Genomic DNA, 143247 nt, shown 5'->3' on the forward strand with positions numbered 1-143247 from the left:
TGAATGTCGCGCGCCACGTCTGGTGGCGTTGATGGTGAAGGATGAACTGCGACAAGAGGTGGCGGCTCACGACCGTACAACGCGTGAAATGGTGACGTGCCCAGACCCTCGTGGTGGAAGCAATTCAACGCCAGCTCCGCCCACGGTAAAAAATTAACCCACTTTGCCGGGCGATCCGCCACAAACGCCCTCAGATACTGCTCAAGGCCTCTATTCCGAACCTCCGTCTGGCCGTCCGATTGAGGATGATAGGCCGTCGAGAAGTGCTGCTTAGTGCCGCTCAATTTCAACATATGCTCCCAAACGTCGCTTAGAAATATGGGGTCCCTATCCGACACCAGCGTTTTCGGAAACCTGTGATGTTTCACCACCGTATCAATAAATATGTTGGCCACTCTCCACGCGTCGAACCGTGCCGGAAGCAGTGCAAAGTGTGCATATTTAGATAAACGATCCACCGCCACCAATATCGTGGTATACCCCCGGGATTGTGGCAAACTAGTGATGAAGTCCATCGAGACGTCCTCCCATACTTGAGACGGGATTGGCAATGGCTGCAATAGGCCCGCAGGTTTCTGCGTGGAGTACTTCGTCGTTTGACACTCAAAACACGCCTCCACGAAACGCTTCACATCTCTGTGCATGTGTCGCCAGAAGAAGCCCGCGGCCAGTCTACGGAACGTGCGGTCGACCCCTGGGTGACCCGCCATCGGTGTACTGTGGTGCTCATAAAGGAGTGTCTCTTTTGCTGCCGACGACGTTGCAACCACCACCCGTCTGTTGAAATACAACATTACATTCGCGACCGAGAAGTGAGGGTTCGCGCTACCCGTCCGGACTGCAATGTGCAACTCCAACAACTCTCTCAATGTGCGATTCTCCTCACGCAAGATCTCCATGATGTCTGGGATTTGGTGACTCACGGCTGTAAGGAGCAATGCCTCGGCGTCTGGGGTAGGTCCATCGGCATCGCGGCGGGATAGTGCATCAGCCGCTTTGTTCGACGCTCCCGTTTTGTATTCTATACGGAACTTGTATCCCATCAACTTCCGCACATATAACTGTTGGTCAGGAGTCTGGATCACCTGCTGTAACAATTCTTTCAGACTCTTCTGGTCACTTCTGATAACAAATTCTCGACCCAACAAGTACTGCCTCCACTTCTGCACCGCCTCCACAATCGCATACAACTCCTTGTGGTAGGTTGACGTAACTCGCCATCTTGGACCCAATTTCTTGCTAAAGAAAGCCAAAGGATGGCCATCTTGGAGCAACACCGCACCGACACCAAAATCTGATGCGTCGGTCTCCAAAAAGAATGTCTTGTTGAAGTTGGGTAAGCGCAAAACAGGAGCCGATGTCATGGCCGCCTTTAAAGCGACAAAGCTCTCCTCTGCTCTGGGTGTCCACTGAAACGCATCTTTTCTAAGTAGCTCGGTCAATGGCCCTGCGATAGACGCGTATCCCGCAATAAAGCGCATGTAGTAACCTGTGAGCCCCAGAAATCCGCGCAACTGTTTGATATTAACCGGAACTGGCCACGCTACCATGGCCTCTATCTTGCTTGGGTCTGCTCGCAGCTGCCCATCCTCTATCAAATGGCCCAGATAATCCACCGTTGTGCTACAAAATGTGCACTTTGATAACTTCACAAAGAAACACCGCGACGCAAGGATAGAAAGCACCTCCTGTAAGTGAGTCATGTGGCTCTCCATAGTCGGGCTGTATATGAGAATGTCGTCAAAGAATACGATGACCGACTGGCGAAGCAGGGGCCGAAAGATGTCATTCATCGCTGCCTGAAAGGTGGACGGGGCGTTCGTCAACCCAAACGGCATTACCAAGAATTCGAAATGCCCGTCATGCGTCCGGAATGCAGTTTTGAATACGTCCTCCGAGTGCATTCGGATCTGATGATATCCCGCCCTAAGATCCAATTTTGTGAACACTCTAGCCGCCCCGAGTTCATCAAATAGTTCGTCCGTTGTCGGAATTGGGAAGTGGTCCGACACTGTTACGGAATTAAGAGCTCTATAATCGATGCAAAACCTGAACGAACCATCCTTCTTCCTTATAAGGAGCACTGGCGATGAGAAGGGGCTGCGACTGCGTCGAATAATCCCCGAGTCAAGCATTTCCCGCACCTGCCGTTCTATCTCTGTCTTCTGGAAATATGGATATCTGTAGGGTCGGACATTTACTGGTTTCGAGTTGGGTAACAGGTGAATCCTGTGGTCAAAGGGGCGAGGTGGAGGCATCCCTTTCGGAACTCGGAAAACCGCACGATTGTCCTCCAAAACGGCCACTATAGGGGCCGGAAGATCCGTCGGAAACACTGCTTCTTCCTCGGCCACATCCCCAGTTGGTGGTAACTGTACTAACTCGAAAACATGGGCGTCAGTCGCGTGTAGCAACAAAAGTGAGGTTGCGCGGAGAGACACCTCCTTTGGCCCAGTTTGGGCCACTCTGAGACAAACCGGCACTCCATCTCGCAAGAATTCAATCGTGCCAGCCACGAAGTCATTCGTCACTCGTTGCAACGAGTGTAACCATTCCAATCCAAGCACCACGTCCAACCCGTGTATGGGAAAAATGTGTAGTGTTATCGAAAAGGTCTCTTGTTGAATCTGGAGCTTCGTATCCACACTAGCAAAAGAACATACCAAGGAAGCCCCATTCCCGACATATACCCTGAACGGTCGCACTGCCGTCAGTGGCAGCTTCAACTTCTCGGCGACACGGGGATGCAAAAAATCATGGGAGCTGCCCGTGTCGACCATAACCTGAACCGGCTCACACCCAATCTGTCCCTGAAGAACCATAGAACCTGCTCGCGGCTTTCCCTTCATCGCGTAAATGTGCGAGAGGTCGGCGGCGACCAATTCCTCCGATGGGGGCTCCTCCTCTACCACCTCCTGATCGCCCTCATCAAAACCCATGTAAGCCAGGAATGTCTTCTTGCAAGCGTGTCCTGGTATCCATTTTCCGGGCAGTACCAACAAAGGCCCTTCCGAGTTCTCTCCGCCTTTTCTACCGCACCCTGATCACCGGTATCCCCGCGTAATCCGCGGTTTGAGAAGGAATAGGGCGGCCCGGTAAAGGGTCAGACCCATGCTGCGCGGCCTGACTGCCTCCATTCCCCAATGGCGCTCTCGAGTCCCGAGGTTGCCACTGCCGCTTTTGAAAGGGCGGCTGCGCCGGCGGTTTCTCCATAGCCGCGTCAAACTCCACCGCAAGTGCCATAGCGGCCGCCACCGATGGTGGGTACTGAAACTTCACCTGATTCCGGACCGGTTGCTGTAACCCCTCAACATACAAAGTCACCAATCGGTGTTTCGGAACTCCGCGCACTCTATTTAACATCCCATCAAACTCCGCAGTGTAATCCGCCACCAAGCCCGCCTGCCGCAACTTCGCTAGCACACCGGAATAATCAACAAAACATTTGGGGTCAAACCTACGGCGGACATCCTCTAGAAACTCACTCCATCCCACCGTCGGGTTGCCTTCGCGATAGTTAAAAACCCATTCCGCCACCTGTGGATCGAATAGCATAACTGCATAATGTAGACGCTGATCCTCCGGAAGCATAAAGTGATCAAAGTAGAACTGAACCCTCGATATCCAACTGACGACGTTGGAGCCGTCGAATCGCGGAGGTTTCATCGGTAATCCAGAGGGCTTGTCCCCGAATGGTAATTGTGGCTGCTGTCGGGTTCCGGGAGGATCCCACGATGATCTATTTCGCTGGCCGGGATCATCACCAAAGCGAGAACCCCACGTATCCCACGCCGGGGGGGTCCGCGTCGTGGGTAGCAGAGCCCACGCTGACTGTTGCTCCTGCATCGCAAGCCGTTGGGCTAGGCCGGGCCGCCAAGAGGCTGATGGGCATCTAGGGTTCTGGCGAAACCCGTCACACCCACCAGGAAAGGCACCGCTGGCCGGTAGATGCGGCGTGGTCACGCTAACCGCCGTGAACGGAGGCGCAAAGGCCATGGTCATCTCCAAGGATTGCGGAGGGGGCCTGCTGTACGGTGGGGCAGGCTCCTGGCGCTGCTGCTGCCGATTCGACGAAGGCCGACGCTCCAAATCATCCAAGCGGTTCTCAACCCTACCGACGCTGGCGACCAGGTGTTCCAGCATGGTGCAAATTGGGTCCAGAGGTGGGGAATCCTCCGCCGGCACGAGAATCGGATCTGTTATCGATGGCAACGAACACATAGGGTCAGTTCGTCCCACAGCAAATTGAAAATCAGACATGAGATCAACAATGGAAGCACCAATTGTTAAGGGTAATCCCCTCAACAAGAATCGGTCGACGACGCACACGTGAACGATGGACGTCCCGGGCTCTCCCCGAGATCAACTCTGTTTGGTAACGCGGAAAAGAAAGGAAACGCAGAAACTAGGGCAAATAATATGTATTTTCTTGATGATAATTCATAGCATTCGACCCTTTTTATATCTAAGGACCCTAGACGATTCGACTCTCTTTTGCGATCCGGGAAAGAATCGACAAGAAAACCCGGAAAGGGGCTTAATGGGCCCGACTCTAAAAATTAATAAGATTCATCCATAATGCAGCTAAAAAGAAATAAAAATTAACAAAAATATAAGTTTTACTAATCTAGGAAATCATGCTCCACTCCACGCTTCTTCTGCTGCCTCCTTACTTCGAGACGAAGTCGCCGTATCGAACGACCGGTTTCCTCTGCCTCCGAGGTCGCTCAATGTGCCTAGGATCTGCCTCCGGTCCCCTGCATTCCTCCGTCGTTGCAAAGTCGCCTGCGGGCTCCTCTGCACGCGGAACTTCGGTCTCCAAGTGTTGCCGGCCATCTTCTGTCGGGGTCTCCTCACGCGGAGTCGTAGTTAACTCCGTATCAATTATCCAGACGTTGGAGTCACTTGATGAATACTTCCAGTATCGGGAAGATGGCATCGACAGACCCGGACTTACGCCGTTGTAGAAGTGCATGGTTGCACTCCGTCAGTTGGCCTACGGCACCACGGCGGACATGTCTGACGAGTACCTGAAGAGATTTTGTAGAGGAGTTGTGGAGGCTTACAACGATGCATATTTGCGAAAGCCGACTGCTGTAGATTGTCAGGGCCTAATGAAGATGCACGAGACGGCGCACGACTTTCCTGGGATGCTAGGGAGCATCGACTGTATGCACTGGGAGTGGAAGAATTGTCCGACGGCGTGGAGATGCCAATTTACTAGTGGATACAAGGGCAGCCACCCAACGATGATCCTCGAAGCCGTCACTGACCATCGGCTCTGGATCTGGCACGGTTACTTCGGTGTAGCTGGGTCGAACAACGACATCAACGTCCTCAACCCATCCACCCTTTTCACCGAGCAATGCAATGGCAACGGCCCGACCATCGAGTTCACTGCCAACATGCGCCAATACCACATGGGGTACTACTTGGCCGATGGCATATACCCAAGGTGGCCTGTTTTCCTAAAGACGATCAGCTGCCCAATCGGTGAGAAGAGAGTTTTATTTGCGCAAAAGCAGGAGGCGGCGCGAAAGGATGTGGAGCAGGCATTTGGTGTGCTCCGATCACGGTGGGCAATAGTGAAAGGGCTGGCGCGTCTCTGGTTCAAGGAAGTCTTCGCCGATGTCATGTATGCGTGCATTATATTGCACAACATGATAGTCGAACATGAAGGTGGGAGCATCACCGATTGGACCGATGATGAAGGTGCATCTAGCTCCTCCAGCACCGACGGGCTTCAATGAGGTTCTATCTAAACAGGCCTCAATGCGCAACCAACAAGACCATGCTCAGCTCATGAACGACATGATTGAAGAAGTGTGGGCCCGTAACCGTCGTCGCTGAGTTTACGTATTTTTTAAATTCGTATTGTAATGTATTGATTTTATAAATGAAATGAAGGTTTTTCCCAATTTTTGTATTTATTTAAATATTCAAATAAAAGAAAATGCTTAGGCCGCCCCTTAGGGCGGCTTATAGGGCGCCCCACAACAGGTGAAAGGGTAGGAAGATGAAATGCTGACGTGGCAGTGCATAGGGCGCGCCTTAGGGCGCCCCACTGCTGATGTCCTTAGAGACTTACAAGTTACAACCTTCATGCACATATAAACCGTATTAAGAGAGTGAAAATGTTAAAAATGTGAAATGCTTATTTTGTTACAAAAACTAAAAGAGGCTAAAATTATTTGGCACTCTGAATCACACAAATGGAAGGTCAAGGACAAATAAGTAATGCATAAGATTAATTCATATAAGTGTAATGGATATAGAAATAGAACTCACACCACAGATGCATAAGAGCATTCAATGCAGATGTTATTCCGGATTCCAAATGGATATACTATTACAATTGAGACTTGATAATCAATAATGCTAAACCTGGCTACAAAATGGACTAACACTAGCTTCACACTCAACGATTTCTAACATATTCCTCTAGATAGCAATTAAGTTATAGCTTATATCTGCAATCATTAATTCCATCACAATTATGAGTGCTAATACTATGTCATGTCCTCCAAGAACAAGCTCCAAAGGCATTAATCCAGGTTATAGGCAGTAGGGTCAACAATAATTTGAACACTAAGAGCAACTAAACCCTAAACGTTATTTACTTAATTTTATCATGGATTATGTGGTATCTGCTTATTTTCTTAATGTCTTAATAGTGATTGCATAGAGCCATCATACATGCTTAAGATATAAAGAACTCATTACTAGAGCTGGCAAATCGTGCGGATTGGGTCGTTATCGGGTCAACCTGATAATGACCCAACCCAATAAGGCCTAACCTGAACCCGACCTGTTAAGGAAACTGTAAATCCGAACACGAACCCGACCTGCTACCTTCAAATCCGAACACGACCTGCACCCGACACGAACCCGTTATCGACACGATATAATATGGGTTGACACGACACGATAACAACCTGAACCTGATATTACACGATTAAAACCTAATATGACACGATTAAACCTTAATTTTTAACCTAATTTACATAATTAAAATTCATTTTATACTATTTAAACCTAATTTATAAGAAATTAAAAAATTAAAGTAATATGTATTTTTTAAATAATAATAAAAATAATAATATTATTTCTTAATGGGTTACCCGTATCCGACCCGCATCCGACCCGAACCCAACCCGAAATTATCGGGTTCTTAATGGGTCAACCCGATAAGGACACGGATCCAATAAGACTTGACCCAACCCAATAATTTCGTGCGGATTCGTGTCAGATTATCGTGTCGTGTCGAAAATTGCCAGCCCTACTCATTAGCCTTTCTGGTGATGCTGAACAGCAGCTGACACCACCTGAGGATTGGGCATATTCTGTTTTTTCAATATAGTTGCACACATTTTTAGATAGGACAAAACTCAAATCTACATTAGGATGATCGAATCATGTTAGCTAGGGCATAAAAACACTGCATTTCACAGGGATTGGGATCCCCTGCTACACTGCAGATCCAAACCTTGTAGTATTAATTTTACATACTTGTATTATTTTATTTTATTTTTTTAGAACTATCCAAACTTCATGGAACTAATAAGAATTTGATCCTTAATTTAATTGACAAACTATCCTTTTATACTAAACCACTGACATTGTCGGAGGACAATGCCACAAGTGCTGTCCTAGTACTCAGAAGAAGATGAAGTAGTAAAGTTAGCAAATTAAGCTAGTTAATTATCATTCTATATTATTGAAGATTATAATGATTGAAGAAATTTCACTTTTGTCATGTTGGTGAATGTTTACCTAAATTTTTGTCATGCATATAGCAATGTAATTGAGCTGTGATGTTTACTTTATTTTTTATTTTTCAGGAAGTTTTTATCTTTTATTTTCCTCTTATTCAATAAAAATCTTTGTTTTCTTTCCCTCATACACCAAAATCTATTTGATGGAAAAGATCTCTTTTGAACATTAATATTTAATACTGATTCTCTTGAGCACAGTAGTTTATAGTTTATAAATCAAAATTAGATAATTTGCGATGTACCTTTCATATTGAAATGTACTATTATTACTTTAAAAATATTATATTTGCAAACAATCATTTATGTATTTAAGTACTCCTACATTATTAAAATATCAAATTCAAACAGTGCACCTCACATAAAAAAAATCACCTTAGAAATAGCAAATGCAAAGTGTAGTCAAGTTTTAAATTTTATGACACCAATATTTTGTGCATTTTACAAAAGAATAAACTAGGAAATAAGTTACAAACTGAACATAGATCCTGATCAGTACTCCAAAGGTATACTGTGATACCAAAAAACAAACAGTAATAGTAATAAAAAACAGTAAAAAGAAAAATTGGAGAAAGAGAGAGAGAGCAGCCTTCCTTCTTAAAAACTGGCCATGATTATGGTTCATCCTTAGAGAGCTGCAAATTGTAACCTTGCTTCATGTCTGCACCATTTTAAAAAAATTATTTCAGTTTTCAAAAGGATGGAAACAACTATATGTACATGTCAAGCCTGCGGTACTGAGTGTTGAGATCGAGATGAGGTGTCGATTGATGACATTTCAGATACAATGAACATGAAAATAAACTCGAATTCAAGGATGTAAATCAGATGTATACTTGTTCTATTTTCCATGTTTATTCACTTGCCGTTCCAACCAACCAAAACGAACACTAAGAATTGTTTATATGCTAACAAAATTCGCACACTCGTTAAAATATCCATCTAACCATCATGAAACTAGGAAAGAGACATTTGTATAAGACAATAAGCAAATTAGGACACTAGGAGAAAACAAGACGAGAGATGCACGGTAGTACTAACATAAAAAGTGCCCCCTATTTTGTTAATCCCTACTCGGCTTAGGCTTTAGGCAAGTTTTGGAGTTAGTACCCGCATATGCATGAGTTATTTAGACCACACCACATCAGGTTCCAGTTTGAATAAACTAACAAATATTAATCTCAAATTATTTAGGCAAGTGTTTGGAGTTAGGTACCTTTCTTTGAAGCTTTAGTGAGTCTATCTTTTCTCCTGTTTTCGCTCTTCAGATTGTCAGCCAATCTGACCTTTTCATCATCTCCCATATCGCTTTCGCTTGCTGTTTCCCATTCGGAATCATCAGTCTCTTGGTTGCAAACATCACTCACACCACCTTCACAGTGGACACCGCCATGTTTAGCAGCAGCATCTTTAAATAACCAAGCAGCACGTATTTGTTTCTTAACAAATCGCTCAGCATACTCAGGAACCTTATTTTGCCTTGAGGCTGCATCATGATCAGTCGACTGTGAGCACTCATTTATGTACAGAATAGCATCCAACAAGCTCTCTTTTGCAAATCCAAGCATGTCATAGGCCTGCGCTCGTCTCCACAAGCTTTTTGCGTGAAGGTTTACTGGATTCTGAAGACAGAGCGCTCGGGTGGCATCGCTTATAGCAGCCATGGGTTGCTGCAGTAAGAGATTGCACTGGGCTCGATTACTGTACAAGACTATCCTTTCCTTTTTAGACCGGACTGGGCACAAAGCCAGTGCTTCTGAATACTTCAAAGCAGCACCGGAAATGTCTCCCGATGAAAACAATGAATTTCCTTCCAATTTAACCACTAAGGCAGCTGCCTGTTTGATGTGCAGATCCTCTTTTGGCATACTTTTTTCCCATTTCAATTGCTCTCGTGAATTTAGCAACTCCTCAACCTGTTCCTTTGCACGACTACTGATTGAATTGCGTCCTATTCCGTGTGTCTGGATACATTCCTGAAGCACATTAACAATTGAATCTCCAAGCTTCTTGTGCTCCCCTAGTGTAGTTATTTCCACGAGGTCAAGTAGTGCGGGCAGGGCTGTATCAATCACCTGCAAAATAGTTTTGCAAAATAAACACATCTGTGACTTGCTTCTCATTTTTGTCCCTTTCTTTCTGTAGCCGAACGAAATAGATTATGTGGTTTGACATTTTAAATTCATATGTGTGGAAAAGTTGAGATGACAATAGATAAACTTCCATCAAGAAACTGATAATAAATCAACTATACAGTCGAAACATTGCTACGTTTGGACTACCAATGGCAATAACTTGGCACAAACTTCACATCAGCTGAAATCAACACATCTCCATCTATGTTTAAGCTTCTTGTATATTTAGTTCCTAAATTGTTTTAGAAAGAACAAGATGTATAGCCATCCAAATCATTCATAGACCATCGAACTATATTGAAGTAGTATTTAGTTAATAAACAGCTGCAATAGCGTGAAGACATTGCAAAAGAAATAGTTGGTCAAGAAAGACTACACATTTGCAAAATAATCATAGCAAAGGAGCAGTATCGAAAAAAGAACAATTACCTTAAGGCAGGTACTTGGATCCTGAAGCAACGCAACTAGACAGTCAATCGCCATATACTGCCAATCATCCGATGATCGTGCTATATTACACAGGGCATCTATAATACTAGGACAGCTAGCCACCGGGCCCCTACCCAATTTATGATGACAGATTGTTCGCAATAACCCAATTCCAGCAGGAGAGTTTTCGTTAACTAGTCCCCCCCACATTTCAGGAAGCTTTACTAAAAATTCCGGTTTGCATATAGTAGGAAGAAATTCATGTTTAAAGGCAAAGCAATTGATCAGCTGAAGAGACCAGCACTGCAGCTGACTAGCCCATTCTTCAGCCTTCCTTGACTCCATTTCAACGCCACCCATGCCACGTGTAAGAAGATCACAGTGATAACTAAGCCTCCTGTCGACATACTGGTAAAAGTGAGTGTACACGATTTCTAGTGAACTTGCTGCTAGCTGCATAGCAAGCTCCAGGATCTCCCCGTGGCTTGCCAGAGCAGGGAAGGTGCTGGTGTACGTAGCTAAGTGACCTAGAGCTCGTACTGCCACTCTCTGCTCGACCCAAGTTAACCTTCCTCTCAGAAGTTCAACCAACGCTGGGATAACCCCCGCGTGCACAGCCATTTCAGCAAACTCTTCCATGTTCATAGTGTACGACCCAATTATGTGCGCTGCATAGTAAGGTATGTATATATTCTGGTCGTGAGACAGCCAACGGCGATTCTTAAGGCCCTTCCAGATGAGTGCTGTCATGCATTCGAAAATACCAAGCTCGATAAACTCAGAATCATTAGGATGTGCCATTGCCGTGTTCCAAAGGCCACTGATGGGAAGGACTTGACCATCGTCATCCTGTGAAGGAAGTTCCCGGAAGAATTTTAGCACACTGGCTCTGCGCTTGCTTGGGTTTCCTTCCTTCATTACACAGAAGAAGCATCCAGGATATGGACAGTCGGCAGTTAATTTATCCATGCTCGTACGCTTAACTATTTTCCCCAAACCTTGCAACTAACTAAGTCCTCATAAAGCTGCACAAGTATGCATAACTAGACGAGTGAGTCTGGATCATTAGACATGAGATACATATCCAATCACGAAATACAATGAAAATGCCATCAGATGGGAAAGCGGTATCAAGCACAAAGCTTTCAGCAGCAACTACTACATCTGGTAGCTATTTTACAACACACTGCACCGTTTCGAAGGTGCTAATCGATCAACTAATAATGAATCTATCTTATAAGTTAGCAATGCTTTCACATCATACAATATGTAACTTGACTCCACTCCTCATCCACTTTGCTTTTACCAGACTATTGACTTACATTAATCAGTTTCATCACGAAACAGCAATTAATATAGGAGTAGTAAATATCAAATATTTCTCACAAGCTGTAAAATCTAAACACACACACACACATGAATTTTCAGAAATTTAAGCTACGAAAAGTAAACACACACAATTGCCCTAAAAATGATAAATAGTTGGAATAATCTTGTATACAAAAATTCGAATATATACCCTCAAATTCAAAACGGATCTGCTAAAAGACTAACAATCGCAACTAACAAATAAATAAAAGAGTATTCTCAATTAACAACAATACTAAGTAAAAGACTGAAATTTGTGCACCCAAAGGGAAAAAAGAGACACGCCCACTACGAGATGAACTATGAACACTTAAAAACACAGCATAAAAATCAGAACTTGGAAATGCAACAAAATGGGGTAAATTCAAACAGACCTGAGAATTGGCAAGCCATTGATCTGGGGGAATTACTAGCTGATAAATTTGATATTAACTTTTTTTATGGTTGGGAATGTCAGTGTGAGTGAATAGAATCAGTGAGAATTCAATGGATGGTCCTACAAAATTGATTGTCTATCTCTCTTCCCGTTTAAAATCAAAGATGCTGTGATACTTTTTGTTTGGATTAATACTGGAGTACAACTATAATTTATTCGGAGTATTATGAAAAGAAGATTTCTCAATGTAAATAATGAGCAATCGTTTATTTGAAGGAAGTCCAAATAGTATAACCACAATTGGGTAAATCAAATCATCATTACCTCATGTGCTTGAAACCTATATTAAAGGAGATAATTGGTCTACATGAAAACACTAGTAAGTCATAGCGGATCATAAAATGGTCTTGTGTTTGTATGTCTGTGTTTGTATGTCTGGAGTGTTGTTGGATAGGATGGCGTATTGTAAGGATGGAGGCACGACGGAAGTGCGAGAACCGACATGTTTCGTATGCCTCTCAACCAAGTAGAAGCGGCCACGTGACGGTGACCATTGACCTATGGACAATTAATGTTGAAAACAAAATGGATCCAAAGAGACACGATGTTGATTATCTCGTACTACAAGTACAAAGTATGGTCGAAAAACACGTTGAGGATCGGTGATAGCCAGAGGCAAAAGCAAGCTTTGCCAGCCGACTTAGACATCGAATATGATTTCATTGATTGTAATTATTTTTATTTGCTTAGATCATGTTGTTTGTAGAATTATATTTTTGATTGGATAATATATATAAATCTAGATATATTATATACCAGTATAAGTTTGCCATCTATGAGGAAGGTCCCCTAATTATGTACCTATAAATTTGATCAAGATAAGAGCATCCACAACGGCGAGCTGCAGCTCGTCCGTCCGTCCGTGCCAGCGGCACGGAGATGTTGTTCGCCGCTGGCACGGTGCTGCTCGATGCATCGAGCACGTCCGTACCAGCGAGCAGGCGACGTGGCAGGCGGTGATTGGCCAACGGCATAGCCGTTGGCAAATTGATTTTTTTAAAAAAAATAGGTTTTTAATTAAAAAAACGATTAAAAATAAAAAAATTCTCATTTCCCAAAAAATTATATCCGTTTTCTACCCACTTTTAATTTATTTTTAAATTTTTTCCCCCAAAAATACACATTTTCATCTATAAATACACCCACTTTCACACCCAAAAATTCACACCACACTGCACAATTCTCATCTACATTCTCTCATTTCCATTCTCATCTACGTTCTCTCATTTCCATTCTCAATCTTTCTTCCATTCCTACAACATAACAATGTCCGGCCACGGCGATCACCCCATGAGCTCCCACGGTTGGAACCCCGATTGGTTCGGTTCAGAACGGTTTTCTAGTCCGGAAACGGAATATTCGGCCCCTGAATATTCAAACCCAAAGTTCGGGAGTTCCGGGTGGCTACCGGCCTTACCCGATCGACGACCAAGATGCCCTTGAAGGGCAATACGGGTGGACACCCGAGCTTAGAACGGGGTCGAGCGGCCCCTCCCAAACTCCGACTCTTCCTACTCGCGGTGTCCGCACACCGTACACTCCGGCGGAGATGGAGCAATTGTTCAAGGCATTCTTGTCAATCTCCGAAGATCCGGAGGTTGGCACAAACCAATCCGGCGATCATTATTGGTGGCGCATCTGTCGCCGGTATAATGAAAATCGGCCGGCGGGAACAATCGAGCGCAACGCCATATACAGAGCCAACGAAGAAATCCAAAAGTTCCAGGGGTATTACCTCCATGAAGAGCGGTCGGCAGAGAGCGGCCGGAGCGAGGTCGACATCATCAATTCCGTCTTGTCGACCTACCAATCCATGAACTACAAGCCGTTCAAGTACCTCAACATTTGGCAGGAGACGCGGTCGCATCCGAAGTATAGGGGAGGTGTAACATCCTCCTCTAGCGGCTCCTCCAAACGGTCAAGGTCGGTATCCCTATCCGACGCCGGCTCCGAAGACGTGGCTAGCCAACTTGCCGGAGCTAACTTGGGTAGCCCCGACGCCGGCCCGAGCGGTTCCCAACGCCGACCGCAAGGAAGGAAGAAGGCGGCGGCCAACCGTCGTCGCGCCGCGACTTCATCCGGCGATGCTCCCGAACCCGCTCCCGTTCCCGTTCCCTATGCGCCACCTCCACCCACACCAACTCGTTGTGGGGGATTTTGGCCCAACTCAATATGGCCGATAGGTCAACTATGACCCCCCTCGCAACTTCGATCGCATGAGGCCATGATATTGGGCCTCCAAAAACAATTGGGGGTAGTGTCACCGGATGAATAGTCTTCCACGGGGTATTTTTAGCCTTTAATTATGTAATTTTTAATTTTTAGGAGTTTAATTATGTAATTTTTACTTTTTAGGAGTTTAATTATGTAATTTTTAATTTTTAGGATTTTAATTATGTAATTTTTATTTTTTAGGATTTTAATTACGTAATTTTTAATTTTTAATGTATTTGTAATATTATTCCGAGTATTTTTAATGTATTTTAATTTTGTGAAAATGTTTTTATTTAAATTGAATAATGAAATGGTGGGACCCTTGTGCTCGTCCTTACGGAAGAGCACGGATGTGGGTGTTGTGCTCTTGTCTAAGAGCATGTAGAAAAAGTGGGGTCGGGTCCACAACCGTGCTCGTTGGCAAGAGCACGATTGTGGATTCTCTAATACTCCTACTTTGGATGAAATAGTCGTTAAGATTATCCAATAAATTGAGTAAAAAAAATTAGGACAATATACGACAAATAAGTGTTTGTCCGTTCGGTAATGGTGTTTTCCTCTGTATTAGAAAACGGAATATTGACTAGGATACGTTTTCAATTTGGACACCCCGTCACTTTCCACACTTCCTATTTTAATTAGGATATCACATTGCATTATCAACATGTGACATTCCATACACTTTTTTCAGATATATACATTTTTGTCTTAACATTGTTTCCCCGCATATTTTCTTTACATTTCTTACCTATTTATTTATACTAGTAGTATAATTTTGTTGCACCAATTTGTATTGAATTTATTACATTCATTTCAAGTAAATCGAACATTATATAACTAAGTCGATAATTGGTGTGCTAATATTATAGTATTCCTTCTTGTCAATGACAACAAGGAGAATCACACATACAATAAGTTTCAAAAATCACTAATCAAATTATTTTACATTTTAATGATTTGTAATAAGACAAAAAGAGTGATTTGAACTATCGTTATAAGGAGTAATATTTATAAAAATAACAAATGAGTAATATATTCTCAATTTGAGTAAGAAAAAAATTGAGTAAATTGTGGAATTTAAGATAATTAAGATATTGGTGAAAAGCATATTCGTAAACAGTGCATGTGACAACAATTGAAGTAAAACCGATCTAAACAGAGCTTTTAGAGAGAGTACAATTTGACTATATGATCTATATCAATAGTTCAATATCTTAAATAACTATGTATGAGAAATAAGATATTTATTACCTTAAAACACATGGATGCCTTCAATAGTTCAATATCTTAAACAACTATTTATGTTTATTTATTCCCTTATCTGAACAAGAGAGATCATAGGAACTACCCATGTAAAATACACTATATATCTAATTCTAGTCAATATAATTAATATAATGACTAAAATCTAAAATTTAATTTATTCAAAATAATTGATCATTTAGTTGAAAAGCAAACTCTATTTTAACTCGCTATTTACTTTCGATGTGATACTTTCTTCGCTAATAAAAATTAAATTGATCATTTAGCACTACTCACGGGTCTCATCATATAATTTATAAATTTTTATTTATGTACTCCATCTAATTAAATTGATTAGAATTAGAAACGAAAATTCATCTCTCAAAAAATCATTTCTAGCTCCCGTGACTTGTACTTTCGCAGTAGACAGGTGGCATGAACTTTAAATAATGTGTACACAAATAATTGGGTGGAAAAATTTATACCAATAAAGAGGTAACACTACAAGTTTTGACTCATTATAGTAGTAGTACTGTTTTTATATTTTGATCGAGTTCTATGTATATTTCGATGTCTCTCACTACATCTTCAATTTAGTCATTAGTGTTATACTCCCTCCGTCCCGCACTACTCGCACGTTTCATTTTCGATATGGAGATTAAGGAATGAGTGTATAGCAAAGTCAAATATTACGGCTGTAGGTGAAATTTTTTACTAAAAATGAAAATAGTGCAAATAACTTGGGACGTCCAGAAAGGAAATAAGTGCAAGTAGTCCGGGAGGGAGGGAGTATAACATAAGATATGAAATTGAATATCTAAAATTGTAGTATAGTATATAAAAGTATATAGGTAATGTAAATGAATCTAAGTGACAAAATTGAGGTACCAAAAAAATCGAATTCTATCTACATGTAGTTAAATATGTTATCTTTATAATTAATTTGTAGTTCTAGGATTCCAATCTATCTTTTCAATTATTATGATTAAGCATGCCGGAATGACTTTACTTCCCATAGGAGTAATAATTAGACGTTAATTTCAAACTTTATTCGTTAATAGAAGCTTGAAAACAAATGTAGTCGTAAAAAAGTACCTCAGTAGTTAAACATATCATCATTACTAACAAATAAAACATACATATACAAAACGGGTAAATTATCGAAAAAATTATAAGTTTTGTTAGTGGTCCATAAATTTAAAAATTAGTTCAGTATTGTGAATTCTGGATATGTTAGAAATGACCCTAGCACAAAAAAATCCAGTCATCCACGTGCTATAAATTGTTGATATTTTTCGGTTAGACGATATCATTTTCTTTATAAATAGACGTCTATCTCACTAACAAAGACGCATATAGTCATAGAATATGATTTTTCAGTAGACATATTAAAAACAAATTTCAAAAAGGTAATGCGAACAAATTTACTAATTTGTTTCTATTAATTTTGAAAATTGGGGGACAACACCCAAATTTTAAACAAACTTCATAAAATTTTCAACAATTTCCCGTTATATGTGTTCAATTATAGTATCTTCTAAACAAACACACTTTCTCCAGCTGGAGATTCGAGTCACCACAACGACCAATATAAACAGAGAACCAATTCTAATAAATTGAGATTCGAGTCACCAAAATTACCGACATAAACAAATAACCATTAGTAATAATTTGAGATTCATTCGAGTAACCACGAAGACCACATAAATAGATAAGCATTACTAATAAATTCTTAATAAAAAATATAAAAAAGAAAATAGAGAAAAATCAGTAAATGGTACTCCCTCCGTTCCATAGTAGTGGAGTCATTTTGCCATTTTGGTACGTTCCATAGTAGTGGAGTCATTTCCCTTTTTAGTAAAAGTTAACACATTTCTTCTCACTTACTTTACTCTCTCTTACTTTATTCTCTCTTCATCTCTCTACTTTCTTAATCTCCGTGCCGAAAAGAAATGCCCCTACTACAATGGAACGGAGGGAGTAGGTGACAGACACAACATAAATCGCAGTTATTAGCTTGAAGCCTTTTTGATGTATGGTCGACGGGCAGCTCGGGCAGGTCCCGACCGTTCGGGCAGCTGTTGAAATTACTGGTCACAGGTCATAAGCTCGCACACACGCCCAAAAAGAAAATAATGATAGTTATCATACCACTCTCACTCCCTAGAGAGAGAAAGGGAAAGGAAAGATAGAGATAGAGATAGAGATAGAGATAGAGATAGAGGGACTGCTCCAGAAGGTTTTTTTTTCTCATAGAATGTTTAGAGAGCCAATTAGTTGCAAAGGAAGAGATACACTAGAGAAGTATTCCAAATTAGTCCAGCATCGATTTCTCATTTATTGTTCTTGTTGTGTTTTGTGATTATTGATCTCTAAGCAATGTTGGGCTAAATTAGGGATATTGTCATCTGGGATCTTGTTTTTCTGTGGATCTGAGGCATTATTATCTCGTGAGCTGGTGAAGCTGTCACATTTATCATATAAAAATGTGTTCTTTGTTTGAGGGAATGGTGGAAAGAGTGAGGAGGGTGTTCTTGGTGATGATGCTGGTTCATCATTTGAAGTGCATTTATGCTAATATGGAAGGTTTGTGTATTTCAAACCTCAATTTTCTGATGTTGATTTGTGATTTGTTCTTTTTCAAATTGAATTTGTGATTTTTTGTTTTGATCCTTGGATGGTGTGTTTAGATTTTGACTTTTGTGTTTGTCTGCTTCATAAAGTTTGAATCTTTATGTGGTTGGTGCTTGTGGCGCTCTTAAATGTGGAGTGTTTTGTTTTGTATAGTTCGCTACATTTAGTTTTAAGCAGGCTTTTTAGAATAGTTTTTAGGAATTATTGTTCTTCTACTATTTTCATCATGGTTCTTTCTGTGTGCAATTGTCCCTTTCTGTTATCTTGATATGAGCAGTGATTGATAATGTTTTGAAGCTGACATTTAGATTCCACTGATATGCATTTTGATGACTGCTATTTTAATCAAATTAGTAGTTAAGTTTGCAGTAAGGAATTTGGACTTTTCTTGAAATTTAGTGTGGCATTCACATTCTAGCATTACTTATGAGTAATTCGATTGTTCGTGGGAAATATGCACACATTTCTGCTGAGCTTTATGTTCCAACTTAAGTTGAATTCTGAGTACTCCTTGTGGTAACGTGATATGATCCGATGTCTTTGAGAACTGATGGGGATTAGTTAAAAAAATGTTACTATACAGGTGATGCTTTGCATAGTCTTAGAACAAACTTGGAGGATCCTAACAATGTGCTACAAAGCTGGGACCCCACGCTCGTCAACCCTTGCACATGGTTCCATGTTACCTGCAACAACGATAACAGTGTAATAAGAGTGTAAGATTACGCTTAATTGTTTATCTCCCCATTTCCAGTCATTTCCAGTTCCTTAGATAGGATCACATTTAGTTTTCTAATTGAACTTCTAATATAGTAACACTCTTTAATCAATTTATGATGTCAGTGATCTCGGGAATGCTGCTTTATCCGGTCAATTGGTTACGCAGCTTGGCTTGTTGAAGAATCTGCAGTATCTGTATGCCTTTGCTCATTATTTGCAGAATACATAACTGAATTGGATTATTTACTGTGATTGGTTATGCATGAAACTCGCGAAATGTATCACGGACTAATCTAGTGAAATGCATTATTGTTTCTTCCTTATATAGATAGTGGAACACAGGCGAATTTGAACCTGGATTTAGCATTTAGGGGTCCTCTTAGACGTAGAAAGTAGTGAAATAAGTATAGCTTCACAAGGCATCCTAGTTGAGGTTGATCAGATTGTCAAGAAATTTGAACCATAAAAGCCTGTTTGGGTTTCAGTGATTAAAAGTCAACAAGTGGAAGATGAATAATCCTGTTTTGGTTAGAATGCTCGAAAACAAGGTCCTTGGATGTTTTGTAGATCTCATACTAGGTAATGTTTTCCTATATTAAATATCTTCAATTTTATAATTTATCTTTTTCAGCATCACTGCCAAAACTTACTTATCAATCATACATATGCAACATGTATCAACACATGCTCATGTCTTGCAAAACTGCTGTATGAATATGAGACATATGCAGGCTAATAGTAAAACAGTTGCCATGTTTTCTTCAAATTGGCTTTCTTTTTTGTCATTACATTTTGCCTTTTTGTTTAAATGGCGTGATATAACACTGTTTTTTTTTTCTTTTTGTGGTGCTAGGGAGTTGTACAGTAACAACATAACTGGGCCGATACCAAGCGATCTTGGAAATCTTACTAATTTGGTGAGCTTGGATCTGTACTTGAACAGTTTCACTGGTCCCATTCCAGCCACGTTGGGCAAGCTGTCAAAATTACGATTCCTGTGCGTTAAGTTATCCTGGACTAGAAGAATTGTGATTTGATGTCATGTATTCTTTGAAACAAATAAGTTTCTGTGCTAGGATGATGGCTTCAGCGATAAAAAAAATCTTATTGTCAACTGGTTTTGTGTTCTTGTAAGGGTAGGCGGTTGAACAATAACAGCTTGACAGGTCCCATCCCCATGCAACTGACCAATATCACGTCGCTTCAAGTTCTGTGAGTATCCAAGTTTGAGTTTTTTTAACGTGCAGACTATTTTTAGGAATGTCGTAACAAAAATTGTTTCATTTTTCATTCTTATGCAGTGATCTATCAAACAATCGTCTCTCGGGGGCAGTTCCAGATAACGGTTCCTTTTCTTTGTTTACACCCATAAGGTACTTTGATATATGTAATGGCACAAACTTCTGTCGAAACCTCATCCGTATTCATTTAAATCTAATGTAGTTACCCTTCACAGTTTTGCAAATAACGTTGATCTCTGCGGCCCAGTTACCGGACGACCATGCCCTGGATCTCCCCCATTCTCTCCACCCCCTCCGTTTGTTCCACCATCCCCAATTTCTTATCCAGGTTGTTCCCAGTTTGATTTTCGATTATCTTGACTGGAAAATGTGTTTAGCACATTCACTTGCTCTAGTCTGAGGTGTATATGAAATTGATGAATTTGAGCTGTTTGTTATTTCTAATTCTATTGTAACTGCAGGAGGGAATACTGCAATGGGAGCAATTGCTGGAGGAGTTGCTGCAGGTGCGGCTCTGCTATTTGCTGCCCCTGCTATTGCATTCGCATGGTGGCGTCGAAGAAAGCCAAAGGAGTACTTCTTTGATGTTCCAGGTTCTTATTTCAGCGATATTGTTAGCTTCATGTTAGAGTTTGTTTAGCTCCTGAACGAGTTGCTTTCATGACTTTGCAGCTGAGGAGGATCCCGAAGTCCACCTTGGACAGCTTAAACGATTCTCTCTACGAGAATTGCAAGTTGCAACCGATAGTTTCAGCAACAAAAACATTTTGGGAAGAGGTGGCTTTGGGAAGGTATATAAAGGACGACTGGCAGACGGCACACTTGTTGCCGTCAAACGGCTTAAAGAGGAGCGAACGCCTGGTGGAGAACTCCAATTCCAAACAGAGGTCGAGATGATTAGTATGGCTGTGCACCGTAATCTTCTTAGACTGCGTGGTTTTTGCATGACCCCTACTGAGCGTTTGCTTGTTTATCCTTACATGGCTAATGGAAGCGTCGCATCCTGCTTAAGAGGTGATGCTTTTCAAGAATGTAGGGTTTAGGCCTCTTTTTTCTAATGCATTTACACATCGACCAATGAATACATGACTGAACGAAGTGCTTATAATTGCAGAACGGCCACCAAACGAGCCACCACTCGTTTGGTCCGCAAGGAAGTGCATTGCTCTGGGTTCTGCGAGAGGATTGTCTTACTTGCACGATCACTGCGACCCCAAGATTATTCATCGCGATGTCAAGGCTGCGAATATATTACTAGATGAGGAGTTTGAGGCAGTTGTCGGAGATTTTGGTTTGGCGAAACTCATGGATTACAAAGATACGCATGTGACAACTGCGGTTCGTGGAACTATAGGCCACATAGCTCCTGAGTACCTCTCCACCGGAAAATCCTCAGAGAAAACCGATGTTTTTGGGTATGGCATTATGCTTCTTGAGCTGATAACGGGGCAGAGGGCGTTTGATCTCGCTCGCCTTGCAAATGACGATGATGTCATGTTGCTCGATTGGGTATATTTATCTATACATCATCCCTCCCTCTCTCTCGTTCTCTCCGTGGCGTTAAATGTGATGGTTTTGGCATTGTGGTTTGTTCGCAGGTGAAAGGGCTTCTTAAAGAGAAGAAAGTCGAAATGCTGGTTGATCCCGATTTGCAGAAGAACTACGTGGAAGCGGAGGTGGAGCAGCTAATACAGGTGGCTCTACTGTGCACGCAGAGTTCACCGATGGAGCGGCCGAAGATGTCGGATGTGGTGAGAATGCTGGAAGGCGACGGGCTGGCGGAGAAGTGGGACGAGTGGCAGAAGGTGGAAGTGCTCCGGCAGGAGCTGGACCTCGCGCCTCCTCATTCGACCTCCGATTGGATCCTCGATTCGACCGAGAATTTGCATGCTGTTGAGTTATCAGGTCCAAGATGACCATCATCCAAACAAACTGCTATCAGGCTTGTTTTTTTGTACTATAATTTTATTAGGAATATTGAAAAAGAAAAGAAAAGAAAAGAAAAGGAGTCAACAGATTAGGAGTTGTGGTGAGAGCATATTGTGAACTGTATTCTTTGTATTTGTGCATAGCACTATGTAGTGCCCAACTATCTCATCTTGGTGTTTTCACAATTTTTTTTGACATTGCATTTTACATTGTGCTAAAACTCTTTCCACTACAGTTAACTTTCTAATTTTGAAATATATCTGTTTCATGATGATTGTAATTTGCAAAATTAATATGAATGATTGTATACCATAAAACATAATCTTTTACTAATTGACAGACCCAATTTGAAGTATAGATCATTGTGAAATTTTAGTACTCCTTCTGTCCCATAATAGATGGCACACGGGGATTGGCACGAGATTTTAGGTGAAGTTGTTTTGTGTGTTAGGTGTAGAGAGAAGATAGTATATATATTTATATTAATGTGAGAGGGAGCTTTTTTTTAAAAAGGAAATGTGACAGCTTTTGTGGGATAAACTAAAAAGAAAAGTGTGACATCTATTATGGGACGGATGAGGTACTACTAATTTATTTGAATAAATAAAGTTTTGAGTTTTATAATGTCAAAAACTAGGCCCATTTATATAATATGTTTTTCAATATCAAAAACTAGGCCCATTTATATAATATGTTTTTCAATATTTGGTTTAACTTTAAGTCCGTAACATTTTTTAATAGTTTAATAGTCGAGATATATTTGGTAGTCATTATATTTATATCGTGACATTTATATCTAAAAAAAAGTCTATTGTTTATGACATTTTTATACATAAACACGAAGATGCTCATATATCACATAGTAATTCACAATTAATACAAAAAGCAGCACTGATTTTCCATATTCTTTGAACAAAAGCTACTACATAATAGAGCAAGCATTAGGATTCTCATCACTAAACATGAGAGTATACTGCTCCTCGACCGGGTTCAAGCCGGCCACCTCCGGGTCAGTGGTCGCCCTGACGAAATTCGGGGGTGCCTTCTTGTCATAGACCCCGGCAACGTACGGATGCGCCACCATCGTGTAGGGCACGTACGGCCACGGCTCCGCCTTCTTTCTGGTCGACTTAGCCGCCGCTAGAACCTTCTTAGCATCCACGTAACCATACACTGTGGCTTTCTGCTGCTTCAGGTCCACATCCACTGATTTCGCACCTGCATGTTACACATATATCAGTGACAGAGTCAGACATATTACAACTTCTCACAAAATCAAACCCAATTTAGGAAATTGTCTAATATCACAATTTTTTTAATAATCTAATTAAATAATGACAGTTTTATAAATTATACTTTTTTTAACATAAAATTACAAAAATGCCCCTAAAACTTGAAAGTTAGTGGGAGCCTATGGTTGGCTGCCACGTGGTGTGTCGGGATCGTATAGTAAATATACACGTGACATGTAGTGACGAGAGAAGGGAGGTTCGATTGTAATTACCTTTAACGCCGGAGAGTGCTTTCTTGACTTTGAGAACACAGCCATCGCAATCCATTCTGATCTTCACAGCTACTGTGGCTAACTGCTTCTTTTTCTTCTTCTTCTTGCTGTTTAGCAGATCAGACAAGTATTCCATGGTTCCTGAAACTCCCATCTTCAATTAGTATGTGTTTATGTGTGTGTGGAAGAGAGGTATTTGTATATATGAAGGAGTGTTGTTTAATTGAGTATGAGTGTAAGTTGATAGGTGAGAATTGTGATGGTCACACTAGACAAAAGTGTAGAGAGATGGCTTTATTATTTGTGTAAGGATAGGTAGGGAAACTGATGTCTATATATATATATGTGTGTGTGTGTGTGTGTGTGTGTGTGTGTGTAGTGAGGGTTGCATGGATTGTGTGAAGGGAAAAATTTGAGAGGGAGGGAATAGTGGAAAATAATGGAGTGGGGTTGAGTGGTGGAAACTTCTCAAATTATGGGATTTTTATTCAATTAGTTGCTAAGAGAGACATAACATGACTTTGAAAGACTTTAACAATTGTCAAAATTTTTATAATAATTCTTTATTTTTCGATGTGGCATGTAACTTTCAAGTTAAAAAGACGACAACCAGTAAAATACTATCATGAAGCAGTTCATAATATAAATAATTGTGAAAATAATGAAATCAACGTATAGATAAAAATAAATGATCTGTTCGAAATCACTACAGAAGAAAAATAGTGGAAGAAATCAAGAAATTGTTTATATGGATTATTTCTTTTTTAGAGCGGTAACTATATGCCTTACTATTATTTAACTATTGTGATTTTTCTTTAACTATATGACTTGTTAGTGTTTCAATAACGTCATACTTTGGATTATTTGACACGGAAAGGATAAATAAAAGTAGTTTAAGAAAGGGTAATTATCTTTATCATTCTTAATTGAGACAACAACGTCCTAATTTTGCTCCTTAATCATCTCGCGCCTTAAATAATTAAGATTTCAATCTTTACGTCACATATATAAAAACAAACCCATGAATCGAATTGAATCGTTCACTCAATTTAATACTACCTCCGTCCCTGAAAATTCGTCTCAGTTTTCCATTTTCGTCCGTCCCCCAAAATTTGTCTCATTTCACTTTTACCATTTTTGATAGTGGGTCCCATATTCCACCAACTCATTCCTACTCACATTTTATTATAAAACCAATATATAAAAGTAGGTCCCACAATCTACTAACTTTTTCAACTCACTTTTCATTATATTTCTTAAAACTCGTGCCCGGTCAAACTGGGACGAATTTTGGGGGACGGAGGTAGTATAATATATGTGTATCAATGTACTATTAAGCCAAAAAATTCACTTATAGTATATAATTTCTAGATACAGTTTATAAAGGAAAAATATGCTCCATATATTATCAAAATGGTATACCCTGGTCTTTATAACAATATATTATGCATCTTAGTCAACAATTTTGTAGTCAACAATATATTTAATAACAATAGGAATAAAATTGCTCCATATATATATTTGTAGTCAACAATATATTATGCATCTTAGTCTTAGCTATGCACAAATATGCAATAGTAACCTACATAGTAGGAGTACTAGTCAATAAATACATTAAACAACGTTTGATAAAGGGTAGACCGATGTTCAATTCCTTTAAAACATTTTTTACTTTAATTATATGTATTCTTTTGTCGGGTTTTTACTTAATTTAACTCACCCCAAAATCTATTTTCGATCATGCCCAACGTGCAGGCGAAAACTGTCTTTTCATGAAAATAGAACAATTATTTTTAACTTTTTTGACCTGAAATTTATTATCATTGAAGATGATGGAATAAATTAGATCAAATTGAAGATATACTTAATTTGATCAAGAGATTTTTTAGGAAGATGGAATCCCTGCGTTATTCAATCAATCGGTATCCGAAAAGTTAGGATTAGTTTTTAATTTTTAATCAAACAATAAAATAATTTGCTTCCTATTTAAGACGAGAGGAGAAAAAAAAATAAACGGTCACTATTGTTGGTATTAACTACGATGCGACATTTTGGCGTCACGTTGTCGCAGGATCGTTCGGACACGTGGCAGTGTAAGAAATCTAGGGTTTCGAAGGTGACCATCTGCAAATAAAAAAAAAGTTTGAAATGGAGGAGTTGGTAGTGACTTGTGCACCAGAAATTGGCTGATGTTTACGAGTAACTTTGTCCATTTCTAACTTTGATTAAAATGGTTGATTTGAGCGGTGGGACGATAATTTTCTTTTATTTATTATCATTACTATTAATATTAATTTTTGTGTGGAAAATAGTGAGAGGGGGGTTGGATATTGGCATCAATTGACAAGGTAATGTTTTCAATTATTTGAAGCACTTTATTAAAATTATTCAGTTTATTTAACTTTTTTGGGTGGTATATTGTTACGATCCCCCTATATCTTAGGATTCCCCAAATATTTAGTTATCTTTTTATTCCCCATATCTTTTGATTCATAGTGTATTTTCATATCTTGTTTTCTTGTTCCCTAAGCTAGTATTCTAGTATTATAAATAGGGCTAGGTTGTTATCTTTTTATTCATTGAATGAAGAAATAATTTGCCCACATTACTTGTGCAATACTCCTTATCAAACCTTGAAGACTGCCGACGGAGGAAGTTCTCCGCGCCAGCCACGAATTGAGCCGCCGACCCCAACGTTCGGGGCGCCGGATTGGTGTGTTGCGAGTGTAATCGCAGGATTTCTTCGTTAAGAGAATTGTGCTCTTAACATATATACAATAATACAAATCCACACTTCAAGGCAAGACTTTCTAGTTTTTTCGTTCTTTCACTATGCGAACCGAACTTTTTTCTTTTGCATTTTATCACTAAAACTAAAAACTAATTAGTCTTCAGAGAAACTGATTTTGCCGGCATATTTATTTGTTTTAGGGGCAAATTTCTCTCTAAATCCATTGATACTGCAAAATTGAAGTACATATATATATATGCCTATTTTTTAACACACAAAATTTATCCTGAGGTATTCACCAAATCAGCTTGGAAAATGATTTCCTACAACTAACTGAAGTCTGAAACTCATAATATACTGTACTACAATTATTCATCCCCAAGTTTATCAAAAATCAACAATTTTAATCTCTTCTAATTTAACTTATCTTCACACATCTATATTTACTCTCTCATACGTTATTCTTATTCACTTAACTCATTAAACAACACATTTTAAATTTTCATGCTTAAATTACACATACTTTTACGCAAGACATATGGAGTTTATTTAAGAATACCTATTCTATATTGGACCCTTAGTCATCACTAGTCACAAAAATGATTATTTTATTGCATATATAAAAAAGATATCCTTTAATATCGAATCATTAAGGATAATTAATAAATAATTTTACATTTATCCATATTAGATGAAAGGCGAAACATTTTACTACTATAACTAATTAACTCGTGTTTCATCGTCAAGAGATTTTGGAATCGAGATTCATTGGTAGCCGACCACCTCCTTGGACAAGATTCAAAGTGATGAGAATCTTAATCTATTTCTAGAGATTTGACTAATTTTGCCAATGAAATTGCTGCATCGTGACGTTATCTAACTAAAAGGAGATTCTGGAATTAGGCAAGAAAAACAGTTAGGAAGTCAAAATTAAACTAAAATGCAGTTTTTAAGATTTCATGGTTGAAGAGGATTCATTTGTTTCCCTATATACTTCCCAACCGACCACGACAAATGCATATATGAACAAGTCAACATTCAATTTAAATAGTAATATAAAAGGAAAAATAATCAATTACTCATCATAAAATACAAGCATGATGTAGCCTGTAAAGGGACATATCATAATAAAGAATAATAAAATTGTGTAGGGGTCACTGATTAATTGAGTTGGCCTATAAGGTCTGATAAATATACACACTAGCGTGTGTCTGATTTTCAAAGGTGAATCTCTTATGGGTTATGGCCCATAAATAATAAATAATTGATCATCTTTGAATCATTCAACTATTATATATAGTAAATAAATTCCTCCAACTACCTAGATTTCTAAGGTTTTCTTTTAGCGAAGGGACATTCTTGGCGTCTCGAATCATCCCACATTAATATCCCAACATCACATTTATTACATACTACTAATATGTAATAAAATACGAAATAAAACTAAGAAATAATACTAATATTGAAATTGAAGCTGGGGATCGGAGAAAGTAGAGGCCAGAGGGCATTGTATTGTCCCTTTCCATATTTCCATAATTCCACAAATAGTGTTAGTTCAACAGTTATTGAAAATTTGAAACCAGTACTCATTCAAATCAGGACATGTGTTATCAATCAAAATAATCCCATCGCTTTCATTATCTTCATCACATACTCCACAAAATATTTCCAAGAATTAGCACCTCATAATTTCATAATCATGATTTTATTAGTTAAGTGTGGGATTAATTAGTCAAATTATTATTTAACTCACACTATATTATAAATAAACTTCATTCAGTAACATTTTCCATCAATACATTCCTTCATATTTTCTAAAATAGATGTTGATCCCAAATGCATCACGAAATTACACTGGAGCACCTCGACCTAAATTAACGAAATATAGCTAATATAAATTAGTCAATCTACAACCACGATTCACACTTAGCTAATTTTATGAAGCCAAGCAAAAAATAGACTTCCAAGATTATTGATACTATGATTAATACCACACACAATTGAAAGGATTTAATTCTACGAATTATTTTCCTGTCATATCATTACAGTTTTTCTGTCTTTTTCTTTATAATAAATAATCTAATACATGTTCAATTGAACATCACACAGATGTCATTACAAAAATGACTTTTTAGAAGATATGCTTAGACTTTTCAATAATCAGGGGAGAAAATGAAACATAGTTACTTGCATCCGTCCAAAAAAAATTTACCACAATTTTCTTTTTAATCTGCCTACCATTTTTTGAGACCCTCCATTTTTTTTAATTATTGTCCATATAACATCATCAATTTTTGGTGACTCATAACATGACAAATATTTGTATGGACAAGAGGGAGGAATATGTGGTACTATTCCAATAATAGTAGGCTTCATGTTGAAAATGTAAGTTGATGATAAATACTTCTATAAAGGTGCGCATCTTCTAGGCCCAATAACATGAAATATAGCCCATAAAACCAACGAGTTTCAATTTGGGCATTTTATACAAAATTATACAGAGTCCAAAAACATACACGTGTTCAACCATTTTCTACCAAGTTACTTGCTCCCTTTTAACATTTCTTGTGGATTTAATTTGGTTATGTAAATTTTGATATTTTTAAATATATAATTTCCTTCGTTATATCTATTGATCACCCTACGTTTGCAATAGAAAGTATATGATAGTAAGTACATTTTATGATAATTATAACAGTTTTCAAATGAGGCAAATTCTTATGCAACCTATTTGCTATATAGTACTCCCCCGTCCCATTTTAGGAGTCTCATTTGAGTTCGACACGTGTTTTAAGAAATGTAAATGAAAGTTGGTGAAAAAAGATAGTGGAATGTGGGTACTATTTTATATTAGTTTTATACAAAAATGTTAGTGGAATGTGGGGCCTAATACCATTTATGAAATATTTCAATTGCGGCTCCTAAAGTGGGATATCCAAAAATGGTAAATCGGGACTCTTAAAGTGGAACGGAGGGAGTAAGCAAACTATGGAGCACACTACTACGAAAACCAATGAAAAAAAGCGAAATTTAGTTAACAAAGAAGGGATCTATATAATCTAATTTCTACCAAGTACTAGTACTTTCTCTCTCCGTCCGTATAAAAATAGCATTAGTAACGAGCGAAATTAATTTAATAAAACATTAGTTAAATAAAAGAAAGATATTGTTGATAAAAAAAATTGAACATACTTTATTAAAGAAAGAGAAATTTAGCATACATAAATAGAGATTATTTTAGTAGATGAATGAAAATAGGAAAATTAAGACTAATTTTCTTGAATATTAAGGAATACTAACTTTGAAAACATATATTTATAGGAAATTTAGTAGCTCTTAACCAATATAGACGAGACATTGCGAAATGGAACAAAGGAATTATACTAAATATTCTATCGGATAATTTAAAATTTTTTAAATACGCATCGTTTGCAGTAGATGATGTAAGTTACAAGATACAGTAATATGTTTGTTTATTGCTGATTATGATTAAAAATTCTAAATTAAGTAGTGCAGACAGTATAAAAGAATAATCAAAATTAAAATTGCGATTGCATGAAACAGCTAAACAAAAATGACAAATGAATCGAAGAGAGAGAAAGACGCGACGACTCGCTGCCGCTTGAATTGTACGTCACTGCAGCGCCAGCAACTGCAATAGATTCCCCTTGACCTGATCGGCTGACACGTGCACACCTGAAATGTACACGTGTACGGTGCGGTGGGATTAAAAGATTCTGCCTTTTCACCGTCTTCCACTAATTATTTTGAGCATCTACGTGATCTGCAGCTTAGTCAATTGAGAGATTTATTTTACAATTCCATTAATTGTGCTTATAAAGTATCAATTCACAGATTTCGCCTACCAAAATAATACTGGTGTGAGTTACTCTATTTTTCTTATTACATGCAATTATAAACATGAAATTAAAGTTTATATCTATCCACTTAGAGTTCGAAGGCACCGCGAAAATTGGGACTCGTTTCCGAGTTGAATAAACAATAGTTGATTAAATGTCAAAAATCAACAAATAATGTGATCTCTCAAGAGAACCAACAATAAATAAATAATAATTTTGTCAAGTTCAGGAGCGGTTAGATTGAAAAGATTGGAGTTCATCAAATGGATAATTAAACATAAATTTAGATATATATAATCGAAAGATAAGAGTCATAACCCTCCCACTTCAACAAAAATAAATTAATTTAGTTTCAAATTGGATGAAAAGAGAAAATAAGGTGTTGAATAAATGATTCAATCTTTACTTTTATGTATTATATCTTGCTATAATATTGTAAAAATACCACAGTATGCTTCTTAATCTATATTTTATTTTTATCTTGCTATAATATTACACCATTAAATTAGAAAGTAGAAACACGCCATAAAATACTTCTTATTTTCCACCCTAATTGATCATATTAAATTAGCAATTCTCTATTCAACCATTTTAGCCGTAAATGTAACTTTGCCATATTATAATACACTAGTTAACCAAAATATCAAAGTTGATTAAATTTTCCGAGAAACTAATTAATTTCCTAGTTTAACCTTCGAGTTGAAATCAATAAAACAAAATCAGACATTATTAGCAAAAATTAAAAAAATTGAAAAAATGCATTCATTTAATGAGAGAGAGAGAGAGAGAAACTGTATGTATTCATGTGTGAAGCGGCGGAGTAAACACCGGCACCGTCGCAACAAAACCACCGCAGGACTTCAAACCCAACCCATTATACTTATAGCACTCCGCCGCGGCTTCCTCCACACTCATATCACAATCGATCGCCTCATTGACGATTTCAGGACGTCGCATCTCCTCCTCCGCCGCATCGCCGCCGCTCTCCTCAACGCCGTCGTCGTCGTCAACGTGGACGAGGTTGAGAACGAGGCGTCCATCAGATCGATCGGCGACGAAATAGTCATGGCACCTCACTCTCTCCTCTCTGATTATCAATCTGCCGTCGCTCGTGTAGTACTTCCTCATCACCCACGGCATTGGCGACCGGTGACTGTCCGCGCGCACAAGCCACGAGATCGGCGGCGGAAGCTCCTTCTTCTCCGGCGCCGCGGGGCGCCTGTGCCTGCTGCGGACTGCGGCGACGTCCGATCCGAGATCCAGACAGCTCTCGGCACCGATGCGGTCTCCGAATTCCGGATCTGGCATGTCAATCGATCGGTAAGGCAAGGGATTTGGTGATTGTGAATTTGGGGGTTTTCCATGAGCGGCTGAGATAAATATACAGGAATTGGGGGTGACAGCTAATCATAAAAAAATCCGGGGATTGGGTGAAATTATTATTCGGATTACGATACCTGAATTAATATTAATTTTGAATTATGAGAGAATTAATTTAGGAAAATTAATTCTTTTTTTAAAATTTTTTTCTGATTTGGTAAATCTTGATATTTCCGGTTGGATTTCCCTTTCCATGCCGTGATAATATGAAAAACTCTTTGATGCATTACCATATTCGTTTTACACAAGAAAATGACTATAGTCAGAATTGTAATATAAATGTGTGATGTGTCTAATTAATTGAAATTACTGGATATAAACTATTGAATTTAATATTTATACATTCGATGCCTTATTTAACGAAATTACTAGTATTACTCATTCATTACGTCTTCGCCAGCTATTAAAATTGGATTAATTTAAGTTATTGTTATGGAGTAGTATATATTTAAGAAAAATATATCTTCTTTCTCAATTTCATTGTTTGCTCTTGAGTTATGTTAATTAATTTCAAAGTACTGTGAATTAGCATTTTGCGAACGCAACCTGTGTCATTATATAACAAAATCATTTAATTTATTATCAATAATTTTGTTAAACAGTGTGCCGACTTAATAATACTATTATGATCGGTCCAATTAAAGGAATGGGCCATTAATTTGTTTGCCTTAGCTGGCGTTCGGTTGCCGTGACTAATATCATGAGACTATCCATCTAGGATTAAGTTGTGAGATTATTTTAATTAGAGGGGGAGGTTATGACTAATTATCATGAGACTATCCATCTAGGATTAAGTTAAAGGGTTCAATCTTATGAACCAAACATGATACATATTTAATCATGAGATTTAATCTTATCAACCGAACACCCCTAACATATAAATTAGTCTTAAATAAATGTACATATAAATAGTTGTATATTTATTATTATTGTTGTTAATTTAAATAGAGAATAAAACAAAGAACTGTTTTGGATGCATTCACATAAATTACTGTGGAAGTTTTCAATGAACCTGGTAGCCAGAATTTGAATAAATGAGAACTTACCAAATTCTGATTCTGACTACTATCATTTATCTCTGACCTCCACTTCTATTCGTACTTTATTAAAAGGAAATAAACAATGTCTTAAAATATTGTAATTAAATTATCATAATTGCACATATCATCTGAAATTTTATTTTTTAAAAAAATTAATGTTGACGTCACTTATGACAAGTGAAACAATATTGTATTTTAAAAAATATTATCGCCGGAATTTTTCCGACTGATTTATGAGACATAAAAAATTGTTAGAGTTTCATACTCTATAGTATTTCTCGGTAATTAATAACCTTAATTTAATTTGCACAATGATTATTAACTCTAAACAAAAGTGGACAAAAAAAGGGGTATGTTGGTAGAGCATCTCCCGAGGAACAGGAGAAGAATCAGAAACAGTGACAGTATTTGGACCAATTTCCAAACCATTTTGTATATCAGTATATACGTACAAATATTTATTGCATGCCATCCTAATTTTTTTTTTTAAATAAACTTTAATTAATTGCATGGCATATGGCGACGTGCACTACAGCTACGTAATCATTAATTTGGATTGATTTATTCATCGTGTGTAGGATTATAATACTCATTAATGAATTTATGTTTGTTGCTAGTTTTAATGATCAACACTTCAACAGTAAAATCGTGGATTTTGATTAAATTCATCTGTCTTAACCTCAAATTTTAAATTAAAAAATCAGGATTGAAGCCAAGAAACTATAAAATACAAAGAAAATGACATAAATTCGGTTAGAGGAGAAAATAGAGAATATTTGAAATTGCTTGATTTTTCATTCCAATTATGAAGAGTGAACTAAAAAAAATGTCTCTGGACAATAGAATTTGCACATTTCCGATATCTAACAAATAAATTATCACTAGAAGTTTTTGCACTGTTTTCAAACTTTGTTGCCATATTTTTACTCTTTAGTCTTAAGGTTATTTTAATCTTTATATTTAATATTTTCTCTCTCACCTTTTCTCTCTCTGTTTCCACTTTCTTCTCTTGCATACACTCCCTCCATCCCACAATAAGAGTCATGTTTTTCCATTTTGGTTCGTCCCACAATAAGAATCATATTTCACTTTAACCATAAATGACAAATAGACCTCATATTTTACCAAATTATTTCACTCACATTTTATTATAAAATCAATATATATAAGTAGGATTCATATTCCACTAACTTATTCAACACATTTTTCTTTAAATTTCTTAAAACCCGCGTCATTACTAAATAAGACTCCTATTGTGGGACGAGGAAATATTTATTTAACTTTTTTTCTCATCCCTCCATTTTCTCCGTATTTCTCAATTTTATTTCATTTTTTCTCTCTCTGTTCACTCCATTTTCTCCATTTTCACTCATCCCTCAATTTTCTTATCCCTTTGATCAGTTAAAACTTAAATGTCCAATACACATCAAAGTAAAGACAACTTTAATTTGATGAGTATATTATTTATAAAAAATGAAATAAAAGAATATTTTTAAAAAAAAATTCTTTACATGAGTATATTTTTGGACAAAATTGAAGCCATGTGTTTGAAATAATATCGTACAAGATTTTTTTTTTTATCTTAGATGCGTCCTAAAAGTTGTGGCCGCCTTACTTTAGGTATTATAAATATATTTAATATTGTTAAACTTTGTTACTCTTACTGTATTCGGAATGACTAATTTCAATGTTGTTACTGTACTGTATTTCGATATGTCGTACTGAAATTCGGTATATCGATTTTTTATAGTTATCAGATTTCGGTTTGATATACCGCAATATAGATATTATAAATATATGTAATATATATGTGGCATTCACAATTTTATCATTTTTTCGGTCGGTAAATGAAATTTCGTACCGTTAACATACCAAAATCACGGTATACCAAAAATTTAACATTTCAATATTCTTTCCACACCTAAATGTAATTGCATAGTATAATATTATGTCTTTTATCCTATGGAATAATCCCTCCGTCCAACATAAATGTTTTATACTGCCATTTTGGAACATTCATCGCTAAATATTAGTACTACATTTCAAATTAATTATATTTGAAAAATGCATTGTACACATTATATTTTATTATAAAACTAATATATGAGAATATAATTACTTGCAACACATTAACATTTTTCACCAATTTTGCTTTATGTTTATTAAAATTCATGTCAATGTCAAGTAAAGCAAGATATTTTATTCAAAATGGAAGGAGTGACACATAATCCAACTAATTAATAAAAATATTACTAGTATTAACTAATGAACATACGCAATCATATAATGATAATTTAAAAAATATTTTATTACTAATATTATATGCACTTACAAAATCACACAAAGATTATTTATATGTTAAAAAGATTTAATTACTAGTATTAATTGTTAAAATAAGTTGAATCATGCATACTCCATATTCCATAGGAAGAAGGACACAATAGTATAAGCAGTTATAGTTTTACACAATTTTGATTTCTTATTCTGAGTAATTGTAATGATATTTATTATATATTTAGATGATTAGATATACCTAATATGGAGTATGATTTATTTGGGGTTTGAAATTGTATATAAATGTGCATTAATACTTTCATCGATAAAGCTAGAAAAGTGCAAATTATATCAAACGTGCAAGGTGCGATGCTATAGATTTTTCCCTGGTATTTCTTTACTATAAAATGTGTAAATTAGTTTATATGCCATAATTATAATTTACTTTTAAAGATCACAAAATTTAAAAGTCAATTCGGATTTTGCCAATTCCAATTATTCAACTATATTACGTCAAACCTCAAAATCACTAAATTTTCACTGATATTCATGAGAAAACCTATTCTTCCCTATAACTATTTTGGCATGCAAAAACGAAATCTATCCATTAATTTTTCCAATATTCAGATTAATTCATAGTTGACTGCTAATTCAGCCTCTGAATTCAAAGCAAAAAGAAGTTTCTTCTCTTTCGTTTAAAAAGAAAATATTTATCCATTTTATTGCACCCCATAAATCTTTTAGTCATCGATTCATCTCCGCTACCGTTTCTTCCTCTCAATCTCCCAACTTCAAAAATTCCCCAAAATTTGATCTTTTCTGCCCCCATCACCAGTAGATCTCTCAATTCTTCACAACCAATTCTGATTCAGTCATTCAGAGTTATTTTGCATAACGAATTCGTAAATTTTTGATGAGATTCTTGAAGAATATACAGCTGAAAAGTGGTCAATTGTGGTCCAAAAGCCGAGCTCTTGACATTTCTTTTTGACATTTTCAGACAATCCCTGAAAAGTCTTGATCTAGATGTGGTTTTACTTTTGTTGAGCTACAGTAGACGTATATTTTCGAATAAAGTTGGTGACTTTTTCATATTTGTTTGATTGAATTTAAATAGCTGGCTCTGGGAAATTGAGGGCTTTAAACAGTATTGAAGGCTTATTTTGATGGCTGTGGATGGATTAGTTGAGCTTAAATTTAGGCTTGCTGATGGCAGTGATATTGGGCCGAGCAAGTATAGCTCTGCCACAACTGTCACTACTCTCAAAGAAACAATCATTTCACAATGGCCCCAAGGTTTATATATTCGAACTCTCTTCTTGTGTTTTCCCCCTGCTTTATGTGTGTTTTGGGTTGCTTAAGTGTTAGTTGTGGCTCTTGTTGGGGTTTTAATGGCAGTGCTGAATAGTTGTGTTTTGAATCTGTTGCATCTTGTTATGTTTAGTTCTTGATTCATTTGCTCTTTTGTTGCTTATTTGAAAACTGATGGATGATTGTGAGGAGTTTATTTAGGAGAAAGGGTCATGCTAGTGTTAAGGTTATGTAATCGAACTTCACATTAGATTAGTTTTTTAGATACGCGTTGGCTGAATCCGTACCATGCTGGACTGATGTTGGAACAAGCTCTGTTAACTTCACAGTAGAATCTTGATTTTGTCTTCCATACACCTGTTATTAGCTGCGATGGGAAATCTTCTTACTCGTGAAAATATAACGTGTTAGGCCGGTGAAGTTGATTAGTTCATAGGGGTTTTCGCGTGCCTCTCATGGTTTTTAAAGTAGGCTGACCCTTTCGGTTACAGTTTTATAGTCGTAGTGATATTTAATAGTATAAGATTTGGAGCAGAGCAATGCTATATATTTCTCATGGAATTATGTCTTGATGCTCGATCCTGTCCTTCCGTGTTGAACCGTAGCAACTGATACATAGCGAAACTTAAACTTCACTCTTTAACTGCATGATCAATTTAGACTCTCCCGTTCGTGTCGCCTATAACAGTGTTATCTGTATGTTCTGTGTCGTGTTATCCATCAACCTCATAGAGGCACTTTGATGTTGCAGATAAAGAAAACAGACCTGAGTCCATAGACGGTATAAAGCTCATTAACGCTGGGAAGATACTAGAAAACAACCGAACCCTTGATGAATCACGAACTCCTCTAAGTGAAGTTCCAGGAGAAGTCATCACAATGCTTGTCGTAGTGCAGTCTCCTCTTCCAGACAAACACAGTGGTAATAAACTACTTCTTGTGCTCTTGAGTATGATACAATATGCTCTGAGATTTAGGCGATGTTTGTTTTAGCGCACATAGCAAGAAAAGTAGAGCAAAACCTGGCTTCGATACTGATGTATGTGTCTACTTTATTGTCTCAGATAAATTGCAGCATGAATCCCATCAAAAGACCGGATGCTCATGCTCGATCATGTAACGTGTTTGGCAGAGCCAAAGCAATGTCGTTTACAGGCATTTTACATCGTATTACAAGCATTTTACCATGATTTCTGTTTCAGGCAATGATGTGAATTTTAGAGCACTTTATTTATATATTTTATAAATACAACAAATTCAAAGATTGTCCCTATAACCAATCTTGAATTTTTCTCACAACATTGGTGTTTCATTAGTGTTTTAAGTTCATATATTATTGTACAAAAAGTTAATACAATAATAAACAAGAAGGAAAAACACTTATCAAACATTTTGTGCAAAATGAAAACTTTTCGTATAAATTTAAAATATTGGTGAAACATTTTGTACAATGTTATTATTCCACGCCCTTGGGAGTAAGGATGTTTGGTTCACACCGATTAAAATCTGAACCACTTATCACGGGTTGAACCAAAATCGGTCTATCATTTCTTTTAGTCCAATTATGATTTATTTTTTTTTACCATAATTGACATTAATAGAAGTTAAAAATACTCTAGTACAGTAAATTCTAATTCTTGACAATGGCAAAAAATAGAATAGAGAGAAGGGAAGCGAAACTAACCACATAAAATAATTGAAAAACATTAAAAATGATTTTTTTTAAAAAAAAGTGTAGAATCCAATTGTGATTCACATGAACTCATAGAACAATTCAAAATTTACACGAAAACATCACCCAATCTAAGTTTTCCAAATCAGGACTCCTTCGTCAATTCGTCTTCACCAATTTCTCAATTCATTCCTAGAATTCCGTCGAAAATCATAACTATAAACGTGAGAAACCGACTAAATCAGGCGGGGTTAGCTGGAGACGATGAGCAATCTGAGGGCTATATGCAGGCCCCACGCCGTGTTCGCTTCCATGGCGTGTTGCTACAGATCGATGGGTAGGGTTTCGTCGCTTGAAAAGCACAGCCGCAGCTTGGGACGGCCGCCGCCGCCGCCGCCGCGTTATATCGCGGTTTGGTTCGATAGGTTGGGGGAACATAGACCGTATGAACCGCGGGTAAGGCAGAATCGGCAGAGGAGAATGGTTGCTACCAAGGCTTCCAATTGGACTGATTCCAAATCTCCCTATGAAACCCTTGGTAACCTCTTTTTTGTCAATTTTTCTCGGTTTGTGTTATTGTGCGATTGAAATATTTTGGGGATAGTGTTGTGAAAATTTCTGCAATTTTATCACGATTGATTTACAAATCTGCAATTTTTCACTCAGAATTGGAGAAGGATGCAAATGAAGAGCAGATTAAGGTGGCATATAGACGACTGGCTAAGTTCTATCACCCTGATGGTTTGTCCCTATTCTGATGTACCTTATTTTGTTTTACTTCTTTCTTTATGCCCTATGTTGTGATGAATATGAAATTTGAAGACATAAGAAAATTGGACTTGCTCTCAGTTAAGAAAATAAAAAATGTTCTGGTTTGGGGACCTTAAATTTGCTGTATGAGTAATGAGGTGTCTCTTTGACGAAATAGCGGTCAATGTGTAACCAGCGAATATACGCCGGTCACATTCTGTTGTTCTTGATCATAAACTGGAAAAATTCATCAACAGTTGTAAACTCTGATGTGTCATAGATTTAATGTTAATATCGATGTTGTGGTTTATATACTACCAAATATGAAGTGAAAAATTCTGCTTAACTGTGAATTTTTTGCATTGGTCATTAATGCAAGCTCCTCGAGAAGCATGGATCAGACTATCAGATAGAAACATCTTCTTAAAGAAATTTGATTCAGTCACTAAATTTCAGATAACAGGTTCATTGCGAACTAAACTTATCATTCTATTACCTCTGCTTTTCATGTGTTGCAGTTTACAATGGGAGAGGGACCTTAGAAGAAGATGAAACAGCAGAGACTCGGTTCATAAAGATTCAGGCTGCATATGAGCTTCTTATAGATGAGGAGAAACGGAGACAATATGACACTGACAATCGTGTGAATCCAATGAAGGTATATTTGTTATTGGCCCTTCTAACTATCCAGTCGTGTCAATAGATCTTCATAATGCTACAGTTCCTTGCTTCTCTATATTAGCAGCTTCCTTTGTCCAACCTTAAATCCCATTCAGCTTCTGTGAGAGATTTAAATTTAAAAATATAAAAAAAATATATGTCATCTGTTCAGAAAAAAACATTAGGCTGCTTAAAAGCGTAAAAAATGTACTATAAAGGTCGAAAGTTAATCCATAATTTTATAATTAGTATTGTGAGTGGTATCCATTGTGAAGGATGATAAATACACAATCAACAGTATATAGATTCGAAAAGGATCGGGCGAGAATGACAATTGCAGTAGAGAAATGTTAATCATTTTCAGCTCTTTGAACCTCTGTCCCGTTAAAGAAACCGGGACTCTTTTTAGTAGCTCATGTTAAGATTCATTGCATTAGTCTGTCAGATATAATTCAGGCTGTTGAGATTGTTCAGAAATTCTAGCTAGTCCAAGTTCTTTAGCAGTTCATGTTTTTTGTTTTCCTTCTCACTTCCCATTTTCCTCACCCACTGGAATTTTATAGGCATCTGAAGCATGGATTGAATGGATTCTGAAGAAGCGAAAAGCATTCGACCAAAGAGGTGATATGGCAATTGCAGCATGGGCTGAACAACAGCAACTCGAACTCCATCTCCGTGTACGCCGTCTTGCTCGTTCAAAGGTGTGTCTCTGACTCTCTGCTGCATTACCTTGTCGCTGATATTAAACCAAAGTATTGTGTTGCTTAGAAACTGTGCTGTTTGATTCGATATTCAGATTGACCCAGAAGAAGAAAGGAAGATACTGGTGAGAGAGAAGGCTTCAATAGAGCAGTTCAACAACACTTTAAGAAGACACACACTCATCCTGAAGAAAAGGGATCTCAATCGCAGGAAGGCCGAAGAAGAAAAGAAAAGGATAATCGGACAGCTTCTAGCAGAGGAGGGCCTTGAACTTGACAATGATGAAGATAAGTAATCCTACCTAGTTATTCTTAACTTGCATTTATCTAGATATACGTATATATAGACAATGAAGCACAACTTAGTTTGTAAGGAGCTTCCCTCCGGTCACGAGGTAAATGAGGAACCATTATTGATCCTCTTTACAAAAAAGATGCATGTACTATATGATTTACTGTTCAAAGCTATGTAACATACTTGTATATTTAAATCAAAACATATGTGTATGATTTACTGTTCAATGCTTTGTTAGCTCATTCATAGTTCAAATTTTTTACAGTACTTATCAGTAATAAACATCAACATTTTTGCTAGACCAAACATGCAAAAAGATCCATAAAAAAGGGACATAAAACAACCGAATATTTCTTCTGATATTTACATCTGTCTAAGTAGACTCAAAACTTGTCTCATTTGGCAACATTTCTTCCGCTTGAATTGCCTAGGATTCCATGACTAGTACTACAAAACTGGCTAGGCTAAAGGCAAAAGCAGCAGCGACAACAACAACGAGAGAAACGAATTGTCAATTAGATGGGACGTGGTAGTATTTTCCTTTGCACATGCAGCGGTAGACGATGGGGCATGACTCCACAGCGCACTTGTTGAAGCTCACCATCACCCTACGGCAAGGGCTGCACGCTCCACATGCGTGCGAGCAGTCGGGTAGGCTCGACCCTGTCGGGTAGAGCTCCATACCTAAGTCTCCCTCCTGCCCATTTTTCTCACCCTTGTAGTTGGCATCTCTACTGTGGTGGGCAACTGTGAAATAAACCAACAATAAGTTAAATGTGACAATGTATAACTAATTTAACATAAAGAAGAAATAATATATACAGGGATTTTAATTTACAATGATATTGCCTGAGAGCTTGACCACAGGGAAGCAAAAAGAAAAGAATCAAAACGACCGACAAGGCAATACTATAAGTTGGCCTCATTTTTATAGAAAATTTCTTTCTAATATCACAAGATTTTGATGGGAAATGAAGAAGGTGTTGAGCATATATGAGAAGGAATTCATTTATAAGATATATTGGGGTGGAGAATTTAATGTTGGAAGGATGTACATTACAATCTGATCAACTTCACATGAAAAGGGTGGGAGTTTTCCAAAGTCACGAGTTGTGTTCATGTCTTATAAAATGGTCTAAAAATTCAAAAATAAATGACTATTTTACAATTGCTTTGAATAAAACCATAAGCATACCGTATTAGGATATTAGAGGAGATGAGTATTTCGCGTTTAATTTGAAATATATGGATAACGCAAAGTACATTAATGGTGAGGGGAGAGAGATGAGGAGATTCACGTGGATGTTTTGTGTTCACTGTAAAATTGTGGATTCAAACTCTGAACTGAGGATAAAACGTGATATGATAAGTACATATATATATATACGACATCAACACTTTCTCTACCAGTCCCCTCTTAACGGGCATATGGTCGACGATTTGAGTGACATCAATTCGGATCACAATTGGTCCTACACTAACAATTCTATCAATTTTTAAACGGTTTTAACCCGATTTCGATGGTTTTAACAGTCCCATTCGGGTTAAAACCGTTTAAAAATTAACGGAATTATTAGTGCAGGACCAATTGTGATCCGAGTTGAAATGTTCATAATGCAAAAATTCAAAAGATAAAGTATAAGACCAAAATCATAAAATGGATATATGCTCAGAATCCGTTTTGGAGTTTACTCTAAAATAAATTGTGCACCACAACACGATATTCCTAAAATTGAGTGTTAGTAATAGTGTGATGAAAGAAATGAAAATAATGAATGATACGAGAGCTCCTCTAAGTGTTTCCAATTGAGCATAATAACTTCGAATTCAACACTCCACCGTTTTCCCCTCTTTCGAATTCTACTCCATCTCTTTCGACTTCTAAAGTGAGACACATATTGCCGACGACATAAGTATTATTTATTGTCAATAGGTATATAACATGAATCTTCAAATAGGAGTGTATATATTTCCCCCCAAAAAAACCATAAATCCATACAAAACTATAGCGTTGGAGATTAATTACACACAAAAAAAAAAGAAAAAGTAAAAAAATCATCCGACTAATTGAATGTCGCCGAGATCAAGCTGCGCGGCGATCTCCTCCAGCTGCTTCTTGACGCTCAAATCGATCAATTTCGAGCCGGAATTCCCATACCGGATCGTGATTCCGGCCAGCAGTGACTTGTCGATCACCGTCTTGAGCTTCACATTCTTCGCCCCGGTCAGCTTCTGCACGCGCTTCGCGATCTCCGCCAAATGCTGCGGCTCCAGATCCACCACCGATGCCACCGTCGCCACCTCCGTCTCCGACAGCCGGTTCGCGATCAGCTCGAACTCCGCCGCGATCTCCTTGATCAGATCCACGCGCTTCATGTCCACCAAGATGTTCACGAAGTTCGCCACGTGCGGCTGCAGCCCCAGCGAGCGGGAGATCTCGTCCGCGATCTCCCGCTTCGCCTCGTCGCTCACGGTCGGGTTCGTGAAGTAGCTCAGCACCGCCTCGTCCGAGAACACCTCGGACGCGAGCTTCTCCACGTCTGCGGCCGTGGCGGCCAGGGTGCCGTTGGCGACCGCCACGTCCGCGAGCGCGCTGGCGTAGCTACCGGACGCGGTGTTCGCCATCCTGGCCCCACAGCGGCCGCGGCCACGGAGGAGGGGCTTGAGGGTGAGCCTTGTGAGCTTGAAGTTTGAGGAGAGGGAGAGTTTGGTTGGTGGCTTGGATTGGAGTTGCGCCGACGGTGGAGAGCGGGAGCGGAAAGTGATCGGAGTTTGCTGTAGGGCGGCGGCCATTTTAGCGGCGGCGTGATGAGTGCGAGAAGAGAGGGAGTTTTGAATGTGTGGATATTGAAAACTTGAAATGGGTATGGGGGGTTTAGGCGGGGAATAAACGGATGGGATTGGATGTGGGAAGAAACGGACGGTTGATATCGGAGTGAGCATCTAGTGATTGTGATGAAGATGTCATCTTATCTCAAGTAGAGGAAGGAACGTGTGACACGTGGATGATTTTTTTGCACTGGATGAGTGACAATTTTCTTATGCATAGTGTGATTGACTGTTGATAAAACTAATACAGACTAAAGTTGATTATTATATTTGGCTAACTTTTTTTTCGTCCACATATCAAGAATAATATATTTTGATTTATGTATGATAGTTCCGTTAAAAAATCAGCAGTGGACGCATTATGAATTAATTAATGAGTTAAATGCAGATCAATACATATTTCTTCTTTCTTTCAAAAATAAAAACTTTTGAAACAACTCAGCTCAAAAAAATAGAAAATAGAAAAAAATAGATTGATGTATTGTTAGGGTATAATAGGTCTCACCTCATCAGAGAGAAAAGTTCTTTAAATAAAACTTTCTATTTTTAAAAAACGTACCGAAATGAAAATAGTTTTCATTTTTAAAAAACAGACTAAAATCTTAATAGTTTCTTTTTTTTTATAGGACGGATGAAGTATTATTTAGGACCAAAAGCATTTTTAAAAATAGATTAAAATCTTAATAGTTTCTTTTTTTTATAGGATGGATGAAGTATTATTTATAACCAAAAGCTAACAAACTTATAATGTGTGGAACCAATTTTGGATTTTAAAACGCGATTGACTGTTAATTTTTTACATAACCATTAAATACAGACCAAAAACACTGTTTACAATAGAAAAAAGTAACACTTTTTTATGAGAAAGTATAAATGACCATTTTTAAACTTTATTCATAATAAAATATCAAGTGGTTTAAAGGGAAAATAAGGACAATGAAACCCAATTTAATTAATAAAATGCTTCTCTTTAATCTAATAAATTAGAGCATGGAAGGTTTAAATAGATAATAAGAAGGCCTAATAGTAAGGTTTGAGGTCAATGAGAGACTGCCCAATACACATTTTCCATTTTACTGATGATGCACCTGACGTCTCTATATTTTCCACAAAAAAACTACTAATGCTTAATTTTTTTCCAAAAACGATTAACTTGGATATTAAAAATTTGAAAGGAAGACGTAGATAATGTCTACAAAAAATATTCATTGATTTAAAATGATTTTAATGGCGCTGAAGTTACGGGCCTAGGAGCATAACGGGCCGATTTTTTTGCATTACAAAGGGCCCATAATATATTAACTGTAAAGGCCCAAAATAATTTGGGCGTGGTATCAAAGTGTATTAAAACTGAAATAATATTGAACTAATGAAAAAAAATGGTCAATGGTTACTAATTGGTTATGGTAGCAATTTTTGGTCAAAAAAATGATCAATCGAATTTAAGAAACGAAAGAAACTGTTTCCAAACCAATTGAATATTTGAATTTAATCATGAAAGTGAAAGAAACCATAAAAAACAAATAAAATTAGATGGAAATATTAATAAACAAAGATAAGAAGCTAGAAAAAATTTGTGTGACGCTGAGAAAAAAAAAGAGCTCTTTGAATATAAAGGGGGTTGGGGAATAGGACATGTCCAAACAAGTGGGAGCCCCAAAGTCTTGATTATTAATTGAATGTCTTACCAAAACTTGACTATAAACTTTCATCTTACAAACTAAATAGTACTTGTAGTGTAGTAGATATATGTGTGTGTGTGTGCTCACACGTGTGCATAATACTTACATGTGTTTGCAAGTTTAATATATAACCCTACATTCTTCTCTATATATGCCTATATGGATGTCCTCCACAAATTAATTTTTTTTAGGATATGACCCTACATTCTTCTCTATATTTCAACCAAAAATGCCATCAGTGCAAGTCAAGTTGTGGATTTTACTTAAGCTACAATATATACACATTTTTTCAAGTTCAAATAAAACAAATTAATAGATTAGAAGTTCAATTCATATGTGCAAATACAAGTGCAAGGGTGTATGAGTTGTATTGTATCTTGATACAAAAATTAAAAAGAGCAAACTTATTTCCCATGATATATCGTTTCCTTTCCTCAATTTAGAAAGGAAAATTTGGAACACAATATTCTACGTCCTAGTCCAGGCGATATGGAATATCTACAATAAGATAATTTTTCAATATTTCAAGGCCAACGAGAGACATAGAAGAAAAGTAATTCTGGCACTTATAAGAATGAACCAGAGGGTGATGTCCAAAATTTCCGTTTCACCAGTAGCCGATGCTTGAACACTGATGCAGTATAGTACTAATAATAATATTAGTGTTTTCTTCATTCCATTCAATATGGTCATATTTTTCAAATAACATGAGATTTTAAGTAGAGCGAATGAAAATATTAAAGTATTGAGAAAAATATAGAATGAGGAGAGAGAAGAAATATGTTTTATTAAAAAAAGATGAGTGTAGTACATTAATATTTTAGTAAGTACTTCATTCTACGTTAATAGAGTCATTTTTCTATTTTGAAAAGTTACAAGTTAATTGAGTCATTTCTATTTTTGGCAAAAAATAATTCTCCCTTTTACTGTATTCTCTCTTCATCTCTCTTGTTTTATTCTCGCTTACTTTTTTCACCATCTATTTAACACACTATTCTTAAACTTCGTGCGAAAAAGAATTTATCTCTATTAACAAGGAACATAGAGTACTTCATGATGTTTTCAAGATAGCAATTTAGAATTTCATAATTGTTAAATTGAATTGCATTCAAATAATTTCTTAAAAAATTAAAAGTAGTAGTGTTTTTGATATAGTGGAGAACAGAAGATAGGACCCTCTTTAATAGTAGAACTTTATTTCTCAATGGGGCTGTTATATTCAGTCTGACCAGTCGTCATGTTTATTATACATTTATTAGTATTAAATTGAAAATAATATTTGGCGTGCCTCAACTACTTAAACTAGTCCCTGTTATTTAGGGAGGAAACAAGAATCAAGATTATGAGATCCCCTAATTTAATAGATTCAAGGAAGAATTAATTAATTAATTAATCAGCGTTAATGGGGACTTAGTGTCTTTGTTTGATAAAGATCACACATTCATAATATATAATATACATACAATGTAACAATGATACACACAATATACATCTATATACATTTTTAAGTATATGAATGAATTAATTTGGACTAGTAATCTTTGTATATTCTATCATCATGTCACGAAAAGCAATATCACCGTAACTGACATATATATATAAAACTCATTATGATTTTATATTTTTACTATAGGAAATTAGGTGTATACACGGTTACACACTGCTTTTCCTCTTTATTTTTCTATGATTTTACTAATTTTGTATTAAAACTTATACAGTTAATTAAGTAGTAGACGAAAATGGTATCTAATTAATAAACGCAAACCAATAATTAATTACTATATTATGGACTAAGTGATTATAATTGGAAACCACATGCCCACTAGCGCAAGTGGCCATTTTCTAAATTTGTTAATTCACAACCAATCCTATTATATCTATATATAATTAGCTTTCATCGATCATCTATTATAAACGTTGCCTCATATCAACTTGCATCCATTATAATAATAGTTGTAATATACTACTACTACTACTACTACTACAATAACTTTATCTTCAATAGTTGCATCGAGTCACGAGAAACATTTATTCAATTAGTTACCTCAATGACTAGGTAAAAATATAGGGGAAATGTATTTTATTTTATTTTATTTTATTTTTGAGTTTTCAAGTTTGGAAATTTTAAAAGTATTAACAAATTTCCGGTTAAATCTATATAAATTATTAGTCTGTTCTATGTAAAATTTTAAAGTATTAGGAAATAAAATAAAATATAAGTACTACTATATTTTTCACCAAAAATAATTTTTACATGAGGATTTCTAAAATAGACTATTCGTTTGTTCTACTCTTCTATGTGACATATTGATAATGTAAAAGTATATTATGGGATTTCCAGTTGGATTTAGCATAACTAAAGTAATGTTGAGAAGAAAGCAACTTTTGATTAAAGTTATTCTATTTATTTAATATTCCATGTTGTTTCCCAATGTACTGCAGAGAGTATAATGCAAATCGCCACAAGACCAATCAAAAGAGCATAAAACAAATAAAAAAGAAAACATATTCATTTCCCAAGGTCCAATTACAAAGTAAAGATGCTTTATTCATCAATAATAATAATAATAATAATAATAATAATAATAATAATAATAATAATAATAATAATAATAATAATAATGCATGATGCTTCTTCCTTTTGATCTAATTAAAGAACATCGAAAGCGAACATGATAGTAATACGTAGTACTAATTAATTAGTGTTTGCTTAAGTTCAAACAGTACAGTTTGAGGCATTCTAGATTTTAAATTATTTGTTAAATTCTCTGTTATTTTTGTATTTTAATTGACAGTACAATTATGTACACAAGCAAGAATTCATCAACATATCACATATGATGTCTCGAAATGTTTAATAAATTAGAAATATTTTTATGAACCTGTAATGTTACGTAAATGAATAAATACATTTTATGTGTATGATACTTTGACCTAATTAAACAGCCACCCAAATTCAAAATTATTTGAATTTTGAACCTTTGTTATCTCCACTCGTTAGTATAGTTTGATAGTTTGTATGGCTTAAATTTGCTTAGTATATAAATATATAATATTCCATATTGTAAGTGGAGAATTAAGAGATCCTATTTTAGTAATTAGGGGTGGATTGAGTTTTATACACTTTAGATATTTTGGTTCGAATTCATGTGTATTAAAACCCTAAAAAACCAAAATCTGAATTATGTTAGTATAAAATTTGCGAACTTCAGTTCTGATTTTTCAGATTTTCTTATATTCCGAATCGTATTTTATTCAATATTGTAGATTTTTGAGTAATTTGGTTCAATTCAATTTTAATTTTTTTCATTAAAAATTTGAAATTTTTAATTGGTTCAAAGAATTCAATAGAAATTCTAATACCCATTCCTAGAAGAGGTGAATGTGTATATGGGATGGATAACAAAATACTCCAATTATTAATAAAGTGAGGAAAACAAGGGAGTAATGAAAAGTAGGATGCCTTTTTGCAAGAAAAATACTTATAAATCGGAAAAAAGAAAAGAAAAATAAAATTTGGAATCAGAAAAATAAAATTATGTGGTGTTGCATTTGGTGAACCCTACTGAAGCCATAGTGGGTATAAAATTAAATGGTCCCACAGCCAAAATTCATTTTCGTTGGCCCCAAACTTCACATTACCTTCTCAAGTCTCAACCAATCAGTTTAATTTTTAGAGAGACAAAGATAAATTATTCGAAACTTTAGGAGCAAAATGAATATATGAAAATCTAACGTCATCTACTTAGCACCAATCCAAAATCTCTTTTAGAAAGTTATATCAGCATATTTTTTAATCGAATTGGAATTCTCAAAGAAATAATTAATTGTAAAATTATATTTACTAGCTTATACTTCAATATTAATATTTCAACATCGCTTTTACCATGAAAATGTTAGAAACTTACGTCAAAATCCAATGATATTCGACTTGGGCTCTCAATGATGTAAAAACAATTTTAAGTAGCTATCAATACAACTATTCATACATCTATTATTTGTTGAAAAATGATTGCATGTTGGCCCACATTAAATTACTGCTCTAGTATGGCCAATTTATTATGATTATATGGTGATTTTGTCCCCAAAAAAAATAGTTATGTTTCTATTTTGATCTATTCATAAAAATCAGTCCATATTTATAAGTTTTTTTTATAAGAATGAGCCTTATTTTCAATTAATAATATTTTAGTAAATACTACTCTTTTTTCAATTAAAACTTATATTGTACTACTCCCATTTATTACCGAGATTATTTTTTATAAACGAAGGAAAATATTAATTGTGCAGTAGTACTTTACTAGCTAGTGTGAACCATATTTTTCTTTCGATTGTGACATATTCCTCGGTCCATAAATAGGAATATCATTTCTTGCAAACATAGATTTTAAATAAGGTAAAGCAATGTGAATTAAAAAAGAAAAGTGAAATGTAAATCTCGTTATAATACTAGTCATATTACTTTTACCATTTAGTATTTCTAAATTCTACATTAAAATAATTTTATTGTGATCTTGTTAGTTAGAAGTTACAGTGTACCTTCAAGTCTTCACCATTAGCCATACGTGCAAGATTTGGATTTTGTAAATTGATTTTAATTAATTGGAAGCATGAAATAGCTTTACACCAAAACTTTTCCCATCACCTTGAGAGGTGAAATTACAAACACAGCCCCAATTTACATGCATATTCATATACCCATCCAATATGGATACATACATACATACATACATACATATAGATGCTAGTTTTAGCCTATCTGCGCCGCCGTCACCTTATCGTCGGCGGTGGCGGCTTCCTTCTTCGACGCCGTAAATGAACACTTATCTTTTCTATCATCCTGATTAATTTGCTGCTGCCTACACTCTAGACTGCAGAAAGCACTATCACCTCTGCAGAAACAATCATCAATTAACACAAATATTAAAATAAAATATGAAGAAGTACTGGAAAAAAATTAAGATGATGATCAATTGAATATAGATATATGCGATTCGGATTTAGTAGATCGCGAATTTAAAAAGTGATTGTTTAATTAAAAGTGATGTAAATTGTACCTGTACATGAAGATATCGTGGCCAGGGACGAGGCGGCGGTTGCAGAAGGAGCAAACCCTCAGAAAACTAGCAGTTTGAGCGTAATCCTCCGAATTGCGCCGCTGGAGCCTCGGAGCAGCCGCGGCGGAGGCCATGTAGTGTTGATTTAGGTCGCCGTTGAACGGATTGTGAGGATCCGACGGCTGATAGAGCTGCGCCACAGCTCCGCCGTTGAGATCCAAGGTGAATTCGGTCATGCTCGTAGTCCTCTTTATCGGCGGCCGACCTCTCTTCCCCACCATCATGTCTGCTCTAGAAGCTTCCTCTCACAGATTTATGATTCAATCGAGGCGATTTGTGAGAGAGAGAGAGAGGGAGAGTGCAGAGAAGGGGAGGGTTGGGGAAGATAACGAAGAGCCAGAAACGGGGGAGGAGATCTGAGCCGTTGATTTGGTTTCTGATTTGAGAGAGGATGAATTATTGTTGTGGGAGGCCACGTCAGCGCTCGTTTTATTTTATTCCTATTTTGGAGATGGATCAGAATTTGGAATCTTTGGCGATTATTAAAGCATCCACAATAGGAATAGCTCATCAATAGCCTAGTCATAGCCTAGCCACAAACTCCTCCTGCCACATCGTCAACACTAAAAATCCACCTGTCACATCATAAATAGTCCAGCAATAGCCTAGCCACATCATAAATAGTCCAGCCACATCAATAGCCACATCACTAATAACAATTATATAAAAATGAAATAATTAACAATCACACAATATATAGAATTTAATTTACGAGCCATATACGGGAAACATTAATAATAATATTAAAATTTTAAAAAGTACAATAATTTAAAAAAGTACAATAATTTAAAAAAATTACAATAATTAACAAAAAAGTACAATAATTCACTCCTCTGCTCCGTCGTCGTCTCCTCCGTCGTTATCGGCACCATCGCCTCCGCCTCCGCCGCCGCCTCTACTCCCGGCGGCTTCCCTCCGTGCCGCATCCAAATCCTCCTGCATGCTCAGGAGCAATGTTTGAAGCAAACTCTTCTCCACGGGGTCCACCGCCGCCCGCCATTCGGCCATCGTCTTGACCATCTGAGCGCGCGTTTGTTGACGCGCGAAGAATTTGAGATCCGCTGTGGATTGGCCAATGGGGGATGCCGACTACTGGGAACCCCAGGCTACCCCCCCTCGCCTCCCGTTGAGCCCGCCTGTGCCCAACCGGGTGAGTTCGACGAGCGAACGAACGAGGGGTCGGGACCTCCTGGGCCGTCTCGGGGAGGTTGTGGGAACCACCGCTGCTGCCGCTGAAATCACCGGCATAGTTCAGTCGTTGCTTCTTCGGCCAGCCAACGTCGACACCTACTCGGAACTTCTCGGAGTCGTTCAGCATAAGATAGCAGTTCCAGTAGGTGAAGTCCTTATACACCCCATTCAGGGGAAGGCTTTCTCCGCTATCCTCCTGCAGTCTTCCTCCGTTTGGCCACTGCTCATCATGCGGAGGGCGTTGGTGTACAAGCCCGAAAATCGGGAGACCGCAGCCCTGATTCGGTCCCACCCCTTCCGGCAATCATCCCCGGTGCATCGCCTCCCCTCCGGGCAAAACCTCTGGTAGGTTGCTGCTATCTTGCCCCACAAGTTGACGATCCTCTGGTTGTTCGAAACGAGAGGATCGTCGCAAACACTCACCCACGCCTTGGCCAGCGCGACGTTCTCCGCGTCCGTCCACCTCCTCCGTACCGAGCTGTCGTCCTCACCCGGCTGCGAGGACTCGCCGACCCTCTTCCCCTTGTTTTTCTTCTTTGGGGCGCCACGACCCCACCCTGCGCCCTCGTTTGAACGGGAGCATCCGGAACACCGAGAAAATCTAACCCCAATTCATCGAATGAGAAAGTGTCAAATTGGGGCAATGGCTGCGCCTCCGTTGGGGTCGATGTGTGCGACGAACCAATCGAAACTGGGGCGATAGACGTCATCTGGCGTCCCCTGTGTCGCCGGGGATCCCCCCTTCGCCGCTACCCCCCCAGGCGTCCCCTGCGTCGCCTGTACCCCCCCGGGCATCATCTGCATCCCGGGTGCCCCCCGGCATCGCCTGAAACCCCCCGGCGGACTCCCCCCGGTTGGCATCCCGGATATCATCTGCTGCCACTGGTACATGTTGTAGTATGGTGGCATCTGACTCCATCCACTTCCCACGGGAACCGGGGGAGTTTGAGCTTGAGACCGCTACTCCCTGAAGTAGGCTTGTTGTTGAGATCCATTTACCGTTGTTGATCTTGTACAGAAATTTAAATAGAGAGAGTTCTCGTTAAAACAAGTGGTAAGAATGAAAATGACGTGCAAGACGCGTATATATAGTGTTTCGAAAAAAAAATCGCGCTAGGCGATCCGGACGCTGCAATAGCACCGAGCGGATCACCCAACGCACCGCCTAGTGCCATAGAACCGCCGAGCGCTAGACGGTTTTTTAATCCGGAAACCGCTAGGCGGTTGCAATAGATCGCCTAGCGCACCGCCTAGCGCCGGTGCTCGGTTAAGCGGTGTGCTAGGTGCTATTGTGGATGCTCTTATATGTGTAGACAATTAGATATCGCCTTCGCCTCAATAAAACATTATGTGTATAGACAAAATATAAATGTACTCAATAATTTTATTTATTAAATATTGGTAATACAGTCAAATTAGTTTTGTATTTTATACATAATTTATGTATAGATGATGTTGATAGATCGTCTGAAATAAAAGGAAGTTATGGGAACATTGGTGGATCTTCTCTAAGTAGAGACATAGAAATTATGGTGGTTGAATAGTAGTGATGTTTAAATAATAAAACTCCTTATTATTTCCTAGAATGGAAATAAACGCTTAGAATAGGATGATTTGAAACTAAGTTAGTGACTATTCCTATATATATATATAACTGGACAACAAAAATAGGATAACTTTAAAAAAAAGTAAGACACTTGAGATGAGAATTGAGAGGTTAGTTAAAAAGGAAATTGGCTAATTCAAACTTATTTTATGGAGCTGTACTATAATTAAATACAATGTGAAAGAGGTGGTATAATGTATATGTTCGTGAACCATTAATCAAATAAATAAGCGAGGTTATGCTTTAATTTGTAGTAGTACTGCTAATGATGTACGAAAAATTGTAGTAATAAAAAGCCCATTGGCGGAGCCTGGCCCAAGAACCGCATTCGGTCCAAACGGACTGGCCCGTATATTTCCATTCGGTCCAAAACCAACAAACTCCCCAATCATAACTATCTCAAAATAGATTTAAAAAGTTTAAATAGAGGAAGATTGACGTCGGCCGGCGCGACGCCGCGAAATGGCCAACCATAAATCAACGCTACCTCATCTTTAAAAATTAAAATATTTGAAATTGCATGAATTTTAATACATAATTAGTAAAGTGAAAGAGAATTAAAAAATAGATGAATTAATATTAGTGGATTATGGAGTTAACTTTCAAAATTTGAAAGTTTAGAAAATTCTATTTTGAAAGGACGGATCAAAATGGAAATAGTTTTTTATTTTTAAAGACGAATATGGTCTATTAAGATATTTTGACTTTTGTCGGTCAAAGTTATTTTTTTACTTGTTGCATGAACTCATGCCTCTTTAAAAGTTTATATTTTTAAGTGAATGTATTTGAGAAGTATTTTAGTTCATTTAAAGTCAATTATTCCCTGTCCTATTGAAATGACTCACTTTTTTTTAGTTGTCCCAGTTAAGATGATTAACAAATAAAATTGAAAACACATTTATTTTTACTTTTTTCTGTTGTTTTATTTTTTCTTTTTAACACACAAAATATAATTACATAATATCCCGTGTCGGCTAAAGAAGAGGTCATCTTCCTGAAGATAGAGGAAGTATGAGACATCCGTTGTACAATCAACTTTACAAGGAGCATTAAAATAAGAAGATAGGCATTTGATAAACAAATAACACAAACCACAAAGTCAATGATTAAAGATTTGACAAATTCAACTCCCCACCCTAGCTGTCAAGAATCTCACAACCAGCATTTAACATACTAAAACTCAACATGTTTGACAAACTGATTAATATATACAACAACCTCACCACCATTATCAAAACACATTTACCAAGCAAAGGAATGGAATCGAAGCATTTCAGCCACATCCACGGCCTGGTCTTCCACTGCTCCGGTTGCAGATCCTCGGGCTCTGGCAACGTCTACGCCTGCTGGAAGTGCAACTACTTCTTGCACGAACACTGCTTCCGCGCAAGCCGGTCCCTCACGCACCCTGCCCACCCCCACCACCCCCTCACCTTGATGTCATATCCCACCTACCCTTCCACCCAATTCTTCTGCAACTCTTGCAACCTCGTTGGGAGCGGCTTCTGCTACTGCTGCTCGGAATGCGACTTTGATGTCCATGTTCATTGCGCGCACACGGCCGCGCCTCCGCTCCTCTCGGGCTCTGCTAGCGTCCCTCTTCCTAGTTTCAATGGCGCTCATCCCTTCCCAAGTTATGTCCCCTCCTAGCTAGAGTTGTGTTGTGTTTTGTTTTTGAGTTTTCATTTGTATCCATCAATAAATGATGGATAAAACCTTTAATGATATGTGTAGTAAATAATTGTTTTGCTTTTTTAATTACTAGCTAAGCTCCATTTTCAAACTTATTTTTGGATTTTTTTAATGGCATGCTAGGGAAGAATAATGGTTGTGTAATCAAGTGTGATTATAGTTTTAAATAAATTATTGTAGTATTGTCATCGAACTAACAAATTTATTAATTAGGAAAATACGATATTATTTTTGGACCCAAATCAAGGCGGCCCAATCAACAGCCCATTATGAATACTAATCCAAACAAAAGCTACTACCGTTCCAGATTCAGGAGAAAAAATTCCCTAGTCTAGGTATACCACATGTCAATGTGATGTGGTATGCCCCACCAATATTATTTTGCCAAATGGAAATATATAGCATACATGGCCAAATGCTTATAATGGTATAATATGATGTTTTAAGGAAACTTTTACAATTCTCATATGAGTATATAGGGTCATGATCTATGACAAACACCTCTTAAACATATAACTAGAGAACAAATAATAGCCACAAGATCAAAAAAATCAAGGGCTAGTATTAATTTTTGAATTTAAGGAGAAATTAGTTCCCTCAATCACAAATTTACTCTACAATAACAAGGCAGGGGTATAATGGTCATTGCATATCCAAAAATAGGATACGTCGGCAAATTAGAATTCATCTCCTCTTCTTCTCTTCTCCATCCTCATCACCGCCTTGTACCTGCCGTTGTCGCAGCGGCGGCAGGAGATTCAACCTCATTGTGCGATTCAACCTTTTCTTATCTCTTCTGCAAAATTCGCGCGATTCAACCTTCTCGTCAATGTTGGCGTCGCCGTCGTCACGTTCTGCAGGAATCGGACGCTGAATTGGAGGAAAAATGCGTCGCTGATGGTGGAATTGGATGCTAGAGATGAGCGAATCCAGGTTTTGGAAAGGATTGTGGAGAAGTAGAATCGGAAGATTTGGCGGAGTAGGAAATGCAGATGTGCTTTGATGAGAAGGAGATGGTGATTAGGGAGATCGGCGGTGGAAGGAGGTGGATGGTCACAGCCATTGCCACTGCTGCTGCTGTCATATTCTACTTCCATGCTCACATAAATCATTGATTTTTGTTGATTAGAGTTTCAGTTTTGGATAATTGTTGCTAAATAATGCACTTAATTTGCTTCAATTTTGTGTTTGCTGCACTGGCATATATTTTTTATCACTACTATTATGAGAATTTGATTTCTTGAATCTTGATGGTGCTTGAGTTTGGAATTAGATCACTTCATATTTATGTGTTGTTCTTTGTGTTTTGTAAACAAGAGTGAAGTAAAATAAGAATAAGAGTGATGTAATTTGTAAACAAGAGTGAAGTAAAATCAGAATAATAGTGATGTGTTTTGTAAACAAGAGTGAAGTAAAATCAGAATAAGAGTGATGTGTTTTGTAAACAAGAGTGAAGTAAAATCACAATAAGAGTGACGTGTTTTGTAAACAAGAGTGAAGTAACTTAACAATAAGAGTGTTGTGTTTTGTAAACAAGAGTGAAGTAAAATCAGAATAAGAGTGAAGTAAAATCAGAATAAGAGTGATGTGTTTTGTAAACAAGAGTGAAGTGTTTTCTGAACAAGAGTGAAGTGTTTTGTGAACAAGAGTGAAGTAAAATCAGAATAAGAGTGATGTGTTTTGTGAACAAGAGTGAAGTAAAATCAGAATAAGAGTGATGTGTTTTGTAAACAAGAGTGGAGTAAAATCAGAATAAGAGTGATGTGTTTTGTGAACAAGAGTGAAGTGTTTTCTGAACAAGAGTGAAGTGTTTTGTGAACAAGAGTGAAGTAAAATCAGAATAAGAGTGATGTGTTTTGTGAACAAGAGTGAAGTAAAATCAGAATAAGAGTGATGTGTTTTGTGAACAAGAGTGAAGTGTTTTCTGAACAAGAGTGAAGTGTTTTGTGAACAAGAGTGAAGTAAAATCAGAATAAGAGTGATGTGTTTTGTGAACAAGAGTGAAGTAAAATCAGAATAAGAGTGATGCGTTTTGTGAACAAGAGTGAAGTGTTTTCTGAACAAGAGTGAAGTGTTTTGTGAACAAGAGTGAAGTAAAATCAGAATAAGAGTGATGTGTTTTGTGAACAAGAGTGAAGTGTTTTCTGAACAAGAGTGAAGTAAAATCATAATAAGAGTGATGTGTTTTGTAAACAAGAGTGAAGTAAAATCAGAATAAGAGTGATGTGTTTTGTAAACAAGAGTGAAGTAAAATCATAGCTACCAATCAGGGGAAAGTGGTGGTGAACAATGCCCTTTCAGGAACTTTCAGCCCTACCATTCAACCCTTATGTATATTAGAATAATATGTATAAACTAATAAATTTTGGGTCGATTTCCTAAACAGATATTCAGGCTATGTAGTAAGAGCTTTCCTTCAACTTTACTGATACAACATAGTAAGGCATGTATCCACTTCATCCTGAAGCCGAAAGACTAACAATCAAATGCATAATACAAAAATAAGAAATTTCATTCTGCTATTTGCTGAAGAAGTTTCAACTCTCAACCTCTAACCATGGCTTCAGAAAACATGTCACACATAACAATAGCAATGAGTAAACTGAAATGGAATCGCCGCCATGACGGCGTCGGCGCATTCGACATTTCCAGATCCGTAGTCGCCGATCACGCGGGAGAAATTTCCGGACGGATCTTCGGAGCAGTGCGTGCACCACCAAAATCGGAGACTACGGTGGCGGAGGTGGCGGTGGCGCAGATAGAGGAGGAAGAAGATCCGGTGAAATTGGATGAATTTCTCAATTCCAGCTTATGAATTTCATAAAGTAATTTCCGAAAATGCCCTTGGTCTATTTTGTATTATTAAAATAAATAATACTTGTTCCATTTATTTGTGTGGCTGAGATTTGTTCTCTAGTTATACACTTAAGATTAGTTATATCTTGATCACTACCCTGAGTATATATAATCATATATACACACAATGTATATACACAAGCTCCATCTTTTTTACTTTTAGTCAAGTAAATATGTTTTTGGCTATGTTTATAATTAATAGATTATTTCTTTATATATATATTTTAGTCTTCTCTTCGTTATTTTATAGTATTTTTTTTATTGTTAAGTAATTATAATAGACTACATAATTATGTCTACTAGAGTTTTATCTTCTTAATTTCATAGTTGATGTTAAACAATAATCTCATTTTAATTGTATGAAATAAGATTGTAATCCTTAATTTGAATACCGTAATTAATAGTACAAGTAGTATTTTATTTTCTTAAATTTCATATTGAATTTTATACTAAATATTTTGTCTATTGTATAAAATCCATCATATCATCTTATATTATTAGCAATCTTAATTAATATTTTAACATAACACATTATCATATCATTATATATATATATATATATATCTTAATTAATATTTTAACATACACATTATCATTATTTAAAACAATAAATCTATTGTGTGCAATGCTAACAAATTTTAAATTATGCATACATCAAATAAAAAAAAATCCATTAAATAAATAAATTGAATTTATGTATATATATCAATATAAAAGAAAAGCAGTCTAAACTAATAAATTGTTGGTGCGATACGATAATATCATTCATTTTTTTAGTATACACATTAAAAGAAAATGCTTATCATTAGGGATAGTTTCCTTAATAAATGAAAATGCATTTTTCTTTCCAAATTGTTTATGCTTCTAGCTGGAAGTAGATGCCATGTGTATTTCCATTTGGCAACGTAATATTGGTGGGGCATACCACGTCATATTGTCATGTGGTATACCTAGACTAGGGAATTTTTTCTCCCAGATTCAGCCATATCTAGATTTGTTTATTAATAAATGTAGTACATAATTGTCCTAAATAAATTATTATCTATTTTTTCAATTGTAATTCACAAAAAAAAATATTAAGTTAATTTTAAAATTTATTTAGCACAAGATCAGAAATTTAAGATCAATTAACAATTAACTTAAATTCTTAAAGTATATGAAATGAAGGTGGACCAACAAAAATGATTTTTTTATGTGTTCACTTATTTTTTAAAAATCTAATCATGCATTCATTCAATCAAACTGGTCACTGTTCGTGCATTGAAAGAGCATGTATAACAATTAAAATTCTTTATTTGCATCATCATATTTAGAGGAATTACAACACTGTCCATAACCAGCCCGAATCCTTCCCATCGGGATGGGATAGTTAAGGGTCATCGTTGCAGGTGACCCGTCCCAGATGGCCAACCAAGCTGAGGGGAGGAGTCCCATTTGGCGGGACACGCGCCCCCCGTCACATTGCACTCTCGTGGTGTGTGGTGACGCCTCTACAAATAGGCCTGACAATTTTTTACACGATACAATAATTTGACAGGAATCCACACGAAATTAATGAGTTCGAGTCAAATTTTTTTGGGTTTGGGTCCTTATCAAGTTGATCCGTTAAGAACCCGATAATTTTTGGTTAGGTTCGGTTTGAATGCGGGTTGGATATAGATAACCCATAATATTATTAATTTTATTATTTTTAAACAAATTATGCTTTTTTATTTCTTGTAACTCTGGTTTAAATCGTGTAAAACAGATTTTATTTTAAAAATTGTAATATCATGTTTTAATCATGTACTCCCTATGTCCGTGAATAGGAGTCCCGTTTTTTCATTTTAGTCCGTCCGCGAATAAGAGTCTCGGTTTACTTTTACCATAAATGGTAATAGGGTCTCACATTCCACTTATATAGATATATAAGTGGGACCCCTATTCCACTAACTTTTTTCCACCCATTTTTTTTAACATTTCTTAAAACTCATGCCGCCCATAAATGGAACTCCTAATGGCGGACGAAGGGAGTAATAACAGGTTTGAGTCGTTATCGGATCGTGTCAACTCATATTATATCGTATCATTGTCAGATTTGTGTTAGGTACGAGTCATATTCGAGTTTGAGGGTAGCAGATCACATTCGCGATCGGGTCGACAATTTCCTTGACATGCCGGGTTCTAGTATAGCCATATTGGATTGGGTTGTTATCGAGTCAACCTGATAACGACCCAAACCGGATGATTTGCCACCCCTACTTGCGAGTCAGTGTCGTTTTGTCCGTTTTAAAATTTCTCCACTCCCAAATATTACTATAAATATTCCTTTTTTTATTTTTTTCATTTTTTAACCTTCAATTCATGCAATTTTTATCACTTATAATTAATTGTAGTTTTAGGATTCCATTATAGAATTTTGATTTTATCAATAAAAATTTTAATTAAATTGATTGTTAAAAATAAAATTGAAGTAGCTATACCCAAAAATATTTGATAAAGCTCCAAAATTATTAGTGTCAAGAAAATGCAATTATCAAGCTCAATGGCTTGAAATTGGTAAATAAATTCCAATATAAGTACATAGGGGTATGTAACTAATTAAATAATTGAAAAATAACAACCGATGGACGCTTAGCTTTTTCGGAGTAAATATTCTACACTCCAACTTAATGATAAGTAGGAGTAAAAGTTTTCCAAAAAACAAGAAAAATGTCAAATCTATATTCACCACTTCTTACTACATCCTAACTTTAAGCTATTCACCAAAATACCTATTATTCAGTTAAAAAATCAATAAATTTGCACTTGATCAAAGTTAACCATTCATTTCTATGTATTTCGCTTTTGCCAAATCGAGAGCAACAGTGTAAATCAGGCAACTGAAATAGAGAATCGTGAGCATTATGTCGATAAGCGAACTCCCTTAGGCTCATGCGCAGGTAGGAAGCCAAAATTCCAGAGTGAGAGAATGTTCAGAATGCTGGCGAAAACAATATCTGGGTTTAAGGGTATTGTTAGAACATCCATTGAAGCATATGTTATTATACCCTTCCACCTATGAACTTGAGAATAGTTACGCTTGACAGAGTGAGTCACTGGCTATAATTCAATTCCAAATCCTTTGTTCGGTAAAAATTATAGAAAATTGAATTTATAGAAATTATGCACACACACTCACATGAATGTTAAATTTAGAGGGCTAAGGTTGGAAATCTCCAATCTTCTAAAAGTATAACCTGATTAGCCTGCAACCCGATGGGCTGACCTGGTGGATTGAGCCGGTGGGTTAGACCTATGTACAACTATTGTCTATTATTTCTTCATGTTTGACATTTATTTCGACAATTCATTAATTACTTTTATAATATAAATAATTATTAAAAAAACCTCAATTTAATTATGAGAGAATAGTGGTTCTTTGTTTAGTTATACACTTCTATATAGAATAAAGAACATAAAAAAATATTTATACAACGTCAGCAAATGAAACATTATTTAAGTTTAGATTTAATGGAATGGGACATAAATATAACTTACATGTTTTACTTTTTCATATATTATTTTTGGAATCTCACATTATGTACACATCGAGTTTATCATGAAACCCTACCTCCATTCCAAATATTGTGCATGACAAGTTAATCCCCATATTAAACCTTTCTCTCCTTTCATTGATTATATCAAAGTTCATGCCAATTTTTAAAAAATAGAGACCACAAAGGAAATTATAACAACATTTACGTTAAAAAATGTTGTCATCTCCATATTAAAACACAATTCATAATAATCATAGTATCTTGTTTCTTTCTACACATAAAATATTTTGGGAAAGTACAAAATTAATTGGGGAAATCATTTTTCATAAATAAATAAATCTAAACTCAAAAGTTGTGTAATAGTTCAATGACTAACACTCTAATAGTATGTACAAGCAATAAGTTATACCTACTAATCAGAAATTACAATTCATTGGTTGAATATGAGCTAAATAAATACTCCAAGTTTGGTTATTTTGCACGTGTAGAACATGAAAAAATTATTAGAAGTTGGGATCTAGTCCAAGTCTAAGACAACCAGCTGTGTTAGTAAAATATATTGCGTAAGTGGGCAGTTGGAAACTTGGAATTATGGATGGAATTTGTATAATCACATTGTAACCTAAAACCACCTTCAATAGAGTTAGGTGGTGTGTCTAGGAGATCTTCTAAACCAAGAATTTTGTTAGGTAGATAGCTTTTATTTTTTCCGAAAAATAGATGCATGCATTTTGTTAGGTAGCCAGCTTTGTACAGTATTTATTTTAAAATTGAAGTATGGAGATTAATCTCTAGACCTATTTCTACCTTTCATAATTATGTTTATATTTTATAAATTAATTAACAACAACAATGAAATATATACAAGATTTATTGAACTGATGAAAATTATAGTATACTACTATCTTTATTCCAATTACAAATAAAAAATTATACTATAAATTTTAATCTAAATATGCATAGGGTAAGAAATATTATACACAAAATGTGGTAAATTCAGAATTAACAAAATATAAAATAATATAGAATTACTAACTAAGTCCTGTTATAAAAATGATATTTCTATATCTTAAATAGCTTTCTAACCCTATTCATAATTCATAATTTTCATAATTATATTTATATTTTATACTACCTCCGTCCACAAAAAATATATTACCATTTTACCTCGTCCACTAAAATTAGACTAATTTTAAATATGAAAAATTATAAAAAAACATTTTGAAACATAGTACCATATATTATAATAATATCTACTTCACAATTTACTAACACTACTTTCAGCACACATTTCTACTTCTATCTTAATTTACTGATTGCATATTAAAACAAGCGTTACTTATAACTTTGTCCATTTCTTTTTTATGAAAGTAGTACTAGTATTTTATAAATCAATTAAAATTATAATCAGTCTCTAAAATTATACAAATCGAATATAATTAGATATCCACTTCTAAAAGTATATCTATCTCCATAATTCTTATTTATAATTCTGCCTCCCTCTTCGATATTGACAAACTAATAATAATCACAGTCATTATATTCAAACATTGGTTGGCTCCTTCCTCAACCATCATTTTATAACACAATCAAAACATTTGTCAAATAGTATAAAGTTATATTTTGAAGTCTAAATTTATTTTTCTAATAAAAAAAACCAAATCTTGTTTTATAATTAACCTGAAATAGCTGTAGAGTAAGAAATACCACACACAAAATATGGTCAACTTCAAACTAAATATAAATAATGTAGAATTACATATTAAATTCTATTATAGCAAAGACATTAGTATATCTTAAAATCATTACCCTTATTTGAAGTACATTTTTCTATTTTAAAGGTTGTCAAATGTTAGAAAATCTTTGCAAATAATTTTACTTACCAAACGACGGTGTCGGAATCTATTACCGAACTAATAGCATATTCGAAGCACTTATTCTTTGTCTCAATATGTAGCAGTCAATATGTTTGTAATTTAACTGATAATTCTTTAAAGATAAATTACTTTAATGTTGTCGTTTAATTGGGAATTTTATTCTGCCATAATACTCAAATAATTTTTTCACACAAAAACACACCCAACAAATAGTTACAGTCAAAATCAGACGCCACACGCCCCTTTTTTTGTGTCCATTTGCCGCACCAAATCGCCAGCTTCTTACAAATACAAATAAGAGAGAGGCCATTTTTCCCAATTGTTGAATTTGCCCCTTCCTTCCCTCACCACCAACCCTTCAATTTGTACGTTCAATTACAACTCACATCAACAGTTCTTCGTCTTTCAGTCATTTCCTCAATTCGCATGCAACCGCCATTTTTCCGCCGTCAACTTTCTTGAAATTCACTATTTCCTCGGTTTCATCGAACACCCCTTTTGATTCTTGACATATAAAGGTAAGATCTTTCTCTGTTTCTCTGATCTTTTCTTGCATTTTGCCCGATTGTTCTCTTGATTTTTGTTGTCCCCTGTCTTTTAAGGTTACGCTTTCGATTTCATTCTGTTCTTTTATTTTGTTTCTGATATTTATATTTGGTCAATTTTTAGTTCCAGTTTTAGGAGTTTAGATACAAGAATCTGTTGGTGGATCTAGTTTTTAGTTGTTGGTATAGTTAGGTTGTGATGTTTTTTCATTTGATTTCTTATTTTTGATAATCATCAATTATGATTAGGTTGTGATTGCTGATTTAGTGATGTTCAGTTTCAATTTTGACTTGTTTGAGATACTGAAAACTCTCTTAAGTTTGTTGGATAGTTGACTGGATTGGTTATGTTTCTATTAAGAAGATCATGATTTGCAGGAACTCATTTTGGTGAAATGCGAGAAATTTATGTGTTTACTTTCACCAGATGATACTTGTCATGTAGTATAGTATGATCGTTTTAATTCAGTAAACATCGTCTGAGCTCGTTACGTTTTGTTCCATCCAGAATGGCCTCCACAGCATTTCACCAAGCAGTTGTGACTCTTCAGTCACGCGGTTACTTTAGTAACTCTTGCCTCGATCAAGATAATGGAATCGCTTCATTTAGGTCAATTTCAAAAGGCGTCAAGCTAGATATTACTCTGACAAGAAGAGAAACTTATTGCTCTAGGAGGAGACAAGTCGCTGTGACTCAGGCGTCGGCCTCACACTCCACAGCGGTCCCTGACCCGGTTTTGTCCCCATCAAGTGGCACCCCAAGCGACTCCAAGAAGAAATCAAGTAATGCATTCTTCAAGTTGGCTCACCAATGGGAAATATGAAAACCTTTATTGTTCTTCGTGATATTATTTCTAATATTTTGTTGTTCAGGTGAAGCTGCACTGATTCTTATCAGGCATGGTGAGTCTATGTGGAATGAGAAGAACCTGTTCACCGGTTGTGTTGATGTGCCACTCACCAAGAAGGGAGTGGAAGAAGCTGTAGAAGCTGGTAAAAGAATCAGCAACATACCAGTCGACATGATCTATACTTCTTCGTTAATTCGTGCACAGATGACTGCAATGCTTGCAATGACCGAACATCGTCGCAAGAAGGTATTCGTTCAATTAATTTGAGTCCTTTCTTCAACAAATAGAGTACATCTATTAATCTTAATCGCAGTTGATAATTCTACAGAAAAAAAATCTTCTTTGTTAGGAGAGGAGAGGGTATTTTGTGGTTCGTTTGTGCATGAGTTAAGCAAACCTTTCAGGCTTTGGTGCATCTTAATATACGAAGATCTTGACTACAAACACGGTTTTATACGCAGGTCCCAATTATTTTGCACGATGAAAATGAGCAAGCGAGAGCATGGAGTCAGATCTTTAGCGAAGATACTAAGAAACAATGCATCCCAGTTGTAACTGCTTGGCAGCTAAACGAAAGAATGTAAGTCACTTGTCCAACTTTAATGCTGCCGTTGTGTTGGTTGCATTACATGACACTTGACCCGTGAGTTACTCTATATGTAGGTATGGAGAACTACAGGGCCTGAATAAGCAAGAAACGGCTGATAGATATGGGAGTGAACAAGTCCATGTGTGGCGACGCAGTTACGACACACCTCCTCCAAACGGCGAGAGTCTGGAAATGTGTGCTGAGAGAGCTGTTGCATACTTCACTGAATTTGTATGAAAACTTTTTCAAAATCTCTGCATATACTCATCTAATGCTTATTTAAGGTGCTGTAATAATAACTATTTGGTTGAACAGATTCAACCTCAGCTTTTGTCTGGGAAGAACGTGATGATCGCGGCCCATGGAAACTCACTCAGGTCCATTATCATGTATCTGGACAAGCTGACTTCTCAAGAGGTGGGAATGAGATCGAGGGAATTTGGTTTAGTTTGTTCCAATTTATGTTACGTGTGCAACTATAAAAACTATATGTTTCTCTTATCAGGTCATCAGCTTGGAGTTATCAACTGGGATACCGATGCTTTACATTTTTAAAGAGGGTAGATTTATTCGCAGGGGTAGCCCCGTGGCACCAACTGAAACTAGTGTTTATGCTTATACTAAGGTATGTGACTTTTTCTCCGTGATTCTTAACGAGATCTTTGTTTGTGATCATGCAATTCATTGTTGAAATGTTGTCACTTTCTCTACACAATTACATTGATTCTTTTTGTTGAGATGAACCTACTAACTGCATTACTTACAAAATACGTACTGATTTAGTTGAAGAAGGATAATAATAATAAAAAAGAAAATCAGTGCTCATCACTCTGCTTTTGGGCTCAGAAAAGCTCTATTTACTCATTTGATTTCCTACTACTGAAATTAAAATGGATCAAAATCATTTCATTTATATCTCCTACTAGCTTTGGGTGCTTTCATTTATCCTATGTCAAACTAGACATGATTTTGTTGCTATCTAAGTTGTACTAATACCTCATATGATCAATGGGGGCCCCAAAAATTAAACTTGCCTTATTTTGTGGGAAGTTTCCACATTTTTTTGCTTTTTCTCTAAAACTTATTAGTTGTAAGAGGGCATCAATGATAAAAGTTCACTCTTCTTCCGTTTGGCACTGTAATGCAGAGTTTGGCTCAATACAGGCAGAAGTTAGATGAAAAGTTCCAATCCTGATGGAGCTATGACTTTGTGTATATTGTTTTCTGTGTATGCGTCCCGATAAATTTCTTGGTTAAGGAATCAGAATCCTGGAAGAAGCACAGTCGCAACCGTGCTCTCAGCTTGATGTTATGCTGATCTATCATCCCTGCGAGCCCTCTGTTTCTTTCCGCTACCAGCTTTAGTGTCGTATTTACTCGATTGACTGTTGTATCTGAACCTACAAAAACTTATAAAAAGGGCACTCTGAAGAGTGTTATACCATATAGTTGCACTGTTGCAGAACTTCTGTATTAGATCTTATTTTTTTGTATATTGTTATTGGAACTCCAATAAATGAAACGTTTGATGTCTTACATTAGATTACAACATTAATAGTGCGTTCATCGCCCTCCACGCCTATGTAGAGGGTGCCCTCATTGATAACCAGGGCTCCATCTTCGTCCGCATGGCTAAAACTCTCACATGGACTGATATCGAATCCAATATCTTTAGTCTCTCCCTGACTCAATGCCACAGTCTTGAACTCAACCAACTGTCTCCTCGTACCACCACTTCCGGGGTTGTTGCTTCTAACAAACAACAACACTGGATGCTTACCAGCCATCGAACCATGGTTGGTGACTCTCACTTGAGCTGAAAACTTGATGCTCTCGCAGCCCTTGCTCCCCAGTTCAGACACCGATATCGAACCAGATTTCTTCACGGCCGAGGAACTGTTCAGAAAGAGGCTGCCACGGCTGACTGAGATTACCTTGTAAGTGTAGTTTGTGTAGCTGAGTCCATAACCGAATTCGTACACTGTCGGACCAGTGTAGAATCTGTAGGTTCGCCCCGGATAGCCTTGAGATGGATCAGGCCTCATCCTCATATCCGTCATCGCCACCTTGCTGAACTCTTTTGGATACCAAGTAACCGGTAGCTTCCCACCTGGATTGTTGTCTCCAAACAGAGTCTGAGCCACAGCAACTCCTCCGGCCTCACCTGGATACCCGGCCCACAGAATGCTCCCGATTTTGGGGTTTTTCTTGGCGAAGGAGACATCAACAGGGCCTCCACACAGCAGCACCAGCACAACTGGCTTCACAGCAACTTCTGCAACAGCTGTGATGAGATCCTCTTGATGCCCGGGCAGCCCGAGCTCGACCCTATCGAGCTTCTCCCTCTCCAACGACTGATCCAGCCCCATGACTAGGACAACACGATCCGCCTCCTTCGCAATGGCCACTGCTGCATCAGTTGAAACTGAGGTGCAGTTTGCAAACTCACAGCCCTGAACAAATTTGGTGGGAATGTTGTAGAGATTGTCTAGTGCTTGGAGGATTGAGACGGTTTTGCACGGATAGCCTTCATAGTTTCCGGTGAAGATGGCAGAGGAGTTGGCGTTGGGGCCGATGAGGGCGAGGGACTTGGTGGAGGTCTTGGAGAAAGGGAGGAGGGCGGCTTCGTTTTTGAGGAGGACGATGCTGGAGCGTGCTGCCTCGAGGGCGAGGTCTTGGTGGTCGTTGCTGCAGACGGAGGTGGCGTTGATGGCACCGTATTGGAGCTTTCTCGGATCGCCGTCGAAGTGGCCGAGCCTCATTCGGATGGAGAAGAGGTTGAGAAGGGCTCTGTCTATGTCTGATTCTGATACTTTCTTCCTTTCCACAGCTGATTTTGTGTATTTTAACAAATAGCTGCCACAGTTCACATCCATACCTGGGAATTTCTTGTCAATAATCTGTTACTATTATTGTTATTACTTAACATGTACTCCCATTCAAAACAAAACAATTTGTATGCACACTTTAATTTTTAATTGGTTGAGATTATACTATCAAATAATAATTTTTTTAATGTACTAATAATTATAAAAATAATATCATACGCATGTAATACAAAATAGTACTCCTACCAAATAATCTCTAGTCATGTAAAAACAAGTTTAATGGACCAAAATGAAGCAATTAAAGTTGCATCACCAATAAACAAATACTATGAAGAAGAAAAAGAAGATGCAATGAAATAGGCTGTAACTTAACATAGAATCCAATTTCTAGTAATATAAAATGAAATTTGTGGATAGTAATTCTATGCGATTTAATAGAATAATGTAGGGACATACTTATACTAACATAATACAAAACTTTCACGTTGAATATATACACAGGCAAGAAAATAAATTGCTAACCACATGGAGCTAAAACAGGAGTATGAGACAGACAAAAATATATTGGTGAAAAAAGACAAGATGTATACCAGCTTTAAGCACGGCTGCAACTGCATCTTCTGGTTCTTTGGCATAGCCTTGGGGATCATGAATTATAGCAACGGCATCGCAATCCGATGCAATGTACCTTATCCAGGATTAATATTTTGTTAGGTGATTCAGATTATTGATAGATGATTTTGCATAATGATTTATGTAAATTTTGTAAGAATATATGAAAGAGAACTTTTGAAAAAATAGGCTCGGTAGGGGCTTAAGCCCCTACCGCGACTCCATTATGTCCGCCTATGAAAAATGGTGTGGTACATACTGCTGTTGGTCGAGAGAGAATTTACCCTTCAAATCCCCATTGTTGGCGAGCTGTTGCAGTTAAAAGATTTCGATCAGCGCAGCTAGGAATGCCATTGACGCGATTATACGCGCACATTATGCCGCTAGCCTTGCCTTGCTCCACGCACGCCTTGAAGGGTGGTTGGAACGTATCTGTCATATCCTGCTTCGTCACCTACAATCAAAGGTGGACGCAAAAATTTATTTTGATAATCACTATACTATATGAATAAATTTTTTTGAGACATTTCTATTCAGCCGTTATTTTGCGAAAATAATACGCAGTAGGCTTATGCCACCTCCTTGCTAAGTTTACATGTTCGGCAGCCCATGAAATAAAATACGAGATTGAGATTAACTTACTTTGGCGTCGAAGCTGTAGCGATCGACGCCATTCCAATTGTCCAAGTCGTGCGCAGTGTAGTGCTTGCAGCAAGCCGAGGCCATCAGACTTCCCTCTCTCATTATCTCCCCTCCTTCAAATCTATCCCCCTGCAGCCCTCTAACGTACGCCACCGCGTACTTTCCCGCCACCAACGGATCTTCCCCGGCCGTCTCCTGCCCTCTCCCCCACCTCGGGTCCCTCAGGATGTTTATATTCGGCGCCCAAAACGTCATCCCCTTCCCCTGCCCGCCGTTGAAAAACGCCCTGCTCTCTTTCCCAATCGCCTGCATTTCACTCATATTTTTATTACTTACTCCCTCTGTCCCGATTAATTGTCACTCTTTTTCATTTCAGTCCGTCCCTCAATAATTGTCACACTTCATTTTTACCATAAATGATAAGTAGGTCCCACATTCCACTAACTCACTTCACTCACATTTTATTATAAAACCAATATAAAAAAGTGAGTCTCATATTTCACTAAAATCAGGGACGCAGGGAGTATAAAAATAATATATAAAAGTAGGATTTTAATTATAATTTCTTTTTACATTTCTTAAAAAGTGTACCTGTGCAGTGCGGTACCAGAGGGAGGAATCGAAGGAGGCGGCAGAGAGGATGATTTGGGGGAACATGGTGGCGGACTTGATGGCGCCGCCGAAGGTGATCCCCTTCCCGTGGCGGGAAACGCCGTGCAGAGCCTCCGACCACCACTCGTAGGCAGAGACGTTGAGGCGGGGGACGGAGGGGGCGTTGTTGACGAGCTGCTGGACTTTCTCATCGAGCGTGAGGCGCGAGACGAGATCCTTGGCCCGGGCGGCGACGGCCAAACTAGCGTTGCAAAAGGGCAGCGAATTAGTTGAGGGGTTTGATGGATCACATGAAAATGGGGGAGTGGCGTCGGATTGTGCTGAATTTGTGTGGAGGAGTATCACAATGGTGAAGAGTGGGAGGTTATGGGCTCTCATTTTTTAGAGAATTGATGGAGAGTGGAGTGATTTTGTCCTATTTAAATGGTGGAATGTGATTGTGCTAGGACTATAGATTCTACAATTAATGAATAAATAGTGGAATGTGATTGTGCTAGGACTATAGATTGTATAATAAATGATTTGTATTTGTATTTATTTAATGGGGATGATAATAAAATCGATTGACTTTTAATGATATTGTACCTATGTTATATAATAGAGAGGTAACGTAAAGTTAATTTGGGTTACGTTATTAATATTTTGGTCATAGTTTATATGATAGGAAAGTCCGTCTAATAAAGTCTATTTGGAATGCATGGTTAATGAATGTATTTCACGACAAAAATTACCTACAACATCAGAGTATCCAGGTGCGGACGCGGCGATAGCCGCGTGTGGGGGCGGTGGGCGGGCGGGTTATAGTGCGGAAGTTGTCCGCCCATGGGTCGGACGCGGATTGGGGGCGAGGCGACGGCGGACGACGGATAGGCGGGCTTGGGGCGAGGACGCGCCGGGGAGGAATTAGCCGCGCCTATAGGCGCGGCGACCATAGTGTTGGACATCCGCCGCGGCCAAGACATTTTCGATTTTTTTTATTTACCTCTATAAATACCACTCCCCAGCACCTATTTTTCACCATTTTCACAAAATCCATCTATTCACTACCTACACAAGCACTCTCTAAAAATGCACCGAGGAGACGACGAATCACCCGACTCTTAGGAATCGGGCTATGACAGCAATCCATCACATCCGTCGGGCTATCCTTCGCAGCCATCGGGATTTGGCGCCTATGCTTCTCAGCCGTCGGGCTTTGGCAGGACTCCGTCCCAGCATTGGAGTTGGAATCAATCTCCCCCCACTGTGGGCATCGAGTCCACCCCTTCCTCCATCTCAGTCGTGGAGGTCTTCTCCAACGCCCACCACCTTTACAGCGGAATCTGGGTCGCTCTGCATTTGGAGATTACAGACCCAACCTGGACGCGGTTCACCAGCCGCGTCCGGGTTCCCCTTTCCAATCCAGTCAATCTCCGTTCACCGAAGCAGATCAAGACGCATTTGATACTATGATGGGTCTGCTCAGTTCCGGCATCCCAGATACGCCGGCGGCACGGGTGGAAACGCCCGTTCCGACCCGAGGGGGTAGCGGCAGTCGGGGCGCGGGTGGCGGCAGTCGTGGCACCGGAAACGTCGGTGGACGCTCGGGCAGCGGTGCCGGCATTGCGGGTGGCGAGGGCAGTGGCGCTGGCGGTAGCGGTGGCTCTGGTTCTGGGTCCAACCGGGGTAAGCCATACACCAAACAAGAGAGCATTGCCGTGGCGAGGGCGTGGGATGCTATCACTTCGGACCCCGTGGTGGGCACCGATCAGGCCGAGGGGAGCATTTGGAGGTGCATCGTGATGGCATACGAGGAATTCAAACCCGACTGCGCCGAGAAGCGCGACCCAGAACAGCTCCGAAAAAAGTGGGGTAGGATTCTGCGGGCTACCAAGCGGTTCGCGTCCATATACGAGAACAACCTTCGCCACGCTGAGAGTGGCCGAAGCGCAACAGATGTGAAGAACCTGTCGATGGGCCAATACAACACGGAGGGCTGGACGAAGTTCACCCTGTGGGATGAGTATCTTGTCCTCGCGGATTGACCGAAATTCAAGTCTATCGTGGCGCGAGAGGTCGACACAGCTCCTGGGCAGAAGCGTACAAGGCACAACCTTGCCGGGGAATACAGCAGTGGAAGCGGCTCGCACGAGTTCGAGCAGTCCGACGAGCAAGTCGAAGAGCCAACCGCTACTCACACTAGGCGACGACGGCCCCCGGGACAACAGGCCTATATCCGCAGCGCCAGAGGGGGTAGAAGTGCCTCCCGCCTATCGGCGGCCGCGTCCGGATCTCACATCCCCCGCTCGCCCCAATCCCACAGCACATGGTGCAACCCCACGAGGTTTTGAGAGATACCATAGACGTGCAGTTGATGGAACAACTGCAAGACGTATGCAGCAAATACGCAGGGAAATCTGACCCGTACGTCAGGAACGTCTACAAGAGGCTCACTACTCGGATTGAGAGTCGACTGGGGTTGGTTGATGATGCTCATGGGGAAACCGCGTCCGGCAGCAGCGAGAGAGGAGGATGAGAAGAAGAAGAAGAAGACGAGGAAGCCGACTCCGACACCGAGTAGACGGTGGCGGAGTTTTTAGTTGTAGTTTATTTTAATTATTCGTTGTATAATTTTACCCGTTTTCAATACAATGAATATTCGGCCCTAATTACCTCGTTTTCTAATTATTTACACTGTGATTATTTTAATTATACCTAAATGAAACTAAAAATATTTTAAAATGAAAATTGATTATAAAATTTGGGGCTATTGCAAGTGTCCACCATAGTGTGGACAACTAAACTGGGGCTATGGATAAAAACTGGAGCGGGGCTATTGGGAGTGTCCGCCTTATACTGGACACCCTCAGTAGTACTGATTATCATCTTCTTTCACAAGTCAAATATATTTATTCTTCATGTCCAGGAGTATTCCACAATTTTAGACATCGAGGGATATTTTGTGGGTCTAATTTTATTTAGTGTTTAAATAAGTACTCCTACCACTTTTTCGTCAATTCTAAATATAGGTTATATTTACCTCACGCCTATTAATTTATACATACATCACTCTTAATTTGATATTGGTTATAACAAATGTTTAGTGGATACTTTATTTTTACTGCAGAAAGAGTCTCATTACTAGTGTGACTTGAAAGGTTATTTTTGGCGGATAATGAGTGGTTGCGAGATTATTAAAGATCGAGTGTGTTAATCTATCCTTAGCTTCTTCTCTAGTTTGTAGGAAACTGCACAATGCAGCAGTTCGTTTCTCTGAATCTGCTCGCCTCCATCGGCACTACCACCTCCAAGCATTCGCTCATCGGCACTTACCTAATCAAATTGGTTAACACGGCGATGGACTGTTCATGTTCTTCAAAATCGGCAACCACAACTTCACCGTGGTCGGCGCCGACGGCGCCTACACGAAACCCGTGCGGACCGATTACGCATCGCTCTCCCCGGGCCAAACCCTAGATTTGCTTCTAGAAGCCAACCAGCCCCTGAGCCGTTACTACATGGCCGCAAGAATCTACGCCAGCGGCACAACCGTCTTCTCCATCACCACCAGGGACCAGGGAAGGGACTAAAAATTTATATAAGCCGGGGCTAAAATTCTAAAAAATGATATACTAATAATACTTCATAAAAATGATATTTTCGTAAATCTTACATTTCCTACTTATTTCACAAAGTTTAGTCAAATAATAACACAACATTTGAAATCAAAATATTAAATTATGAAATTTTAACTTTCCTATCATGTCTTCTCCTTGTACAAATGTCTGTCTTTTGGTTATATTTAAAACAATGTTGTTATATTTAAAACAATGTTATTTCATTAAAATAAGGGAAGAAAAAATATTGATTTTAGTCAAAATGCATCTTTTTAAATAGCATCCTAAGTCGATAGGGCATTTTTTTTCCAAAACCGATTAACACACTAGAGAAGAAGAAATTAAAGTGGTCCCCACATTACAACTGTGAAGTAAATCATTCCCTTCTCCCTCTCCCCTCTCTCCTCTTCTACTCTATCTGTAATAAAAACGTAAAATCACATTTGGCCTTTGGGTTCTTCATGTTGGCATAGGCAGAGAGCGTCGGAGCTGCCATGGTCAGTATTGGGTCCGACACCAGCTAAGCTCCCGCTGGAGCGGCGGCTTAGCCCATGCCTAGGTCCGTCCCTGCCAGGGACGGATCCAGGAAATTATAGTAGGAGGGGCAAAAATATTAATATACAAATAAATAGATATAAAAATATAATAAAATATAATATATTATAATAACAAGGACAAAAGTTTATCGACTGTTAACTAAGGTTACCTAACAGTTACAACTGTTCTCGACGGGGTCTCATAACCTGAAAACTATTCAAAATTCTTTCACGATCAATCTTACAAAATATGTCTTTCTCAATGTAGGTAATCAAACAATCATTCATCCAAGAATCTCCCATCTTATTGCGAAGGCGAGTTTTCACAATTTTCATAGCTGAAAAAATTCTCTCCACTGATGCCGTTGCACCCGGTAATACCAACGCCAACATTAGGAGCAAATAAACAAGTGGATATACAATATGTTTTCTTGTAGCAACCAACTTTTGAGAAGATCTCCGATACTTTTGAGACTTGAGAACTCTTTATGTGAACTTAAATCACGAATGTAAGTCTCAAGTTGTTTACCAAGCAACCGAAGTTCAATCTCTGTGAACTCCGATGGATAACAATGGGCAAGCTCTATCAATTTGGACTTATCAAAAGCAGCAAAAGAATCCTTTGGGCTTAAACAAGCCACACATAGAAGCAAATGTGTATTTACCTTGTTGAAGCGATTGATGAGCTCTTGAAGTTGCCAATCGATAATGCTATTGAAAAGCTCAAACTGGAAGTAATTTAAATTTGTCAAAACTTCTCATTTCCTTTGAGGTCGTCCCGGAGTCACATATTTGTCATCCATATTTATTATATCAATATCATTTTTCATGGAAAATGCAGATATTTCGCTCAAGAGAGACTCTCATCCTTCATCCCGCATATCTTGTAAATGTTGTTTTGCCACCCTAACTAAATCCATGGCATTCACAATATCTTGATCTTTCCTTTGCAATGCTAAAGATAACTGATTAGTGATTCCCAAGATAGTCATCATCAAGTGCAAAATGAATGCAAATTCATAAGCAAGCATAACACTTAATATGGAAAATGCTTCACCTCTCTGTTTAACATCATCTTCTTGAATAATTTGGAGAACCTCAATAACCGAAGAGAACATAATCGACAAATTTGTCAATGACCTATAATGAGAATCCCACCGGGAATCACCTGCTCTTTGAAGACTTCTCTCTTGATTGAAACTCTTTCCAACTAAGAGTTCACCACTTTCAAGTGCTTCTTGAAGTTTGTTAAGTTGTTTCTCATGGAGTAGATCTCTGCGTTTGCACGAAGCTCCAACCACAGTAGTAATATTATTCACTATGTTAAAAAAAAGCAGCGACTTGTGGTTTTTTCTTAGCCACGGCAACGAGAGATAATTGGAGCTGGTGAGCAAAACAATGAACATAATAAGCAGAAGAGTTCTCTTGCAATATTAGTGTCTTTAGTCCATTAAACTCACCTCGCATGTTACTTGCCCCATCATAGCCATGCCCTCGTACTTTAGACAAACTCAAATTATGCTTCAAGAATAAACCTTTTAAAGTCACTTTTAATGAGGAAACCGTGGTGTCTCTCACATGAACAATACCAAGAAATCTTTCAACAACGCATCCTTGGGAATTGACAAATCTAAGAGCAACTGCCATCTGTTCCTTCACTGAAATATCATGAGATTCATCAAGCAATATCGCAAAGAATTCATCACCTACCTCACGAAGAATAGCATTAGTAGTCTCCATAGCACAAGCACGAACAAGATCTTTCTGGATACTAGGAGCTATCATTTTATGGTTTCCCGGTGCATTACTCAAGATAACCTTCTTTATATACTCATTGTGATCACCAAGAAAGTATAGAAAGTGATATAAAGTTTTTATCCATTAATACTATTTTAACTATATTTTCTCTTTCATATTTTACGAATTTAACATTAAAATTTATATTGTATTCAAAAATTCTATTTTTAAGGGATGGATCAAATATATAAAAAATACCAGTTTTACAGAAACTCTAATTAAGATATGTAGGATTTATGATGCAAGCTCCATCAGATAACGTTGATGACAATGAAAATGTCATATGCGTCGAAATGACTTGAATTCACACTTGATTTTATTTTTTATAACTCATTGTTTGGGCTTTTCTTAAAATCCATAATCTCATTTTATTTTATTTTCTTTTAATTTCATAGGGTTTCCAAACCACTTAAAATAGTGTATTTAATCGTTTTAGAGTTATTTTAAATCATTACTAGTACTTCATATTGTTACTCGGTAAACACTTCTCTCATAATTAATGAATAATATAATTAATAATCACACACATTTCAAGGCAAAACCCCAAGGATTCAAACTAGTATAATTATGATTTATAGCACAGTACGAGAAAGCCAAGAGACCAGTGTTTTAAAAACCGGACTGGCCGGTTCAACCGGTCCAACCGCGAACCGTAGGTAGGCCGGTCCGGTTTACCTATTTAGACCAGTGTGAGGTTGAGCCACCGAGAACCGTTTGAACCGGCCAGTTGAACCGGTTTGGCCGGAAACCAAAAATCGGTTTTTGCTTTTGTGTTCAAAATTTTAAAAACTTGTTGTTGGAAGGGCTTGAACTCATGACCTCCACTCCAATTAACAAGAGCTTAACCACTCCACCACAAGCCCCACAAGGAAAAATAAGAATATTAAACAATGTTATACATAGAATATTAATATTTTTATTTAAACCAACTATAATTCATTTATTTTATATTTTTATGTAATTATTTATTATAATACATATAATTACCATCCTCTAAATTTTATCTATACTTTCCTAGTTACTATATTATTACTATAACGCTTATTACTATCGTTAAGATTCGATTTTTTCAATATATTTATTTATTATAGTTTATTATTTACTAAATATATATTTTTATAGCATATATTTAATTTATGTAGCCTAACTATTGATATTAAAGTATTCTTTTGTTTAAACTAACTAATAATTTGTATTCGATTATTCCACCACATACATTTTTTTTGAATTAATATAAATTTGGTTTATTTTTATATGTAAAATATTTAATTTTTATTCACACTAACTAACAATTTGTATATTTTATTATATTCACTAAATTTTAATGTTTTATATTTATATATATACTAATTATTTGTAAGATTGAATGCTTTTGTGATACATTATTGAACATATTTTATTATTTATTATATTGGACACTATATTTTACATTATAAATTGAATTATACATATTTGTAGCAGTAAAACGGTTCGACCAGTGATTAAACCGGTCTGACCGGTTGAACCATGAACCAGTAGTTTCACCACTTCGCTTACCGGTCCGGTTTTTAAAACATTGCAAGAGACCTACCCCTTATGGAGGATAGATCCCCTAATGTGCCAAAAAAACACAGCACAAGAGGCTTTGCATAATACGCATGATTTTGTGAACAAAACGCAGCCATCTCTTTCTCTCTCTTCTTTCAATATTTTCATTCTTTCACTACTTTTAGTATTTTCATTCATTCTTTGTTTTTATATTAGAAAATACTAAAATTTATTGTAAAATTTAAAATATGCAAGATTTTGTGTAGAATACGCAACCATCTTTTTCTCTCTTTTTGCGATATTTTCATTCTTCGTTTTTGTATATACTGAGGAGTACTTCCTCTGTCCCATAAAATATGTCTCACTTTCCTTTTTAGTTTGTCTCACTAGAGATGTTACATTTCCATATTTAGAAAAAGTTATCTCTTAAAATAATATAAATATTATATTTTCTCTTTCCCCCTAACGCACAAAACAAAACCTCCTAAAATCTTGTGTCGTCCCACAAGTGTGACATCTTTTGTGGGACGGAGGGAGTATATAATACCGAAAAATATTGTAAAATCTGAGAGTATTAATTACAGTTACCATGAAATATAATAATTAGCTCAAAATATGCAGCCGTTAATTATTTTATACGTCTGATGATTTGAAGAGTTGGTGTAATTTAAAATCCTTATACAATAGTTTTTAGTATTTTATACTCCCTCCGTCCAGAACTACTTGCACTTATTTCCTTTCTCGGCGTCCCAAGTTATTTGCACTCTTTCCATTTTTAGTAAAAATTATCACCTACAGCCGCAATTGTTGACTTTTCTATACACTCATTCCTTAATCTCCGTGCCGAAAAGGAAATGTGCGAGTAGTCCGGGACGGAGGGAGTATATAAACATAGAAAGAATGAATGAAAATACTAAAAGTAGTGAAAGAAAGAGAAGGTATAAAATAAAGAATGAAAATATTGAAAGAAGAGAGAGAAAGAGATGGCTGCGTTTTGTTCACAAAATCTTGCGTATTATGCACATCATCTTGTGCTGTGTTTTTTGACACAGTAGGGGATTCATCCCCTATATTATGTAAAGTCCTTATGATAAACTCACATAAATCTAAATAAAGCAAATAAACATATACTAGTAACTTATAAATGAAGTGAACAATCATTCAGCATCTTCTCTTTTCCCCATTGTGGTATCAGGTTCACCAATTACAAGAGGAGGAGACGAGACTTCGCCACCGCAGCGTGGCATATCAGGCGGAGGCGGCAGCATCTTCTCGTTGGGGCGCTCCCCGTCCTTGACAACGAACACCATTGCCATTCCCCAACTCACGTGTCGCTCAAAATGGCAATGCATATACCATACTCCTGCAACGTATTACATGGAGTACTAAATATAAGAATTTATCTTGAAAACTAACCTACCAAGACAGAGAGCTCGTTTGATATATAAACCTCACATATGTTACTTTACACAACCGAAGTAGGGCAATGGAGTACATAACAAGTACTTCCTCTGTCCCCATTATATGTCTATTGTAGGATGTCGCTTATTAATTATTTCACTTTTTTTATTTGTATTTTTAGTAATGGAGTTCATGTTCCATTAACTCATTTCTTTTACATTTTATTAATATAAAAAAGTAGTACCTACATTTCAGTAACTTTTTTCACGCACTTATTTTACATTTATCATAGCAGGTTAAAGTGGCACAAGTAATAAGGGATGGAAGGAGTATTAATAACGTACCTGGATTGTTAGCCTTAAATCTTATAGCGGTCCATCCATTCATTGGCACCGCGATGTTCTCCATCAACGGCGGGTCGACAAGATTATAGTTAGGCGGGTCCCGGATCCTATCATAGTTCCCTAACCCAGACCCAACCACGTAGAAGCTGTATCCATGTAAATGCATGGGATGCTCAACGCCTCCACCGAGGTTGGTTCCTTGAAACACCACTTCCACCGTCGTGTTATATTCCAATATACGAACCGCTGTCCCGAATTCAGACCGACTCTCCTCTTTCAACGGCGTACCTTGCGTGTAGTTGAAAGAGGAGGCCGGGAAGTTAGGGAAATCAGGGGTGTAAATTCCCCTGATTCCCCTGTAATAAGCTGTGAGAATGTCGACAGTTTTCGGAAGTATGAGTGTCACGTTGTTGACGCTCGCGAGCAGCCTAGTGGACCCCGAGCACGAGGGATTAGTACATGGAAATTGGTTCACCGAAAGAGTGTAGAAGAAGGTTTCATCGACGTTGCTGCCTGGGCTTTTTAGTTGGTCTGTGATGCCGATCGATGCAGCCGAGTCGTTGACTTCGGGGAAGGATGGAAGCAGTGGTGACGGAGGCGGAGTGTAGTTTCCGACATACTCGATTATTCCAGTAGCGGGGATGGTCACGAATTCCCCGCCAGTGGCATATATTCTGGCAGCCATGTAATAATGGCTTGGCGGCTGGTTGGCTTCTAGAAGCAAATCGAGGGTTTGGCTGTTGGAATTATCAATTTGATAACTACTTAGTTATCAAGTTGATTAAGTTAGAAGCTTCTTAAGTATTTAGTTGTCAATTTGATAACCAACTTAGTTATCAATTTGATAACTATCTCTTAAGTAGTAAAATAAAAAATGATCACCACTTATCTTTCCTAAGCCTATATATATGTGTGGGGGTTGAAGGAGAGATTATAACAAGATCAAGATCACAATTCTCTAAACTAGTTCTCTCATTTAGCCATTTAGGAGCATAGTCTCCTCAATTCTCGAAACTCCAAAAGTTCGCCGGTGCCTAGAGAGTTTGAGGTGCTTCTACTCTCTAGGACGAAGTCGTTTTATCTTTGGGGATACTACGCCAATCCGTGAGCACTAGCCGAGGCGTAATTTGTCTTGCGGAAAGAGGGCTTTCCTCGACTCGACTTATAGTTAGTACTGTAATTTTCTATTTTCGTTGTAATTTCCGTTTCAGTTGTATTTGTATTGCTTTTCGGTTGTAATAGTTAGAGTACTGTCTGTAAACGGCTCGGGAATTTTCCCAATTTTATCCAACAGTCGCAAGACAAATTAGTCGTACTCTAGGTGATGTCGGCCGAAGTTACGATGGACGGAAACCATGGAGCTGGAGGAAACGAACACCAACAAAATGGATCTACTTTTTCTGCTGCCAAAACATCGGTGTTGACACCTGTTTCGACCTCGAGGGTGATGCCTCAGGCCGATAAGCCAGAGAAATTTAAGGGCTCTGAATTTAAACGTTGGCAACAAAAGATGTTGTTCTACCTAACTACGTTAGGTGTTGCCAACTTCCTCACGGAAGATGCGCCAGTCGTATCTGAGGAAGAGACGGACTTCCATGTCCGGAATGCCTATGATGCTTGGCATCAAGGCGATTTCTTGTGCAAGAATTACGTCCTGAACTGCTTAGAGGATAGTCTTTATTCTATCTTCGCAGGGACTAAGACCTCAAAAGAATTGTGGGAGGCTCTTGACAAGAAGTACCGCGTCGAGGACGCCGGTACAAAAAAGTATATAGTTGCAAAATTTTTGGACTACAAGATGGTGGACTCTCGTTCAGTGGTGGCGCAAGCCGAAGAGCTGCAAATCATAATCCATGATGTCCACGCTGAAGGAATGGTCTTACCAGATCAGTTCATTGTTGCGGCAATGATTGAGAAACTTCCTCCGTGCTGGACAGATTTTAAAAATTATCTGAAGCACAAACGGAAGGAGATGAAGCCTGAAGACCTGATTGTTCGTCTTCGTGTCGAAGAGGACAACAGGCGCTATCATCAGAAGCCGGGAAGCTCGGAAGACTCAAAGGCAAATCTGATAGAGCGAGGAAGATCCTCAAAACGTCCCCGCCCGAATGAGAAAGATAAAGGGAAAGGGAAGGCAGTTGCCCGAAAGTTTGAAGGCAACTGCTATAACTGTGACAAATCGGGTCATATGGCGAAGGACTGCCGAAAACCCAAGAAAAAGAAAGCCAAGAAAGATCTGAACCTGGTCGAGAAGAACTTCGATGAGGATGACTTGGCGGCCGTGGTCTCTGAAGTGAACCATGTAGATAACCCAAAGTCTTGGTTTATCGACACTGGAGCGACTGTACATGTCTGCTCAGATCGAAATCAGTTTTCAACATACAAACAAGTCGAAGGGAAGAAGCTTCACATGGGCAACCAAAACTCATCTGAAGCTATCGGCTTGGGAGAAGTGAAGCTCAAGATGACGTCTGGTCATGAGCTGAAACTGAAGGATGTGCTGCATGTCCCAGACATCCGGAAGAACCTGGTTTCGGGTAGCCTACTTGTTAGTCATGGTTTCAAGTTAGTTTTTATGTCTGATAAGTTTGTATTGACTAAGTTTGGTACTTTCCTTGGAAAAGGTTATCTTTCCAATGGTTTGTTCAAACTAAATGTAACGGTTGTGCGCCGCACTCCGAAATTATCAAGTAATGAGAATGATGCATCTTCTTACTTGCTTGAGTGCTCCGATTTATGGCATTATAGATTGGGACATGTAAATTTAAATGCTATAAAAAGATTAGTGAATCTCGATTTACTAAAAGTCAACAAATTCAACTCACTTGAAAGATGTAAGGTGTGTGTTGAAGCTAAAATGACTAAGCTGCCGTTTCACTCGGTAGAGCGGAGCACGAAACCTCTAGAGTTGATCCATACTGATGTATGCGATTTGAAAGTTGTGCAAACTAGAGGTGGTAAAAAATATTTTATCACATTTATTGATGATTGCACAAGGTATTGTTACATTTATCTGTTAAGAGGTAAAGATAAGGCAATTGAAGCGTTTAAAGACTTCAAAAATGAAGCCGAAAATCAACTTAGTTGTCAAATTAAGTGTGTTCGAAGTGATAGAGGTGGCGAATATGTAGCCCCGTTTGCAGAATTATGTCATGCGAGTGGTATAATTCACCAAACTACGGCTCCTTATTCTCCCCAGTCGAATGGCGTTGCTGAACGCAAAAATCGAACATTGAAAGAGATGATGAATGCTCTCTTGATTAATTCAGGGTTACCCCAGAACATGTGGGGGGATGCTGTGTTAACAGCAAATTATATCTTGAATAAAATTCCACTTAAAGGTAGAGATGTGACTCCTTACGAGTTGTGGAAAGGAAAGAAACCATCGTATTCATACCTCAAAGTCTGGGGATGTTTAGCGAAGGTTGAAGTGCCTCTTCCAAAACAAGTTGCAATTGGCCCCAAAACTGTCGATTGTATCTTTATTGGTTACGCACTCAATAGCTACGCCTATCGTTTCTTAGTCCATAAGTCGGCTGTGCCTGACATAGCTGAAGGAACGACCATGGAATCAAGGAATGCTATATTCTTTGAGAATGTTTATCCTTGTAAGAAGCAAGAGGATCGTTCTAGTGAAAGAATGGTGGAAGAAGCTACTAGTTCTCATTCTCTGGAAAGGACGAATCCAAGTACTGAGAATGAAGAACCAAGACGTAGCAAAAGAGCTAGAGTTGCAAAGACCTTTGGCCCCGACTTTATTACTTTTATGTTGGACGATGAGCCAAAGTCACTAGCAGAAGCTCTGTCTGGCCCAGATGCACCATTCTGGCTAGAAGCGATCAATAGTGAAATTGAATCAATTATGAGAAATAACACATGGGTGTTAGTGGACTTGCCAGAAGGTTGTAAGCCTTTAGGGTGCAAGTGGATCATGAGAAGGAAATATAAAACTGATGGTACTATTGATAAGTACAAAGCTCGTTTAGTCGTGAAAGGCTTTAAGCAGAAAGAAGGATATGACTTCTTTGATACCTATTCACCGGTTACGAGAATCACTTCTATTCGGATGCTTCTTGCGATTGCTTCATTGCACAATCTTGAGATTCATCAAATGGATGTGAAAACTGCATTTCTGAACGGTGAATTGGAAGAAGAGATATTGATGCACTATTTATTAGCACTAAAAATCCCTGCAAGCATACAGGGTAGATTTAGTATAGCTAAAGGTCAGTACCGGATATCGAACACAGGGAATAAGATTGCAACTGGCTATCATATACTAAGCGTCATATACTATCTAGAGACATGGAGCTTTGGGTTTTAGTAAGATTAAACTAGAGAAAAAAAATATAAAAAACGTATAGAAACAAAATAATACAAAGCAGGCTAAAGAAAGTAGAGTTTTAGGATCCAACTACTACGACCTAGTGATGATTAATCTCACAGAACCTTTACCTTTATGTGTCTCCAGGATTATTAGGAAAGTCGCGATTTTCAGATAAGCCCTCTCTCGAGTGCACTTATCTAGTAGATTAGACTCTAACTATCAAAGTCTCCTTCCAAAAGATTAGATTCTAACTCCTTAAGTTCCTAAGACTCAAGCCCTCACAAAGGGTCCCCTCTCTCGAGTGTAGATAAACCTATGTGTTGTACTCGTTCCTTTTACCACGTAAAACTAGCTATCTCTCGATTAATCTAGTTAGACGGACATAGTTCTAAAGTTGGCCAGACAAAATAACAATAAAAGCACAAGAACAAGCAAAAAAATCACAAGAGCTAGAAAAAGGTTCAATTCAATAAATCCAAACATATTCATAATAGTTTTCACCCAAAAAACTACAAATGGTGTTTAACTACTCATAGACAAGTAGTAAAAACAAAAATAAAAGTATAAGACATGAAAGAAATTGATAAAACCCAAGGTTGAATCTTCAATCTTCAGTCTTTTCTTGCCTGGATCTGCAGAGCTCCGCTCCAATGGAAGATGGATGAATTATGTGTGGAAGATGGAATGGAAGAATGTGTAGAGGAGGGAGGATTGGAGGCTCTGAGATGTGGGAGATGAAAACCCTCGGTCTCTTTTATACCCGGGGCGGAAATACAGACGTAAAGCCTCGCAGAACACATCGCCCGGTCGGGCGATTTTAAGTCGCCAAAACGCCCGGTCGGGCGAACTTTCTGGAGTTCGCGACTAAAACGCCCGGTCGGGCGTTTTCCCCATAAAAATCGCCCGGTCGGGCGTTTCCTCTGAAATCGTCCAAAAGCATTGTCTTCGTCTTCGAAAGGGCTTCGCGTGAGTATCTTGCACGCCCCCATCGGAGTCCGGATGAGAGAGTTATGGCTATTATACGAAAGTCGCGCATTGAAGCGCGGATGACTTGAATAATATAGTGGGCGATTCTTCCTTCAAGCTCGTTTTCAAGTTATTTTCACATGTTTTAGCTCCAAACACTCGACAAACTCGTCAAAACACTAATTAGTGTATGTGTGGATAAAAACCTAAATTAAACACCTTAAATCATCAAAATCACCATCTCATTACCCACAACACCATCCTAAATTATGAGTTTGTCAACTCCCCCAAACTTGCATATTTGTTTGTCCTCAAACAAAACAAGAGAAAAACTAATAAAGAAACACGGATGCTAAGAACTAGACTTCATAGTTGCCTCAAAAATTGTAACAAGAAATAAAGAGTTTGACAAGAATACAAATCAAATCAAGCAAAGCTTATTAGTGCATTTTCATTACTAGCTCGTTGATCACCTTGAAGTACATGCGCTCACAAGTGTTTAGAAGTGTATTTATCACTCACTCACAAAGTGTATATTGGAAAAAGTATATGCTCTCAGATCATGCAACATGCAAAGTTTACCATAGGCTTGCTCGAAGTCTAATCTCTCCTCTACTTTATGTGATTAAAATCAAAAATCCGAAAGGTCTTTATTTAAGGTTATAATGTAGGCTTTTTGGTAAGGTGAGGAAATATGGCTAAAAAGTGACTAAACCCAAACATAGCAAAAGTGATCAATTTCTACTACATCAAACTTAGCACCCCACCAACAATTCATATCTCAGTAAATTCTAGACTTAGTCTAAATTTCTTCTCACTTCCCAAATTCCGTTGATTTTTTTTTATTTTCCCTTTTTTTTTCTTTTGCACATCCTCTTTTTTTTTTTTTTTCTTGTGCACGACCAATTATCTTATTCAAACCACAGATGTCTATGCACTTTTCACAAGTAAGCACACTACTTTTCTTTCTACCTTATCTCTCCGACTCTTTTCACTAGATATGAACTAACTTTCTTCAAGAGTGTATGAATATTCCCCTTTATTTAGCTTTCAAAGAAAAAGGCTTTAAAGGCTCAAAATGGTTAGCTAGGAAAAATATTTTGAGTAAGGTCAATAATTTGGATATATAAAGTAGCTAAGAAGGATGGCCTAACGTCCTCTTTTATCATTTAAACACTTTGCAGACTTAAGCAGACTAGGAGCAAGTTCTAGAAACAAATACATGAATACAGATAAATCACACAAGGAAGAAATCTATGGCTCAAGTCTCACAAGGTTTATGCAAGATTCAAGGCAAACAAGCAATTCATTATTTATGCACATTTTCACTAAACCTTCAAATCAATGCATCAAGTCAACTCAATCAACACAAACATTTAATCGTAGGCAACTCGGTCTGATGTTCCTAAACATGAGTATTTCTAAATTTTCTTTGTTATGCTCATGACAAGATTCACCCCGGGATTATTAAAAAAAAATTAACAAAAACAAGCAAAAACAACTAAACTCAAGGTCCACCACTTCATCCCCCCAAACTTATTCAAAATTAAATTAAGAATAAGTTTGTAAAGTCGGTATGGACATGAGTAAACTAAGAAAACACATTAAACTAAAACAAAAAGAGAAAAATGATACCGATGTTGGGTTGCCTCCCAACAAGCGCTTGGTTAACGTCTTTAGCTTGACGTTCTTTGAAGCTCAAAAGTTAACCCCCATTCTCGGGATTTCCTTTGGGATGCCTTTTGTGCAGGAGCGGAGGGTAATCCATTATTGTGCTCCGTGCTCTCCTCAAATAGCAACCCTTGTAAAAACAGATAAAGAGAAAAAATCACAATAAAACTATGCAAGATATTAAACTCTAAATTAGTATTATCAACCGTTCTACAATATCAGCTTAATGCAATAATATTCCCCGGCAACGGCGCCAAAAACTTGATGCACTATTTATTAGCACTAAAAATCCCTGCAAGCATACAGGGTAGATTTAGTATAGCTAAAGGTCAGTACCGGATATCGAACACAGGGAATAAGATTGCAACTGGCTATCATATACTAAGCGTCATATACTATCTAGAGACATGGAGCTTTGGGTTTTAGTAAGATTAAACTAGAGAAAAAAAATATAAAAAACGTATAGAAACAAAATAATACAAAGCAGGCTAAAGAAAGTAGAGTTTTAGGATCCAACTACTACGACCTAGTGATGATTAATCTCACAGAACCTTTACCTTTATGTGTCTCCAGGATTATTAGGAAAGTCGCGATTTTCAGATAAGCCCTCTCTCGAGTGCACTTATCTAGTAGATTAGACTCTAACTATCAAAGTCTCCTTCCAAAAGATTAGATTCTAACTCCTTAAGTTCCTAAGACTCAAGCCCTCACAAAGGGTCCCCTCTCTCGAGTGTAGATAAACCTATGTGTTGTACTCGTTCCTTTTACCACGTAAAACTAGCTATCTCTCGATTAATCTAGTTAGACGGACATAGTTCTAAAGTTGGCCAGACAAAATAACAATAAAAGCACAAGAACAAGCAAAAAAATCACAAGAGCTAGAAAAAGGTTCAATTCAATAAATCCAAACATATTCATAATAGTTTTCACCCAAAAAACTACAAATGGTGTTTAACTACTCATAGACAAGTAGTAAAAACAAAAATAAAAGTATAAGACATGAAAGAAATTGATAAAACCCAAGGTTGAATCTTCAATCTTCAGTCTTTTCTTGCCTGGATCTGCAGAGCTCCGCTCCAATGGAAGATGGATGAATTATGTGTGGAAGATGGAATGGAAGAATGTGTAGAGGAGGGAGGATTGGGGCTCTGAGATGTGGGAGATGAAAACCCTCGGTCTCTTTTATACCCGGGGCGGAAATACAGACGTAAAGCCTCGCAGAACACATCGCCCGGTCGGGCGATTTTAAGTCGCCAAAACGCCCGGTCGGGCGAACTTTCTGGAGTTCGCGACTAAAACGCCCGGTCGGGCGTTTTCCCCATAAAAATCGCCCGGTCGGGCGTTTCCTCTGAAATCGTCCAAAAGCATTGTCTTCGTCTTCGAAAGGGCTTCGCGTGAGTATCTTGCACGCCCCCATCGGAGTCCGGATGAGAGAGTTATGGCTATTATACGAAAGTCGCGCATTGAAGCGCGGATGACTTGAATAATATAGTGGGCGATTCTTCCTTCAAGCTCGTTTTCAAGTTATTTTCACATGTTTTAGCTCCAAACACTCGACAAACTCGTCAAAACACTAATTAGTGTATGTGTGGATAAAAACCTAAATTAAACACCTTAAATCATCAAAATCACCATCTCATTACCCACAACACCATCCTAAATTATGAGTTTGTCAGATATATATGGAGCAACCTGAAGGGTTTGTTGTACCTGGCCAAGAAAGGAAGGTATGCAAACTAGTGAGGTCTCTATATGGATTAAAGCAAGCGCCATTGCAATGACACTTGAAGTTTGACAAAGTGATGTTGTCAAATGGATTTACTATCAACGAGTGTGATAAGTGTGTTTATATTAAAAACACAGATAATGGGTTTATTATTGTGTGTCTTTATGTAGACGATATGTTGATTATGGGCAGTAATAATCGCATTATCAACGAGACGAAAAATATGTTGAAAAGAAATTTCGACATGAAAGATATGGGTCTAGCTGATGTGATTCTTGGAATCAAGATTGTAAGAGATCACGAGGCAATTACTTCGACACAATCTCACTACGCTGAGAAAGTGCTCAAGAAGTTCCGCTCATTTGATTGTGAGCCAGCTAAGACTCCATTGGACCCTAATGTGCATTTGAGCGTGCACACGGGTGAGCCTATTGCTCAAGAAGAATATGCAAGGATCATAGGGAGTTTGATGTTTATCACAAACTGCACCCGACTTGATCTTGCATGTCCAGTGAACAAGTTGAGCCGATTTACGAGCAATCCAAGTAACGAACATTGGAAAGCTCTTCGTAGAGTTTTGAGATACTTGAAGTATACTCTCAACTTTGGGCTGCGTTACACCAGATATCCCCAAGTACTTGAAGGGTACTGTGATGCAAATTGGATTTCTGATTCAAAAGACTCATTTTCGACAAGTGGGTATGTGTTCACTGTGGGGGGTGGAGCTGTTTCGTGGAAGTCAACGAAACAAACCTGTATAGCTCGATCCACCATGAAATCTGAATTTATCGCTCTAGATAAAGCAGGGGAAGAAGCCGAGTGGCTTAGAAACTTTCTAGAAGGCATCCCATGTTGGAAGAAGCCAGTACCCACAGTAGTGATACACTGTGATAGCCAAGCGGCTATAGGGAGAGCACATAATAGTTTGTATAACGGAAAGTCTCGACATATACGTCGAAGGCACAATACCGTGAGGCAATTGATCACGAGTGGTGTTATCTCAGTTGATTATGTAAAGTCAAAAGATAACTTAGCGGATCCATTAACCAAAGGGTTATGTCGTGATCAAATGCTTAAGCTGCTAGAAGGAATGAGGTTGAAAACCACATCTAAAAGATGATTATAGTGGTAACCCAACCATACGATTGGAGATCCCATGGGCTTGGTTCAATGGGAAAACGAAGCTATACGAATCTAGTCGTAACACTCAGAAGAACTTAGTCTTCGCCCATTCCTTAGAAAGCATTGAGTGTTGTAACCTGCACGTGGTAAGAGGTTAAGTCTTTGACTTTTAATGATTATTGGAAACCTCTAGGAGGTAGAGTATAGCAGGATACTCGAGAAAGAATCACCTATGTAAGTGAGAAGTGAGGGCCGCTTCAAAATGTGTAAAATCACTTATGAATCCAAAGTGGTGTTCCATGGCCAGAAAAGGACACAAACGTGAGAACTGACGAGTTTGTAAACAATATTGTGTCAATACTATTGTCTCGGTATACACCAAGGAGGAATGGTTCAAGGCATCACGTCCACCAGGCCGCCAGTATGCCCGATCGTATTGACTATGGAAGGTTCAAAGCCTCAAGCTACCATTTCAAATGCAATATTATTTCTTGAGAATTGAGGCTAGCGTCTGCATACATTCATATTCATTCCTCCGATAGAGGTGTGACTAAGATGTTGGTTTGAGCTTGTGAAGCTCTAACCAATGTGGGGGATTGTTGGAATTATCAATTTGATAACTACTTAGTTATCAAGTTGATTAAGTTAGAAGCTTCTTAAGTACTTAGTTGTCAATTTGATAACCAACTTAGTTATCAATTTGATAACTATCTCTTAAGTAGTAAAATAAAAAATGATCACCACTTATCTTTCCTAAGCCTATATATATGTGTGGGGGTTGAAGGAGAGATTATAACAAGATCAAGATCACAATTCTCTAAACTGGTTCTCTCATTTAGCCATTTAGGAGCATAGTCTCCTCAATTCTCGAAACTCCGAAAGTTCGCCGGTGCCTAGAGAGTTTGAGGTGCTTCTACTCTCTAGGACGAAGTCGTTTTATCTTTGGGGACACTACGCCAATCCGTGAGCACTAGCCGAGGCGTAATTTGTCTTGCGGAAAGAGGGCTTTCCTCGACTCGACTTATAGTTAGTACTGTAATTTTCTATTTTCGTTGTAATTTCCGTTTCAGTTGTATTTGTATTGCTTTTCGGTTGTAATAGTTAGAGTACTGCCTGTAAACGGCTCGGGAATTTTCCCAATTTTATCCAACATTGGCCAGGCGAAATCGCTACGTAATCAGTACGTAGCGGTTTCGGGTAGGCGCCGGCCACTGGCGGATTCAAGTGGGAACAACTGTACCCCCAAATTTCATACTAATATTAATACTATATTTAGTAATAAATTGCATAAATCTTTGGTGGTCGGGTGGCAGCCGCCTTAATATTTCTATCTCCTATCCCGGGTTCGATTCTATTGAGGCGCACATTCCTTAAATTTTTATTCTCCTTTCAATGTTTTTGTGGTATGCATTGCATTATTATATTTTTACCACTCCTTTCCAGTTATGTTATTATTAGTTAGCCTAGTACTAATAATTTGCACTCTTATTTTTTTTATTTCTGTAGTCATATTTTCTTTTTTTTTGTATTGTAATTAGTTTTTTTAGTTTTGTAATTATTTGAAGTCCTATTTTCTTTTCTAGATATTAGGCTGTTTACTACTGCCTTAATGATTTTGATTTCCCATATTATGCTCTATTATTCTTTAATTGCTTTGATTTTATAATATACTCTATTACTACTTTTTTCATCATTTTATGTGATATTATTTGCAGTAAAATTCATACTTTAAATAAAAATAATCTTACTTTTATTAAATGCTTTGAATTTTTTATATTATACTATTATTTTTATCATTTTATATATTATTATGTTTAGTACAACTTGTACCTCAAATAAAAAAAATTCTTTCTATTTAAAATTATTTTAATATTTAATGCTATTTTATTCATATCATAATCATTTGTTGTACAACTTCGTACCCCCGAACTAAAAATCCTGGATCCGCCACTGATTATACTCCCTCCGTCCCACTTAAAATGAAACATTTAGGAATCGGCACGAGATTTTATGTAGTGTCACTACTAGAAAAATTGCTTCTCACTACACTTTTTTTATCACACTTTATAAAAAATGCCAGCATAGATGTACTATCTACACACTAGCTTTTCACTGCACTTTATAATATATTGTTACTGCACTTCAACATAAAAAGTGCCATCATAGATGTACTATCTACACACTACCTCTTACTACAGGTACCCGGTGCTGCACTTGCATAAGTGTCATTATAGATGAAGTGTCAGCACAGTAATTTTCTAGTGACAATTTTAAGTGTCATTACAAGCCAATTTTCTAGTAGTGTGTTGTTTTGTGAGTTAAAGAAGAGAGAGTAAAGTAGGAGAGATGAAAAAGTAGAGATAGAGTTGTTTCCATTTTTGGAAACGTTTTATTTCTAATGGGACAACCAAAAAAGGAAACATTTCATTTTTAATGGGACAGATGGAGTAAATTACTATATTCATGAAAATTAGGTTCATTTCAAATCCATGTCACAAGCAGACCTCTAAAATAATTACATGGGCTTTTGAGCTTATGGTTGTTGAGAGTAGTAATATTATAGGCCTTTAATTATCTTAAAATTAAAGGCGACAATATTGGGGGCTTTCAAACTTTTTTAAACTCAACGGAAGAACAATGTTATATTTTCGATTTTTTGTCTTTAAAAATTATATTTTGATTCTTACTTTAAGACAACCTATATTTTATTACAAGAGGCACGGACACACGACTTATTGTGATGATTTTTTTAGTTCCACGAAACAATTTAATAAATTTGTACAATTTTATTTTATTTAATTATTTGTATTATTCTTCATTTTTTATCTCTCTTTCAATCAATCAAAATAAGTAACTATAGAAATTCAAACCCTAGCTAAGCAATACTACATAGCATAAATGACATTCAAACCCTAAAAAATTATTTCAATTATGTATTGCACATATAAAAACATTCAAACCCTAAATAATAGTTGTAGAGGAGGCGTGTCACAATGCGGCATATCCGGCAGTGGCGGCAGCATCTTCTTGTTGGGGCGATCACCATCTTTGACGATGAACACCATCTTCATACCCCAAGTTTGATGACGCTCGAAATGGCAGTGCATGTACCAAACTCCTGCAAAATGAAACATTAGCAAGTTTAGTACTCACTCCGTTCCTAATTACATGTCTAACTTTTTGGTCACTTGGGTTTTAAGAATTTTGAACCAAGGTAAGGCGGAAAAAGTTAGTGAAACATAAATCTCATTTTTATACACTCCCTATGTTCCATATCTATAGACACTATTAGACCTATTTGTCATCCCAAAAGTGTTACTCTATTGTTTGGCTGTTCCATATCTATAGACACTATTAGACCTATTTGTCATCCCAAAAGTGTTACTCTATTGTTTGGCTGTTCCATATCTATAGACACTATTAGACCTATTTGTCATCCCAAAAGTGTTACTCTATTGTTTGGGATAGAGAAAGTACTAATACTAATTTTTATTGGAATATTAGTGAAATAAGTTGATACTCCCTCCGTCCCAGATAATTTGGGACAATTTGACTGGGCACGGGTTTTAAGAAATGTAATGGAAAGTGAGTTGAAAAAGTTGATGAGATGTGGGTCCTACTTTTAAAGTATTAATTTTATAATAAAATGTGAGTATGCATGAGTTAGTGGAATATGAGGTTCACTACCAAAAATTGTAAAAGTGAAATGGGTCAAATTATTTAGGACGGACCAAAACAGAATACTGGGTCAAAATATCTGGGACGGAGGGAGTAATAAAATGCTGAGTTTATTGTAGTAAAAGTGAAATGAGACAAATAATAACCTGGATTCCTAGCTTTAAATCTTATAACGGTCTATCCATTTTTGGGAACGGCCATAAATGGTGGATCAACAAGGTTCAAGTTAGGGCGGTCCCGGGGTCCGTCAAAGTTTTCGAATCCAGAGCCGAGGACGTAGAAGCTGAAGCCATGTAAATGGATGGGTGATCGATTCCCTCTCCGAGAATAGTTCCTTGAAACATGATTTCAACGCTAGCATTATAATCCAACATATACACAGCAGTCGCATATTGCGGATGCGACTCGTTCCTCTCCAAACTAACTTGTGTATAATTGAAGACTCTTTCCGGACGATCTGGGAAATCCGGCTGATCCCTTTGTAGTAAGCTTCTAGAATTTTCGTTTTCGGCATTAGCATCGACACGTTGTTTATGCTTGCCTGAAGCCTGTCGTCTTCCAAGCACGACGAATTCGTCCCACATGGCCACATCGAAAAGAAACGCCTCCATTGCTATGGAACGGAGAGAGTAGAAGATAACTATACTACATTAGTTGTCAATTCTGAAATTCTACTCTTCATTTCTACTTTTCCTTTTATTTTGGCCATCTTATTTGCTCCTATTTATTAATTATCTTTTTTATGTATTGGAAGCTCGATAATTACGTTGTTGGAAAGTGTCGAAGTAACTTTTTCCTTTTCGAAGGTTTTACTTTAGGCATATATTTTAGATGCTCTTAAAAAAAGTAAATACATTTAGTCCTCTAGTAACTTTTTTGTTCTTCAACTTTTTGTCGAACCTTTAATTTGTCTTTTGTTTATACTCTCACCTCGTATCCTATCTCTGCCTAACATAGCAGCGGCGGATCCAGGAATTTCATACTGGGGGTGTAATAAATAATTTCACCTACATAAAAATTTAAAATTCAATTTATCCTCTTCTATTATTTCCATTATTTATTTTCTAGTGACTCGTTTTGTTGTGCATAAAAATTTATTATTTTTTTATTTTACTTAAAAAATTTCACTAATTGAGATAGTGGCTCTTAGAAGTTAGATATATGGAGTATATAACTAAGAATTTATTTTAGTTTAAATATTTAAACAAATATAAAACGATCATATTTTAAAAATAATAGTATCAAATATGAGCATTAGAAACTATAAATAATACTACTAGAAATTATATCTAACCATACTTTTATTGTGAATAAAATCAAACCTTAGATAGAGACTGTAATTGTTAGTCAAGACAGAATAGCGCGCAAATAAATTAATATATTTGTAATCAAACATTTAACATTAGATTGTAATTAGAAACTATAAACAAATAATGAAGATAGAATATAGCGTAATTAATGAAGATAAAATAGCAAAAACTGCGCCTGCTAGAATTCGTCCAGTGTGGAAACTACGAAAGCTGAGCAGATTACCACTAGGCTATTTACAGTTTTTGGGGGTTGCACCGTCCCCCTTTGTTATTAATTGGAACCGCCAGTGTAACAGAGGGACTAGAAAATATCGTTTCAATCATGTGCGTGTGCTGCCGCAGCCTCTATTTTTATTTATTATGATTGTGAGTAATGATAAACAACCAAATTTTGTACAACCATAATAAGATTATATTAATAATTTGATGTATTAATTATATATTAATAATATAAATGTAGTAAGTGGACAAGTTAAAAAGACTTATTAGCCTTTAATCTCATTTTTTATTTTTATATTTGAATTTTCTTTCTATTGTTTTTAAAATTTGAATTAAAGTATGCCCTAATTACATTTATGGTTCTAAAAAAATATAAAAAATTATATAAAAATCATAAATATATGACCACTATATTATGCACTTTCCATGTACTCTATATGCATCTATATATTTTAATTAAATGCATAAATAAACCTATTTTTTTTCAAATAAACTAGTTTTTAGTTGTACAAAATTTGGTCACATAGATTTGTTGATACTTGAATGCATTCAGACATTCAGTCACTAGACGTCAATTATGGCATCATATCCCAATGAGAGAGAGTGCATTATTGAATTGTTGATAGTAGTAAATGAAAAATTCATTCAACCTCATATCTCTTCTTCCCTAGTATGGTAGTAGTACCAAATACAAGAGGAGGAGATGAGTCTTCTCCGCCGCAACTCGGCATATCCGGCGGCGGCGGCAGCATCTTCTCATGGGGGAGTTTCCCATCCTTGACAATGAACACCATTCCCATTCCCCAGCTCATGTGACGCTCCAAATGGCAATGCATGTACCACACTCCTGCAACAATTTTTTTTTTTTAAATTCATGATATTCGAAATTCAGAAAATTTGACAATATACCTGGATTGTTAGCCTTAAATGTAATAGTTGTCCATCCATTTTTAGGCACGATGATGTTTTCCATCAACGGCGGATCAACAAGATTATAGTTGGGCGGATCCCGGATTTTGCCATGGTTCCCCAACCCGGAGCCAACGACGTAGAAGCTGTATCCGTGTAAATGCATAGGATGCTCAACGCCATCGCCGAGGTTTGTTCCTTGAAACACTATCTCAACTGTGGTGTTATACTCCAATATACGAACAGCTGTTCTGATTTCGGCCCCACTCTCTTCCTTGGACATTGTACCGTATGCATAGTTGAAGGAAGTAGGTGGAAAGTCGGGGAAATCAGCGGTGAAGACTCCATTTATTCCTCTGTAGTAAGCTTGGAGAATGTCGATGCTTTTCGGAAGCAACATTGACACGTTGTTGACGCTCGCGAGCAGCCTTGTGGAATTGGCGCAAGCCATTATGTTCATTGAAAGAGTGTAGAAGAAGGTTTCGTCGACTTCTTTAGGAACGTCCACGTTGTTGCCTAGGCTTTTTAGTTGGTTTGTGAAGCCGACCGAGTCGTTGACTTGGGGGAAGGATGGAAGCAGCGGTGATGGAGGCGGCGTGTAGTTTCCAACATACTCGATTATTCCAGTGGCGGGGATGGTGACGGAGTGTATTTCTTCGCCGCTGGCGTAGATTCTGGCGCCCATGTAGTAATGGCTCGGTGTCTGGTTGGCTTCTAGAAGCAAATCTAGGGTTTGGCCGAGCGAAATCGCTACATAATCTGTCAGTAGCGGTTTCGTGTAGGCGCGCCGTCTGCGCCGACAACGGTGAAGTTGTGGTTGCCGATTTTGAAGAACATGATGGTGTCCATCACACCATTAATTAATTTGATTAGCTACCTTTTCCCATATTCCACTTGCAACTTGTATGTAGTAATTATTATTATAATTTTTATTATTGATCAATTTTGTTTATCTTGTTACACACTATATTTAACCTTGTTACATCAATTTTGTTGATCAATTTTGTTGATCTTGTTACACACTATATTTTATTATGGATCGATGTTACATCAATTATTAGAACAAAGAAGAAAAGCATGAAAGCCTTGCCAGCTGAAAGCATTTTCCCTATTTACTCTCTCGCTGTTTGTAAATATGTTCACTATTTATAACGCTGATTTTCCGTAGACACGTGGCCTAGGATTTTTTTTTTGGAAAGGGAGCAATAATGGTTTCCTATTTTGCATTATTTACGTTTTCACTTCAGACAGTTTATACAATAAGAAATCACTTCAATAAAAGCACACAATTGTGTTATGATAACACAACAATTGTGTTATGATAACACAATTGGGAATAGTAAGGCCGATTTTGTCAATTGATAAACCAATGATAAAATCTTATTTTTCGTCATTTCAACCACCACATGATTATCCAATTGTTGTGGTTCTTGCTCAACATTAGCACTAAAAGAACCAATAGAAACTCAAGGTCTTCATTAACCTAAAAATAAAGTAACACCACGATCAATATTTTTAAAACTAAAATTTATACTCGAATCATTTATCACTAATCATATGCTATAATAAAACTTTTAATCTAGTGTCGAAAGGTGAATAAAACAAATAAATAATCAAAAGCAAAGCTGCAGAGGTAATTGCTATATTTACTTAAATTGAATAATATAATAAATTATTGTTCAATTTAAAAGTGTTGTAAAGTGAAAAAAATAAATAATAAAATAAATGAATGTAGAATACGATACATACTATAGAATAAATGATTTAATTAGTAGTATTAAATTAAGTATTAATAAGTGAGAGGCCAAGTTGCAAAGCCCAAGTAGTAGTACTAAAAATTGTGTTTCTTCTTCTTTGCGTAAAAGGCGGCGGCGACTGGTTTGGGGCAGGACCTTGGCGGCGTGGGGTCGGCAGCGATTCTCCGGTGATGGCGCCGCTGCTCATAAGGGGTGAAAGTTCAGGTTCGATGTCAGAGACCTACTCTCAGTAATCAGTATGTTGTGTTTCTCAAATGTGCTTACTAAGAAGAACAACAATAAGATTTAAGATTCTCAAAAAATGGCCCAAGGGCTAGTTTGGTACCATATGCTATTGCTTAGTGGTTCAATCTGAATAAGCTGAGGAAAGAAGAGAGGGATTTTAGCAGAATAGGTTGGAACTGAAATGGTAAACAAAAAATCATGACCTATGTTACAAACTTGAATCCCTTTGAGTAGATTCTAACTCCAAAGAAGAAGATGTACGAAAAATGAAATGAAATGGAAATATGCTTTTTTACTTCTTCATGATAATAATGCAAAAGATGCCTACCCTATTTATAGAAAACAAAAACAGCAGTTTGCAACTAACTAGATAAATGGGAAATGTGAGCTAATGCAGATGGAAGTGGATATATGTTAATTAATCTAACAACAACAGCACTAGATGAAGTCTTCTTTCAAGTAGTTGGGCCTTTGTGGATTACGGGCTGAGTGTCGACGTTGGGCTTGGGCTGCTTCGTATCATCCTTCCCCACTTGTGTAACTCAGGCGAATGGGAATGGCTATGAATGTGATCGATTGAATGTAGAGAAATGGGCGGAAGGCTGTGATGATCACCACGGAGGGATATTTGTTGGCCATTCCAAGAGAATTCCATGGTTAAATTTGCATAATCATGTGATACCCATTTGGAGCCATTGTACGCCGAGCAATACATCAGGATCGTGCACTGGTAGCACATACAAATCGACCTCAAACAAGTGGCCTTGCATGGATAAGGGTACACGGTAGTGCATTGTGTGGAGCAAGGTAAAGAATCACCATTGCCAACATACACACGAAATGGTGGAACTGGGGTGACTGGGAGCGGAGCTTGTCGACGATAAGGACATGTACCATAGCATTAAGGATGTTGCCCTCAACTTGAAGAACCCTGTCCCGTAGAGGCTATTAATGTATGATAAGTCGGCTGAAAATGTGGTCTCATCCTCATCTAGAGGTGGTGTTGAAACAACTGCCTTTTTTTCTTCATCATTGTCACTGATGAGCAGCAACAAACGAGATGCGCAACCGTGATTTCGAGACCATTTTTTGTCATAGGCCTTGTGCATCCTTGGCATGCTTTTCTGCAAAAGATAGTTTGCGAACAGGAAGAGAGTGGTGGTCATGAGGACGGCTACCAGTTGCTGGTGGTCTAGAGGAGTCAGGAATGGTGGTGGCGGTTTGAGCAGCGGTATCGTAGAGCGCTGCTTGCTGGACTGAAGTGGCGGAGTGGGTTTCCAGATGCAAAGCGGCGAGCTCACGTGCAAAAGCAAATGCCGCGGAGGGCGCCGGAGATTCATCTCATGACCGAGATGGGGTTTGAGGCCCGCGATGAAAACTGACAGCAAAGCCGCTTCAGGGACTCCAGTCACCTTGTTGAGTAGACGTTCGAATTCGGTGTGGTATGCTGCGACTGTAGTGGATAGATATGCACTCAAGTTCACATAATTACCCCTAATATTACCACTTCACTACAAGAGTACAGCTTCGTATGTAGTAATTTAAGGTGTCGATCTACATGGAAGGTAAGTTCGTTTAACTCCAAATAAATAAAAATAACACTAAAGGTGAAAGTTTTTGTTTGAAATTTGTTTTATGAAAATAATGAAAAATAAAGTTGAATTCAAATTAACACAAGTGAGACAATTGTTACTCCAAACACTTGTAAACAAGACACGGATTAATCCTATGCATTCAATTCTATCTCATACGTTCGGGACAATTTAAAATAAATCAACATGCAAACACTAAACATGCTAAATATCAACTAGTCAAAGAATAGCTAAACACTTACTCTTTAAACCAAATTCAATAATCCTAAGAACCCTACGGAAGCGCGAGATTCAAAGTACAATTGCAATTAAGATCAAAATCCATTATCAAGTTGTCATCTAAACAATTCCAATTGATAATTCATTACCACCACAATCCATCTCAATTCAAGCTAACGAGGCATTAAATCAAGACTATAGAATTATCACTAAAGATGCACCTAAAGTAATAAATTCATTCAATTAAATAAGTAGCAATAACGAACATGAGATAAAAAAAATGAGCATAGAATAAATCACGAAATCAAAATGTCATACTACGTGTTTGGAGTAACACAAGATTCTTAGCCTAACATAATTAAACCAAGAACAATGATAAATGGAGATAAAACCCTAGAAATCATGGAGTAAATTTGGAGTAGATGATTGCTGGAATTTTCTCCTTTCTCTTCTCTCTTAATTTCCTCACACGAATTCTTCCAGAACCCTCCCCTTTTCCTCAATTGCTCTATATATTTCTTTCTGTGTTGTATGGTCCAAAATTCCGTCTCCCTTTCTCCATCCCTCTTTATATCTTTTTTCTCCTTTTACAAGTAGGTCTCGCCACTTTTCCTCCAAATCCTCAACTACCTTATTTTTATTATTTTTTAATTCATTGATGGGCCCCACGTGTATAGCTTGTACATGCAAAACAAATAAAACTCAAATCATACTTTGTACAACACGTCAATTTACATATATCAACTTTTAAAAAATAATAAAACTTTAATGATTAATTGATATATGATTTAATATAAAAATTAGGAGAAATCTTGGAAGTAAAATTAACATTATTTGATTTACATCATTGGGGTCGAACCGCAACCGGACTTGAGTAACAAAGTTGTCCCAAGAATGGAGGATAGTGTTGTTCCGAAGCCATCGGAACCATTCAGAAGCTGTGCTCTCAAGAAAAAGACCGACCTAACGGAGACGCTCATCGGGGGGGAGTGTTATAGAAATGGAAGTATTCTTCCACACGGAAAATCCAACCAATGGGGTCGGTACCATCAAACACACTGTTATGCCTTCCGCAGGAAGTTCTCATGGTGAAGGAGTTCTCTAGACTGGTTGGAAGCATCAAATATGACGGTGCGAAACCCGAGAAGAAGTGGCCGACGCTTAGCAGGAAGACGCAGCTCGTTCTCGACGCTGTGAAGGCGTCGATTGACAAAGGTTATGAAACTGTTGAAATCATTAGTTAGCTGCATTTTGATGCTTGTGTTTGTGTTTGTGTTTGTCAAGTTAAGACTTTGTGTTACTCAATTATGCATTTGAATGGTAATTGGAATGAAATAATTAAGTACATTGATTGTAAGCTTAATTATCCTCTTTTCCACAGTTGTTTTTTCATCACTTTCAACTTCACAAATATTTTCATACTTCGTCATACATCTGTAAATCTTAGCTATCGATTGATTGAAAATAGTTTTTGCGAATAATTATGCTGGGTTAGATTATAGTAGGCGAACCTAAATAGCAAATGTGGACAATATTTACTGAACGTGCGAAGTACTAACAGGGGATCCAAATCCATTAATTAGTGGAGTATATTGTCGACAAGTCAATATATTCGATTTGAAGTGTAGTTATAGTCATTAGGTTTCTTGAATTTTATTTTTTGACTTAAACCCAAATAACTTCATTTTGTTGTCACATTTTATTTAATTTTTCTATATTATTTCGATTTGGACTATTGTGAAATACTTGCATAAAATAGAAAACTTATAATTTTACCATTACAATTTCAAAAGTTGACCAAAAGTTAGCATAAAGGCTGACTATTTAAGTACCTAGGGACGTATTTATAGTGGATAAGGGAATTATTTTTTAATGAGTTGAGCCCATTTTCTGGCCCAAAATGTTATATCTAGCCCAATTGTGGATTTCCGATCCACATACTCTAATTAATTCAGAGTAAAGGCCAAAATTGATCCTGAATATATGATCATTTTATCTTTTTGGTCATAAACTTTATCTTTTGGATTTTTTGATCCTGCACATATGGAAATTTGATCATATTGGTCCCCCGTCAATAGTTCCGTTAAAAACTAACAGTCAACGGGTTTAATCCCGATTTTGACCAAATTAAACTGTTAATTCTGATTTTTAAGTCACTAATTAATCTCCTAATTATTTTAACAAATATCCATTTAAAATTAAAATTAAATAAATACGCACATTTCAATATCATATCTTGGGCATATCTCATCCTCACACAAGACAAAAACCCCAATTATTCTAGATAAACTACACCATCATTATAATATCCTAATAAATCTACACACAAGTGACACAGATAAAGATAGTAATATATTAGTATATCATAAATAAAGATTCACTGAGCCTCATCTCTCTTCCTCATTGTGGAATGAGGATGACCAAATACAAGAGGAGGAGAATGAGTCTTCTCCGCCGCAACGTGGCATATCCGGCGGTGGCGGCAGCATCTTCTCATGTGGGAGTTTCCCATCCTTGACAATAAACACCATTTCCATCCCCCAACTCTGGTGCCGCTCGAAATGACAATGCATTAACCACACTCCTGCAGACCAAACATCATCTCAAAAGACCAGTCGATTAATAATAATAATAATAAAGGAAAAAAAAATGCATTTAGTCTATAAACCCCACATCTGTTCTTGCATACCTGGATTGTTCGCCTTAAATCTTATAGCGGTCCATCCGTCTCTTGGCACAGCGATGGTTTCCATCAATGGCGGGTCGACAAGGTTATAGTTGGGCGGATCCCGGGACTTGTCGAAGTTCCCTAACCCGGAACCGACAACATAGAAGCTGTGACCATGTAAATGCATGGGATGGTCAACGCCATCGCCGAAGTTGGTGCCTTGGAAAATCACTTCCACCGTCGTGTTATACTCCAACATACGAACCGCTCTTCCGAACGCGGATGCTCTCGCATTCTTCTCCGGATCGTCTTGCGCGTAGTTGAAAGATGTTGGCGGGAAGTCGGGGAAATCAGTAGTGTAAACTCCATTAATCTGTTTGTAATAAGCTGTGAGAATGTCGACGTTACTCGGAAGCAAAAATGTCAAATTGTTGACGCTCGCGTGCACCCTGAAGGATGCGAAGCAAGAAGGTTCGGTACAGGAAAACACGTTCACTGAGAGAGTGTAGAAGAAGGTTTCGTCGACTTCCTTAGGGACGTCCACGTTGTTGCCCAGGCTCTTTAGTTGCTGTGAGAAGCCGATCGATGCAGCCACGTCGTTGACTTGGGGGAAGGATGGAAGCAGCGGTGATGGAGGCGGAGTGTAGTTTCCGACATACTCGATTATTCCAGTGGCGGGGATTTCCTTCAAGAATTTCTCGACAGTGGCGTACACTCTGGCCGCCATGTAGTAATGGCTTGGCGGCTGGTTGGCTTCTAGAAGCAAATCTATGGTTTGGCCAGGCGAAATCGCTACGTAATCAGTGTGTAGCGGTTTCGTGTAGGCGCCGTCTGTGCCGACGACGGTGAAGTTGTGGTTGCCTATTTTGAACAACATTTGGGTTTCCATCACATTGCTAATTAATCTGATTAGGTACCTTTTCCCATACTCCACTTTCAATTTGTATGTATCTGCACCAAATATGAATTGTTTAAATTTTTACTATTACAGATCAACTTGTGACAATAAATTTAACCTTGTTTGGAGCATGGATAAAAATCGCCGGGTTGGCCGTTGATGAGGACAGCATCGGATGCTTGGGGATTTAGTCCATGGGCAAGGAATTCCTTGTACACTGTTTCAACCTTAGCATTAAACCAATCTCCTGCAATATATAAGTGTGATTATCTCAACAAATTGAATTTACATACAAATATTCAGATACTATACCAATGATGATGGGAACATGAGCATGAGGCTTGGGGAAAGGATAAGTCTCCCTCGCCGGAGGTAGGATCACAATTGCTCCGTGGACGGTATTTCTCGAAAAATCGCTATGAGCGTGCCACCACAATGTGCCTTCCTCGTCGGAGAGGATCATCTGTTGGGTAAAGTTTTTGCCGGGTTGAATTGGGCACTGTGTCACATAATTGGTTCCATCCGACCATGGATATCTCGGCATTTTAACTCCATGCCTACATATAATCAATTACCATTCATATATAATTTCGTATTTATGAACATTATGAGATACATTTACCAGTGGATGGTTATATTTTGATCGGAATGATTAATAATATCGACTGTGACAAGTTCTCCCCTCCGGGCATATATGGTCGGGCCCGGGAATTGTCCGTTCACGGTGAGCAATGGCTTCTTGGTGCATAGCCTTGTATGATTAGAATGTACCACCTAAAACAAGTTCAGATTTAAACCAACTTTTTTCTAATGTAATAAGAAAAAAAAAATACAGCCATTATATTTATATACTTACTTCAAATCTTATTCTTCGAGTTGAAGCATTAACTAGCACTATGCATCCAAGCACAACACCAAAGAAGCACAGAATGAAAGCCTTCATATCTAAAAATTTCTTTTGCGCTTTTTGAGTAAGTTTATATTGGATCCCTCATTTTATATAGGAAAGAAGAGAGAGATTTTTTTTAAAAATTACTCCTGTATTTTTAAATCAATTCCTTAATCAATGATTTTTTTGAGAAAGAGACGAGAAAAAGGAGAGGAAACAGAAGTTTCCTCAATTAATGGTTTTTTAAATCAATTCCTTAATCAATGATTTTCTTAATTAATATTTTTAATTAACCCATTAATTAATGAAAATTAGTGAAGTTCGTTAAATAATAAATATTCTATGCATAAATATATAATAATTTGTAATTTTAATATATAATAACTTGTAATTTTATAATAAAAGCTAAATGTTCTGACATGAGAGTTAAATGTAGCCAAAAAAGAAAATATCCCATTTAAGGGTATCCATTATAAAGCGGACACGCTCAATAGCCCCGCTCCATAGCCTCAGTTTTGTTGTCCACAACCCCAAAATTCTATTTCCGTCACTATAGTGGATACCTCCAATAGCACCCAAATTTTGTAATTAAAATAATCGCAGTGTAAATAAATAGAAAACGAGGTAATTAGGGCCGAATATTCGTTCTATTGCAAACCGGTAAAATTATACAACGAATAATTAAAATAAAATACAACTAAAAACTCCGCCACCGTCTACTCGGTGTCGGAGTCGGCTTCCTCGTCGTCTTCTTCTTCTTCTCCTCCTACTCTCTCGCTGTTGTCGGCCGCGGTTTCCCCAGGAGCATTATCAACCAACCCCAGTCGACTCTTAATCCGAGTGATGAGCCGCTTGTAGACGTTCCTGACGTACGGATGTGATGGATTGCTGCCATAGCCCGATTCCTGAGAGTCGGGTGATTCGTCGTCGCCTCGGTGCATTTTTAGAGAGTGGTTGTGTAGATAGTGAGTGGATGGATTTTGTGAAAATGGTGAAAAATAGGTGGTGGAGAGTGGTATTTATAGAGGTAAATAAAAAAAATTCGAAATTGAATCCGCCGTGCCGGTTGTCCGCCCCCTATGGGCGCGGCGCCTATAGGCGCGGCTAATTCTCCCCAGCCGCGGGCTCGCCCCAACCCGCCTATCCCGCGTCCGCCACCCCTACCACCCCAAATGTTGTCCGCTCGCCCTCCGAACAACTTCCCCACTATAGCCGCTAGGGCTGACAATTTTCGACACGACACGATAATCTGACACGAATCCGCACGAAATTATTGGGTTTGGTCAAGTCTTATTGGATCCGTGTCCTTATCGGGTTGACCCATTAAGAACCCGATAATTTCGGGTTGGGTTCGGGTCGGATGCGGGTCGGATACGGGTAACCCATTAAGAAATAATATTATTATTTTTATTATTATTTTAAAAAATACATATTACTTTAATTTTTAAATTTCTTACAAATTAGGTTTAAATAGTATAAAACGAATTTTAATTGTGTAAATTAGGTTAAAAATTAAGGTTTAATCGTGTAATATTAGGTTTTAACCGTGTAATATCAAGTTCGGGTTGTTATCGTGTCGTGTCAACCCATATTATATCGTGTCGATAACGGGTTCGTGTCGGGTGCGGGTCGTGTTCGGATTTGAAGGTAGCAGGTCGGGTTCGTGTTCGGATTTACAGTTTCCTTAACAGGTCGGGTTCAGGTTAGGTCTTATTGGGTTGGGTCATTATCAGGTTGACCCGATAACGACCCAATCCGCACGATTTGCCAGCCCTAATAGCCGCCCGCCCTCCGCCCCAATCTGCGGCTATAGCCGCGGGCTCCCCATAGTGGACACTCTAAGGTGTCCACTATAAGGCGGACACGCCGAATAGCCCCGCCCCAGTTTTTGTTCATAGCCCCAATTTTGTTGTCCAAAGCCCCAAAATTCTATTTCCGCCACTATAGTGGACACCTCCAATAGCCCCAAATTTTATAATCAATTTTCATTTTATAATATTTTTAGTTTCAATCAAGTGTAATTTAAATAATCGCAGTGTAAATAACTAGAAAACAAGGTAATTAGGGCCGAATATTTGTTGTATTGCAAACCTGTAAAATTATACAACGAATAATTAAAATAAAATACAACTACAAAACTCCGCCACCGTCTACTTGGTGTCGGAGTCGACTTCCTCGTCTTCCTCTTCTTCTTCTTCTCCTCCTCCTCTCTCGCTGCTGCCGGCCGCGGTATCCCCAGGCGCATTATCAACCAACCCCAGTCGACTCTCAATCCGAGTGATGAGCCTCTTGTAGACGTTCCTGACGTACGGGTCAGTTTCCCCTGCGTATGACCTGCATACGTCTTGCAGTTGTTGCATCAACTGCACGTCTATGGTATTGGCCAATACCTCGTGGGGTTGCACCGTGGGCTGTGGGATTGTGGCGGGCTGGTGGATGCGCGATCCGGACGCGCCCGCCGATAGGCGGGAGGCACTTTTACCCCCTCTGGCGCTGCGGATAGAGGCCTGTTGTCCCATGGGTCGTCGTCGCCTAGTGTGAGTATCGGCTGGCTCTTCGACTTGTTGGTCGGACTGCTCGAACTCTTGCGAGTCGCTTCCACTGCTGTAGTCGCCGGCAAGGTTGTGCCTTGTGCGCTTTGGCCCAGGAGCTGTTCCCACCTCGTGCGCCACGATCGACCTGAATTTCGGACAATCCGCGAGGACAAGATACTCTTCCCACAAGGTGAACTTCGGCCAGCCCTCCGTGTGGTATTGGACCTCAGACAGGCTCTTAACATCTACTGCGCTGCGGCCACTCTCAGCGTGGCGAAGATTGTTCTCGTATATGGACGCGAACCGCTTGGTCGCATGGAGAATACTACCCCACATTTTCCGGAGCTGTTCTGGGTCGCGCCTCTCGGCGCCGTCGGGTTTGAACTCCTCGTGTGCAAACATGACGCGCCTCCAAAAGCTCCCCTCAGCCTGATCTGTGCCCACCACGGGGTCCGAAGTGATAGCATCTCAAGCCTTCGCCACGGCAATGCTCTCGTCTTTGGTGTATGGCTTGCCCCGGTTGGACCCAGAACCAGAGCCACCGCTACCGCCAGTGCCACTGCCCTCGCCACTCGGAATGCCGGCCCCGCTGCCCGTGCGCCCACCGATGTGGCCGGTGCCACGACTGCCGCCTCCGCCCCGACTGCCGCTACCTCCTCGGGTCGGAACGGGCGTTTCCACCCGTGCTGCCGGCGTATCTGGGATGCCAGAACTGAGCAGACCCATCATAGTATCAAATGTGTCTTGATCTGCTTCGGTGAACAGAGATTGGCTGGCTTGGAAAGGGGAACCTGGACGCGGCTGGTGAAGCGCGTCTAGGTTGGGTCTATAATCTCCAAATGCGGAACGACTCAGATTCCGCTGTAAAGGTGGCGGAGTTGGAGAAGACCTCCACGACTGAGATAGAGGAATGGGTGGACTCGATGCCCACGGTGGAGGAGATTGATTCCAACTCCAATGCTGGGACGGAGGCGCATATCCGCCAAAGCCCGACGGCTGAGAAACATATCCGCCAGAACCCGATGGCTGCGAAGGATAGGCCGAGGGGTTTGATGGATTGCTGCCATATCCCGATTCCTGAGAGTCGGGTGATTCGTCGTCTCCTCGGTGCATTTTTTAGAGAGTGGTTGTGTAAATAGTGAGTGGATGGATTTTGTGAAAATGGTGAAAAATAGGTGGTGGGGAATGGTATTTATAGAGGAAAAAAAAAATTAAAATCGTGACCACATGCGCCGCGGCGGATGTCCACACTATAGTCGCCGCGCCTATAGGCGCGGCTATGTCCCCCCCGCCGCGTCCTCGCCCCTCACCCGACGATCGCACGTCCGCCGTCTCTCGCCACGTCCGCCGCGTCCGCCCCCCGGGGCGGACAACCTCGCCACTATAGTCTGCCCGCCGACCGCCCACGCTCGCGGCTATAGCCGCGTCCACTCCATAGTGGAGTGGACACTCTAAACGTGCATCTATAGAAACTGACGTGTGACAGAGATTGATTAATATGTGAATGATATAAATTGTCAGATAAAAATGTGACATTTAATTGATGGAGTAGTAAAATTGAAAAGCACGAGCAAAGACAGAGCAAGAACAGGTTTCCACCTACTACTCAAACCAGGTTTCCACCTACTCAATTACTCACCTACTACACAACCATAACTTGTTAATTAATCATGATTCATGCTGCATATATATGTGACCGTTAAACAAATAGTACTCCCTTATTTCCATTCAAAATCTCCGCATTTTTTTAGTAACACGAGATTTTAGAAGGAGTTGTTATAGTATCTACAATAGGTGGAACCGCCACGCTAGAGCCATAAAAAAAACTTGTCTGCCTAGACATCAACAGCCACAAAATCTTGTTCGCCTAGTCATCAACAGCCACAGAAACTTGTCGAGCCACGCCACAGCCACAAATCACATTATTTTATCTATTGTTGATATATTTTAATTGGACTAGAATAAAATTAAATAGATAAAATTTAAAATAAAAAACACAATTCATTAACAAAAAAATGAAATAATTAATAAAATAAAAAATTTCCAGAAATCACCGTCGCGGCAATCTCACGGCTTGCAATAGGCAGCCGAGGCGCTTGTGCCATCTACGGTGGTTACTCTTAGGTGAAGTAAATAGAAAGAAAAAAAAGTAGTTGAATACATTTAAATAAGGAGAGAAGAGAGAGATTCATTTTCAAATATAGACAGTGGACGTCTTGAGCAAGACAAACTAAAAATGAAAGGTAAACATCTTGTATGGGACGGAGGGAGTGTTTCCTTCCTCGTCAAGGTAGATGAGACACTTTCTTTTTAATTTTTCCCATAAAATGTTCTCCCTCTATCCTACTGAAGATGACTCATTTTTCTTTTTGATCTATCATCTATTTCTTTCCGCTACCAGCTTTAGTGTCGTATTTATTCGATTGACTGTTGTATCTGAACCTACAAAAACTTATAAAAAAGGGCACTGTGAAGAGTGTTATACCATCTTCGTCCGCATGGCTAAAACTCTCACATGGACTGATATCAAATCCAATATCTTTAGTCTCTCCCTGACTCAATGCCACAGTCTTGAACTCAACCAACTGTCTCCTCGTACCACCACTTCCGAGGTTGTTGCTTCTAACAAACAACAACACTGGATGCTTACCAGCCATCGAACCATGGTTTGTGACTCTCACTTGAGCTGAAAACTTGATGCTCTCGCAGCCCTTGCTCCCCAGTTCAGACACAGATATCAAACCAGATTTCTTCACGGCCGAGGAACTGTTCAGAAAGAGGCTGCCACGGCTGACTGAGATTACCTTGTAAGTGTAGTTTGTGTAGCTGAGTCCATAACCGAATTCGTACACTGTCGGACCAGTGTAGAATCTGTAGGTTCGCCCCGGATAGCCTTGAGACGGATCAGGCCTCATCCTCATATCCGTCATCGCCACCTTGCTGAACTCTTTTGGATACCAAGTAACCGGTAGCTTCCCACCTGGATTGTTGTCTCCAAACAGAGTCTGAGCCACAGCAACCCCTCCGGCCTCACCTGGATACCCGGCCCACAGAATGCTCCCGATTTTGGGGTTTTTCTTGGCGAAGGAGACATCAACAGGGCCTCCACACAGCAGCACCAGCACAACTGGCTTCACAGCAGCTTCTGCAACAGCTGTGATGAGATCCTCTTGAGGCCTGGGCAGCCCGAGCTCGACCCTATCGAGCTTCTCCCTCTCCAACGACTGATCCAGCCCCATGACTAGGACAACATGATTAAAAGGAAACTTGCTTTTTCATGTTTGAAAGCAATGCAGCGGATATAGCAAAATGGTAAGCTTAGTTTTTCATTTATTATAAAATGATAGCAATTACATAGCATTATATAAGGATTCATAGAAGGATCTAGACTCGTAATCGTCCTAGCCAAATCAGTTACTATACTCAACCAATAATCAGCTAGGATGAGAATCAATTCTGCTTTTCCATCATTCTCACAACATCCTTCCAGCTCATCATGTGGTCCTCATTGTGAGCTGGAGCATTCACAAGATGAGATGGATCAACTTTTTTGCCTTCCACGTTCATAGATGCAGCATGATATATATTACTGATTTGCTTCTTCTTTGAGTCATCTTCACTTGCATTGTTTTCAGAACTGAGGGAACCGCTAACAATGATCCGCCACCTTCGCAATGGCCACTGCTGCATCAGCTGAAACTGAGGTGCAGTTTGCAAACTCACAGCCCTGAACAAATTTGGTGGGAATGTTGTAGAGATTGTCTAGTGCTTGGAGAATTGAGACGGTTTTGCAAGGATAGCCTTCGTAGTTTCCGGTGAAGATGGCGGAGGAGTTGGCGTTGGGGCCGATGAGGGCGAGGGACTTGGTGGAGGTCTTGGAGAAAGGGAGGAGGGCGGCTTCGTTTTTGAGGAGGACGATGCTGGAGCGTGCTGCCTCGAGGGCGAGGTCTTGGTGGTCGTTGCTGCAGACGGAGGTGGCGTTGATGGCACCGTATTGGAGCATTCTCGGATTGCCGTTGAAGTGGCCGAGCCTCATTCGGATGGAGAAGAGGTTGAGAAGGGCTCTGTCTATGTCTGATTCTGATACTTTCTTCCTTTCCACAGCTGATTTTGTGTATTTTAACAAATACTCTCTCCGTCCCATATAATTTGGGACATTTTGACCGGGCACGGATTTTAAGAAATGTAATGGAAAGTGAGTTAAAAAAGTTAGTGGAATGTGGATCCCACTTTTATATTAGTTTTATAATTAAATGTGAGTAGGAATGAATTAGTGGAATGTGGGGTCCACTACAAAAAATGGTAAAATTGAAATGAGTCATATTATGTGGGACGACCCAAAATGGAAAACTGGGTCAAATTATGTGGGACGGAGGGAATAGCTGCCACAGTTCTAATCCATACCTGGGAATTTCTTGTCAAAAATCTGTTACTATTACTGTTATTCCTTAACATGTACTCCTATTCAAAACAAAACAATTTGTATGCACACTAAAATAATTTCATTTTTAATTGGTTGAGATTATACTATCAAATTATAATTTTTTTAATGTACTAATAATTATAAAAATAATATCATACGCATGTAATACAAAATAGTACTCCTACCAAATAATCTCTAGTCATGTAAAAACAAATTTAATGGACCAAAATGAAGCAATTAAAGTTGCATCACCAATAAACAAATACTATGAAGAAGAAGAAGATGCAATGAAATAGGCTGTAACTTAACATAGAATCCAATTTCTAGTAATATAAAATGAAATTTTTGGATAGTAATTCTATGCGATTTAATAGCATAATGTAGGGACATACTTATACTAACATAATACAAAACTTTCACGTTGACATATATACACAGGCAAGAAAATAAATTGCTAACCACATGGAGCTAAAACAGGAGTATGAGACAGACAAAAATATATTGGTGAAAAAAGACAAGATGTATACCAGCTTTAAGCACGGCTGCAACTGCATCTTCTGGTTCTTTGGCATAGCCTTGGGGATCATGAATTATAGCAACGGCATCGCAATCCGATGCAATGTACCTTATCCAGGATTAATATTTTGTTAGGTGATTCAGATTATTGATAGATTAGATGATTTTGCATAATGATTTATGTAAAATTTGTAAGAATATATGAAAGAGAACTTTTGAAAAAATAGGCTCGGTAGGGGCTTAAGCCCCTACCGCGACTCCATTATGTCCGCCTATGAAAAATGGTGTGGTACATACTGCTGTTGGTCGAGAGAGAATTTACCCTTCAAATCCCCATTGTTGGCGAGCTGTTGCAGTTAAAAGATTTCGATCAGCGCAGCTAGGAATGCCATTGACTCGATTATACGCGCACATTATGCCGCTAGCCTTGCCTTGCTCCACGCACGCCTTGAAGGGTGGTTGGAACGTATCCGTCATATCCTGCTTCGTCACCTACAATCAAAGGTGGACACAAAAATTTATTTTGATAATCACTATACATTTAAATTTTGAGACAATAATTTTCATATACTATATGAATAAAATTTTTTGAGACATTTCTATTCAGCCGTTATTTTGCGAAAATAATACTCAGTAGGCTTATGCCACCTCCTTGCTAAGTTTACATGTTCGGCAGCCCATGAAATAAAATACGAGATTGAGATTAACTTACTTTGGCGTCGAAGCTGTAGCGATCGACGCCATTCCAATTGTCCAAGTCGTGCGCAGTGTAGTGCTTGCAGCAAGCCGAGGCCATCAGCCTTCCCTCTCTCATTATCTCCCCTCCTTCAAATCTATCCCCCTGCAGCCCTCTAACGTACGCCACCGCGTACTTTCCCGCCACCAACGGATCTTCCCCGGCCGTCTCCTGCCCTCTCCCCCACCTCGGGTCCCTCAGGATGTTTATATTCGGCGCCCAAAACGTCATCCCCTTCCCCTGCCCGCCGTTGAAAAACGCCCTGCTCTCTTTCCCAATCGCTTGCATTTCACTCATATTTTTATTACTTACTCCCTCCGTCCCCGATTAATTGTCACTCTTTTTCATTTCAGTCTGTCCCTCAATAATTGTCACACTTCATTTTTACCATAAATGGTAATAGGTCTCACATTTCACTAACTCACTTTACTCATATTTTATTATAAAACCAATATAAAAAAGTGGGTCTCATATTTCACTAATTTTTTCAACCAACTTTTCTTTACCTTTCTTAAAACCCGTGCCCGGTCAAAGAGTGATAATTAATCAAGGACATAGGGAGTATAAAAATAATATATAAAAGTAGGATTGTCACGTTAATTTTTTTAATTATAATTTCTTTTTACATTTCTTAAAACGTATACCTGTGCAGTGCGGTACCAGAGGGAGGAATCGAAGGAGGCGGCAGAGAGGATGATTTGGGGGAACATGGTGGCGGACTTGATGGCGCCGCCGAAGCTGATCCCCTTCCCGTGACGGGAAACGCAGTGCAGAGCCTCCGACCACCACTCGTAGGCAGAGACGTTGAGGCGGGGGACGGAGGGGGCGTTGTTGACGAGCTGCTGGACTTTCTCATCGAGCGTGAGGCGCGAGACGAGATCCTTGGCCCGGGCGGCGACGGCCAAACTAGCGTTGCAAAAGGGCAGCGAATTAGTTGAGGGGGTTGATGGATCACATGAAAATGGGGGAGTGGCGTCGGATTGTGCTGAATTTGTGTAGAGGAGTATCACAATGATGAAGAGTGGGAGGTTATGGGCTCTCATTTTTTAGAGAATTGATGGAGAGTGGAGTGATTTTGTCCTATTTAAATGGTGGAATGTGATTGTGCTAGGACTATAGATTATACAATTAATGAATAAATAGTGGAATGTGATTGTGCTAGGACTATAGATTGTATAATAAATGATTTGTATTTGTATTTATTTAATGGGGATGATAATAAAATCGATTGAATTTTAATGATATTGTACATATGTTATATAATAGAGTGGTAACGTAAAGTTAATTTGGGTTACGTTATTAATATTTTGGTCATAGTTTATATGATAGGAAAGTCGTCTAATAAAGTCTATTTGGAATGCATGGTTAATGAATGCATTTCACGACAAAATTACCTACAACATCAGCAGTACTGATTATCATCTTCTTCACAAGTCAAATATATTTATTCTTCATGTCCAGGAGTATTCCACAATTTTAGACATCGAGGGATATTTTGTGGGTGTAGTTTTATTTAGTGTTTAAATAAGTACTCCTACCACTTTTTCGTCAATTCTAAATATAGGTTATAATTACCTCACGCCTATTAATTTATACATACATCACTCTTAATTTGATATTGGTTATAACAAATGTTTAGTGGATACTTTATTTTTACTGCAGAAAGAGTCTCATTACTATTGTGACTTGAAAGGTTATTTTTGGCGGATAATGAGTGGTTGGGGACTTCTTTCTTCTTTTGTGCTTAAAAAATAATGGAATTCCAAATTAATGAAGGAGAATAGATTCATTCTAATTGAGGGAGTGACGCATAATGGTTGTGCGTCGTTCTTAATGAAACGCACAACCCTTATGCGTCGTTCTTTAATGACGCACAATGATTATGCATCGCTTAACGACGCATAAGGGTTATGCGTCATTAAAGAACGACGCATAATGGTTATGCGTCTTTAAGGCGGCTTTTAACGCCCTCCAGGAAGACGCAGCTCACAGAACGACCTTTCACACACTTTCATTTCCTCTCTCGACGATTTCCGGCGTTTTCGAGCGATTTCCGGCGATTTCTTCATAAGATCCGGTAATTTGTTAATCAATTTAGCTACATTCATCATTATTCATGTTTATTGTGCTTTCATTTATTAGTTTTACCCAATTTATACAAATTAGGGCTTGTAGGAAAAATGTCCCTAATTGTCGTTGTTTTAAATGTTTTTTATGCAGAAATCATGCAAGTATTTGTGAGTTTGTATTGGGGTGGTAGAGTAGTTCAACTACCACATATGGGTATTGGTTATGAACCACCTCGTGCGAGGAGCTCCATCATATTAAATTCAGGTGTTTCCTATTCTGGGTTGGTAGCAATGATCTGTGATGCGATGGGAATAGATAAGAACCAACACACAATTGTATTATTATGGAGACAATGTATAGTCTATGCTTCCGGTATGAGTTATACATGTTCTGTGATTTGCAATGATGAAAGTGTAATGTTTATGTTCAACAATGCTCAAAATTCAAGTGGGTGTATTGAATTATTTGTTTAGTATTCACCGGTGAGGAGTGCAGAAATCCCACCAGTTGTTGATTATGGTATTGGAGCATCTGCGAGGTTTGAACAAATGAGTTTTGACTGTGGTGTTGGATCATCTGCGAGGGTGGATCAAATGAGCTTTGATCGTAGTATAAATGAGCAGAGAGATGTTGTAGATGTTGCTGATGTTGGTGTTGGATTGAATGATGAGGTAGATGTTGCAGATGATCTTGATGAGCCAAGGCCACTATCTGAGACAGAGCCAGACCCCGATGTCAGTGATGGTGATGGTGTTGATGATGTCGGTGCTAGTTCTGATGATGAGATAGTACCATGTAAACCTGTTATGCAAGGTGAACAACCACTTCCGGAATACAATCCTAGTGGGTTTAGATTCTTTCGTGAATTACCAAGTCGTCCTTCTGGAGTATCGGATGATGTGGGTGGTAATGAACACAGCCTTTTGTATTGGAATGAGAATGAGCCGCATAGGATTGTGTTGGGAACAAAATTTGATTCCAAGCTACACGTGAAGACTGCTATAACTATGTGGAGTTTGTGGAATGAAAAACAGTTTAAGGTTGTCGAGAGCAAATTAAGAAGGTGGCATGTTGTATGCAAATTTCCAGCAGGAACGACAGTAACAGGGGCAGGCATCATCAGCACCACCGACGCTGAAAAGGCGAGGGAATGTAAGTGGGAGGTTTCAGTTACACAAAGGTCGCATGACGATATGTGGGAAGTTAGGAAGTGGAAGGATCGACATACTTGTGTAGGCCATCGGGCTAATAGAGATCATGCTAACTTTTCATCCCCAATGATAGCTCTGTTGATTCGACATCATGTGCGACAATGTGCCGATTTCAAGGTCTTCTCAATAATAGCTGATGTTCAAGACAGATTTGGTGTGTTAATCAGTTATAAAAAGGCATGGTATGCAAAGAGAAAGGCTATAGAGTTTGTGTACGGTGGATGGGAGGAATCATTTAGGTAGTTGCCAAGCTACATGTTTGAACTCCAGTCACAGAATACGGGCACAATTGTTGAGTGGAAGCATAACGAGCTGTTGAGTCGGAGGCGTACAATGGTGTTCAACTATGTTTTCTAGGCATTTGGGCCTGCAATACATGCGTTCCAGAAGGCTGCACCGGTGTTAACAGTGGACGAGACTCACCTCCGAGGAAGATTTAAAGGTAAGTTGCTTGTTGCTTGTGGTTTTGATGCTAACAAGACATGCTTGCCTATTGCATATGCTGTGGTGGATGAAGAAACCAATGACAGTTGGTCGTGGTTTTTGGATCATGTCAGAACTCATGTGGTGAAATACGAGAGGGAGGTGTGCATTATATCAGATAGGCATAAAGGACACCCGGTAGTCCATGACGAAGAGAAGTTGGTGGGCGTGGCGGCATGACCACATTTCACCCTTGAGAAGATGGATACTCCATCGCATCAGCATGGTTCATCGCACGAAGTGCCGAAGCAGCCATTTCTCGAATCTGCCGTAACCGAGGGTCTGTGTCATGTTCAGAGGTCAAATGTCATATCCCCTGAAGGGTCTCAACCTAGAAAACACAAATACAAATGACATCATACCACGGTGAGCAATACAAACTTTAAACTGAAGACATTTTTATATACAAAAACATCACATACCGCCAATAAATTAGAAGGGGCTGCCTCGTTCATCCCTTCAGTTGACTGTGTCCCAGGTTGAACTAGGTACGACACGGTGATCCTATTGTACCACGCCATATAGCCCGGATTAATGCGACCATCCATTGTCGCCGTTGCATGGTCAAAAGTTGCTTAGAACCTGTCGTGGCGCAAGTCCCACACATCAATGAAGAACTTATGTACCTTAGCCCAATCAGCGCCCTTCCTCCTACGGCGGTGACTTTTACTCAAATGGCCGGAGCTATGTAGCATCCTATCACAGTACTGAGGAATACGCTGGTAGCGGTTAAATTGTCAGGTAACGCGTCCAGCCTCGTGTGCCTCGACAAATGACCAGCACACCAAATAAGTATCGCACAAGTAGGATGCAGTCGAATCAATGCAGTACTCAGGGAGAATACAGTCTGCATAGGGTGTCCACATAAACTACAAACAAATAAAATAAAAAACACAATTAATTTCATACTATAGTAAGTAAATTCATTAACTAAGACAACACAAATAAATTTCATCTGGCCAGGACGGATCAATGATAACTGATCACGATAATGAGCTACTGAATGTCGGGGAGCATTTCCAATTTCAGTAACTCCGTGCCACCTATACATAATATTAATGTCAAAAGTTATCAACAAAATACATAATTATGTGAGTTAATTTAAACAAAAACATTACTTGGCTCCACACGGGGTATACGGCGTGTGCATAGGCGATATCAAGAAGGCTGACCTCAATGTAGGCATTCTTTCCCAGGCCCATAGCTGCAAGAGAACCATAGGTCCACCCACATCTCTTCTCTGTCTGCCTATAGAAGCCTCGCACAAATAATGATACAGGTATGCTAAAGCAGCACTACCCCAACTGATATTAGCCACATCTTCCGGATCGTCTAAGGCATTTAACCACATAAATGGGACCTTCCACCCTGTGGTGTCCAGTAAAATAAGCCCCCCTAACAAGATCAGAGCATATATACGTGCTCTTTGAATGTATGCATACTCAGGCAGCCCATCACCCAACGGCATCGTCGCTTGGTGGATCAGAGACGTCATCAACAAACCACCGTGCTTCGTTTCGGTTTCTGCGTCAGGTATCAATCCCAACAAATCTCTACACTTGCTGGACCAATCTTCAAATCCAACAGGGTAGTCACGGCCAGTGAAAACACGACCGTCTGCTCTCAAACCCCACAGGCTTTGCACATCCTGTAAGGTTATAGTAACTTCACCAACTGGAAGGTGGAAACAGTGTGTCTCAGGCCTCCAGCGCTCGATCAAGGCCGTTATTAGCTCATTGTCCATCCTTATCGGCCTTCCACATTCAACCACGCCTCTGAACCCCCATACATCTAGCCAATACATCACATTTTCATGTATTGGCAATGCCCACACCTTACTCTTCGTCCTACGACTTCTCAACACATTTGTTGTGCCATTCGCCAACAAGGAGCCTGAAATATGTTCGTTCTGATGAAACAGTAGTGATGGATCCTCAGGTCCATAGCATAACTGTTGTTCGGAACTTGCAGATGCCATCTACTTCAAAACATTCACCCATGATTCAATTTTTTTCATAACAACTCAACAAGCTAACTAAATTGCAACTTAGGGGCACAATATATGCATATGAAATACCCAAATTACATAAAATCGCCCACCAAAAGGGGCACAATTACAAAAACTTAATCAATTGCTTCTACCCATTCAATTATAAGCGTATGAAATACACAAATTACGGAAAATCGACCAACAAATCCAACAATTTCATCATAAACCCTAATTTTGCTAAATTAAATTCATATGAAATACACAAATTACGGAAAGTCGACCAAAAATTCCATCAATTTCATCATAACCCATAATTTCATCATAATTCCTAATTATATACAACAAAACAACAAAAATATACCAAAAATCCATCAATTTAATCAAAAACCCTACTTTTACTAAATTACGGAAAACCTGCCCAAAATAAACATTAAAGGATGTATTTAGCCAAATTGAAGAACAATTACCGGAATATGGTCGCAAAATGGTGGAAATTCGCCGGATTTTGCTCGGATTCGTCGGAAATCACTTGATTTTGTCCCCTGCTTCTGCGCGTTCGTTTCTGGCTGGTTCTGCCTTCTGCTCGGTTTAAAACTCAACGAACGAGGCATAAGAATTATGCGTCGCTAATAAACGACGCATAAGAGTTATGCGTCGTTAATAAACGACGCACAATGGTTATGCGTCAATATCTAACGACGCATAACCCTTATGCGTTGTTTATTAGCGACGCATAACCCTTATGTGTCGTTAATTAGCGACGCATAACCCTTATGCGTCAATAACTAACGACGCATAATTATTATGCGTCTTTCTGTTAGTGACGCATAACTCTTATGCGTCACTCCCTGAGGCGGAATACAAGTAATGCTCTTCATTAAAATGGAATTCAATTAAAGTCCTTTACCAAAAAAAGAATTGATCCGTGGTTGCGAGATTATTAAAGATCGAGTGTGTTAATCTATCCTCTAGTTTGTAGGAAACAGCACAATGCAGCAGTTCGTTTCTCTGAATCTGCTCGCCTCCATCGGCACTACCACCTCCAAGCATTCGCTCATCGGCACTTACCTAATCAAATTGGTTAATACGGCGATGAACTGTTCATGTTCTTCAAAATCGGCAACCACAACTTCACCGTGGTCGGCGCCGACGGCGCCTACACGAAACCCGTGCGGACCGATTACGCATTGCTCTCCCCGGGCCAAACCCTAGATTTGCTTCTAGAAGCCAACCAGCCCCCGAGCCGTTACTACATGGCCGCAAGAATCTACGCCAGCGGCACAACCGTCTTCTCCATCACCACCAGGGACGGAACTAAAAATTTATATAAGCCGGGGCTAAAATTCTAAAAAATGATATACTAATAATACTTCATAAAAATGATATTTTCGTAAATCTTACATTTCCTACTTATTTCACAAAGTTTAGTCAAATAATAACACAACATTTGAAATCAAAATATTAAATTATGAAATTTTAACTTTCCTATCATGTCTTCTCCTTGTACAAATGTTTGTCTTTTGGTTATATTTAAAACAATGTTATTTCATTAAAATAAGAGAAGAAAAATATTGATTTTAGTCAAAATGCATCTTTTTAAATAGCATCCTAAGTCGATGGGGCATTTTTTTTCCAAAACCGATTAACACACTAGAGAAGAAGAAATTAAAGTGGTCCCCACATTACAATTGTAAAGTAAATCATTCCCTTCTCCCTCTCCCCTCTCTCTTCTTCTACTCTATCTGTAATAAAAACGTAAAATCACATTTGGCCTTTGGGTTCTTCGTGTTGGCATAGGCAGAGAGCGCCGGAGCTGCCATGGTCAGTATTGGGTCCGGCACCAGCTAAGCCCCCGCTGGAGCGGCGGCTTGCCTATGCCTAGGTCCGTCCCTGCCAAGGACGGATCCAGGAAATTATAGTAGGAGGGGCAAAAATATTAATATACAAATAAATAAATATAAAAATATAATATAGTATAATAACAAGGACAAAAGTTTATCGACCGTTAACTAAGGTTACCTAACAGTTACAACTGTTCTCGACGGGGTCTCATAACCTGAAAATTATTCAAAATTCTTTCACGATCAATCTTACAAAATATGCCTTTCTCAATGTAGGTAATCAAACAATCATTCATCCAAGAATCTCCCATCTTATTGCGAAGGCGAGTTTTCACAATTTTCATAGCTGAAAAAATTCTCCCCACTGATGTCGTTGCAACCGGTAATACTAACACCAACTTCAGGAGCAAATAAACAAATGGATATACAATATGTTTTCTTGTAGCAACCAACTTTTGAGACTTGAGAACTCTTTATGTGAACTTAAATCACGAATGTAAGTCTCAAGTTGTTTACCAAGCAACCGAAGATCAATCTCTGTGAACTCCGATGGATAACAACGGGCAAGCTCTATCAATTTGGACTTATCAAAAGCAGCAAAAGAATCCTTTGGGCTTAAACAAGCCACACATAGGAGCAAATGTGTATTTACCTTGTTGAAGCGATTGTTGAGCTCTTGAAGTTGCCAATCGATAATGCTATTGAAAAGCTCAAACTGGAAGTAATTTAAATTTGTCAAAACTTCTCCTTTCCTTTGAGGTCGTCCCGGAGTCACATATTTGTCATCCATTTATTATATCAATATCATTTTTCATGGAAAATGTAGATATTTCGCTCAAGAGAGACTCTCATCCTTCATCCCGCATATCTTGTAAATGTTGTTTTGCCACCCTAACTAAATCCATGGCATTCACAATATCTTGATCTTTCCTTTGCAATGCTAAAGACAGCTGATTAGTGATTCCCAATATAGTCATCATCAAGTGCAAAATGAATGCAAATTCATAAGTAGGTATAACACTTAATATGGAAAATGCTTCACCTCTCTGACTAGGATTAACACCATCTTCTTGAATAATTTAGAGAACCTCAACAACCGAAGAGAACATAATCGATAAATTTGTCAATGACCTATAATGAGAACCCCATCGTGTATCACCTGCTCTTTGAAGACTTCTCTCTTGATTGAAACTCTTTCCAACTAAGAGTTCACCACTTTCAAGTGCTTCTTGAAGTTTGTTAAGTTGTTTCTCCTGGAGTAGATCTCTGCGTGTGAAGATGTGTGCATATAGTAGTCAGGCCGGCCCAGTACGAAAGCCCAAAATGAAGGTTAAATGTGAGGCCCAGTTCAAGCTTTGAACTAGCCGTTGTAATAGTTAGCTCTTGTAACTGTTTTTACTTCTTCGAGCTTTCGGTTGAGAGAGCAGTTCTTGAAAGATATATAGGGTAGATTTTTGTGTTGCAGCTGTAACAACACACATACATTCTTGAATAAGATTTCCAATATTCTCTCCAATTAATTTCTCTTCAGGATTCATTCTCTAGCTCAATCGCTCTCTCTCAAATCCTCTCACAAACTCGATCATTTTGTAACAATTGGCGCCGTCTGTGGGAAAGCGATTTAAGGAGGATCTGTTACTTAATGGCTGCGCGATTGGAGGCTGAAAAATTCACCGGCAAGAACGACTTCGGGTTGTGGCGTTTGAAGATAAAGGCGCTACTGATTCAGCAAGGTCTTTCTGCGGCATTGGAGGAGAAAGCTGCAGATGGGAGGGCTGTCGAAGTGCTGGATGAAAAGGCGAAGGCCAAGCTTGCTGAAATTAACGCTAAGGCTCATAGCGTTGTTATACTCTGCCTTGGAGATAAGGTTTTGAGGGAAGTCTCTAAGGAGACTACAGCGGCTGGAATCTTGGAGAAGTTAGAAAACTTGTACATGACCAAGTCTCTTGCCAATCGGTTGTGTATGAAGCAGAGGCTGTACTCTTACAAGTTCTTGGAGGACAGGAGTATCTGTGAGCAATTGGAGGAATTCAACAAGGCGGTGGACGATTTGGAGAACATTGATGTTCAAATCAATGATGAAGATAAAGCGATCATGTTGCTGAATGCTTTACCCAGGAGTTATGATCATCTCAGAGATGCAATGGTGTATGGGAGAGAGAAAACTATAACCCTCTCTGAGGTGCAATCTGCCTTGCGGTCTAGAGAACTCCAAGCCGGATCAGCTAAGTCCTCAGAGGTTGTACCTGAGAGTCTTCTTGTGAAGAAGTTCAAGAAACCAAAGTTCACCAAGAATCCTGATGATGGAAAGGCTCCTGCACCGGGTCAGAAAGAGATCAGATCCTGCTATTGGTGTAAGAAGCCCGGACATATTAAGAAAGACTGCCATGCTTGGAAAAAGAAGCAATCTGAATCAGGTAAATCTCACCCAACCTCTGATTGTATTGAAGACTGTGATACTCCAGAAATTCTTAATGTGATGGAGAGTGGTTTGAGTGGGGTTTGGATAATGGATTCTGGATGTAGTTTTCATATGTGTCCAAATAAGTCTTGGTTCCATGAGCTGCGAGATGCTAGTGGTTCAGTCTTGTTAGGCAACAATTATGTTTGTAGTGTGAGGGGTGTTGGAATGGTGAAATTAAGGATGCATGATGGCTCTGTGAAAATGCTCAGTGATGTGAGGTATATACCTGAGGTAAAGAGGAATCTTGTGTCTCTGGGGTTGTTGGAGAATAAGGGATTCACCTTCAGTTCATCTGGTGGAAGAATGGAGGTGAGGAAAGGGGATCAGGTTGTCATGGTGGCTGAGAGAAGGAATAGTCTCTACTACTTGATGGCAGAGGCTGTGACAGGAGACTCAAATTCTGTCATGGTTGATGGTCTAAGGCTGTGGCATGAGAGGTTGGGACATCCTGCTGAGGGAAGTCTTAAGGTGCTAGTGAAGTCAGGCCTGATTCCTGGGGATGTCAGCTCAAAACTTGATCCATGTGAGCAGTGTGTGCTTGGTAAGGCCAAGAGGACTCCATTTCCCACTGGTGTACATTATTCAACTTCACCACTGGAGTATGCTCACTCAGATCTGTGGGGTCCAGCTCCAGTGAACACCCTTGGTGGTGGGAGGTATTATATGACATTGATAGATGATTTTAGCAGGAAGGTGTGGATTTACATCTTGAAAGAAAAGTCTGATGCATTCCAGAAGTTCAAGCACTGGTGTAAGGAGGTTGAAGCTGAAAAGAGTTGTAAACTGAGGTGCTTGAGGACTGACAATGGGCTGGAGTATCTATCAAGAGAATTTGATGAATATTGCAAGGAAAATGGGATCAAACGGCATAGAACAGTCCCAGGCACTCCACAGCAAAATGGAGTTGCAGAACGCATGAATAGAACACTCTTGGAGAGGGTGAGATGCATGTTGTTTGGCTCTGGCATGAGCAAGAAATTCTGGGGGGAAGCTGTTGCTACTGCTGCCTACTTGATCAATAAGTGCCCCTCTACCAGCTTGGGTGGAGATACACCAGATTTTAGGTGGTATGGAGTGCATCCAGATTATTCAAACATCAGAATATTTGGCTGCAAGTGCTTTGCTCATATCAAGCAAGGAAAATTAGATGCTAGAGCCTTGAAGTGTGTCATGCTTGGCTATCAGAGAGGAGTCAAGGGGTATAGATTGTGGCATATTGAAGAAGGAAAGCAGAAGGTTATTGTCAGCAGAGATGTGACATTTGTTGAGCATGTCATGCCCTATCTTGAAAAACCAGATGAGGGAAACAGAAATGAGTCAGCCCAGGTGGAGGTGGAGTACACTGATGAGTTTCTGGAACCTGTTGATAACTCTAATAACCAATCTGAGCCAATGACAGTGGAGGGTGGTTCTGATGCAGAGGAAGTTGCAGATCAAGAACCTGATCTGAGTAATTACCAGCTAACAAGAGATCGAGTCAGAAGAGTACCAAAGCCACCATCCAGATATGCAGAGGCTGATATAATTTCCTATGCTTTGTGTACAGCTGAGGAGCTGGAGGGTTCTGAACCAGCTTCCTATACTCAAGCTATTGCTAGCAGTGAGAGAGAGAGATGGATCAAAGCTATGAATGATGAAATGGATTCTCTAATCAGAAATAAGACCTGGATTTTGGTAGAAAGAACTGAGCTCATGAAGCTAGTAAGCTGCAGATGGCTTTACAAGAAGAAGGTGGAGTCAGTGGGCACCGAGAGCATCAGATTTAAGGCTCGACTTTTTTTTTTTTTTTTTTTTTTTTTTTTCAAAAATTAACTTCATATATTTATATCATATATATGAAGGAGGAAATTACAAATCAACTCCTATAACAAGGAGGAAAGACAAATTACGCCACCCAGGGTTCGAACTCGAGACCTCCAGGATAGACGCGGTATCCAGCACCCTTTACCGCTAGGCCAAGGGGCTTGGATTTACTCAGGAGGAAGGAGTGGGCTACAATGAAGTATTTGCTCCAGTAGTCAAGCATACATCTATAAGGATTCTACTGTCAGTGGTTAATCAAAGGGATTGGGAGATGCAGCAACTTGATGTAAAGACTGCATTTTTGCATGGAGATCTTGAGGAATCTATTTACATGCACCAGCCAGAGGGGTATGTGAAGAAAGGGGATGAAAACAAGGTCTGCTTGTTGAAGAAGAGTCTTTATGGACTCAAACAAAGCCCAAGACAATGGAATAAGAAGTTTGATGCTCACATGTCTGTCAGTGGCTTTACTAAATCAAGATATGATGATTGTGTGTATATCAAGAAGAAGAGGGGTGTTCCTGTGGTGTATCTACTGATTTATGTAGATGATATTCTGATAGCAGGTCCATCCAAGGAAGAAGTGCAATTGGTGAAAGATGGCTTGAATAACAGCTTTGAAATGAAAGATCTTGGAGATGCAAAGAGAATTCTAGGCATGGACATATGCAGGAACAGAAAGGAAAGAACTTTGTGGTTATCTCAAGAAGAATATATAAGCAAGGTGTTGAAGAGGTTCAATATGAGCAATGTGAAGCCTGCTGCAACACCTCTGGCTCAGCATTTTAAACTGTGCAAAGACCAGGCATCTAGAAATCACCAAGAAGCTAAGGAATTGGAGAATATTCCTTATGCAAATATAATTGGCAGCTTGATGTACGCAATGTTGTGTACAAGGCCAGATATCTCACATGCTGTGAGTGTTACAAGCAGGTATATGACTGTATTTGGGAAGGAGCATTGGAATGCTCTGAAATGGATCTTAAGATACCTGAAAGGAGCTGGGAGGTTTGGGATTGTGTTTAGGAGGTGGGATAAGTCAGAGGGGGAAGCATTGCAAGGATTTTGTGATGCTGATTATGCAACCAATCTAGACAACAGAAAATCTCAGACCGGGTATGTCTTTACATTGTTTGGTTCAGCAGTTAGTTGGAAGTCCTCTCTACAAAGTGTGGTGGCTCTCTCAACTACTGAAGCTGAGTATATAGCATTGACATCGGCCATTAAGGAAAGCTTCTGGATCAGGGGAATGGCTGCTGAGTTTGAGGTTCATCAAAAGGCAGTGACAATGCATTGTGAAAGCAGCAGTGCGTTGTGTTTAGCTCGTCATCAAGTGTTTCACGAACGAAGCAAACATATAGACGTTCGGTTACACTTTATTAGGGACGAGGTGGAGAAAGGAAATGCAAAGGTTGTGAAGGTAAGTACACTCCACAACCCGGCTGACATGCTCACCAAAGCTTTACCTAAGGAGAAGTTAGAGCATTGTAAGGAGTTGGTCAGTGTTTGTGTCCGTGACTGAGCTACTAGATGCAAGGTGGAGAATTGTGAAGATGTGTGCATATAGTAGTCAGGCCGGCCCAGTACGAAAGCCCAAAATGAAGGTTAAATGTGTGGCCCAGTTCAAGCTTTGAACTAGCCGTTGTAATAGTTAGCTCTTGTAACTGTTTTTACTTCTTCGAGCTTTCGGTTGAGAGAGCAGTTCTTGAAAGATATATAGGGTAGATTTTTGTGTTGCAGCTGTAACAACACACATACATTCTTGAATAAGATTTCCAATATTCTCTCCAATTAATTTCTCTTCAGGATTCATTCTCTAGCTCAATCGCTCTCTCTCAAATCCTCTCACAAACTCGATCATTTTGTAACACTGCGTTTGCACGAAGCTCCAACCACAGTAGTAATATTATTTACTACGTTAAAAAAAAGTAGCAACTTGTGGTTTTTTCTTAGCCACGGCAACGAGAGCTAATTGGAGCTGGTGAGCAAAACAATGAACATAATAAGCAGAAGAGTTCTCTTGCAATATTAGTGTCTTTAGTCCATTAAACTCACCTCGCATGTTACTTGCCCCATCATAGCCTTGCCCTCGTACTTTAGACAAATTCAAATTATGCTTCAAGAATAAACCTTCTAAAGTCACTTTTAATGAGGAAACCGTGGTGTCTCTCACATGAACAATACCAAGAAATCTTTCAACAACACATCCTTGGGAATTGACAAATCTAAGAGTAACTGTCATCTATTCCTTCACTGAAATATCACGAGATTCATCAAGCAATATCGCAAAGAATTCATCACCTACCTCACGAAGAATAACATTAGTAGTCTCCATAGCACAAGCACGAACAAGATCTTTCTGGATACTAGGAGCTATCATTTTATGGTTTCCCGATGCATTATTCAAGATAACCTTCTTTATATACTCATTGTGATCACCAAGAAAGTATAGAAAGTGATATAAAGTTTTTATCCATTAATACTACTTTAACTATATTTTCTCTTTCATATTTTATGAATTTAACATTAAAATTTGTATTGTATTCAAAGATTCTATTTTTAAGGGATGAATCAAATATATAAAAAATACCAGTTTTACACAAACTCTAATTAAGATATGTAGGATTTATGATGCAAGCTCCATCAGATAACGTTGATGACAATGAAAATGTCATATGCGTCGAAATGACTTGAATTCACACTTGATTTTATTTTTTATAACTCATTGTTTGGGCTTTTCTTAAAATCCATAATCTCATTTTATTTTATTTTTCTTTTAATTTCATAGGGTTTCCAAACCACTTAAAATAGTGTATTTAATCGTTTTAGAGTCATTTTAAATCATTACTAGTACTTCATATTGTTACTCGGTAATCACTTCTCTCATAATTAATGAATAATATAATTAATAATCACACACATTTCAAGGCAAAACCCCAAGGATTCAAACAAGTATAATTATGATTTATAGCACAGTACGAGAAAGCCAAGAGACCTACATATTATGGGGGATAGATCCCCTACTGTGCCAAAAAAACACAGCACAAGATGCTGTGCATCAAGATTTTGTGAACAAAACGCAGCCAGATTCTCTCTTCTTTCAATATTTTCATTCTTTCACTACTTTTTGTATTTTCATTCATTCTTTGTTTTTATATTAGAAAATACTAAAAATTATTGTAAAATTTAAAATACGCAAGATTTTGTGTAGAATACGTAGCCATCTTTTTCTCTCTTTTTGCGATATTTTCATTCTTTGTTTTTCTATATACTGAGGAGTACTTCCTCTCTGTCCCATAAAATATGTCTCATTTTCCTTTTTAGTTTGTCCCACTATAGATGTTACATTTACATATTTAGAAAAAGTTATCTCTTAAAATAATATAAATATTATATTTTCTCTTTTCCCCTAACGCATAAAACAAAACCTCCTAAAATCTTGTGACGTCCCACAAGTGTGACATCTTTTGTGGGACGGATGGAATATATAATACTGAAAAATATTGTAAAATCTGAGAGTATTAATTACAGTTACCATGAAATATAATAATTAGCTCAAAATATGCAGCCGTTAATTATTTTATACGTCTGATGATTTGAAGAGTTGGTGTCATTTAAAATCCTTATAAAATAGTTTTTAGTATTTTATATATAAACACAGAAAGAATGAATGAAAATACTAAAAGTAGTGAAAGAAAGAGAAGGTATAAAATAAAGAATGAAAATATTGAAAGAAGAGAGAGAAAGAGATGGCTGCGTTTTGTTCACAAAATCTTGCGTATTATGCACAACATCTTGTGCTGTGTTTTTTGGCACAGTAGGGGATTCATCCCCTATATTATGTAAAGTCCTTATGATAAACTCACATAAATCTAAATAAAGCAAATAAACATATACTAGTAACTTATAAATGAAGTGAACAATCATTCAGCATCTTCTCTTTTCCCCATTGTGGTATCAGGTTCACCAATTACAAGAGGAGGAGACGAGACTTCGCCACCGCAGCGTGGCATATCAGGCGGAGGCGGCAGCATCTTCTCGTTGGGGCGCTCCCCGTCCTTGACAACGAACACCATTGCCATTCCCCAACTCACGTGTCGCTCAAAATGGCAATGCATATACCATACTCCTGCAACGTATTACATGGAGTAGTAAATATAAGAATTTATCTTGAAAACTAACCTACCAAGACAGAGAGCTCGTTTGATATATAAACCTCACATATGTTACTTTACACAACCGAAGTAGGGCAATGGAGTACATAACAAGTACTTCCTCTGTCCCGCATTATATGTCTATTGTAGGAGGTCGCTTATTAATTATTTCACTTTTTTTATTTGTATTTTTAGTAATGGACTTCATGTTCCATTAACTCATTTATTTTACATTTTATTAATATAAAAAAGTAGTACCTACATTTCAGTAACTTTTTTCACTCACTTATTTTACATTTCTCGTAGCAGGTTAAAGTGGCACAAGTAATAAGAGATGGAGGGAGTATTAATAACGTACCTGGATTGTTAGCCTTAAATCTTATAGCGGTCCATCCATTCATTGGCACCGCGATGTTCTCCATCAACGGCGGGTCGACAAGATTATAGTTAGGCGGGTCCCGGATCCTATCATAGTTCCCTAACCCAGACCCAACCACGTAGAAGCTGTATCCATGTAAATGCATGGGATGCTCAACGCCTCCGCCGAGGTTGGTTCCTTGAAACACCACTTCCACCGTCGTGTTATATTCCAATATACGAACCGCTGTCCCGAATTCAGACCGACTCTCCTCTTTCAACGGCGTACCTTGCGTGTAGTTGAAAAAGGAGGCCGGGAAGTTAGGGAAATCAGGGGTGTAAATTCCCCTGATTCCCCTGTAATAAGCTGTGAGAATGTCGACAGTTTTCGGAAGTATGAGTGTCACGTTGTTGACGCTCGCGAGCAGCCTAGTGGACCCCGAGCACGAGGGATTAGTACATGGAAATTGGTTCACCGAAAGAGTGTAGAAGAAGGTTTCGTCCACTTTCTTAGGAACGTCGACGTTGCTGCCTGGGCTTTTTAGTTGGTCTGTGAAGCCGATCGATGCAGCCGAGTCGTTGACTTGGGGGAAGGATGGAAGCAGTGGTGACGGAGGCGGCGTGTAGTTTCCGACATACTCGATTATTCCAGTGGCGGGGATGGTCACGAATTCCCCGCCAGTGGCATATATTCTGGCAGCCATGTAGTAATGGCTTGGCGGCTGGTTGGCTTCTAGAAGCAAATCGAGGGTTTGGCCAGGCGAAATCGCTACGTAATCAGTACGTAGCGGTTTCGTGTAGGCGCCGTCAGTGCCGACGACGGTGAAGTTGTGGTTGCCGATTTTGAAGAACATGATGTTGTCCATCACACCATTAATTAATTTGATTAGGTACCTTTTCCCAGATTCCACTTGCAACTTGTATGTATCTGCATCAAAAATACAAAAACTACACTTATCGCCTATTTAATTTACGTATAGATTTGTGTGCTGGTTGGTAGAACGCATGTTTTTATTAGTGCGGCTTTGATATTGAGATAGTAAATTTACCTTGTTTTGAGCATGGATAGAGGTCGCCTGGTTGGCCATTGATGAGGAAAGCATTAGAAGTTTGGGGATCGGTTCCGCCGACGAGGAATCCCTTATACACAATTTCAATCATAGAATTCCACCACTCTCCTGCAACATTTCAAATTCATTAGGCATGGTCTCAACGAATTTATCAATACATCCAAATATGTATAAAGATATTGAGATACCATACATACCAATGATGATGGGAACATGAGCATGAGGCTTGGGGAAAGGATAAGTCTCCCTTGCCGGAGGTAGAATGACAATGGCGCCATGCACAGAATTTCTCGACCAAGCGCTATGAGCATGCCACCACAATGTGCCTTCCTCATCGGAGAGGATCATCCGTTGGGTAAAGCTTTTGCCAGGTTGAATCGGGCATTGTGTCACATAATCAGTTCCATCCGACCATGGATATCTCCGCATTTTTACTCCATGCCTATAATTTCAATGCACTATTTCACCACCATTGCCATATCATATAAAAATTCTAGGATAATTTTACCAGTGGATGGTTATATTTTGATCGGATCGATTAATAATATCGAATGTGACAAGATCTCCCCTCCTAGCATATACTGTTGGTCCCGGGAATTGTCCGTTTACGGTGAGTATTGTCTTTTTGGTGCATAACCTAGTGTGTGCAGAATTAACCACCTGAATTAAGTAACAATTAAGATTAGAAATAGAAACAAAAGCACCAGCACACTAGTATTAATGAGCAAACATGCATATACTCACTTCAAACTTGTAAAATCGCACTGCATTAACTTCTCCAAACACAAGACCTAAGAAGCACAGAATGAAAAACTTCATATGTAAAAACATTTTTTGTCTACTTTGTAAAGTAGTGTCCCCTTTTTATGCAGTTGAGATTGGTGCAAATTTGTCCATTTATAAGACTTTTTTATATAGTTGTTTATAGTGAATCAAGTGAGTCATGTTATACACTTTGTTTGTTATCATAACAATTTGCCAAACAATATTACAAGATTCGAATCATTACGACTACGAGATGAATGAGAAATTATTATCAATCCGCTTTAATTTCGGATCCTGAGTCAAACAATTGAACAAATTTTCTTTCTTTAATTACCAGGACGTGCTTTTTGAACTTGTTTTGAGATCTGCTTTTAATTATGTAGTATATTAAAATGATACAACTTTTTAACGTGTGATTGATTAATTTACTTACTATTTATTAGTACTTGTGTAGTGTTGCGTGCCCGTGGTCTGTGGTGTTGAAACAAAAAAACCTTTATTTAAGTTTTTCGAGAAACAATCTTTTAATTTCCTTTTGAAGCCACCTAAGATTTTGATTCCTTTTAACTTTTACATTTCACTCAATATTAAAATTATATGGTGTTATAATTTTAGTTTTGATTAAAGATTGTCTTCAAATGCAACTAATCCTTAAAAGTAAAGTGCAGTTCAAACTATCTTATTTAACGAGCTAAGGGATCTGATATGAATATTACTCCTCCGTTTTTAAAAAATAGAAATTCTTTCATTCGTGATCCGTTTCCTAAAAATTGAAACTTTCTATTTTTGAAAATGGATCCCACAATTTACAAATATGGAGTACTAATTACACTACTTTTTTTCCTTTATCAATTTTGTACTAAAATTCGTGTCTTTCTAAAGTTATTATTTTTAGGAAATGAAAGGAGTATATATTATACCATATATGGATTTTTTTGTAAGAAATAGTAAGAATAAAAAATAAAATTATTCGTAGCATTCTCCTTCTCTAAAAATTGCAGCCTTCTTTCCTCTTGCAAGTCGGCTCCCAAATATCCATGTTGGTCGTGGTCGTGTTTGTCCCAATAGTCTTTCGCAGGCCACCACTCCGAGTTGTCTGCATGTTAATGAAAGCACCGATATTACATCATAAACATGAAAACTTATCTCGAAAGACTAGCCCTCTAAACAGGATACAATATTCTCTCAATTTTACTTTTATTCTTACTTTTATTTTTATGCACTTCAAAATCCATTTTCATTTCTAAATTAGTAGTACTTCTCTAATGGGGTGTTAGAAGGCTTTTAGCTAGTTGAAGTTTACCTAACGGTCAATTGCACGCCTATCATGACTTTCTAGCAAATATTTAAATCTCCGAGGAATAAAAAATTAATTAGTAGTACTTGATTCTTACTTTAAGACACCCTATATTTTTTAAAAGGGGGCACGAACGCACGACTTATTGTGATGATATTTATGAGTGATAGTTAAACAACTACATTATAAACCAACCCACAAGGTTATATTAGTAAATTGAAGTATTAATTATATTATTATAATATTCATTATAGTTAGTGGACAAATTAAAAAGATTTTATTAACCCTCAGCCTCAATTTTCATTTTTTAAATCAAAATTCCCTCTCTTCTTACTCTTCAAATTTAAATTATAGTTGTGTATTAATTAGATGTTATAGTTCCAATAAAACAAAATTTTAATACACAAATCTTTAATATAACCACAATATTTTGAGATAATAGTATTACTTTTACTCTATAATGGATAGCATTACCACCGTATGAGAATTCGGAGAAAACTTTTATATACTAATAGAAATTAAAAGATGAGAATTTCCATAACTAAATCTACCAACCCAAAAAAAATGTGAAATAACAGTTTTCCGATATTTTTGGATAAAGTATTCATATACTAATAAGTAACAATGTCCATAACTTATTCCATAACATTCCTTCTACTAGCAATTGGAGAATATATTCATACACTAATAACAGCTGTCGATTTTTTTTTCTTGCTTAATTGTGATAAATCTATCTATCCATATATCATATACAGAGTAGGGCCGGGGAAAAATATTGAAAAAATGATATATCGCTCGTAGCGTATTGAAAAATATCAAAAATTTATCGAATTTTCGATATATCGTAATTTTCGATACGATACGATACCGTATCGTAAGTTTTCGATACGATAACGATATGAATTTCCTTATATCGCGATATATCGTTTTATATCGAATATACGATATATATCGTACATATCGAAACATATTGAAATTCAATACATATTAAAATTTAAAATTATAAATATATATAAATCCATTTAATTGTACTTGGCTGTGTTGTATTTTGATTATGGAGATAAGAACACTATTAATTTTATTGTGTTGAAGTTTTATTAATTTTTGTGTGAATTTTAAGTTTTGAAATTATAATTTTCGATCTACAGGTATTCGATACGATATCGATATTGATATTATCCATATCGAAAGTTCGATATATCGAAACTTTCGATACGATAACGATACGAAATTCTTTCATATCGATATTTTCGATACGATATACGATACAACGTTTTCGATACGATATCTCGTATCGACCCACCCCTAATACAGATTGTTATATATTTGGATTAATTAAATAAGCAAGATGATAAAAAAATCTTTTAGTGATTACTCATTGATTAAATGAGCAAGATGATAAAAAAAATCTTTTCGTTAATAACTCATTGATTATATTTGCAAGATGATTAAAATTATTAATTTATATATTGGATTTTATTGATAGCAAATGCATGCAATTTGGGTGAGTGTTTATTTGGAATGCGTCGTATGAAAATAATTCACTAATTGATATATTTATTTTATAATATTAAATCTCGAGCATGTTAAAAAGTTTTTAATCAAACATTAATATTATAGGATTTCTTTTACATACAAAATAGTTGGTGAGGATAATTTACTATTTAATCTATATTAATCAATTAAATTAAACAAATTATTTAATCAAATAACAACGATAGAAGGATTTTTCTTATAAATAAAAAAAGTTAGTAGATCTCAAGTACATTAATACTCCAAATCTTTTAATCTAATCACAAATTGTTCTGTCTATTTTGCACCATTAGATCTCAATCAAGACTACTTTATTAGTATTTCACTTATAAACCAAATAGTTGGATGAGAACAATTCACTAATTGATTGATTTACTTTGCAATATTAAATCTCAAGCACGTTAAAAAATTTAGTCAAACACTAATGTCATATTTTGCACCATTAGGATTTCTTTTACTAAAAAAAATCCGATGAAAATAATTCACTCATGTAAATTAAAAAAATATTTAATCAAATAATAATGTCATTAGGCTTTATCTAATAAATCAAAACGTTGGATGAAAATTAATCACTAATTAAATTTTACAATATTAGATCTCTAGTATATTAAAAATTCATTTAATCAAAGCACTAATTGATCTATCGATTTGGCAACATTAGATCTCAATCAAGACTAGTCATTAGTATCTCTCTTACAAACCAAATAGTAGGATGAGAACAATTCACTAATTGATCTATTTATCTTGCAATATTAAATCTCAAGCACATTAAAAATTATTTAATCAAACACTAATATCATATGATTTCTTTTACTGACAAAATTGTCCGATGAGAATAATTTACTATTTAATCTTATTTATTTGTTGTTGTATTAGAATTTAAGTAGATTAAAAAATATTTAATCAAATAACAATATCATTTGGATTTCTTTAATGTAATTTTAATATAAATTCACAATTTATCAATATAAGGAAATTAGATCTAAAAGTTACTGAGATAAAATTTGAGTGTGTAATCAGTATCGATAATAAAATTTGATTAAAAATATATTTAATCAAATCATTACTTGATTCATCTATTTTATAACATTACATCTCAGTCAATACTGGATGAGAATAATTCAATCTATTTGCTTTGCAGTATTATTAAACACTGATGTCATAGGATTTCTTTCACTGTCAAAATAGCTCAACGAGAGTAATTACGTTTGATCTATTTATTTATTGTGATATTAGAATTTAAGTACATTAGAAAATTAAGTTTTGTTTTTAAGTGTGGGTGGGGGTGAATTAGAAAATTAAGTTATTCCAATAATAAATTAATTCGAGTTTCTAAAATAAGGATGAATGAAATTAAATTACTGGTTGAAATTTGCAGTGTTAGATCTCAATGTTAGATCTCAAAGTGCATCACTTATAAGAAGAGGAATTATAATCAAAACTAATTTACTTGTTGTAATTTTGTTATTTATCTTTTAATTTGATTTCTTGTATTTCAAATATGTTATTCCAATATATAATTGTTTTGTTAAGTTTTATAGCATGTATTATACTATAATTTAGCTAAATCCAACTAAATCTAATACAGAATTAATTAAATTGAGTCATTTAATTAAGTGATACAATTATTTAAATTAAATATTTGAATTTTCATCTATTATTCAACAATAATAATAAAATGCTTTTTACAAACTAAATGATAATATAGTAAATATAAATGGATGGTTGCCAGTGTCATTACTTACCTATTAATTACCTCTATCGTAAATCTCAGGAAAAAAGAAATGGAAGAGAGGGAGAAGCTGAAAAAGCATTTGTGGTGGAATAGTTAAGAGGCGGTAATCCCACTAAAGGAAATTAAAGTAAATTTGATTATAATTGAACCGAATATTATAAGTAAACCGGTTTTTTTCATACTAAACCAATTTATGATTGTCAATTGTACTAATGTGGTCACATAGCTTTATTCATATTTTATTTGAGTTCCACGAACCAAGCATCACGGATCATTGGTAATTAAACTAATCAACAATGATTAAAATTTTAAAACAGAATGCATGTCCTTGGATCCTTTTATATTCCAGAAATCAATAATAAATGATCGGGGATCAATTACGACGAGGTCAATCAAGAGGACAGATTTATTAATTGATGACTAGTATTTAAAATGAACTGGAAATATTGAGGTTAATTATCTGAAATATTTCAAAAAAATATAACACTTATATCGTTTCGTTTGAACAATTTTTATTTATTTATTTTTTACCTTTTGCCTTAAGAGTTATTTTTGTCAATCTGTATATATTTATTATTTCTCTCTTCCTATCCCTCTATCTCTTATTTCTATTTTTTTCTTTCTCATTTATTAATTAATTTATTTTAAAATTGTGAGTTATACTTTTAAAAAATGGGATGCTAGCCAACAAATATCAATCGTTTTACAAGTTCAAAAATTACAAGATTATTGAAACCCTAGCTAAGCAATAAATAGCATAAATGACACTCAAACCCTAAAAAAAATATTCAATTATGTATGAATTGCACAAGTCACAACATTCAAACCCTAAATAATAGTTGTAGAGGAGGCGTGTCACAACGCGGCATATCCGGCGGTGGCGGTAGCATCTTCTCGCTGGGGCGATCACCATCTTTGACGATGAACACCATCTTCATACCCCAAGTTTGACGACTCTCGAAATGGCAGTCCATGTACCAAACTCCTGCAAAATTTAACATTGGCAAGTTTAGTACTCACTCCATTCCTAATTAAATGTCTTACTTTATGGTCACCTGGGTTTTAACAATTTTGAACTAAGGTAAAGCGGAAAAAGTTAGTGAAACATAAGTCTCATTTTTATACACTCCGCTTGTTCCATAACTATAGACACTATTTATATATTTGACCATCTAGTTAAAATAGCCAACTTTTTTCAAAAGAGCTACTCCCTCCGTCTCAGATAATTTGTCTCATTTTTTCATTTCGGTCTGTCCCACATAATTTGTCCCATTTCACTTTTTACCATTTTTGGTAGTGGACCACATATTCCACTAACTCATTTCTACTCACATTTTATTATAAAACTAATATATAAAAGTAGGACTCACATTCCACTAACTTTTTCAACTCACTTTTCATTATATTTCTTAAAACCTGTGTCCAGTCAAAGTGAGACGAATTATCTGGGACGGAGGGAGTATTTGTCATCCCAAAAATGTTACTCCATTTTTTGGGATAGAGAAAGTATTAGTACTATTTTTTAACGGAATATTAGTGAAAAAGTGAAATAATAAAATGTTGAGTTTACTTTGTACAGTAAAAAGTGAAATGAGACAAATAATATTGAACAATTTACCTGGATTGCTAGCCTTAAATCATCCGTTTTTCGGAACTAACCGTGGTGTCCATAAACGGCAGATCAACGAGGTTCAAGTTAGGGCGATATACCCCATCGAAGTTCCCCAATCCAGAGCTGAGGACGTAGAAGCTGTAGCCATGTAAATGGATGGGATGATCGATTCCCTCCCCGAGAATAGTTCCTTGAAACACGATTTCAACGCTTGCATTATAATCCAACATATACACAACAGTCGCATAATGCGGATGCGACTCATTCCTCTCCAAACTAACATGTGTATAATTGAAGATTTTTTTCGGACGATCTGGGAAATCTGGTGTGAAAACCCCTCTAATCCCTTTGTAGTAAGCTTCTAAAATGCTTGTTGTTGAAATAGATCGACGTCACGTAGCGGCGACATTGGCGGGGTGTAGTTCTCGACGTACTCGAGGATTCCGGTTGTCGGGACATAGTCGGGCGCCCATAGGATTTATATACTAGTTTAAGTTTTTTCTTGACATCAACGTGGGATAGTTATACGTTAGTATTTTTTAGTTTTAATTGCCAACACCCTCCCTCAAACACTTCAAGGTGAAAGGGTTGGACTTTTTCTGATCGGTTGGACGATTGGCCCAATTTTTTTTTCCGATCTATCGGACCATTGGCCCAAATTTTAAGCATAGATATATTGCTGGGTCAGTCATTTTTTTCGGTATTAGGTCAGTGGAAATTGACCCATAATCGGTGACTCGCTCTGATACCATCTTAGAAATCCATGGGTTTTATTCTAAAACCAATTGATAAAGAAGGAGTGGCCTATAAAATTTATATACTAGTTTCAGTTTGTCCTTGAGACTAATACAAAATAGTTATATGTTACTTTTTTAATTGGCAACGCTATGAACAATGCATGGATCGGTGTAAGCATAATAATACCCCACAAGCATAAAAAGAAAAACTTTGTAGCCGAAAGCATTTTTGTTTTCCTTTTTGGGGGTAATTATGCTGCCTCTCTATTTTTTAAAACAAATGGCAGGCATTAAAAACAAATGGCAGGCATTATTGATATTGGAGAAAATGTGATTCATATTTATAGTTGAATATGGTGTACTCATTCGAATTGTTGGCATTAATTTGAGAACGTGGGTCCACTAATTACTTCAAACTTATAGAATCGCACTGCATTAACTTCTCCAAACACAAGACCTAAGAAGCACATAATGAAAAACTTCATATGTGAGAACATTTTTTTGTCTACTTTGTAAAGTAATGTCCCCTTTTTATGCAGTTGAGATTGGTGCAAATTTGACCATTTCTAAGACTTTTTTATATAGTTGTTTATAGTGAATCAAGTGAGTCATATTATACACTTTGTTTGTTGTCATAACAATTTGCCAAACAATATTACGTGTCTGTTTGTCTTTTTTGGTATGTTTTCTCGAGATTGGAGTTCAGTGTTTAATTTTGTAATATTGGTCGTAGTGTTTAGATCTTGTCACTTATTCTCATTAACCAAATATGCATCCTTTTTTTTATGTATAGTATGTCACTATTATAAAAGTCACAGAGTGTTACATGGTTTTGCGTGTATTTTAATAAGTGAGCTAATTAACTAACTTAGGAAAATAAATATTGGTATCGGGAAAATCAAGCAAAGAAGTCGGTTTCCAACCAAAAATCTGTATTGCTAGAATTTATTACTACACCAGAAATATTGAAAAATTTATTGCAAAAACACAAAACGAGTTTCTTCATGGTCATGGACTGCTAAATTTGAGAAGTACAACAATTCTGACTGCTTGCAAGTATTTTCTCATTTTCAGACAGTCCCCTTCCTCTGTTTCTGAAGTGCTTCATCTCCGTGAGTGAATGCATGCAATGTGCCTTCATTTGTTGAAGTCCACCAACCTCTAAGATAGTGGAGTCACAATTAGGGCAATGATAGCGCCTCAAAATTTATGTTATCGCATGGATGACAAATAACACGGGGAAGAAAATCAATACGAGAAACCTTGCTTTAACCTTGCTCAAAATTTAGGGCAATGATAGGGCCTAACTATGTCATGCAGTTTTATTCAAAGTAATCAAATACATCACAACTTTAATAAAGAAAAGAAACAACACTTGCACTATATATCCAATTTCGAGTTTGGTTTGAGCAAATATTATGACCCTTAATTCCACCATAACCAAACACTATCTATAGGATAGGAGCAACTAGATTTCATATCCCAAAAATCCAACCATTACCAACTCACATGAATATGGCCAAAATTAGCCAGCTACCTGGCTTATCCAAATTCACCATTTTCTCATTTATTTCCTACTCATTCATATTCGAATAAACTACAAGTAAACGCCGGAAATTGATGGCCTACTCCACCGCCGGAGCGATTGAAAGAGCAATGCTCCGCTTCCTCCTTCCATGCTACCGCTGCTACAATAAAAAAATACAAATCATATGCATAAACATAATTCTTTACAAATTTGGCAGACTTTGCTAGCTCACCAATTTTGACAGGATTCTGTACTAAAAGGCAAAAGCTTTACTTTTTTAATTCAATTTTGAAAATTGAAAATATAAATGATTTTAGGTTGTGTTTCTTATCCACTGTACTACACCTATGATTGCAACATTTAATTATTTCTCTTTCCTTCCCGATAATTGTCCATTTTGGTTTAGACACGGACAGAATTATGGATCTCACTTTTATATACTACTTCATTCATCTCACAAGAATATTGTACCTAATTTTGAAATCACTTTTATCTTTTAATGTGGTGAAAGTTATTCTCCACTACCAATACTTTAATTACTTTTTCAATCTACCTTTCTTTAACTCTATTAATTGTGCAAATAAACCCTTGTCAACCACAAGTATATACTCTTGTGAACTAGAAGGGGTATTTGTTTCATAATAATATGAGTTACTGAAATGTGATGTTTACTTAACATTTATGGTAAAAAGTGAAACTGGACAATTAATAAGGGACGAATGAAAATTGAAAAAGTGGACTATTTATATGAAACGGAGAGAGTACTACTAAACATTAGGAGTAAAATATATAATCCCTTCGTTCCATTACACGTGACACATTTCTCTTGGACACATGTTTTTAGGTATAGTGATGTTTAATGGTTAAATGAAGAGAATAAAATACGAGTGAGAATAAAATAGAGGCAAAAAGTAGGAGAGAAGATAAAGTAAAAGAGAGATAAAATGTTATTTTTTTCTATAAAAGGAAATATGTGACCTAAAAAGGAATATGGTTTACTTGTAATGGGACAAAGAGAGAGTAAGAGCATCCACAATGGAGGATGTCCCGCCGGACGTCCGCCAGTAGGCGAGGGAGGGGCGGACACGGACGTCGGCTGCGGACACCGCACATCCGCGGCTTTCCGGGACGCCCGCCATTGCGGTGCCACGACGGACATCCCGGCTGATGTCCCGATTTTTTATTTTTTTGTGGATGTCCGCCATTGTGCAGTGGAATGTACTTATGACGTGGCAGTGCAGTGGGAGGTCCTTATGACGTGACAGAAGGTGTTTTTGGGAAATCCGCCGTGACATCTGCACCATTGCGGATGCCCTAATACTATATACATGGATAAACTATTAGCAGTAATTCGTAACTGATATTAAGAAGTACTTACTGTACTAATATGGAGTATTTTTTAACATATAAATTTTTATTTAAATTTTTTGTCGTCTTCATTAGTTAATATTTTTTAACTCTTGAGAAATTGTATTGTGTATAAAAATAGCACATTACAATTAAAACATAGTACTTTTCCGAGACGGGGACGAAGGGAAATACTCATGAGAGAAGTATAAAATACTTCATGTTATATCAGGTGATTAACTATCCATTTTAGTTGTCTCGTCAGTCTTTTCAAAGAATTTTTTTTTGCATAAAATGATAACCTCCCTCCCATTACCAGGGAGCAGTTTATTTTCGGACATTATTTTATGAAAATAATAGTAATAAATAATTAAAGTGGAGGGAAAGTAAAATAAGAGAGAGAATTATGTAAATTAGAGTCTCTTCTATATTCTTCTCTTTTTTACTTTATTTTTTCTTAACTTAAACTATTTATTATTATCTTCGCAAAATAACGGCAAAAAAAACTGCTCACTTGTAGTGGGCCGGATAGGAGGGAGTACTTCTATAACTAGTTATTTTAGTAGTACTTCTGTGACTAGTTTTCATATTTTTGAATTTTAGTAGTACTTCTGTGACTAGTTATTCATATTTTTGATACACATTTCTTTAGTATAAACGACAGTTTAGTTTTGTGCATAGTAAAAGATAATTTTCTTCAAATTAAATGATACTCATGTCATACTACTACTTGAAATGTGAATGTGTATATCGTTAGAATATAAATATACTATTAGAAATGTGAATGTTATATATTGATGCTTGTAATTGGAAATTAAATTTACAAGATGCAATTTTTTTTGTGTTTAATTAGTCTACAATATACTGATTAATCCCGAATAGATTTGAGTTTTTAAATTTTGTATTCACCCAAAAAATTAAAAGAAAATTAAATGAGGCATAACATTTATTACTAGTACTACTATGGAGTAGTACGTCCTTTTTTTTTATCAAGATGAGTACGTCACTGGAATATGACTAAGTAGAAAAAAACTTAGAGCATCTCCAATGCACGGATGTCTCACTCGGAAATCCACTAGGAATTCCCAAAAACACCTCATGTCACGTCACTAGGACTTCCCATCCCACTGCCACATCACTAGGACTTCCCCTGCACAATCCGCCCTTCCCACTAGGACTTCCCGCAATAAAAAAAAATCACAAATTCACAAATAAAGCAATTTAAGTTTACGGAAATAAAATTTCAACACGAATACGAACGGGAAAAATTAACAACTTCATTAAAAAAAACATACATGATTCAAAAAAAAATTACATAGTAATAAAATAAAAAAAATTAATCACATCAACGTCAACCCCTCCGCGTCCAAACCTCTTCGATAATATCGTGCTGAAGTCGAACATGGGCATCTGTTTGCCGCATGTCGGCAAATGCACGCATCCGCTCGACCTCTCCATGAGGTACCCCCATATTCACATTCGCGGTGGTCACGCCGTGACTTGGACCTGCACCCGTATTATCTTCATTGGTCCATTGAGTCAGTTCCGCAGCTTCATTTTCGACAATCATGTTGTGCATTATGATACATGCGTACATGACATCGCCGATGTTGGAAATATACCACTGCCGTGCAGGACCCTTCACTACCGCCCATCGACTCTGGAGCACACCAAATGCCCGCTCCACATCCTTGCGCGCTGCTTCCTGACGGCTCGCAAAGTATGTCTTCTTTTGTCCGAGTGGATGCTTGATTGTCTTCACAAAGACGGGCCAGTTTGGGTATATCCCATCCGCCAAATAGTATCCCATATTGTGCTGGTTGCCGTTGGCAACGAAACTGATGCAGTTCAACGAGCCGTATATATAGAGTTTAAAAAAAAATATTAATACCGGACGTCCGACCCGGGCGTCCGACCCACGCCACAATGGAGGACGTCCGCCCGCCTGTCGCCCGGACGTCTGAGGACATCCGACGTCCTTACGGGACGTCCGTATCCGAGTTGCTTCGTTACAATGGCGGACGTCCCGGTCGCCCGTCGCGGATGTCCGCCATTGGAGATGCTCTTAGCTAGCACTCCCTCCATTCCAAAGAAGATAACACACTTGGGAAATGGCATGAGATTTTAGGAGATATTGTTTTATGTGTTAAGTGGTGAGAGAAAATATAATTTTATAATTGATGTGAGAGGAAACTTTTTTCGAAAGAGGAAATGTGACATCTTTTGTGGGACAAACTAAATAGGAAAGTGTGACATCTACTATGAGACGGAGGGAGTAGTACATTTTAAAGATATAAAAATTGAAACGTAATTATTAATGTTTGAACTTTTAGAAATACCCAAAATTTAAGATGCAAAAAAAATGTCCTTAAATTGAGGATAAATTATTTTAATCTTTTGTGTTTTTAGGATGCTCTATTTGTGTGCCCATATTTTAATTGAAACACCAACAATAAAGACATTTTATGAAGCATTGATGATATACTTAGAACACAAATTAGCCTTCTTAATAGCATTAAAAAATGACCTTATCTGTTTTTTTTGTTGTAGTGACTATTATTGTGACTGATATTTGAATTGATCGAAACATCTTATCAATTACCCTCTCCGTCCCGGCTAAGATGACACATTTTTTAGTCGGCATAGAATTTTATGAGTTGTTGGTTAATATAGTTAATTGAAGAGAGAAAGAGTGTTTGTAATTATTAAATGAAGAGAAAGAAAAATAGTTGAATATTTAATTGGATATAAATATTTAATTGGAGTGAGAAAAAAATGGTTGGATGTGTTAATTGGAAAGACAAAGTTATCAAAATAGAATTGTGTCATTTTGGTTGGGATATACTAGAAAGAAAAATGTGTCATCTTAGCTGGGATAGAGAGAGTATTATTGCTCTATTATTGATGGACTTTTGATCTCTTGTGGTTGATTTGGGATAAGTAGGAGTTATTGTAGACCTTATATTGTCTATCTTATACTGCTGTGATTGATATTTTGATAAGTAGGAGTTATTGTAGACCTTGTATTGTCTATCTTATACTGCTGTGATTGATATTTTTTGTATGTTCTTATAAATTATAGTATACGTGTGGGTCCTATATTTTTACAACAGGCTCGGAGCTTCGGCTTATTATCATGATATTTTATTTGAGTTCCACGAACCAAGCATCATGTATTGTATATCTCGATCATTGCTAATTAAACTACTGAGTAATGATTAAAAAAATAGTAAATAGACATGCACTGCAGCAATTTATATTCTAAATGTCGATCATAAATTATTGTTGATTGATTAATGATGTCGGCAAGATCTAACAGGAAAAAAGTTTATCAACACATGTAAAATAGTACTTCGTCCATCTACGATTACAAGTTTTATTTCTTTTTGCTACTCCATACGTCTTAAGAATTCTACTCCTATATAAAAAGTCATAGCTTAAAAAATTGTGAAATACTACTAAAAATAAAATGAGATTTTTATTGACACACAATAAATAGCAAATCCATATTTTAAAATATGAGATTAATGCATGCTTGCTACTTAGAATTTAGATATTCTTAAAACATTCAAATCCTCAATAATAATTAAGAGACCAGTTGCGCTAGCTCCCTTGGCCCTAACGTGACTTCGCCACCAGGCATGTCACACCGAGGCATATCCTGTGGCGGCGGTAGCATCTTCTCCTCCGGGCGATCCCCGTCCTTAACGATGAACACCATCCTCATTCCCCAAGTCTGATGACGGTCGTAATGGCAGTGCATGTACCAGACTCCTACAAAATCAAACACTTTATACCCCAAAACTGCAAAATAAATTATTTTTAAGAAAAATATTAGATGGAAAATGTTACCTGGGTTGTTAGCCTTAAATCTCACAACGGTCCATCCGAATCTCGGAACGTTCACCGTATCCATATACGGGGGGTCGACAAGGTTCAAGCTGGGGCGGTCCCGGGCTTCGTTGAAGTTCCCCAATCCAGTGCCGAGAAGGTAGACGCTGTAGCCATGTAAATGCATGGGGTGATCCATTCCCTTGCCGAGGATGGTGCCTTGAAACACGATTTCAACCTCTGCGTTGTAATCCAACATATACACCGCAGTTGCGAAACGCGGATGCGACTCACTCTGCTGCAGCGTCACATATGTGAAGTTGAAGATTCTATCCGGACGATCTGGGAAATTGGCTGTGAAAACGCCTCTGACCCCTTTGTAGTAAGCTTCTAGAATGCTCGTTTCCGGTATCATCATCGACACGTTGTTTATGCTTGCCAGGAACCTGTCGCTTTCCAAGCAAGAATCCGCGTCACACGGCCACAGG

The 143247-nt window shown here is 37.8% G+C and overlaps 16 protein-coding genes and 2 pseudogenes across 16 annotated transcripts in view; 5 read left to right on the top strand and 13 right to left on the bottom strand.

Annotated features, from left to right (window-relative positions):
* Positions 1–8169: 8169 nt before the first annotated feature.
* LOC121802476 lies at positions 8170–12276 on the bottom strand. Its single transcript, XM_042202154.1, has 4 exons — positions 12079–12276; positions 10337–11361; positions 8989–9847; positions 8170–8433 (listed from the first exon to the last, which is right to left on the bottom strand). Exons 2-4 carry the CDS (start codon positions 11303–11305, stop codon positions 8387–8389), a joined length of 1875 nt encoding a protein of 624 aa, XP_042058088.1. The 5' UTR covers positions 11306–11361; positions 12079–12276; the 3' UTR covers positions 8170–8386.
* Positions 12277–17717: 5441 nt separating this feature from the next.
* On the top strand, positions 17718–22340 carry LOC121804965 (somatic embryogenesis receptor kinase 2-like). The gene is made up of 11 exons (XM_042204699.1): positions 17718–18182; positions 18814–18946; positions 19074–19145; positions 19804–19947; positions 20091–20162; positions 20252–20323; positions 20407–20519; positions 20653–20784; positions 20864–21205; positions 21306–21700; positions 21790–22340. The coding sequence occupies exons 1-11, from the start codon at positions 18083–18085 to the stop codon at positions 22105–22107; spliced, it is 1893 nt and encodes a 630-aa protein (XP_042060633.1). The 5' UTR covers positions 17718–18082; the 3' UTR covers positions 22108–22340.
* A 577-nt stretch (positions 22341–22917) lies between these two features.
* LOC121803002 (heavy metal-associated isoprenylated plant protein 24-like) lies at positions 22918–24058 on the bottom strand. Its single transcript, XM_042202701.1, has 2 exons — positions 23625–24058; positions 22918–23338 (listed from the first exon to the last, which is right to left on the bottom strand). Exons 1-2 carry the CDS (start codon positions 23776–23778, stop codon positions 23043–23045), a joined length of 450 nt encoding a protein of 149 aa, XP_042058635.1. The 5' UTR covers positions 23779–24058; the 3' UTR covers positions 22918–23042.
* A 5969-nt stretch (positions 24059–30027) lies between these two features.
* Positions 30028–31548, bottom strand: LOC121803520. Its single transcript, XM_042203158.1, has 2 exons — positions 31008–31548; positions 30028–30139 (listed from the first exon to the last, which is right to left on the bottom strand). The coding sequence occupies exon 1, from the start codon at positions 31521–31523 to the stop codon at positions 31017–31019; it is 507 nt and encodes a 168-aa protein (XP_042059092.1). The 5' UTR covers positions 31524–31548; the 3' UTR covers positions 30028–30139; positions 31008–31016.
* A 4527-nt stretch (positions 31549–36075) lies between these two features.
* LOC121803398 (membrane-anchored ubiquitin-fold protein 6-like) lies at positions 36076–37435 on the top strand. The gene is made up of 3 exons (XM_042203066.1): positions 36076–36205; positions 36972–37142; positions 37285–37435. The coding sequence occupies exons 1-3, from the start codon at positions 36076–36078 to the stop codon at positions 37338–37340; spliced, it is 357 nt and encodes a 118-aa protein (XP_042059000.1). The 3' UTR covers positions 37341–37435.
* Positions 37436–37971: 536 nt separating this feature from the next.
* LOC121805417 lies at positions 37972–40525 on the top strand. The gene is made up of 5 exons (XM_042205260.1): positions 37972–38430; positions 38559–38633; positions 39161–39300; positions 39866–40003; positions 40099–40525. Exons 1-5 carry the CDS (start codon positions 38157–38159, stop codon positions 40297–40299), a joined length of 828 nt encoding a protein of 275 aa, XP_042061194.1. The 5' UTR covers positions 37972–38156; the 3' UTR covers positions 40300–40525.
* Positions 40526–40633: 108 nt separating this feature from the next.
* LOC121805418 (protein EPIDERMAL PATTERNING FACTOR 2-like) lies at positions 40634–41263 on the bottom strand. The gene is made up of 2 exons (XM_042205261.1): positions 41137–41263; positions 40634–41045 (listed from the first exon to the last, which is right to left on the bottom strand). Exons 1-2 carry the CDS (start codon positions 41222–41224, stop codon positions 40810–40812), a joined length of 324 nt encoding a protein of 107 aa, XP_042061195.1. The 5' UTR covers positions 41225–41263; the 3' UTR covers positions 40634–40809.
* A 933-nt stretch (positions 41264–42196) lies between these two features.
* Positions 42197–43163, bottom strand: LOC121803088 (ATP synthase delta chain, chloroplastic-like). The gene has a single exon (XM_042202796.1). The coding sequence runs from the start codon at positions 43089–43091 to the stop codon at positions 42354–42356; it is 738 nt and encodes a 245-aa protein (XP_042058730.1). The 5' UTR covers positions 43092–43163; the 3' UTR covers positions 42197–42353.
* A 6225-nt stretch (positions 43164–49388) lies between these two features.
* LOC121803089 (FCS-Like Zinc finger 5-like) lies at positions 49389–50317 on the bottom strand. Its single transcript, XM_042202797.1, has 2 exons — positions 49867–50317; positions 49389–49701 (listed from the first exon to the last, which is right to left on the bottom strand). The coding sequence occupies exons 1-2, from the start codon at positions 50148–50150 to the stop codon at positions 49560–49562; spliced, it is 426 nt and encodes a 141-aa protein (XP_042058731.1). The 5' UTR covers positions 50151–50317; the 3' UTR covers positions 49389–49559.
* A 3663-nt stretch (positions 50318–53980) lies between these two features.
* Positions 53981–54373, top strand: LOC121802736. Its single transcript, XM_042202429.1, has one exon. It carries the CDS (start codon positions 53981–53983, stop codon positions 54371–54373), a length of 393 nt encoding a protein of 130 aa, XP_042058363.1.
* Positions 54374–62914: 8541 nt separating this feature from the next.
* Positions 62915–66187, top strand: LOC121804501 (2,3-bisphosphoglycerate-dependent phosphoglycerate mutase 1-like). The gene is made up of 8 exons (XM_042204065.1): positions 62915–63184; positions 63720–63994; positions 64085–64308; positions 64524–64642; positions 64726–64882; positions 64967–65068; positions 65157–65276; positions 65799–66187. The coding sequence occupies exons 2-8, from the start codon at positions 63721–63723 to the stop codon at positions 65844–65846; spliced, it is 1044 nt and encodes a 347-aa protein (XP_042059999.1). The 5' UTR covers positions 62915–63184; position 63720; the 3' UTR covers positions 65847–66187.
* Positions 66121–69786, bottom strand: LOC121804500 (probable beta-D-xylosidase 7). Its single transcript, XM_042204064.1, has 5 exons — positions 69325–69786; positions 68734–69039; positions 68376–68545; positions 68070–68167; positions 66121–67529 (listed from the first exon to the last, which is right to left on the bottom strand). Exons 1-5 carry the CDS (start codon positions 69721–69723, stop codon positions 66190–66192), a joined length of 2313 nt encoding a protein of 770 aa, XP_042059998.1. The 5' UTR covers positions 69724–69786; the 3' UTR covers positions 66121–66189.
* Positions 69787–77860: 8074 nt separating this feature from the next.
* LOC121802743 (laccase-14-like) lies at positions 77861–79522 on the bottom strand. The gene is made up of 5 exons (XM_042202438.1): positions 79511–79522; positions 79396–79400; positions 78810–79283; positions 78547–78692; positions 77861–78164 (listed from the first exon to the last, which is right to left on the bottom strand). Exons 1-5 carry the CDS (start codon positions 79520–79522, stop codon positions 77959–77961), a joined length of 843 nt encoding a protein of 280 aa, XP_042058372.1. The 3' UTR covers positions 77861–77958.
* A 14684-nt stretch (positions 79523–94206) lies between these two features.
* LOC121802756 lies at positions 94207–95311 on the bottom strand (annotated as a pseudogene).
* A 5154-nt stretch (positions 95312–100465) lies between these two features.
* LOC121803650 (laccase-14-like) lies at positions 100466–102839 on the bottom strand. The gene is made up of 6 exons (XM_042203282.1): positions 102690–102839; positions 102456–102607; positions 102146–102390; positions 101952–102080; positions 100957–101886; positions 100466–100851 (listed from the first exon to the last, which is right to left on the bottom strand). Exons 1-6 carry the CDS (start codon positions 102774–102776, stop codon positions 100655–100657), a joined length of 1740 nt encoding a protein of 579 aa, XP_042059216.1. The 5' UTR covers positions 102777–102839; the 3' UTR covers positions 100466–100654.
* A 4613-nt stretch (positions 102840–107452) lies between these two features.
* Positions 107453–112009, bottom strand: LOC121803652 (annotated as a pseudogene).
* Positions 112010–126500: 14491 nt separating this feature from the next.
* LOC121805170 (laccase-14-like) lies at positions 126501–129234 on the bottom strand. The gene is made up of 6 exons (XM_042204959.1): positions 129119–129234; positions 128883–129034; positions 128572–128816; positions 128354–128482; positions 127306–128232; positions 126501–126922 (listed from the first exon to the last, which is right to left on the bottom strand). Exons 1-6 carry the CDS (start codon positions 129203–129205, stop codon positions 126717–126719), a joined length of 1746 nt encoding a protein of 581 aa, XP_042060893.1. The 5' UTR covers positions 129206–129234; the 3' UTR covers positions 126501–126716.
* A 13153-nt stretch (positions 129235–142387) lies between these two features.
* The window catches only part of LOC121805171 (putative laccase-9), a 2595-nt gene continuing 1735 nt past the window's right edge, over positions 142388–143247 (bottom strand). The window contains exons 5-6 of the mRNA XM_042204960.1: positions 142781–143247; positions 142388–142702 (exon numbers count right to left, since the gene is read on the bottom strand). The exon at positions 142781–143247 is cut by the window's right edge and continues 457 nt beyond it. Of these exons, the coding sequence (XP_042060894.1) occupies positions 142515–142702; positions 142781–143247 (655 nt within the window). The 3' untranslated portion in view covers positions 142388–142514. The remainder of the gene's footprint in view (positions 142703–142780) is intronic.

This window comes from Salvia splendens, chromosome 5 (genome assembly GCF_004379255.2).
Source record: "Salvia splendens isolate huo1 chromosome 5, SspV2, whole genome shotgun sequence".
Classification (NCBI taxonomy): Eukaryota; Viridiplantae; Streptophyta; class Magnoliopsida; order Lamiales; family Lamiaceae; genus Salvia; species Salvia splendens.

Coding starts and splice junctions, on each gene's coding strand:
- LOC121802476 (XM_042202154.1), bottom strand. CDS start 11,305: ATGGATAAATTAACTGCCGACTGTCCATATCCTGGATGCTTCTTCTGT. Junction 9,848..10,336: donor ATCCAAGTACCTGCCTTAAG/GTAATTGTTCTT, acceptor ACTATTTTGCAG/GTGATTGATACAGCCCTGCC. Junction 8,434..8,988: donor CACTAAAGCTTCAAAGAAAG/GTACCTAACTCC, acceptor AAAATGGTGCAG/ACATGAAGCAAGGTTACAAT.
- LOC121804965 (XM_042204699.1), top strand. CDS start 18,083: ATGTGTTCTTTGTTTGAGGGAATGGTGGAAAGAGTGAGGAGGGTGTTC. Junction 19,146..19,803: donor TTGAAGAATCTGCAGTATCT/GTATGCCTTTGC, acceptor TTGTGGTGCTAG/GGAGTTGTACAGTAACAACA. Junction 20,785..20,863: donor GTACTTCTTTGATGTTCCAG/GTTCTTATTTCA, acceptor ATGACTTTGCAG/CTGAGGAGGATCCCGAAGTC.
- LOC121803002 (XM_042202701.1), bottom strand. CDS start 23,778: ATGGGAGTTTCAGGAACCATGGAATACTTGTCTGATCTGCTAAACAGC. Junction 23,339..23,624: donor AGCACTCTCCGGCGTTAAAG/GTAATTACAATC, acceptor TGTAACATGCAG/GTGCGAAATCAGTGGATGTG.
- LOC121803520 (XM_042203158.1), bottom strand. CDS start 31,523: ATGCCAGATCCGGAATTCGGAGACCGCATCGGTGCCGAGAGCTGTCTG.
- LOC121803398 (XM_042203066.1), top strand. CDS start 36,076: ATGGCTGTGGATGGATTAGTTGAGCTTAAATTTAGGCTTGCTGATGGC. Junction 36,206..36,971: donor CATTTCACAATGGCCCCAAG/GTTTATATATTC, acceptor TTGATGTTGCAG/ATAAAGAAAACAGACCTGAG. Junction 37,143..37,284: donor TCTTCCAGACAAACACAGTG/GTAATAAACTAC, acceptor TTATTGTCTCAG/ATAAATTGCAGCATGAATCC.
- LOC121805417 (XM_042205260.1), top strand. CDS start 38,157: ATGAGCAATCTGAGGGCTATATGCAGGCCCCACGCCGTGTTCGCTTCC. Junction 38,431..38,558: donor ATCTCCCTATGAAACCCTTG/GTAACCTCTTTT, acceptor TTTTTCACTCAG/AATTGGAGAAGGATGCAAAT. Junction 38,634..39,160: donor TAAGTTCTATCACCCTGATG/GTTTGTCCCTAT, acceptor CATGTGTTGCAG/TTTACAATGGGAGAGGGACC.
- LOC121805418 (XM_042205261.1), bottom strand. CDS start 41,224: ATGAGGCCAACTTATAGTATTGCCTTGTCGGTCGTTTTGATTCTTTTC. Junction 41,046..41,136: donor AGCTCTCAGGCAATATCATT/GTAAATTAAAAT, acceptor TTTATTTCACAG/TTGCCCACCACAGTAGAGAT.
- LOC121803088 (XM_042202796.1), bottom strand. CDS start 43,091: ATGGCCGCCGCCCTACAGCAAACTCCGATCACTTTCCGCTCCCGCTCT.
- LOC121803089 (XM_042202797.1), bottom strand. CDS start 50,150: ATGATGGTGGGGAAGAGAGGTCGGCCGCCGATAAAGAGGACTACGAGC. Junction 49,702..49,866: donor CACGATATCTTCATGTACAG/GTACAATTTACA, acceptor TTGTTTCTGCAG/AGGTGATAGTGCTTTCTGCA.
- LOC121802736 (XM_042202429.1), top strand. CDS start 53,981: ATGGAATCGAAGCATTTCAGCCACATCCACGGCCTGGTCTTCCACTGC.
- LOC121804501 (XM_042204065.1), top strand. CDS start 63,721: ATGGCCTCCACAGCATTTCACCAAGCAGTTGTGACTCTTCAGTCACGC. Junction 63,995..64,084: donor CGACTCCAAGAAGAAATCAA/GTAATGCATTCT, acceptor TTTGTTGTTCAG/GTGAAGCTGCACTGATTCTT. Junction 65,069..65,156: donor ACAAGCTGACTTCTCAAGAG/GTGGGAATGAGA, acceptor TTCTCTTATCAG/GTCATCAGCTTGGAGTTATC.
- LOC121804500 (XM_042204064.1), bottom strand. CDS start 69,723: ATGAGAGCCCATAACCTCCCACTCTTCACCATTGTGATACTCCTCCAC. Junction 69,040..69,324: donor TCTGGTACCGCACTGCACAG/GTACACTTTTTA, acceptor AGTGAAATGCAG/GCGATTGGGAAAGAGAGCAG. Junction 68,168..68,375: donor CAACAATGGGGATTTGAAGG/GTAAATTCTCTC, acceptor ATCCTGGATAAG/GTACATTGCATCGGATTGCG.
- LOC121802743 (XM_042202438.1), bottom strand. Junction 78,693..78,809: donor CCGTTGAAAGAGGAGAGTCG/GTCTGAATTCGG, acceptor ACATGGATACAG/CTTCTACGTGGTTGGGTCTG. Junction 78,165..78,546: donor ATTTAAGGCTAACAATCCAG/GTACGTTATTAA, acceptor AATACGTTGCAG/GAGTATGGTATATGCATTGC.
- LOC121803650 (XM_042203282.1), bottom strand. CDS start 102,776: ATGAAGGCTTTCATTCTGTGCTTCTTTGGTGTTGTGCTTGGATGCATA. Junction 102,391..102,455: donor CAAAATATAACCATCCACTG/GTAAATGTATCT, acceptor GATTATATGTAG/GCATGGAGTTAAAATGCCGA. Junction 101,887..101,951: donor TTATCCATGCTCCAAACAAG/GTTAAATTTATT, acceptor TATTTGGTGCAG/ATACATACAAATTGAAAGTG.
- LOC121805170 (XM_042204959.1), bottom strand. CDS start 129,205: ATGTTTTTACATATGAAGTTTTTCATTCTGTGCTTCTTAGGTCTTGTG. Junction 128,483..128,571: donor TCATGTTCCCATCATCATTG/GTATGTATGGTA, acceptor GAAATGTTGCAG/GAGAGTGGTGGAATTCTATG. Junction 126,923..127,305: donor ATTTAAGGCTAACAATCCAG/GTACGTTATTAA, acceptor AATACGTTGCAG/GAGTATGGTATATGCATTGC.